The sequence below is a fragment of the Eulemur rufifrons genome, chromosome 20, assembly GCF_041146395.1.
Source record: "Eulemur rufifrons isolate Redbay chromosome 20, OSU_ERuf_1, whole genome shotgun sequence".
In the NCBI taxonomy this organism is placed as follows: Eukaryota; Metazoa; Chordata; class Mammalia; order Primates; family Lemuridae; genus Eulemur; species Eulemur rufifrons.
In genome coordinates, this window is record NC_091002.1 from 12,414,424 (window position 1) to 12,558,602 (window position 144,179).

Below are 144,179 nucleotides of genomic sequence, written 5' to 3' on the forward strand. Positions count from 1 at the left end.
AATCCAAAGGCAGTTGGCTGGAGAATTCCCTCTTGGTTGGGGGTCAGTCTTTTTGTTCTATTCAGACATTCAACTGATTAGATTAGGCCCACCAACATTATGTAGGGCAATCTTCTTTACTCTACTGATTAAAAATGTTAATCTCATCCATAAATGCCCTCACAGAAACATCTAGAATAATGTTTGACAAAACATCTGGGCACTCCATGGCCCAGTCAAGTTGACACATAAAATTAACCATCACAACTACTATTTTAAATACATCAGGTTATTCACAATGAACTTTGTAAGGATAAATAACAGAGAAAGGAAGCACTTGATAATCCAGAGACAAAAAATTATAGGCAAAAAAATTCAAAGGTTTTCTTTCTATGACAATTATAATGTTAATGGGGCTTAAAAATGAATTCATATTTATGGACAATCTAATATCTATATATTGTATATTTTTCATGTTATTCTTCACATTAGTGTAATCCAGATATCAGCTGAGAGCCTTCCTCTGACCCCTTGAGATCTAGGCAAAAATATTTCAAAACCTGAGTTCTCAGCTTGCAGAAGTCCAAAGTCTGGTTCATATTCCTGCTAATTTCCAACATTAATAAATTCTCTTCACCTCTTCTGCTTCTTGAGTTCTGCTACATTGCTCAGCCCTATGGTTCCAGACCACAGTGACCCCAAGAGAAATCCATACCATACCAAGACTGAGTCTAACAGACTTCACTGGACACACTGGGCTGGGGAAGGTGTCACAACACTTAGTCTATATGCTACTGCCAGCTTTCAAGTTCCTTCTCCTCTCTACCTTTCATCCTCTCCTTTTCTAAGTGCCAAAAACTCCAATTTTTGTACTTCTTCTATGCAAAGCAATTTCACCACCCAGGTAAGTTAGCTGTGCATTCCCCAAATTTTGTTACAGGTTTCCTGGGACTCCCTTTCCTTTGTAAGGGATAGAAATTTAGCCCAAGCCAGCTTAGGGCAAAAGGAAATTTTTTTGGCTCATTGAATCAAAGGACAGACTTCCAACCAAATTGCAAGAAGAGAGCGATTTAGCTAGAACCAGGGCCTTACACTTGCTTCTCTCATTGCAGTCTGGCAACAAGTCCTAATTCTTATCTTTCAGCTTTCAGCTATCTGGGAAGGGCAGTCTTATATTCCTTATTGTTCAAAGTTCAAAAATGATGGGTAAGGATTCTGAATGGCTCAACTCAGCCAGCTGCCTATCCTTGCACCCCCTGCTTATTGTGTGTATGTTCCTGTAAGAGCACAGCACTTTCCAAGGGAACCAAATACTTAATGAGGAGGAAGGGGCAATTTCCAAGTAAAAGCAGGAATTTCACCATAGACATAATACTCTGGAATAGTTTTGGCTATCTTTAAGTAAAATATGGGATAACTATTTCCCTAATTTGCACATCAGCAGTTTAAACCAAATTTCATCAGACCACAAAGGAGGGGGCAATATTGCCTGCCTGATAGCAGGGAGAAATACTTTCATTGAGGCCTCTTGAGGTGAGCCTTTAGGATTGAGTGTGATTTGTCAAGCCAGGAGGGGATTCCAGGGAGAGAGACTTCCAGGCTTGAGTAAATGGCCATAAATACCTCCTCTTCCAGACTGCTTCTTTCATATGCTGGGGAAAAAAATGCATTTGAAACCATCAGAAAACAAAGGATAAAGTATCATGTTAAAACAAGGACAGATTAAATGATCTTTGCTTGAAATGAAACACAAGCTTTGTGAATAAGCCACTTAACCCCTCTACAATTTGGCTCTCTCGTCTACTACACAAGAATGGTAACAGTACCCTCAGAAGGCTCAAGTGATTATTAAATGAGACAATCCTCTAGTCAACGCCCTAGCATATTATAAGCACTCAGTAAATGGAGAATATTAGTAATTATTTTATGCTCTTAAGTGTAGCCAGAAGGTTGTATTGAATGCTAAATGTAGACTAGATTCCATTCTGTAAATATTTCAAGTGAGTTTTTAATGCAAACCAGCCGGTGTTCCTGTAAAATACTTTGAAATCTTCTGTTTGATAGTCCGGGTACATTCTATGGCACAAAACCGGGAGAAACTAGGAAATGGAACTAACAAGTGAGTTTGGATGCTTTGATTCTCTCTAGAGAAACAGGCGAGAAAGGAAAGTAAAATAAGACATAAAATATGGTCTCCCTATAATCAGAGGTGACCAAATGGGCGAGGAAGACCTCCCTCGGGGCCTGCAGAGCGCGGGGATTCCGCACCAGGGGAGCCTGAGGACTGGGGAAGCGAGTAACCGGGGGACGACAGAGAAGGCGTCGCCCGGAAGCCCCCGCGGCTCATACGCGCTCGGTGTCGCGCTCCAGGACTGGGACCACAGAAAGAAAGCCGAAGCTTTTACTGCTCTTCCAGCGACCCGCGGCCGCCTCCTGCCACCAAACCGGCCAGGTCCTGCCTCGCGGCTGCTTTACCTAGCCGCGCCTCCTTCCCAGCTTCCCCGGCGGCGGCGCCGTGACATCACTTCCGGTCTCCGGCGCGCACGTGGGAGGAAGTGCCGGTACCCGCGGCCGCCGCTCCTACCTGTCTCTTTGGTTACGCTCTTCCGCTGGCCGGCCACCGCCTCCGGCTGTGCTGCAGCTATGGGAGTCCCGGCGTTTTTCCGCTGGCTCAGTCGCAAGTACCCGTCCATCATTGTCAACTGCGTGGAAGAGAAGGTGAGGAGGCGCCAGGCGGCCGCCACGCTGGGGCTTAGGGCCCCAGCGCGTCTAGGCCGCGGCCCTCGGGGCCAGCCGCCTGCCCCCGGGGAGCCTTGCGGGAGCCCGCGCTTCCCTGCCAGTCCCGCGGACAGCCGCACCCCAACACGCGGTTGGAGGCAGACACTCGGATTCCGGGCCTTGAGGAGCGGTCTCGCCGGGGGGAGGACTGAGCAGGGTCCAAATTCGCGGAAGGGCTGCTTCTCTCTGCCTGCTTTTTCCCGGGACCGGAAGGCCCCGCCCACGGCTTTGTTTCCTCCCGAGACCGCGCATTTTGTGTCTCAGTAGAGTCTCTAAGAATGTTGAGCCATACCTGTTTGGTCAACTGAGTTAACTGATTAGGGATGTGCGGGTGCTGATTTCAGGCTTTAACAGCCTTGTGAAATAATCCCGGCGGCGAGCTTTTTGTTTACCATCCATGCTAAAAGGTTTTCCCCTAGCGTGCGAGTCCATTTGTTGCGCTTGTTAGATCTTATTCTGAGAGCAACATGTTAGAAGGTTCTGAGACGAGGAGGAAGTCTGATAAGTTCTCTCTTCTCTATGTGCCCCGACAGCTGGACAGCATGCTTGTTGAAATTTTCAAGATTATCGGATGCACTGTTAACAATGCACTTTTTGTTGTTACTTAACATATAGGTAGACTTTTGTCCGTTCTTGAGTTATGTTTTTATCGTTTCTATGCTTCCGCCCCATTTCGATTTTGCACTCTTTTTACAATTTCTGTACGGGGAAGGTTAAGGGGCACATCATGCATCCCTCACTCCTTGATTTTCGAAGGTAGTACTCACCTGTCACGGTGAATTTCTTTCTTTTACGTAGATTGGTAAGATCTTGATTTTTTTACTTTTCTTGGCTTCTATCCAGTGAGAAACCCAGAGCATTGTTTTGGTGACATTCGGTGTTTCGTGTGTTTTTCTCAAAGGGAAACTGCTAAACAGAATAATTCTTTCCTTTGTAAAACTTTTCTCTAGTTTTATTACAAATAAAAAGCAGCAGTTCCTTGCTTCACCCCTTCCTACCGCATTTCTCCTTTCCAGAGACATACACTTTTAACTGTTTTGGTTCTGTCTCTAAATAATCATGCTTATACTTGAATTGTCAGTTTTAGATCCATTGAATTCTAGCAGGATTTAGTCAATTAGCTGCCCCTCCCATATTCCTAATAGAGTAAATCACTATATTCCTCTATTGGTAAACTTTAGAACTGTAAGTAATATGCCTTTATTTTTTATTCCATCGCCTGTGTAAAGTATCCCTTGACCTGTTACTTTCTAAGGTTGGTATTATTAGTTTTTCTACTCCTACTGGCCTTCACTTCAATTTGACAGCTGTACTTCTACATTGTAGGCATCCAAAATTAAATTATCAGGGCTTTGATTATTCAGATTTGTTTTAAAAGCTGAAAAATTAAATAGGATTTTTGATTATTGTCACTGTCCAGATTCAATTTATGTACTGTGATTCTGTTTCTTGTGCTGTTTTTATCTTTTTCCTGTTGTTGCCTTTCTTTTTTCCACTTTGTACTTCTCTCCACCCAAGCACTATTTTATCATTCTGTCAAGTCCTCTTTCTTCTCGGAGACTCCTTCTTGGGGTCTTCTTTATTTTTGTTGCAGTTACACCTAGTTATTCTCTAGGCTTGTTGGAAAACTGCATCCTGAGGTTTTTAAAAAAATCTTCAGTGAGAGGTACTGTTTCCTGGATTATCATCTTTCTTGCCCTAAATCCTTGTTTGATTTTTATTCTCAGTTGAATTCTTAAGAAATACTTTGTGGGATTTGAGTTCTCTGAGTCATTGTAGGCCCCAAAATATCCCCATTCTGCCTTTATATACGTGAATGATCATTAGGCATAGAATTTGAGTTTGAAAATTAGTTTTCCTTGAAACTTTGAAAGCATTGATCTTTTGTATTGTGTCATCTGGTATTGCTGATCACAGTTCAATCTTAATGTGAATTATTTATTTAACCAGCACTTATGAAGCGCTTACTGTAAACCAGGCACTGTTTTAAGCATTTTGCAGATATTATCTTGTTAGATACTCGAAACAACCACATGACTACTACTGCTACTACATATTATTGTTATTACTACTACAGATGAGAAAACTGAAACACAGAAGGGTTGAGTAACATACTTAAGGTCACTCAGCTAACAAATGCCGTAACCAATGTGGAAACCTGGAAGGCCATGCTCTTAATTTTTAGGCTTGTCTACTGCTTTCATTCATTTATGTTGATCAGTTTTTCTTTCTGAATTTTTAAAAGATCTTTATCTTTGATAGGGTAAACTTTCATAGTTACCTACCTAGGTGTAGATTTTATTTGAAATTTAAAAACGTTTTGATCAGAACTTGATTGACTCTTTGAGTCTGAGTCTTGTGTTCTTCAGTTTTAGGGAATGCTCTTTATTTCTTGACCTTTTTCTCTTCCCTTTTCAAACTGTGGCTACCGGTCCTTCTAGACTGATTTATTTTTATTTTCTCTTTTCCTCCCTTATTCCTGAGTGTTCTTTTCCCCTCCCCCAACCCTTTTTCCTTTTGCAGCTTTATTGAGGAATAATTGACATAGAATAAACTGCACATATTTAAAATGTACAGTTTAATATGATGTATACATCCATGAAACATCCATCACCACTACCACAACAATAACATCACCTCCACCTCTAAAACATTTCTTCTGTCCCTTTGTAAAATCTACCATCCTTACCTGCCACCCATCTTTTGCCAACCACTGATTTGCTTTCTAACCCTATAGATACATTTTCATTTTGTACAATTTTATGTAAGTGAAATTATATAATACATATTCATTTTTTTACCTGGCTCAGTTACTTTTATTCACTGTAATTATTTTGAAATTCATCCAGGTTGTTATGTGTATCAATAGTTCATTTCTTTTTATTTTTGGATAGTATTCTATGTTGTGGATATACTACATTTTGTTTATTCATTCACTGAATTGATGAACATTTGGATTTTTTCTAGTTTTTTGGCAGTTACAGAAAACCTTCTATGAACATCTGTGAAAAGTCTTAGTGTAGATATATGCTTTCATTTCTTTAGGGAAAAAGACCTAGGAAATGGTTAAATTGTATGGTAGGTGTGTGATTATTTAAAAAGAAAAACGTACCAGACTGTTTTCCAAATTAGTTACACTATTTGACATTGGCGCCAGTTACAGTTGCTCTCCTTCCTTACCAACATACTGTATGGTTAGTCTTTTTAGTTTTAGATATTCAAATGTAGTGTTACCTTATTGTGGTTTTAACTTGTGCACTTGATGACAAATGATATTGAGTGACTTTTCAGGTTCTTATTTGGTATCTGTATATATCATCTTGGGTGAGGTGTCTTCAGCTCTTTTGCCCATTTTTTACTTTGGGTTGTTTGTCTAATTAAAATGCAGAGTTTATTACATATTCTAGGTAGAAGTCCTTAGTTTGATATATCTTTTGCAAATATTTTTTTAAAATCTATGGCTTGTGTTTTTACTTCTTAATGTTGTCTTGAAGAGCAAACATTTTGAATTTTTAATGCAGTCTGATTTATTGATTTTTTTCATTTACATTTCTGTTTTTTGCGTTGTGTTTAAGAAATCTTTGCCAAAGCCAAGCTCACTAGGCTCTTCTGTGTTTTCTTAGAGAAGTTTTATAGTTTTAGTTCACCTTATGGTTTTTGTTTTTGGTCTTTTAATATGATGAATTATATTGGTTTTTAAATGCTAAACCCACCTTACGTTTCTTGGATAAACTCCATGTGGTCATGTTTTATTATTTTTATGTACTGTTGAATTCAGTTTGCTAAAGTTTTCTTGAGGATTTTTACATTTGTTTTCATGGAAGATATTTGTAGCATCCTTGTCTAGTTTGGATGTTAGAATAATGTTGGCCTCAGATTGAGTTGCGTACCTTGTTTAGTTTTCTTGAAGAGTTTGTATAGAATTGTTATTGTTTCTATTTTAAATATTCAGTAGAATATTACCAGTGAAGCCATCTGGACCTGGAGTTTTGTGGGGAAGATTTTAAGCTATAAATTCAATTTCTTTAGTAGATACAGAACTACTTAGGTACTTCTCCTTGTTTCCTCTTCCCACTTCCCCTTCCCCCTCCCCTCCCCTCCCCTCTACTTCTTTTCTTTCTTTTTCTGTCTTACCCAGGCTGAAGTGCATTGGCCTGATCACAGCTCACTGCAGCCTAAGACTCCTGGGCTCAGGCAGTCTCCCTGCCTCAGCCTCTCAAGTAGCTGGGACTACAGGTGTGCACCACCTTGCCCAGCTAATTTTTCTATTTTTTTTTTTTTTTGTAGAGATGGGATCTCACTCTTGCTCAGGCTGGCTTGAACTCCTAGCCTCAAGGGATCTTTCCACCTCTGCCTCCCAAAGTGCTGGGGTTACAGGCGTGAGCCACTGTACCTGGCTCCCCTGTTTCCTTTTGAATGAGCTTTTGTAGTTTTATCTTTCACAGATTTGTCCATTTCATCTAAGTCAAACTTGTTGACATAAAGTTGTTCAAAGTATTTTCTTATTAATTCTTTAATATTGTTAGACTCTATAGTGATGTCACCTCTGTCAATCCTGATGCTTGTAATTTTGTCATCTCTCTTTTGTTCCATTATTAGTCTGGCTAGAGTGTTCTCAGATAACTAGCTTTTTGTTTCCTCAATTTTCTCTATTTTCCTTTTTTCTATTTCTTTGATTTCTGCTCTTATTTTTATTTCTTTGTTATGCTCACTTTCAACTTAGCTTGCTTTTCTTTGCTTTGTTAAGGTAGAAGCTAAGGTCATTGATTTGAGACATTTCTTCTCTGATATAGTGTTGAGTGCTGTAAATTGCCTTCTAGATATTATTTAAGCAACATGCCACAGGTACTGACGTGTTGTATTTTCTTTTCTTTCAGTTAAAAATATATTCTGAATTGGTTATTTAGAAGAGTGTTACTTAATTTTCAAATATTTGGAGGATTGTCCCAGATATTTTTTCTGTTACTGATTTCTAATTAATTCCCTTATCAGAGAGTGTACTTTGCATAATTTGAATCCTTTTAAAGTTTATTATGGTTCAGAATATGCTCTCCGTAAATGTTTCATGTAGACTTGAAAAGGATGTATGTTCGGCTGTTGTTGAGTGTTCTGTAAATGTTATTAATGCTGATTGATAGGATATAGAAGACTTGAACACTACTTACTGACTTTTTTTTCTGTCTCCTTGTCATATCAGTTATAGAAACGGATGTTGAAATCTTTGACTATCATTTTTGGATTTGTCAGTTTCTCCTCTCAGTTCTATTGGGTTTTGCTTCTTCCATTTTGAAGCTCTTTTATTAGGTAGATAAATGCTTAGAATTATTCTATCTTTTTGATGAATGTATTATCATTATGAAAAGACCTTTATCCCTGGTAATATTCTTTGCTCTGAAAATCTGCTCTATTTAATATTAAGATAGCCAGTTCTTTTGGCTAATATTAGTATGGTATATCTTTTTATGTCTTTTTACTTTTAGTCTATTTGCATCTTTATATTTAAATTGGATTTTCTGTAGGCAGTTGGTTCTTGCTTTTTTATACAGTTTGACAATCTCTGCCCCCCTTTTTTATTGGGGTAAAATATGCCTAACATAAACTTTACCATTTTAAGTGTTTTTAAGTGTACAATCCGGTGGAACTAAGTACATTCATAATATTGTATAACCATCATCACTATCCATTTCCAGAACTTCTTTATCATCTGGAACAAAAACTCTACCCATTAAACATTAACTTTCTGTCCCTCCTTCTGTCTTTATGAATTTGCCTTTTTTAGATACCTTGTATAAATGGAATCATTTAATTGTCCTTTTGTGTCTGACTTGATTTACTTAGCATAATGTTTTTAGATGTTGTTCCATGTGTCAGAATTTCATTCCTTTTTAAGGCTGAATAATATTCCACTGTATGTATAATATATGTTACATTTTGTTTGGATACTTTTGCTTATTGTGAATAATGCCGCTAGGAATATTGTTGTACAAGTATCTCTTTTAGTCTCTGCTTTCAATTCTTTGGGGTATGTACCTACAAGTGGAATCAGTGGATCATGTGGTAATTCTGTATTTAGCTTTTTGAGGAACCAACAAACTGTTTTCGCGTTCTGCTTGGTAATTGGGCAAGTTAGAACATTTATGTTTAGAATGATTATTGACACGGCTAGGTTTAAATCTATCATCTTATTTCTTTTCAGTCTCATCTGTTCTTTGTTTCAGTTTCCCACTGCCTTTTGGATTGAGTACTTTTTTATGACTTCATTTTATTTCTTTTGTTGGCTTATTATCTACTCTTCATTGATTCAGCCATCAACTTCTTCATGTCCTTTAACTGCTTGGCTTATACAGTCCCTCCATTTATCAGCCTTCTGACCTTGGAAAGTGACTTAAATGCCTAAACTCTGGAGAGCTGGAGCTTCTTGCACTTGTTAAAACAAAAGCTCTAGATAAATTAAATTTAACAGCATTTAATTGAGCAAACAATTCAGCACTTGGGCAGTCCCCAGAACTAGAAGAGGTTCAGAGAGCTCTGCTCTGCAAAGTGGGCCTTTGTGGACAGGAAACAGAAGTGAGGTAAAGAAACAACTCAACTGGTTAAGTTTGGTCGTTCACCTTTTTTGAACATAGCCTGATCAGTTGGCCGGCAGCCTGTGATTGACTGAAGCTTGGCTGCTGTAATTGGCTGAGACTCAGCTATTTGTTATAAAAGTATACTCCTCTAAGTTAGGCTTTCTGTTAGTTTATGTATTAAATTAGGTTGCAGTTGGTTAAGTAAGGTGTCAGTAGAAGGGGCATCATCAGGCCAATTCGGTTTAATTTAACATGCCACACTGTACTTCCCCTACAGTCCTCACCTTCTGGTCATCTCTGTGTGAGTGCTGAAGCCAGAAGGCAGGATCCCCTTGTTTGACCTCAGCTGGGAACGTGTGTGTTGGGCAATACAAATTTTTTGCTGCCCTGCATGTCTGCAAATGACTGTGAAAGTACTGGGAATATTAATTTGGAGGTTGAAAATACATTGTATAATAGTAAGTAGGTGAGTTCACAAATACAGGATTCATGAGTAATGATCAGCTATATGTGTACCTCATAGGGTAGTTCTGTGGATTACATGTATTAATGCAAGTTAAATTCCTGGAACAGAAGCACTTGATAAATGGCAACTATTATGAAAATCTGATTTCAGAATTTTACTTGATAAATTAATTATTAGTAGTTTATATGTCTGAATAAAAATGGAGATGTTTTTGTGTCTAACTCTTGGTAACACTGTATATTGTAGATTTGTGCTCTTGCTATTTTCATGTAAAGAAATGCAGGTTTCCTACACTGCTTCTTTTCTCATTTCCTTCTATTCTGTTTCATTAAGTACTTCTTTTGTGACAGGCATTGCTCTAAGGGTAGAGAAGAATAATAATGAACAAGGGGGACATTGGTCCTTGACCCTGCATTCTATTTTCTCCAGTATGATTTTTTTTTTGGGGGGGGGGAGCTGGTTACTACATTCTTTAAACAGCTTTACTGAGATATGATTTACACAACATACAATTTACTCTTCAGAGTAGCGGTCCCCAACCTTTTTGGCACTGGGGACCAATTTTATGGAAGACAATTTTTCCATGGGCAGGGGCAATTCATTGGTTTTTATTACATTCACAGATGTGTGCAACCAACACCACAGTGAATTTTAGACCATTTTCTTCACCTCAGAAAGAAACGTATACTCTCTAACTGCTGTTCCCTCTTCTCCCGGTGTTAAGCAACCATTAATTTATTTCTGTATGTGTAGATTTTCCTACTTTGGACTTTGCTATGAAAAGAATCATATTGTATGTTTCTGGCTGGCTTCTTTCACTTAGCATTGTACTTTCAAGGTTCATCGTGTTGTAGCATGTATCAGTACTTCATTATTTTTTTATGACCAAATGTGTCATTGTGTAGGTATAGCACATTTTGTTTATCCATTTGTCTGTTGGTGAACATTTGCGTTTGTTTTTATCTTCTGTCTATTAAGAATAATGCTGTTGTAAAAATTCATGTACAAGTTTCTGTGTGGACATGTTTTCATTTCTCTTGGGTATATACCTAGGAGTGGAATTGCTAGGTCATATGGTAACTCTGTGTTTAAGCATTTAAGTAGCTGCCAGACTCTTTTCCAAAGTGGCTGCACTATTTTATAATACCACCAGTAGTGTATAAAGGCTCCAATTTTTCCACATTCTTACAGTGAAGCAGGTTTGTTGTGTACTGGTTACCAACTTGTCTGAGTCTGGTAAGACAGAACACCTATATACAACAAATTATATGAAGAGGGTTTATTATTTACAGATGGGCCGTGAGGAACAACAGAAGCCTAGGATGTATTGTGAGTCAGGTTCCCAAGGCTCAGGAAAGATGCCTGGGGCAGATGGAGTCTCAGTTGCAAGTACCACTTGCCATTGCAGCTGAGGAACCCCAAAGGCAGCCCAAGGGAGGCAGTGTAATTCACTGGGCTAAAGCTTTGGAGGACATGCTGCTTTCAGGGGAGAGAGAAACAAAGCCCATGCTATTCCAACAAGTTCTTCCCTAACTCCAGATATTATTGATACATTCCCTGGGAGAGACGAGAACAAGGCCTGGGCACTTTCAGACAGTTCTTTTCTATTTCAGGATATTGCGTTCCATCACATTCTACAGTTATTCTTGAGTGCTACAAGAAAGGGTGGAGAACTGAGTTGGTCTAAGACTACCCAGAGAACTGTCCTGCACTTGCTCACACTTATTACTGTCTTTTTGGCTTTAGCCACCCTGCTGGGTGTGTGAAGTGGTACCTTATGTGGGTTTGATTTGCATTTTCCAGTAACTAACGATGTTGAACATCTTTTCATGTGCTTATTGGCCACTTTTGTATGTTTTTTAGAGAAATGTCTATTTAGATGTTTTTACTTTTTAAATTGGGTTGTCTTTTTATTATTGAATGAATTATAAGAGTTTTTTAAATATATTTTGAATATAAAACCTTTATTAAATATATTATTTGTATATATTTTGTCCTATTCTGTGAGTTATCTTTCCGCTTTCTTGATGGTGTCTTTTGAAGAATAAAAGTTTTAAATTTTGTTTTATTTTAGAGACAGGGTCTCGCTCTGTCACCCAGGCTGGAGTGCAGTGGTGTGATTGTAGCTCACTGCAGCCTCAAACTCCTGGGCTCAAGTGATCCTCTCTTGCCTCAGCCCCCCGAATAGGGAGGACTACAGGTGTATGCCCCCATGCTTGGCTACTTTTTTATTTTTTGAGAGAGTCTCACCATGTTGCCCAGGCTGGTCTTGAACTCCTGGCCTAAAGTGATTCTCCTGCCTTGGTCTTCCAAAATGCTGGGATTACAGGCATAAGCCACTGTGCCCAGCCTTGTAGTGAATTTATTTTATTACTTTTGAACTCTAATACTTCCGTTTTGTTCTTTTTTTTTTTAATGATTTTTATCTCTGTTGATATTTCCTATTTGATATGAATTGTCATATCTTCCTTTACTACTTTAATCATACTTTAATTCTGTAAGCATATTTATAGTGACTATTTTAAAAATCTTTCTGTTAAATCCAACATCTGGTCACTCAAAGGCAGTTTCTGTTGCCAGCTTTTTTTCCTAGTATATGAGTCATACTTTCTTGGTTTGTGTTTGTTTTTGTTTTGTATTGTTTTTTGCGTGCCTGTCAATTTTTTGTTGCAAACAGGACATTTTAGGTAATGTAGCAACTCTGGCTACTGGTCCTCCTCCCCACCCCCCCAGACCCTTCCACGGCTTCTTATTGTTATGTGGTCGTTTATTTGTTTGTTGACTGGCTAGATTATTTTAATGAAGTGTATTTCTTCCCTATTGTATTATACCTCTGATGGTTTTCCTTGGGGGAGATGCAGTTTGGGGCATGCCCACAGCCACCCTGGGATGACAGTGGTACAAGTAGGGCTCTCACCCACTTTTTTCCTGATCAAAGCCAGCAGTAAGACTCCACCAGTTGGTCCCATTGTTTTATTATTTTCACCAATGCCCTGGTGCATAAATTCTTCTACAGACTAGTCCAGTGGAATTGTGGCTGCTTCCAGGATTAGCTCTAAGGTTAGTGTTTGGTATTCGTGACAACCCCCGGAAGGGCTTCTCCTGGCTGTCTTATTCCCCAGTTCTCTCCTGCAAACTCTAACAACCAGCCTGTAGTCTAGGCTGCATCTTCGTTAGATCTGGGAGTCTCCTCCCAATTGCTTTTCACCACGGCTTTCACCGCTCTTGAGAGTGCCTTTAGATTTAAAACTAAACTGTGTACTTTTGTTTTTCCTTTCTTTTTTTGAACAACTCAAGACATGTAATGCTATGCACTTTTGCAAAAGAAGTCAGTTCCAAAATTTTCATAGGCTTTCTTGATTAGGTTGCTGTTTGCCCTTAGGACCATTTTCAAGGGCTTGAAATGTTTTTGTTTTTAAAATAATTTTCATCGGTTTCACTGGGGAGCAGATAAGTGAAGCTTCTCACATTGTCATGTTGGAATCAGATCTCTCTGAAATGATTTTATGTCTTAGAGAGCGAGGATCAGTTTCACACATCTTGCATATTTTGTATCCTCTATAGTACTTGGTGTAGTTGTCAGCACAAATCGCTTTGAATCTAGTGAAATTGAAATGAATCAGTCTAATGTACTGGTTAAGATACTAGCTCAGAGGTCATGGATTTAAATCCTAGTTCATGAACCTGTCAGTGGTGTGACTTTGGAAAAGCCACTTTAACCCCTCTAAGCATTTGTGTTCTCCATTGTAAAGTGGAATACTCCAGACCTCACAAGGTTGTTGTGAGGATAGAATGGAATAATCCATGAGTGAAAGTCCTTAGAACAGTGCTTATCTCATTTAAGTGTTCCATAAATGTTAGAGATAATTATTAGTCCTTGTTCACTAGCATTGTATAAAAATGAAGATCTAGCACACATATTACTTGGGAAAAAACCTAATCACCCACAAGTGTTTAAATGTCCTATTTGACAACTACATCAAAACTTACAACTTGAATTTTTAAGCCAAAATAGTGTAATTTGAAATTTTCATTAGCCTTTTGGCTATTTCTCCCCAAAATATTACTCACATTTTGTATTTTTGTAGTTCCAGACTGCTTTTAGGGAAATCTAAAACTGAATTGTATAGTTTGCTGTCTGACTTCCATCAGTGGGATGGATACTCTTACTACTCTGGAAGCTCAGACATGATTCATGATTTTTCTAATGTTGCTGTTAAATCCTGTGTAGGTTTAAACAAAAATGTGTCTACCTAGCTATTACTGACAGTAGTGGTTTCTGCTGACAGTAGTGGTTGATTGGAACAGTGGGTTGGCGTGAAATTCATTTTAGGGATTTACTTCAAAACCTGTATAATGTATTTTTACACAGACATCACTCTATGTTTGTAATATCTTTACTTCTTTAAATACCTTCTTTATCTTAATTAGCATTTTCATGCACAAATGGCATAATATCCCAACTGTGTATTTGGGATACGTGTATCTCCTGCTCTTACCATGAAGTAGATAGAGAAGGAGAGTGCTTCCTGCTAGGCAGAGCTACATGACTGTCAGCCTTCTGGTAGGGGTGCTTCCTTGTCCCTTGGGGAATTGCTAATCAGCCAGGACACTGCACTACCCTTTTAACCCAAGCTCTTGTGTTCTGGGGATGCCTGTCTCAAGTTGCCTGGCCCACATGGGACCTGACGGGGTGAGGGAAGAGGAGCCGGCAAAGGTTGATTCACCTGACTATTTCTGCTAGTGATGCTAATGGATCCTCCAGAAGCTGTCCCTTGAGCTCTCTGTCTGGGTCAGGAGCCCTCTTGTGTTCACCCACCTTTGGCAGCGTATCTCCTCTCACATGTTGTAGGTGCTGCACTCCATCTTCAGTCAGAGATATTGGTTCTGTATATTTCAGGCATCCTTCATGACTTCTCAGCCACAGAAGGTTGTGCTTCTGGTTTTCCATCATAGCCATGCAATTGATTTGTTTGTTTAGTCTTTTATATGGTCTTGGGATAGAAAGGGAAGAGTGCAGTGTGTGCTCAGTCTGTCATCTGGGGAATCCAATGATAATGAAGAGTTATTATTTGAAATAAGTTGGTTTTAGAGTTCAGAGTGGTTCTCCTTTTAGCTGCCCTTCGATTAAGGATCTCTCACTCAACAGGAGACACGTTGGTATTGTATTTGACAAGGCTATTGAGGAGTAAGTTCCTTTTTGAGCATCAAAATCTTCTCTTAAAGAAAGGAATTCTAAATTTATATAGAAAATGTGTTGAACACATCTACAGTACTCGAGGGGAAAATGTGTTCAATTTTTTTTTTTTATTGGGAATGCCTGGGGCTCTTTTCTCAAAATTAGGACCCACCTATGCTACCTTCCCCATACTGTATTTTTTTCCTAGGTAGTCAAAATAGAATTGCTACACTCAGTATGAAGAACTGCAATATGTCTACCTCTGTGCTAAGCACTAGAGCACATAGCTGCTTTCCCTCTACAAAGGCACATATGAGTTGTTGCAGCTGAGATCATATAGCCAACAAACCTGAAATATTTACTGTCTGCCTTCTTCAGGGGCAAAAAGAATGAATATGGACTTTCCTGAGTGTGATGGCTGCATGGTACAGAAAGATGTGGACTTTGGGGTGTGGAGGTTAGATGGAGAGGCAGAGAGCCTCTTGCCTTCATAGATTTTGTTTTTGTTTGGGGGTTATCAAGTTATCTTCTTCCATAGACTTTCCCCCTACCAAGAATTGACTTCCTGCTTTCCTTACCGCTTACCTCACCACAAACTGCTTCTAGTCAAACCTCTCTTTGTTGATTCCCAGCATGTATGTACACAACGCTGTCTAATAATGTCTTCTCTGTTTCGTCTTAAATCCTTTTGGTATTCTTTCCCTCCAATTATAAATACAAATTGAAGCCCAGTCTCATTCCCTTCCTTCCCTTTCAAAGATAACCACTATCCTGAAATTGTTGTTTATCATTCCCTTGCTTTTCACTATGGTATCATTGTGTATGTATGTATCCCTGAACAGTAGTTAATGTTCTTTTATCTATTTTATAACTTTCTATGAGTGGTCTGCCATATATGTTCTTCTGCAGCTTGCGTTTTTTCGCTCAGGAGTGTATTTGTGAACATCCAGCTCTAGTTCTTTGAGTCTCACTTGTGCCTGGCATTCTGGTAAATGGACATGCCATAGTTTATTAATCCATTCTCTTCTTGGTTGGCTTTTTACTCCCCAATCAAATTGATCTTTGATTTTTATTTCTTTTTTTTTAACAGCTTTATTGAGATATAATTTATATATCATGAAATTTACCTGCTTCAAATGTATAATTCAGTCGTTTTTACTATATTTACAGAGTTGTACAACCATCACCATTATCTAATTTTAGAATATTTCATCACTCTCAAAAGCAATTGGCAGTCACTTCTATCTCCTTCATCCTTTTCCTACCCTCAGCTTGAAGCAATCATTTATCTATTTTCTGTCTCTATAGTTTTGTCTCTTTTATTTCATATAAATGGGATTGTATAGTGTGTGGTCTTTTGCAACTGGCTTCTTTTACTTAGCATAATGTTTTTGGGCTACACGATGTAGCATGTATTAATATATGATGGGCTTTTAAATTGTTTACAGTTTTTACTGTTGCAAGTGATACTTTGTATATGTCTGGGGAACTTATATTTTAAGAGACTTTTACTATTAATAAACGTAAACATTGGATCTCACATTCTTAATCTTTTGCTGAAGCTCTGAAAGAAAAAAGCAAAGGTAATATCATTTATAAAAATATAATTGAGTACGTCTGGGAGCGAATAAGCCCTTACCTTTTGAAGACTTCACAGTGTAGCTGGGTTAGGATGATTAATTATAAAAGTATGGAAATGCTATAAATGAATAAGCTAAATTCTAAGGAATGCAGCAGGAGCGGTCAATTTCTTGGGAGATGTTTACAAAGTGTTATAAAGTGAGTGACATTTGATCTGAGTCTAGACCCTGGAAAACCAGTAAGATTTCAGGAAGTGAGTGTTGGCAGAGAGGAAGAAGGGATTCTGAGAGAAGCAGCATTATGGAAAGGCATTGAGAGATGAAAGAGCCTTTTCCAGGAACTTAGGAGAGATTGAGCGGGTGTCAGCAGTATTGGGCTTCAGCAGTATTGTGGCAGGACAGGAGACCAGTGAGAGTCCAGGCTCACTGGTCACCACTTGCTGTAGGAATCATTGGAAAAATTAGGTAAGATTAAGATGCAGACAAATATATGTTTTAGAAAGGGAACTCTGAGAGTATAGAGGGTGGTTTGGAGACCAGGGAGTTACTCTACAAAGGTTGTGATCTTTTAGGTGAGAGATGATAACCTCATATTGTTCCTGGTAGTGACAGTGAATGGAGATGAAGTGGAGAGGCATTTTTTTTAGATTGCATTGGCAGGATTTATTGATGTGGGTGATGAGGGAAATGAATTCTAAGATGAATCCCATGATGTCTCACTGGGACAATTGGATGATATGGGAATTTGATAAACATCGCCCACTTTGTCAAATTAACTTGTGATAGAAGCCATCTACTTTATAAAGATGAAATATCTGCTTCAGTTTGCTTTATGGAATAAAATATCTTATAATTTAAAGGTTACTTGAAGTGTTTTATTTCCAGTTCAGTATTGAAACACAGGTTCATACTGAGCCTAGGAACTGTCATTTTTAGACCTGAACAATCAAACTATTAATTATCACTTCCTCATAGCCAAAGGAATGCAATGGTGTAAAGATTCCAGTTGATGCCAGTAAACCTAATCCCAATGATGTGGAGTTTGATAATCTATATTTGGATATGAATGGAATCATCCATCCCTGTACTCATCCCGAAGACAAGTACGTAACCTATTTTTGTCACTGATATCACAAATCACAGAGGAAATACTATATTGTATTACATTGTTTGCTTGTCATTATAGACCAGCACCAAAAAACGAAGATGAAATGATGGTTGCAATTTTTGAGTACATTGACAGACTTTTCAGTATTGTAAGACCGAGACGACTTCTCTACATGGCAATAGATGGAGTGGTAAGTGCTAAACTGGTTCACTTAGAAGCTTCCATTTTGGTTTTTGCTGTGTTCCCAGTGTCTAGTTGACAGTCGTGAATTTAAGAATGAAAACCTCATACTTCATTCATTCATTCAGATGTTATTTAGAGTCTGTTTGGTGCCAGGTACTGTGAAATGCTGGAGATATTGGTGACTGCCCTCGCTTTTGAAGGGCTTACAATCAAAGGGAGGGAGATACAGATAAATGAGTGAGTTCAGTTACTTATAGGCTTCATAGGCACTAGATAACATATGCAAAGTGTTGAGGGATGAAGTCAGTGCTACTAAGGGAGTTAGGAGATAGGAGGTGACTTCTGTCATATTTAATGATGAAGAATAATTGGAGATTGATGGGTGGTGGTGGGGGATGCATGCCCTAAATTTCTTTAGCCATATTCAAGTAGATTCTCTTTCTTTTAGGTTTAGTACATCCCAGTGGCTAATGGAATGATTTTGAAAATCCAGAGAACTTTGAATCCAAGATTAACTTTTCTGTGAGGTTCTTTTTACTCAGTGAAAAATCTCAGCTACCTGATAACTTGCTAAATTGCAGTTAGACTGGAATAAAGAATAAAGAGAACAGGAATATGTCTTGTTTAGAGCATATTCTAATTTGCATTCACCTAAATTTTAATTTTACTCCAGTGTGCCCTTACTGCTAGATCAAATATAAAATATGTGCATGTTTGTATGTGTATGTATATGTGCATGTGTATACACACATTTTTATGTGTAAATGTAGATAGATAATAGAACTTGGTGCTTGGGAGAGCTATATGAGATGGTCTCATTTTACAGGAAAGGGAGCTGTTTAAAGACAATATAAGATAATTTATATTTACATATACACAGGATATTTCACAGTTCCTCCAACTGCAAAATTCAGTTTAGTAACTTCCAAGATCTCACAGACCAGTTCACTTTATTTGGGCTTATCCAGGGTTTTAAATTGCATTTGGTTAGGATGAATTTAAAAGTACTTTTGGTTAAGACATTGCTCCTTTTCTAACTGCTGTGCCTTATTGAAAAGACAGTGATAATTATGAACCTTATTGTGGGAAATACAAAACAGAAGTGCATTGAGGTCCTGCAGGTCAAGAATGAATAGTTTTTCTGTTGCTCTCATGGGACATCGTGAATCCCATTTGGAGACCATCCTTCCTTTTATGTGTAGACATAAGGAAGGTCTTCCTAATCCTGGTTCTATGGTAACCATTCATCAAATGCTTACTGGATCTTTAAGTAAAGTGAGCATTTTGGGGGCAGGGGGAGGCTGCTTTGAAACACCCTAAGCCAGGGGAACTGGCATTAGGCTGTGGGCCTTGCAGTATGAAGTGCTTCATAGGATTTTTGTCCATTTGACATGCGACTCACTCACCTGATTGAACTTAGCTTTTAGGTTCTTGGTCCATATCTAAGTTCTCAGGATCTATTGTCTATCATGAAAGGACTATTAGGCATATTATTAATACGTAACCTTTCTTCCATTTTAATGTACTACTTTTATAAGAATGGCTGATTCAAAATAATGTACAGATTTATTTGTGAATATTTTTATTAGCATTATGTGAATATGAAATACGTGTTTTCAGGCACCACGTGCTAAAATGAACCAGCAGCGTTCAAGGCGGTTCAGAGCATCAAAAGAAGGAATGGAGGCAGCAGTCGAGAAGCAGCGAGTCAGGGAAGAAATACTGGCAAAAGGTAAAGAGTATACAAAGTTGGACTTTTAACAAAATGTATTCAGCTGGGGAGAGGTGGCAACTTTTTCTTCCTTTTTTTTTTTTTGTTTTTGAGACAGAGTCTCACTCTGTCTCCTGGGCTAGAGTGCTGTGGCATCAGCCTAGTTCACAGCAACCTCGAACTCCTGACCTCAAGCGATCCTCCCACCTTGGCTTCCCAGAGTGCTAGGATTACAGGCGTGAGCCGCCATGCCCAGCCACAACTTTTTCTTATAAATAGACAAAGTTTTAATTTAATGAGCGTCCCAGAATATCCAAGGAGAATATATGTTCACTGTTGAGGAAAAATAGGTCATGGAATCCTTCACCCCCATTAATAAGCTTGTTTGTTTCCAGACTCTACAGTAAAAGGGAAACTTGGGAATAAAAGGAGGGAATGCTGGTAGGGAGAGCGGATTATCAACCCCTCTCAGGGCGAGTGCAGCTAGCTCTTCAGCTAACTTTTATGCATCTGTAAAGTATTTAATAGAAGTATAATAGGAGTGCTTCTTCTCTGTGGGGGCTGTCAGAAAGCTACAGTACTGTAAACATTTACTTCAAATCAGTCTTAGTTTGCTTGCTTATTGCTTCCCTTGGAAACTCAGAGATCTGTCTGGGGGCAGGGGCAGAGGTGATTTAATCCACATTTACAGGCTGTTGCCAAGTCACTTACACGTAAACTTTGAATACAGGTTGATGGAGCGGGCACTGTGCTCAGGGTTCTCTCAATTTTGGGAGGCTGAGGGTGGGATACAGTCATTTTGCAGTTCCCCAAAGGCTTAGAATTCGTAGTAGGTACACAGGTAGGAGCTGACTAAGTCTCAGAGAGGAGAAAGGTTGGAGGCTGCTCACTGGGGCGGACTGGTTCTCTTCCACCACATGTGTGTGTGAGGTAGGGTATGGTTGTAGCAGGGTGATTTGTTTGTTGTTCGGCTGTGTAAGACATATAGTAGACCAGAAAAGTCACAATTTATTGGCTCAAGATAATTGCACTTTGTAGTTGAAAAAAATATGCCACAGTGTGGTCAGCTCAGGCCTGTAATTACAATAAATATTAAGTTATTTTAATTTGCCGGAAGTGCACAAGTAACTGCTTTAGCCACAGCTTGTAATTAAGGCTCTAAAAACCTGTTTTTATTTAGAATAGAATGTTTTGATTTTAAGGAGTCTTCGTTTTTGAAGATATAAGAAAATATATTTTTTCTTGAGAAGCAGCTAATTTGTGATATAGAGGAAAATACAGGATTTGTATATCCCTCTACCAGATTATTTTTTATCCTATAAGGGTGTGATGAACTCAGCATTTTAATTTCATTTCTCTAAGGCACCTTTACCTTAAGAACTGTTATCAAAAATAAAACTCTTAACACACACACGTGTGTGCTTGTGTGTGCTGTTGCAGAGGAAGAACTTCATAATTTTTATATTTTTATGTAACAATGTAGTATCTTTTGTGTACCATATATTGTTTGACAGTCTTGTTAAAACTGTATTTACATTTGAAGGGAGGAATCTTTATTTTCCAAAAGGGGAAACATTGTTCCTTGGGTTATAACACTTCTCTTTCTTTAGTATTTGAACTTTGTTGTTGTTGTTGTTGTCCTGCCTTAATATTGAGTAATTGCCCTGACTTTTTATGGGAAGAACAAAACATTGCCTCTTGTCTCTAGGTGGCTTTCTTCCCCCTGAAGAAATAAAAGAAAGATTTGACAGCAACTGTATTACACCAGTAAGTAGTCTCATACTTTGCTAGCTATTCCTAACTCTTAAATGATAGGCTAATTTATTTCCTTCTGTCATTTTAGGGAACTGAGTTCATGGACAATCTTGCTAAATGCCTCCGCTATTACATAGCTGATCGTTTAAATAATGACCCTGGGTGGAAAAATTTGACAGTAAGTTTCACATTTTTGTACTTCAGAAAGATTAGGGTAATCATTTGAGGCTGCACTTTGATATGATTGATACTATGTATCTTCCCCCCCTGCGCCCCTGCCCAAAATTCTAGTTGACAGTCAGAGGAAAGAAAAGCTGCCAGGGTTATTAGAAATGGGATGCCTTGCATGGTCAGGTTTTAGATGGCTGAATTTTCTCTCAAGGCCAATTTTATCCTCTTACCAACACTAGGAAGCAAGCCATAAAATGGAATTCATAATTTAAAAATATATATACAGGAAAGTTATTTTTAAATGGAAATTTCTGTTATTAGATATAAAAATATAGCAAGATTAAAGATGTGAACCCGCCTTTAAAAAATGGCCATGTTCTTATAAATATTTAAGTAAAATTTTTTAAATGAACTTTCATGTTTTTAAGCTTGTTTCCCTATTAATTAGATAGAGTAAATTATATTTAATCTGTATCTTTTGTTGATTTTTCTCAGAGCATATATGGTTTAGTGCTTTGTCCTTGGGTGGTAGTGAAAATAGTAGTAGGAATTGTGAACTGATCAGTTCTTTTCGTGGCTAAGTCTGACCCAGACATTTTACTCTTTTCCATTCTGTATAGTAAGTTAACCAATAAACTAGTTTCTGTGTTTAACTCACACACACTTTATTCAGAAAATTTTCCTACTGGTAACACTATCTTAATATTAATAGAATTATCTTAGCTTTTCTTAAGATATTCAGTTCTTTTGATTTTTGTGCCTATAGAAAATTTGGGATGAACTGAAAGTGTTAAAAACTTTTTTTAATAGGTAATTTTATCTGATGCTAGTGCTCCTGGTGAAGGAGAACATAAAATCATGGATTACATTAGAAGACAAAGAGGTAAACCTTATAAGTACTTTATTACATGTTCTATTAAGAAGACAGATAAGCCATATAGACAATATTTGGTAAGATGTGATATTCCTGTGGTATATAATATATAAAAATAATGTATATTTCTCCCCTCTTTAGCCCAGCCTAACCATGACCCAAATACTCATCATTGTTTATGTGGAGCAGATGGTAAGTTTCTTCTTTGGAATTTGCTTCTTTTGGATTAAATTGTAGCAGGTTGCTGAGTTGGGTTGTAGTAATGGATTATTCATGGTGGCCTGGAAATTTTAAAATGCCTTGGTTGTGTTATGTTTGACAGGGATCTAGTACTGAGTTGTTTAATCTGTGATCAATGATCACTTGTCTTTAATTTTTTTTTTTTTTTTTACATTTTTCAATCTTTTAATTTAGCTGCTCATACCTTTGGAATAGAAAATTTCCCAAGTGTTTAATCTTGAGTGCTAGTCTGTGTTATATGTCCACATACCTGGAGGACTTCTTGTTGACTGAGGACTGCTGGGAAATTTTTAGGCTTTTGAGCATTTGTGTCTGCTCATTTGGGCTTTTCTTTGTGTTGGTGTCTTTTAGTACTTTGTTTATGGTAAGAATCCTCTCAAAGTGCTCACTGTTTAGTGTTTTTCTCATTGTTGATTGATAGCTGATCTCATTATGCTTGGCCTTGCTACACATGAACCCAACTTTACCATTATTAGAGAAGAATTCAAGCCAAACAAACCCAAACCATGTGGTCTTTGTAATCAGTTTGGACACGAGGTCAAGGATTGTGAAGGTTTGCCAAGAGAAAAGAAGGGAAAGGTAAGAACTTTGGGATGGTAGTTGCCTCGTTTTTAAAAAAAAATTCTATTATTGTGGTAAAATATATAGCACGAAATATATCATTTTAACTATTTTTAAGTGTATAATTAAATAGCATTATGTATATTCAAGTTGCCTCATTTTTAAAATGAATAAAGAGAAGATTATGCTTGATTAGCTTTTTTTTACCTGCTTGCTGTTGCCCCTCCCTCACAGAGATGTATCTTTTAAAGCACTTTAAAATAAACCTGCATTGAAAAGCATGTATACATTTGCTTTTCCTACTCTGTTCTTTTTCTTTTTTTTGTTTTTGTTTTTTCAGAACTGGTGAGCAGTCTCTGTTCTTTTTCTAACATAGCCTGTATCTACATCAGGCTTAGCTCTAGTAGATAATAATGCTCATTGCATGTGATTTATTTGTAGAAGTTATTTGTTTCAAATGGTTACTCTTCTTAAAAGGAACTACAAATCAAATTTATTAAAAACTTCTTGATACTTTTAAGCTACTCCCAGTTTCTATGTATTTTCGGATTCACTTAAGTTATATCCAGTCTCCTTTAAAGGTGCTTCTGTCTTAAAAGAATATGGTGCTTCTTTAAAAGACATTCTTGAGTGAAAAAAGTAGATAAAAAATAAAATATGCTATATGATTTCAGATATGCAATATAATAAAGACAGTGTACATGTATCTGCACATATATTCAGAGAAAAGGGGCTAGAGGAATATACATTAAAATATTAGTATTGGTTGGGTGTAGATCAGGGTGGGCTTTTGTTTTAAGAATATGGTGCCTTTTTAAAAGACATTGTTGATAGCAAACACTAGGGTTAGACTAGCTTGAGGTGGTGACAGGTGGAAAAAAATATAAGGTGGAAATAACATGATTTCAGATATATAATACAATAAAGACAAAATACATGTCTCTGTGCACATAAGTTCACAAAGAAGAGTCTAGAGGCATATATATCAAAATACTAATATGGGCTGGGTATAGGTCAGGGATTGGCAAACTGCTTTCCTCCAGTTTTGGCCCATGAGCTAAGGATAGTTTTTACATTTTTAAAGGATTGTAAAAACCAAAATAAAACATGAAAGAAGGTTCAACAGAGACTGTATGTGTCCGCCAAAGGCTATTTACTATCTGGCCCTTTGCAGAAAATGTTTGCTAGTTGTGATTGGATTTCACATAAAATTTTTATTTTGAAATGATTTGGTGAGTTTTATCTAGTTAATGCTTACAATTTAAAAGTGAACCTTTCTTTAGGAAAAGCATTAAAATTTGCTTGGTTGGAAAAAATTACAGGGTTTAGAGTAGACTTTAATTTTCATTCCTATTCTTGCAGCATGATGAACTTGCAGATAGTCTTCCTTGTGCTGAAGGAGAGTTTATCTTTCTTCGTCTTAATGTTCTTCGTGAGGTATGTAGTAGTAACCATTGGACCAGGCACTCTAAAGTATGGTGCCTTTGATGGCTTTAATGGCAGCATTCCTTTTTGGTTGTAGTATTTGGAAAGAGAACTCACCATGGCCAGCCTTCCGTTCACATTTGATGTCGAGAGGAGCATTGATGACTGGGTCTTCATGTGTTTCTTTGTGGGAAATGACTTCCTTCCTCACTTGCCATCATTAGAGATTAGGTACGTGTATTTGTGTGGTTTTTCAAAGCATTGTTTTGGCCTTCTTGACTTTACAGTGCCTGCTGGTCCTAATGCATAATGTTTGTCTCCTGGTGGCAGGGAAGGTGCAATTGACCGTTTGGTTAACATATACAAAAATGTGGTACACAAAACTGGGGTAAGTTCACTCTTGAATAATTTCAAAACACAAGTATTTGCTTTTATAAGAAGATCATTTTACATGTATTTTATCACTTACAGGGTTACCTTACAGAAAGTGGTTATGTCAATCTGCAAAGAGTACAGATGATCATGTTAGCAGTTGGTGAAGTTGAGGATAGCATTTTTAAAAAGAGAAAGGATGATGAGGTAAAGTGTTTCTATTGCAGTAGCTAAAATTGCTCCTGTCTCTAATAGGCTATGATGATCCTGTGATTGTACTTTAACCTCTTTGAGTGTGTTGTTATATCATTACGGTGTATCAACACTGATGTCATCCCGAGCGGTCAGTGCTTTGATTATTTCATAAAGGTTATGCTGTGTGGAACTGTGTATTTCACACTCTTTGAGATGCACTATAATTTTTTTTCCTGTCTTCTTAATTTTATTAGGGTATAAATCCAAACTGCCATCTAATAAATAGGATATGAAAGAGGGTTCCAAGGCTGGAGACCAGGATTGAGTTAGTGGCTGCCATGTTGTATAGGCAGGAAGAGAGGTTAAAACCTAAGAACTCGTATTCTAAGAGTAGAGTATAGGGATTCTGGGTTGAATTGTATCAGCCAGGAAAGAGGGTTGGGAGAATCTGGGGAGGATCTGGGGAGGGCTGCAGCTCTTAAGTAAGAAATTGAAACATAAAAGAAAGAAATAACAAAGCACTTGGAAATTGATTGCGTTTGATGGGTGAGTGCTTAGGTGAAAAGTCCTGGTTTCCAGCTTAGGGAGTTGGGAATTAGGAGTTTGCTGGTGCCATTCCCTAACATAGCAAGCACTAGGTATATAACGGGTTGGAGTGGGGACTTGGTGGAAATAAAGTTTCATTTTAGAGATGTTGAGTTTGAGGGGCTACAGGACACCTTAGAGGAGAAAAGTCCATTAAGCAGTTGAGTGAGTGTATGTAAAGCTTGGGGCAGAAGTCTTTTGAAAAGAGATTTGAGAACCATGAGCTGATGGGAGGTACTTAAAGCCATGGGTGTGAGCTTGAATTTCCTGGGACCTTGTATAGAGTGAAAGTGCCTCCAGCGGAAGACTAGGGAAGTATGGACCTTTAAGGATAAAGAAGAGCCGCTGCTAGCTACTGGTGCTGCCTGAGGGTCAGAGTGTGATGAGCAGGCACCTAGTCTGGGCTGGGGGCTGGGAGGCTTATTGTGAGGGGTGGCAAAGGAGGCCCACAGTGAGTGAAATGAGCAGATTAGAAACAAAGCTTCTTAGAAAGAAAGTGAGGGAAGTCGTTTCAGAAACGGATTTTATAAAAAGTATATGGGTATTTTAAGCAAATAACAGCGTAATATTGCTACTTTGCATCATGATCTCCTAGCAGATTAAAACTCCATGTCATTGAATCTGACAAGATTTTCTATTTTCTTCAACTTTTATATACTGAAGCTAGTGATCATCATTTTATGTTACATAGTGAATTGACTGTAAGCCTTTTTTCCAAAAGCCTTCAGTACTTGGTATTCTTTTCTGTGATGACAAGTTTTCACATGTAAAATTCAAGTTACAGAACTAGCTTTGTGGGTGTCAGTGTCTACTGAAATAGCTATTTTTAACTAAGTTATCAATAATTATGGTGGCTTCACTTGACCTGCTCCCATTTACACCTACCTAACAAAAAACTATAAATAACATTTAGGTCATTAAATACGAAATGTCCAATTTCGACTCAAAAGTGTAGTTTATTATGTCTCAGACAAGAAGCAGTACAATTAATCAAAGTATGTGCCTAACCTGTTGACACAGTTTTGCCATCATAACAGTAGCTTGTTTATGCCAGCAGCGAAGAATCCTGGAGAGTGAGTGGCGATGAAATCGCAAAAGGCATTTTTCACAGCTTGTTGGTCCAAAGCCTGGAAGAAGTAGTAGTCGGTTGGTGCAAGGTCTAGTGAACATGGTGGATGACAGAGAGTTTCCAAGTCCAGCTTCTGTAGTTTGAGCAGCGTTGTTTGTGCAACATGTGGTCCAGCATTGTCTTGCAAGAGGATTGGCCTGTCTCTACTGACTGATCTTGGCTGCTTAATCACAAGCATCCTCATCATTTTATCCAACTGGTTGCAGTAGACATCCGCTGTAATCAGCTGACCAGGTATCATGAAGCTGTAGTGGATAACACTAGCACTGGACCACCAAACAGGCACCATTAGCTTTTTTTGATGAATATTGTGTTTTGAACTGTTTCGGCACTTTATCCAGCCATTGTGCCGAACATTTACAATTGTGAAAAAGAATCCATTTTTCATCACACATAACAATATGGTGTAGAAATGGTTCGCCTTTATGTTGTGACAGCAAAGAAAGGCAAGCTTCAAGACAGTTTCTCTTCTGATGCTTGTTTAATTCATGTGGCACCCATCTATCTAGCTTCTTTACCTTGCCGATTTGTTTCAGATGGTCCAGTATTGTTGGAATAGTAACTAACGTCAAACCTTGCTGCCAGTTCATGTGTAGGCTGAGATGGATTTGCTTCCACTACAGCTTTCAGCTTATCAGTGTCCACCTTGGTCTCAGGTTGACCACGTGGTTCGTTTTCAAGATTAAAATCACCAGAACAGAACTTCCCAAACCATCGATGTGCTGTGTGTTCATTGGCTACATCCTTCCCAAACACTTCATTGATATTTGAGCTGTCTGTACCGCATTGGTTCCAAGATGGAACTCATATTTGAAAATAACAGAGTTTTGACTTATCCATGGTTTTGCAAGAATTGCTCTTAAAAAAAAATTTGAAAGATAATTACAAGCTAAAATGTGCATTTGAAAGACTGAGGATGTACCTTCACAATAAAAATAAAACTAGAACTGTCAAGGGGAAATATCAGAGATACCAAGCATCAAACTTAGTACTTAAGGAAGTCGGACATTTCATACTTAATAACCTAATACTACGTACTACCTCGTATAAAAACCTTTGCTAGAAGTTTTTTTTATGTGACGTTAGCAGACTCTGTACTATTAAGTATTGGTGATAAGTTGGCATTAGAGGAGGAAGTATGGGATTTTATAGATACCATAGTATTGCAGACTTAATTAATTAATATGGTTTCCAGCTGACCTTGTGGAGAGGGCATTTTAAAGCATTGAAGCTTTTTTGGTGTCCCTGAAGTCATATGATGTCCTTTAGCATGGTTGGACATCAGGGGAAACTCTTAGAAATCCAGTATGAAAGTTTCTGAGTATATGTATTTTTCTGGAAAGTCTGACTTTGGACAGATTTTCAAAAAAGATTAGAGATGAGTAAGGGCCACCTGGTTGGGCCTTCTGTTCTGCTTAAGTGTGACTGCCACACTTAGAAATAGATATTTAACAGACCAACAGAACAAATGGTAGAAAAGGAATACAATATTTGTTATTAGAATTGAGCACTTATGCCAGAAATGTGATGCTTTTCATTTTATGAGCTTCACTATTTGCCTTTTGTCTTGCAAATGTTGTTCATTTATTCAGCCAGTATTTGTTTAGTGTTTATATGTCAGACAGTGTTCTGAGTGCTAGTGATACAGCAACAAACAAACAAACAAAACAGATAAAAATTCCTGCCCTTCTAGAGCTTACATTCTTCTAGGGGAGCTGGACAATAAGCAAAGTAACTAAGTAAACCTTGTAACCTGTTAGAATGTGTTAAGTGCCACAGAGAAAACTAAAGCAGGTGAGGAGGCATTTGGTAAGGTGGAGATGGAGTGTTCTAGAAGAGGTGACCAGAGAAGGCCTCACAGACAGATGACTTTGAAAAAAGACCTGAAGGATGTGAGGGAGTACACCATGCAGGGGTTTGCAGGAAGACCATTTTAGACAGAAGGAATCACTAGTGCCAAGGCTCTGGGGCAGGAGCATACCTAGGCTATCCACAGAACAGCAGGGGCCAGTGTGGCAGGAGCCAAGGGGGAAGGAGTAGAAGAGGAAGTCAGAAAGAGGATGCAGGGCCCAGTCTCCTGAGACCCAATAGGTTATTATAAGGACTGTAGCTTTTGTTCTGCATCAAGATCTGGAACATATTCTAAAAGGATCACTACAGCAGCCATGTTGAAACTAACTGTATGGAGGCAAAAGTCAAAGCAGTGAGCCCAATGAGGAGGCTTTTTTGTAATAATTCAAGGGAGCCTGGATGGTGGTGTTAGAGATGATAAGAGGTAGTTGGATTCTGAACATATTTTGAAGACAGAATCAATGGGATTGGCTAATGGATTAAATGGAGGGTGTGAAAGAAGGAAAGGTGTCAACAGTAACTCCAGGGCGTTTGTTCCAGTGATTTTTCAATGTTCTGAGCAACCTTCAAGAGAAAGACTATGGGATGTGCAAAGGTAAGGTGGGGAAATTCCATTTTGGACTTGTTAAGTTTGAGATAGCAAAATGGAGATGTTGAGTGGGGAGAGGCCTGATTGAGGAGTCATCAGCATGTAGGTGGTATCTAAAGCCGTGAGACTGGCTGATTACTCCTATGGGAGGAGAGAAGTGGAAAGGTCCAAGTACTCGGGCCAGGAGAGCACAAACATGAAGTGGTTGGGGAGTTGAGGCGTGAAGGCAATTAGCAAGACAGAAGAAGGAGAACCAGGTGAATGTAGAGTCCTGGAAGCCAAGTGGAGAGAGTGTAGTGATTCAAGGAGGAAAGAGTCATGGTCAGATAAGGACTGAAAATTGGCTAATGAATTTCATAATCTGTAGGTCATTGGTGACATAGATAAGTTTCATTGAAGATGGGGGCACAGGTTGATTAAAGAAATCAGTAGTTTCCACATCTTAGGAAGTTTTAAGATAGTTTGTCACCTGGGCTCCACTTCATAGCAGCAGACTTATGTATCCAAAGTTCAGCTCCTCTACCAGCAGAAAGCACCAATTTCAGATCTCATTAAGGTATTATATTATACTTGACAGGACTGACTTGGAAGAGATAGAAGTACAACTACTGGGATGACCATCAGTACAGTACCTACTGGCCCCTGTTTTAGACCACAGCAGCAGCCATGGCCACCCTAGCTGTTGTTTCACTTCTTGATACTGAGGGAAACTTGGACATGGGCATGGGGAGGGCTTTGAATGGCCTAGAGTTAGTGAGAAGCAAGTACAACCCAAAATCCTGTCCAGTTGAAACTATAGCTGCATTTTGAAAAGAGTGGAGGGAAAGAATCTATGTGGACTGGACCTGTTCCCTCTGAATTAAATCAGGCCAGAGTGAGAGGTGAATTTCCTTCCTTCCTTTTCCTTGGATTGTCTTTTTGGAAGCTGGGGTTGGGGTTAATGTTTGAATAGAGTCCTACTTTTCTCTTTTCTCTGTTATGCCATGCATGCGACAGAGTTAGGAACTGTCAAGCCCTTTTTAGGTGAGAGTCTCATTAAATTGTCTTGTTGATTTTTGAAAAATCTGTCATTTTAGTTATTAACTGTATTCAGCTAAAACTTAAGAATTACTGTTTCCTTATACTTATTTGTATCTTCTCGGTACTGACAGCCTGTTTGCTCCAGGATAGAACCAAGGGTCTTTGTAGTGGTTCTTGCATTTTCCTGAAATGATGTCAAAAACTATCTGAAAAAAATTAAGAGCAATTATATTGTATTTAAATTCAATTCTCTACCAAGCTGAAGTTCTGTTAAGCAACACTTTGAACATACAGTCTGTTGCCTAGTTTAATCATGAACCTATATTTCTGGGATGTTCCTTTATAATTTAAATTGTCTCCCGAATCATTCCTGGTAATGTTTAACTCTGACATTTTTGTGTAATTATTTGACAGAATATGTGGATTTTATACTTTTAGGACAGTTTTAGAAGACGACAGAAAGAAAAAAGAAAGAGAATGAAGGTGAGTTTTAATTAATTTCATAAGATTGGCAATAGCATAAGTTTATAATTTGTGAAGATGATGTTCATTACAGAAACTTTATTCCTTATCCAGTCGGAGTTAGGGACATAATATCCACCCAGCTGCCTTCTTACCTGGATAAAGAATACTGGTGTTCATTTTAAAGAAGCTCTTTGAAAGCTCTGGAGTTTGGGGGGAAGGAGGCAGGAGGTGGGAGGCAGGTGGCACTTAGCTCTTTGAATTGTTTACAGCAATCCAGTATTCTTTTTATAATGAAAAGTGAACTCTTTGTATCCTCTTGAAAGTTACTGTTTTATTCCTGTGCCTTTGTCAGGTTAACTTTCCTAGAAGGCAACACTCTAAACTTTGTTGCTTCTCTGCTCCAAAATCACCATTGACTTCTTCATCCCCTCAGAATCCAGTTCTGTCTTAGTGTGGTGTTCATTGCACACTAAGATCTGGTTGAATTCCAACTCTCCAGCTTATCCCCTTCTGTATTTTATGTACACTGTGTCCCTGCTGGCACAGAGTGTTGCCTTCATTTGGTTTTGCCAAATGGATTTGTGACTTTGCAGCTCACTCACATCTTACCTTTTCCACAAGGCCTCCCTTGTTGGTCCATGATTCTCTTAACTCTCATCCTTAATGCCTGTGACATTTTTTTCGTACTTAATTGCATAATGCTTTATAGTCATTTAACTTCATTACTTCTTGTTTTTCTTGTCTTCCCTACTGGATTTTCAAACCCATGAAGTTTAGGGACTGTCTTGTATTGTCATGTTTTATTAGAATTAAATAATTCCAGGAAACAAGGGAGAAAAGTAGAGTTATTTTATTGTTGAGGTAGGTTTAAAACCACTTAGATTGGGAGGGGCATATTTGATTTCTACTTACTATTTTCTTTCAGTCAATATCTATTTTTTCAGTCAGCCAAGACTATCACCTAACTGGAAACAAAGAGTTAATTTTTAGCAAGGTGAAGAGTAAATACAAGTTGTATTTCCTAAGTCAAACTTAACTTATTTTTTTTACTTTAATCGTTGTATTATTTTTATTTGCCTGAAATTGTATCTTAATTGTTTTCTGAAATTATAAATAAACAGTGGGTTAGCATAATGAGACTTGAATAGATTCTCTCTATATATCAGGACAGTGTATTTATTGCATATAGTTTTAGGGCAGGGTTATTAAGTATTACTGACTATTGTTTACAGGGTGTAAGTCACCATCAAATCAAGGTGTTGACAACCCTGTAATGTTAACAGAAATCCATTTGGTCTTTTAGTGAGTTTAGTAGTTAAGTACTTACAGTAAGAACTCTGTTCCATTGCCCTCCTTTCTTCCTGCCATCTAACTTTGTTGTGATTTAATTTTAATTTCTATATTCATTTCCATTTATGTTAGAGAGATCAACCAGCTTTCACTCCTAGTGGAATATTAACCCCTCATGCCTTGAGTTCAAGAAATTCACCAGGTTCTCACGTAGCCAGTAATCCAAGACACGCAGCCTATGAAATGAGGATGCAGAATAATTCTGTAAGTGGCCTACTTTTATGTGGCATTGAATAGTAGTAAAAATCAGATGCCTCTTGCAGGTGTGTGTGTGTGTGTGTGTGTGTGTGTGAGAGAGAGAGAGAGAGAGAGAATCTTATCACTTAGCCTGGAGTTGTTTTTTATAGTTTTTTATCAATTTCTTTGCCTTAAGAATTTTTAACTCTGTTAAATCCATCTTTATCAGTATGAAAATATCTAAATTATGTGAAAGAAAAGTATGTGGGATAGTTGATGCTCACGAATATAAAGATACAGCAAAGTGGCTGCAGTGTTTTTGTAATGCAGATGAGCCGCACTGCTTGCTTCTTCCCCAAGGAACAGGGTGGTGGATGGTGCTAGAAGCATGTTGGAGACATCCATATGTCTCACAGCTGGTACAAGAAGAGGGCAGCTTTTGCTCCCTTATTTTCCCTTTCCTCCCAGGGGTCAGTTATGGGCATTTTGTAAAACTGGTTTTCGTCAGTTATAACTCTCACTGTCCAATTCAGGCTTGGAATAGATCTGAATAAGTATTTTAAGCCCTGACTATCTAAACTCTGGTTGTTCTCTACTTGCGAACTTAGAAACACAAGGATGGGTTTGCCCTGGTTATATTGATTTGCCTCATGATATCCCTCCTTATTTGAACTTTGTAATCCAAATTGCAGAAGCAAATCAAGCTACCCAGCAAGGCCGTACTGTGTCCACCAGCTTCTGTTGTAGTGGCGATAGATCGTGAGCTCTCAGAGCAGCTGGTGTGGCAGCAGCAGGAGCGAGGGAATAGACCGTGAGCTAACAGTAGAGGAAGGAAAGCTATTATGGAAGGTTCAGTATTAGGTGTACATTTTTACTATCTAAGAAATAGCATAAGCTTGGATATTTAAGTTTTCTTATTCTAATAGTTTTCCTGTTGATGCTCATTTCCTTTATTACAGGGCAACCCCATATGTGGAATTTTGCTATGCCAGGTGACTGATTCCACTTGTATTCACATAAATTCACAGCTAGGCATTTTAGGGCCTTAGATTTGGAATTTGAAAACTTGAGATTTTGCGTCTCCTGAGAGAAGCAGCCTGGGTTTCTGTTGTGTTTTGTTCCATTTGATTTTGGTTTTCTTGTCTCACTAACAGAGTGGGATGTACAGGGTCAAGGAAAGGGGTTGCAATGAGACATCTGGCTAGAACAGAAAAAGCTGATGCACATCGTTCGAGGTTATAGTGACCACAGTCCTTGCAGGGCAGAACTGAGAGTGACTGGTATTCTCAGATGCCCTGTTGATGATAGAATGCTTCTTTCTTAATTTTGGGGGGGGCAGGTAGGTTTAAACTTCGCCAGCTGTGGTTGCTTTGAGAAGGGTTCCAGTATTATATTCAGGCTCTGTAGAGCCACAGGACTAGACTGTTGATCAGTAAAATTTGCCCTGGGAGTAGGAATAGGGAGATTGGTGATAGGTTGCTTATTTGATCCTGTCTTAACCCCTTCTTGACACAATTATTTCTATATAGAGTAGAATGGAATTGGAGTCTGCATAGTGAGATTTTCACCTAGAATGTTCTGACACCAAATTACCTGTTTATTTAAAGAGAACCATTAAGGTTATGGATTTTTGCCCATTTATTTTTTCTGAGCTGTTGGGCTCAGTAGTCTCCAATACCTGTCTACCGATGTCAATATTGTTAATGTTTTATAAAATAGCTTCTGTTTCCTGGTATATGTGGTTTTAAATTTTATATTCTAAAATGTAGCTTTATTATATCGGAGGCCATTCTCAGTTTAGTTGAATTTGGTTGTAAACAGCTTTTTAAAAAAATTTGTATGAATGAATTTGTTTGAATCTAGTATATTCAGAAAAGAGTACCTTTGTTGGTAGAGGCAGAGCAACGGAGATTTAGTGTTAAATGGTGAATGGTTTCTTTTCTTTGAAAGTCTGTTATTTTTGTCTTCTAATGATGAAGTTTATGTCTTGTTAGTCAAGAATCAATTTGAGAAAGTTTGCTTTTTATACAACTTGTCTGCACTTAGACAATAGGAATATCAGCTTTATAATTTAATCCAAATGATTAGTAGAGGATTAAAAAAACAATAGTGATGACTTACTGAAGGGTTAACCACCATGTCCCAGGCAGGAGGCATGCCAGTAATCTTTCACGTATGCTGTTTCATTTAATTCTTGCAATAACCTGTAAGGAAGTAGAACATTATCATCCCTAGGCCACATAGCCAGTAAAGGTGTAACTTGGTATTTCAACACCGATCTGTCTGACTAAAAATACCTGCCTCATTTTTCAAGTACAACAGTGCCTTCGTATATTTATTTTTATTAGATTTTTTAAAAACTGTATTGTGTATACATTTTCATGAATAAAATTGACATATATTTTTGAAAGGACATAAATTGAAATAAAATTGACATATATTTTTGAAAGCTCTATATGAAATATAATTTTTTACTTTTCTTGGCCTGTGGTGTGAGCTAACTGCCTTCATGCCATGGATAGTGTAACTAATTATAGTATCATTAAAATAGCCTTCTGAGTTCTCAACTTTAAAATAATTCAATTTTCTCGAAATAGTTAATCCTGTGAATAACAGAAGGAAAACGTCACTGTGAAAGTGTTTCTGCCACTTATGTTTTTGGTGATTTATTAATTTAACTAAAGTTGCAGAAAATTTTCTTTTAATGTTTTTATTAAATACTAAAATATTTTAGGGTCTGCTATGTTAATTGAGTTAGGTACAGAGGGAAGATAATACTGAATTTAAAGTGACATCCAAGTCTTTGAAATGCTACTAATAAAAATCTGCATTTTTCTAAATTGACTAATAGACTTTATTTGTATATTGAATTTTAAAAGAGAACATATAAAATAATTTAACAGTTACCTGTCAGAGTCTCATTAAACTTGCTTTCTAGAGTGGTTGCACTAGATGGAACAGTACTATTTAATGGCATTCTTAACAGCATTGACTATTTTATATGTTACTGTTATATATTGTTATTTTTTTACATATTTTTTAATATATACAATTAAATTTTTCATCTTTCTTCAGAAACATTTTTTTTCCTACTAATTTTAATTTTTTTGAGTTTAAGCTTAGGAAGTTTGATACTTTATTACTCTTTTGGGGGGTGTATGGAATGGGACAGTATCAGTCTCTGTACTTTCTAAATATATATACCATGTCTGTTTGATAGCTTTAAAAAAATGTGTTACTATGAAACATGGTAGGTAATGGTGGTTGGATGTACTTTCTTATGTAAAATGAATAATGAAATCCTTCTTCTGTAATGTCATAATTATCTACAGAGTCCTTCAATATCACCTAATACGAGTTTCACATCTGATGGTTCCCCATCTCCAATAGGAGGAATTAAGCGAAAAGCAGAAGACAGTGACAGTGAACCTGAGCCAGAGGATAATGTCAGGTGAAGCCATTTTTTGGTAGCACTTTGTTAGCAAATTGCTGAAATAGATGCGGTCTAATTAATGCTATTTAGCGTAGAGCAGCAGTGCCTTCAGATGCTTGCCTGTGATCTTTTTATCCACCAGTAATTAATGTGGAGGGTTAGAATAGTCAGTAAATTCCAGTGAGATATGTAAGCTATAGCTGTTAAACCTAAGTATCCAGATTAGTATGCGTGCAGGTTTTCATCTTCCAAGCCACTTTTTCCTCTGAGACCAGGCACTAGATGGGCTAGACATGAGGTGTTTAGCTCTCACTATGTGATCTGAATGTTACTGTTTGGAGATTAAATTTTCAAGCTGCTTAACCTACAAAGTTCAGTTACACTTGGACACTTAATATAGTTTGCTTTAATCTTCTCAATTGAAAAGGTTTTTCCTCAAAATGAAATATGCAAAAATCATTCTGTTAAGAGATTATATATATATTTTAAAAACCACAAACTTGGATACGCACAATAACAGTTGTATTTCATGACAGAGGAGTTTCCCTTTTGCTATATACTTAAAATTTATAATAGGAAACTTTGATTCTTTAATTGATACTGAAGTTCAAGATCATTATGTAATAAGATTAACAGCCTCTCATGCAATTAAATCGAGATTTCAACCCTGGGCTCCAAATACAAAAGGCAACAATCTCAATAATTGTAGCTCATTAAGAATTCAGGAAAATCATCTATTTCAGAAGTAAAGAAGACAGTAGTGGTCTACAGCTCATACTTCCAAAGTGTGTGATTTGTGTTTATAATTGGAAACTTCACTATGTAGCTACCATGATCAATACTAGTTTAATAGATAGCATGATTTTAGTAATTTATTGTTTAGTCCTGGTGCTGAGGATAATCACAGCAGAAATGCTTCTACCAAGAAATGTTTGAGGGCTCTTAGCATTTATTTCATTTATATTTTCTGTAATATATTGATACTCCACATTATAGACAGAGGATCTTTCTCCTAATTACTGTTCTATACATGTGCATGTTTGTAGGGGGGATTGAAACTGGTATGGTATATTCTGAAACATGACTGTAATTGTGAGATCTGGCACATGTGGAAAAGAGCCCTTAATGGAGAATCTTGATGTTCTTGGTCTGTCCTGCTTTTTTTTAAAAGTGTTCTTTGGCTTTTTCATGTTCATTGAATAAAATATTTAAATTTTTTAGAGAATGAAAAATGAGTACTTAAAAACACATATACCTTGGGTGAAAATGTGGTTCTTCACATTGTATTAGCAGTGATTAATGGTAATTTAGTGAATTATTTGAGCTGCTTCTAGGCTTTACGAGAACATACATATATGTGTGCATATATGTGTATATAGATCTACGGAAATACAGAATATGTATCTCTTTATATCTCTATCTCCTTTCCTTAAACCATCAATAGCTTTTAGCTGAAAGAGGGATAAGGCCCAAGCAAGGATAGAGAGAATATAGGTATACACAATTTCTGCCTAGTTCCTACATTATTCTTTTATAAACCATTTTTCAAATTTAAAAAAATTAACCTGTTCAAGTATGTTTTTAAAGTAATTTAGTTGACTTTCTTGGTATAGTTTGAATATATTTTAACAGACTGAGGAACTTGAACTGTATGAAATATCTTCAGTATTTGACTCTTAACGTAGTTTTAGAATTGTAGAATAAAAATAAAGCAGTATTAAAATTTGAGCAAACAAGTGTTTTGTATCTGTTTTAATAATTTTTTAAAAAAATAGTTTTATAATGGCCTTACCAAAATCAGTGTTTGTGTTTTTAATGTTTAACTGTCTTAAGTTGATAATAAATTATCTGAAAGTAGACTTTTTATAAATAATTAAATGAATCTCTGTTTGCATTACTATTTAACTCATTCACATTTCCCCAGATACTAAATATAGATTGATTTGGGATATAAATTGGTAGATATTCTATTACTCAAAGTGTATTAATTCAACATAAACTGGCTTTGCCTGGTTTTTAGGTTATGGGAAGCTGGTTGGAAGCAGCGGTACTATAAGAACAAATTTGATGTTGATGCGGCTGATGAGAAATTCCGTCGTAAAGTTGTACAGTCTTATGTTGAAGGGCTTTGCTGGGTTCTTCGGTATTATTACCAGGTACAAAAAGAATATTTTTCTCTAACTCTGGAGGTGATTTTTTAGAAAGACAGTAATTTCTATGATAATATGTATTATTGAGCTGTATCCTGAAATAAAACCCAGAGTCATGTTTTAAGCTTCCTGTTCAGAAATTCATACTAATAATATTTGTTCACAAAGACTCTGAAGCTCCTATTAATATATTACAAAGCTATGTTTGTTAAAGGATTTTTCAGCATCAAGTAGTAGGGTTGACTATACTTTGTCTTTAAGATGATTAAAGTATTTTTTAATTGGAATTTAAAAATAACTGGATAATTGACATTCATTAAATGACTGAACAAAGGACAAAGCCTAGAAAATACCAATAAGAATTTGAATGATACCATCTTCTCCATAATAGGGTGATGTTACATGAAGTTTTTTTTAAATTTATTTTTAATTATTATGGATACGTAATAGTTGTATATCTTTATAGGGTACAGGTGATGTTTGGTACAGACATACAGTGTGAATTAGTCAAATCAGGATAATTGGGGTATCCACCCCCCCAGGCATTTAACATTTCTTTGTGCTAGGAACATTCCAGTTCCACTCCTTTAGTTATTCTAAAGTATACCCTAATTTATTGTTGATTCTAGTCACTTTGTTGTGCTGTCAAATATTATTCATTCTATCCAACTATATTTTTGCACCCATTAGCCATCCCCACTTTATCCCTGCTTCTCTGCTACCCTTCCCAGCCTCTGGTGACCATCATTGTATTCTCTGTCTCCATGAGATCGCGTGTTTTTAATATTTAAAATTGGAGTACTTTGAATCTGTACCTTTTGATAACTGAGATGTCAGATTTTTGCGAAATTAGAGAGACATTTTGGAGATTGTATCACTGATAGTTAACATCTGGTTTGGTGTTCAGAGAGCAAACCAAGTTAAGTTTGGTATGACCTGGGGATAGATGGAATTTGTCAGTAAGAAGGAAGTTACAGGCCAGGCGCGGTGGCTCACGCCTGTAATCCTAGCACTCCGGGAGGCCAAGGCAGGAGGATCACTCGAGGTTGGGAGTTTGAGGCCAGCCTGAGCAAGAGCAAGACCTCGTCTCTACTAAAAATAGAAAGAAATGATCTGGACAGCTAGAAATATATATAGAAAAAAATTAGCCGGGCATGGTGGCACATGCCTGTAGTCCCAGCTACTCGGGAGGCTGAGGCAGAAGGATTGCTTAAGCCCGGGAGTTTGAGGTTGCTGTGAGCTTGATGCCATGGTACTCTAGCCCTGGCAACAGAGTGAGACTGTGTCTCAAAAAAAAAAAAAAAAAAGAAGAAGAAGAAGAAGAAGAAAGTTACAACAATGCACCAAGTATTGACTACAAAATATTTTATTTACATGTTTTACTCCTACTATCAGGATTTTAATTCACTAGGCATAGAGTTAGAACACATGTCAGAAAAACATCTCTTTTCTGAGTATCACTTGCTTTTGTTTTCTTTTCGATGCGTTTACTCAAATACTTTTATAGTCGAGAGAATGTTATATGAAAATATAATAGTAAATTGTAAAATGAAACTTATGGCAGTTTTACTCTCAACCACTGTTTCACTAATGTCATTAACCACCTACATGCTCAGTAAATGTTAGCTGCAACTGCTCTTGGTTTTATTTGATGATGGCAGCTCTAGAGTTGGAAAGAACTGTCACCAAATATATTTTAAGGATAAAAATCTTCACCAAATTGTGTTTGTGGGCATAAAGGCATTAACTGCTGATTATTAAAGATGCTTTGCAGTATTTTTTAAGCCAAGGACCCATTGATATGAAATAGAGAGTTCAGATTTAATCAAAATAATTTTCAGGACTCATGGAAAAAAATCAATATATGGAATGTATGCCAGAAGTCTTATGTTTTATGAATAGAACATTATAGGTTAATGGTCTAATTTTTGTTTCTGTTTTTCATTGTGTCCATCATTAACATAGGTTTTTGTTGTTTTTGTTTGTTTTTCTAATGATTCTAGGGCTGTGCTTCCTGGAAGTGGTATTATCCATTCCATTACGCACCATTTGCTTCAGATTTTGAAGGTATTGCAGACATGCCATCTGATTTTGAGAAGGGTACAAAACCGGTAAGCTTCATTATTTAAAGTCATAAAATTTATGGAATTTTGGATTAGGTAATAATTTTGGGCCTTTAACATTTTTTCTTTCTTGCAGTTTAAACCACTGGAACAACTTATGGGAGTTTTTCCAGCTGCAAGTGGTAACTTTCTACCTCCATCATGGCGGAAGCTCATGAGTGATCCCGTGAGTCTTAGTATTTTGAGTGTGTGGGTAATTGGATTTTTGTCATATATTTTATTAACTTTATTCACAATCAGTTTTACATCTCATGTTTAAAATAGTGAAGTACAGAAACAGAACATTTGAGTTCTTTTGTATATTTTTCACTACATATTTTTTTTTTTTCCTGTTTTGGCCAGCAGTACCCTACCAGAAAATAAAATTCATGTTTGGGAGTAGTTGTTGTAACAGTCGTTTTATTCTCAGCTTACCTGTGAGTCTTTATTTTTATTTGTTCCAGCCATGTATGGTGGCTACCAGAGCTCAGAAGACTGGCTTACCTAACTAAATCATCTATGAACTTGTTTTGTGGGCTAGAAAGAGTGAGACCCAGCCAGGAAGTTAATTGTTAGAGTAAATCAACTCTGCTTGCTTGAGGCCCACAGTTGTCAGTTCTAAAATTCTTCTACAGTAATGCCTTTCCTATTCATCTTTTAAAATAAAATTCTTAATTTTGTTTTAGTAGACTTGGGATGAATGATCTCATATCTTAATAACATTTTTTAAAGGAATACACTGTGTTTCCTCATTAGGCCTGATAACATGAATGAAAGTCGTATTAAATTCTTTATAACAGAGACGTGTGACTTCTGTTTTGATTCTCTACTTTTCTCTCTGATACAGGATTCTAGTATAATTGACTTCTATCCTGAAGATTTTGCTATTGATTTGAATGGGAAGAAATATGCATGGCAAGGTAAAATTTAGACATTATTCCTTTTGGTAAAACTGTAAACCACCATGATTTATGAGATGAAAGAATTCTGTAAACAATAAATATTTTAAGAACTATATGTGAGGAGGCAGGGAGGAGGAAGAAAAACAAGAATTATATGTGAAAAATTGATATTTCTTTAGCCAATCTGAGATTAGCAATGATTAATGGTAGTTTTAATAGTAACATTCTGATAAACAGTAAATTGGGTTGAAATAGGTTGATAATTATATCTTTTGTCTCCTTTATGATTAATTAATGGGACTTGTTCTATTCATTCAGTAGCTCATTAACACCTTTTAAGGTTGCTGAGACACAGAACATGATAGTGTCCGTGTGGAGATTCACTGTACTCCATGGAAACATTTGAAAAATATATTAGAAATTTTTATTAGTTTAAGTAGTTTATATTGATAATTACCTATTATTTTTCATCACTTCTATTAACAGATTTTGTAGGAAAAGCACTATAAAACCAGTACTAAATTTAAGGTGCTATTTACCACCCAGCCAATATGTGTTGATGATTGAATGTCAAACACAATAAAGAAGTCTCACACAATAAGCAAATTGTTGTTTCACACCAAACCCCACTTTCATTAAATCATTTTAAGCTTTTCTTCCAACATATACTTTTCTAGGATAATGAGCAAGTTTGGTAAAATCATGTTTTCACTTTTTTCTTATTTCCCGTGGTTGGAATGACCAATAAAAGGACTCAAAGGGAATCTTGAGGCAAAAGGGCATAAATAATAATTTACAAATTGGAAAATTATTATTTTATGAGGTTTTAGGGTTGATTTTTGTTTCATGTAGTAGCAGAAATTTCATATTACTTTGGTGGAATGATAACAGAAACACATCCCATTGATTGGGATTACATAAGTGTTGTGTACTCTGTGGTCTTGTGTTGTTATATGTAAATGGATTGGAGATTCAGGTTGTTTTTGAAGGCATTTTGTGGAGGATATTTTGATTAAAGTAGAGAGAGAGGAAGCATAGGAAAATGAGGGATGGTAAAGTAAAAATAATAAGCAAATTAATAAGGAGATACATTTAGGTGAGTGTCAAATTAATTAAATCCTTTTATGGGTTTATTAAATAAATAAATAAATATGTAAACATGCAGATGACTTGCCAATTATATCACTGTAGTATGTATCATTTCTATCACCGACAAGGGAGGGCTATTTTCAGTAGAATTTAACTGTAGGGAAGAAGTAAGGCAGTGCACAAATGTTTAGATTTCTTCACATTCTTGCCAACATTTGTTATTTTCTGTTTTTTTTTTTTTTTAATGGCCATCCTAATGGGTGTGAAATGCTCTCTCATTGTGTTTTTGATTTGCATTTCCCTTAATGATTAGTGTGATACTGAGCATATTTTCACGTACTTATTGGCCATTTCTATATCTTCTTTGGAGAAATGTCTGTTCAAGTCCTTTCCCTGATTTTAAATTGGGTGGTTAGATTTTTTTTGTTGTTAGGTTGTAACAGTTCTTTGTATATTCTAGACATTAATCCCTTAGTGGATATATGATTTGCATATGTTTTTTTCTAATTCTGTGGGTTGTCTTTTCAGTCTGTGATAATGCACAGAAGTTTTTAATTTTAATGAAGACCAGTTTATGTTCTTTTGTTGTTGTTGTTGTCTGTGCCTTTTGGTGTCCTATCCAAGAAATCATTGCCAAATCCAATGTCATGAATCTCTCCCCTAATATTTTCTTGTAAAAGTTTTATAGTTTTTTTAGCTCTCACATTTAGGTTTGTGATCCATTTTGAGTTAATTTTTGTGTGTGGTATAAAGTATGGGTCCAACTTCATTCTTTTGCATGTGGATATCCAGTTTTCCTAGCACCATTTGTTGAAAAGACCATCTGTTCCCCATTGAATAGTTTTAGCAATCTCGTTGAAAATTAATTGAGCATATATATATATATATATATATATATATAAAAGGGTTTATTTCTGGGCTCTCTATTCCATGTTTTAAAATTTTAATTATTATAAAGTCTGAAATTTTGAGTCTTCCAACTTTATTCTTCTTCAAGATTGTTTTGGCTATTTGGGGTCCCTTAGATTCCATATGAATTTTAGGATGGGTTTAAACTTTGACCTTTAATATTTTATATAAATATTTTTACTTACTAGGCTCAGTAACAAGATAGTTTTTTTGAGGTAAAATTTAGTACAATTAGGAAATATAGTTATTTCTCCATACATGTTTTTAAAACTTACATACTTAGTTAAATTTTTCCCTGGGTTGAGTACATCTTAGAAGATGAACTATAGCTGTATGAATAGATATCTATATGAACTATATCTATGAACATGTGTACTTAACATTATGTATAATTTAACAGTAATATAGTTTTTGTAAAATTTACTTAGTACTATATAGATATACACAGCATAGTAGTTTTAATTGCTATATAATTTATATATAAATAGAGAATTTAAGTAATTTGATCAAAGTCACACAGTGGTAGCCAAGATCTAAACCCAGAGAGTCTGATTCTAGAGCTCACAGTTGAAATGACTGTTCACTTGAGTATTAACCACTACTTGAGCTACCTCTGGGTGTTCGAGAAGATTAAATGAGATAATACATGCGACATAGTAAATGCTCAGAAAACCATAGCTGCTTTTCTCATTTTTACCGTCAGCTCACTCTCCAGCACTGTCATATCTGGATGTAAGGCATTCCTTTCTACCCTGGCCAGGAGGGCTGACTTTATTGCTTAGTAACTTTATTGCTGTCAGTAGCACTGCCAAGTTGCTTACTGATTGGTTTTAGCTTCTGTAGTTGATACAGTAAGAAATGTTTTATAGGTTATTTTTAGATCCTAAATATAGGAGATAAAAAGCAGAAGCTTAGATAATGTAATAGTTTCTCATGGATGTATTTCTCTGAAGTGTATGACTAAAACAAGCAGTTTTCCAGATTTTTTGCATGGGTTTACTATTAATAGCAATTGAAATAACGTGACTCAGAGGTGAGATACTAATATCCTTGAAATCATTTTTTAAGGCAATTCAAAATCCATGCTAGAACTCAGTTTCTTTTTAACAGAAAAAATTAAACATTCCACTGCCTAGTAAGAGAATTTTTGAAAATACAGTACGCTAAATAATGACAACTTTGGAAACCTTCTCATTTCTTACAATTTTAAAGGGAATAATCCCAAAACAGCAGTTTTGAGTGGTAGCAACTTCAAAATTATGTAGCATTTGTCTTTGCTGTTATCTTAAAACTTTTATTTAGTTAAAATACTAGTTATTCAGGCACAGTGGCTCACACCTGTAATCCTACCACTTTGGGAGGCTAAGGCCGGAGGATTGCTTGAAGCCTCGAGTTCAAAATCAGCCCGAGCAACATAGTGAGACCCCCATCTCTACAAAAAATAGAAAAATTAGCTGGGCATGGTAGTGCATGCCTATAGTCCCAACTATTAGGGAGGCTGAGGCAGGAGGACCACTGGAGCCCAGAAGTTCAAGGTTGCAATGAACTATGATGATGCCACTGCACTCTAGCCCAGGCAACAGTGAGACCCTGTCTCAAAAAAGAAAAACCAACTTTTTAAAAATTATATATAACAGAACATATATATACTTCAATAACTTTGTGTATTTTTTTAGTAATAAATGTCGTATTGGTGACATGCTTCTTTGAAAATTATGTTTGTGGGTCCAAATAAAGCAGTGCTCTTAATTCTAGCATACTCTAGGGGCTCATTTTCAGCCTCCAGTCAACAGCCTCTCTTTTGTCTCCTGCCTCCAAGTTTATTTAAGCAAGTCTAAAGATTTTTTGTTTATAAATTAATTAGTAGGCTTTAAAATATAAACAGAATACGATGCAGTTTTAGAGGTGGAAAAGACCTGTGTATTCTAGTTGAACAAAACTGAATATTTTAATTGAATGATCTCATTTTACAAAAGAAATGTATTTTACAAAATACTAGAAAGATTACAGGGCTAGCTTGAGCCCCAGGGAGATTAACTGGCTTTCCTGAGGCCATCTTAGTAAGTAAGGCGAGTATCCAAGTGGCCACTCATTCATTTCATTTCATGTAAAAATTTTATCACCACAGAGTTAAGATTCAGAACATATGATTTGCCATGTGAGCCATTTTAAGGATGGAAAATATGTAGAATTTTTTCTTCTACCACCATGTAGAAAATATTAGCAGCTAAGTTTTCACTAGATGAGACAACAGAGGTTAGTTCCAAAATGTTTTCATATCAGCAAGGATATTCTACTAGAAACATTTATTTGGACGAATGATAAGTTGGAATTTAGGTGATCCTAATAGCTGGGGTGGTTCGTGTGCATTTGTTTTCCCAGGTGTTGCTCTGTTGCCATTTGTGGATGAGCGAAGGCTGCGTGCTGCCCTAGAAGAGGTATACCCAGACCTCACTCCAGAAGAGAGTAAGAATTACACTTCCACTTGATCAACATTGATTTGTGTTATATAGACTTTACATTTCTGTATAAAATTAGACAGTTATTTTCCATTTGTCAATTTCCCATAAAGGGAGACATAAATTGTTGATTTTATTTTTTTATAACAAATGTTAATTTTGCTTAATTTATCTTTAACTTGAGTAGTACTTAAATGTTTATTAACTTTTTAAGAAAGCAGCACTTCATGAATATCCTTTGAATTTTTGATTATTATATGACGTTCACACACAAAAATATTTTTGCCTGTTGGGAAGATACTATTCATTTTCTCCATCTGCCTTCTCCCCTACCACTCCCCTGCCCCCAAATAATAACAGCTTTACTTGAAAGTTTAGGGTGAAACAAACACATCCCCTTAGAGTGCTAACTTGAAATGTTATTTTGCATAAAAAGTAGAATTTTGTAATTAATACCAATAGTTGTATTCAGACTGGGAAATAACAAAACTGGGCCTATTGAAAAATTTGTTTAATGCCAGTATAATAAGCCTGTAGAAACAATTTCTTTATCGACTATCTTTAGAATAATCTTTGTCATCAGATGATACAATTTGTGTTTCCTCGGGGAATGTTTATATATGTCTTATACTAAGGAATTGAGTTCTTTATAAATAACCTTGCTTTTTTACCTTGCAGTATATTCGGATAACTTACAGCAATTTTTTTTTTCTGATAGTGATTGATCTTTGATAACCTATTGTCAAAATATTTTTTTTTCCATAGAGACATATCATACATTTAGGTCTGTCACTTCTTAAAAATGCAAAAAAAAAAAAAAAGCTTTTTAGATTGATATGTAATCATTGTATATATTTTTGGGACACGTGATATTTTAATATCTGTATGCACTGTATAGTGATCAAATCTGAGTAATCGGGATATCCATCACCCGATTTTTCTTTGTGTTGGGAACATTATAATTCTTGTCTTCTAGCTATTCTGAAATAAACATTAAGTTATTGTTAACTGTAATTTTCCTGCTATGCTATCAAGTACTAAAACTTATTCCTTCTGTATAACGTATCACTTTTAAGTTAGTTTTTGTAATTTTATAATTAAGTTTTAAAAACTTAGATGCTTTCCCATGTTTTACTCTCATAAAAATTGGTCTTGCACATACAATTTTTTAATGTATAGTTCTTACTCTTTTTTTATTTTCCCCCCAGCCAGAAGAAACAGCCTTGGAGGTGATGTCTTATTTGTGGGGAAACATCACCCACTACGCGACTTCATTTTAGAGCTGTACCAAACAGGTTCTACAAAGGTATGGAATGCAGTTTGGTTTATTAGGAATGCATATTTTTTACATTTTGCTAAAATATACATAATGTAAATTTGCCATTGTAATCATTTTTAAGTGGCGTTAATTATATTCATAGTGTTGTGCAACCATCACCATTATCCATTTCCAGAACTTGTTCATCTTTCCAAGCAGAAATTCTGTACCCCTTAAACAATATTAAACAATATCTCTTCATTCTGCCCTCCCCCTGGCCTCTGGTAACTTCTCTTCCACTTTCTGTCTTTGTGAATTTGCTTATCTTGGGTACTTCATGTAAGTGGGATCATATATTTGTGATTTGTGTGTGGATTATATCACAGTGTTTTCAAGGTTCATCCGTGTTTGTAGCATGTATCAGAATTTCATTCCTTTTTATAGCTGCTGTTATTCCACTTGTATGTATATACTACATTTTGTTTATTCATTCATCTATTGATGGACATTTGGGTTGTTTCCACGTTTTGGTTTTTATAAATAATGCTGTGAACACTGGTGTAAAAGTATCTGCTTAAGTCTCCATTTTCTATTCTTTTGAGTATGTAATCAGGAATGCATTTTTCCACAGCCAGTGGATGTACCACCTGAACTATGTCATGGGATTCAAGGAAAGTTTTCTTTGGATGAAGAAGCCATTCTTCCAGATCAGTAAGTGTTCATTGTATATATTAATAATTGAGGCAACTGGAAGGAAGTGTAGTCAGCATTTTTTCCTTATCATCTAAATGTTTATTTTCTAGTAGTAGTGAGAAAATTATATTTAAAACAAAACAAAACCCTGCTGACTAAAAAAAGGCTTGGATTTATAGTCCAGCTCTCCATAGTAGCTGTGTCACCTTGTACTCTGGGTGTCCCTGAAACCTTTTCAGAGCATCCAGGAGGTCAAAACTATTTTCATAATAATACTAAGCTGTTATGGTATTATTTACTTTTCTCACTTGGTTCCTTTCTTGAGTGTACAGTGGAGTTTTCCAGCGGCTAATGTAATGTGATATCTCGAGACATTGAATCAGAAGCAGAGAGAGAATCCAGCTATTAAGATAGATAACTAAGCCAGATATTAATGAGATTTTTAAAATATGTAAAACAGTGACACTTCTCATTTATTTTTGATTTGTAAAAAATAGCTATTTTTTATAAAACGTTTATGTTAACGTAATATATTGCATGTTAGTATAGATAATAATAGTGTAGATAGTAATAGTGTATTATCTTTAATTTAGAATTTTTAAAATTTCTTAGTCTTAATTTTTAATAGGTAAATGTTGATAAATATAGCCAGTATAGCTCTTTGAGGTCCTCAGTAATTTTTAAGAGTGTAGAAGGGTTCTGAGACCAGAGTTTGAGAACAGCTGCTCAAGGGTATATATTCAGGAATGGAATTGCTGATCATAGAGTAGGTGTATCTTTTCTAGGTATGATCAGTTGGTTTTTCAAGATGGTTACACTGTGTTATATAATCTCAGTGGCAGTTTGTGAGAGAACTTGTTGCTCTACGTTCTGGCAAACCCTTGGAATTGTCTTGACTTTAATTTTTGTCAATCTGGTAGATGCTTATTGGCATCTTGTGGTTTCCGGTTGCATTTCTCTGATTATTAATGAGGTTGAATGTCTTATGGTTAATGGTTGACCATTTCATTTATGAGGTACCTGTTCTGTTTTTTTATTGGGTAATCTGTTTTCTCCTCTTTTTAATTTTAGGCATTCTTTACAAATTCTTTTGTTTATAAGATAGATAATAACAAGGAAGACAGGATCATTTTGTAAAGATATAAGTAATTATATTGTTTTTGTCAGTGCATTCTAATGATTCCTCTTTCTTAAAGCTAACATAATAACATCTTTCTTGCACTTACCTAAAAGGTTACAATTTACATGTGGTTCTTCCCTTGTTTGCTTTTAGAATAGTATGTTCTCCTGTTCCCATGTTACCAGATCTGACACAGAACACTGCAGTCAGGTAAGTTTTCCAAAATTCATGGCATTCACCCAGAGCACAGCTGTGAACTTGCAAATAAATTTTAAAAGACCTCTGATTCATAAGGAAATTGCAGCTGTTAATCCACCAATGCTTTGAGATTGGAAGAGTCCCTGTGTTGCAGCCTCAGAGCAGAGCCTCTTGACTTTAAATTATGTATATTGTTAAGGTTGCTGATTTAACAAGCTTGCTTATCTGTTTTCTGGTTTCCCCTGACAACCTCTAATTCCTCCTGGATTAGGAAAGTGGGAGGTAGAGAGTAGGAGTTTCTAGTAGTTTGTTATATAGGAGCAAACAGAACTCTACACAGGAGTCACACACAGCTTCACCGCAGTATAAAAGACTAATTATGTTTATAGTCACAGTCCTGCAGAGTTTAAAACAAAAATATTTTGTAGTGTATTTTAGTTAAGACGAGATAGAATGCATTTGTGAAAATTTTTATCAACAGTTATTAAAAACTTGAAGGGTTAATTTCTGCTATCTGGAAACTTATTTATACCTCAGTTCTTCAGTGCTGACAGCCTATTCTATTGAGTAAAAATAATGTAAAATGTAATGTGACTGTCTAGGATAAAAATCAACAAACTTACTCATTTGTATAATCGAATGACTAATCTTGATGGCAGAGCTTAATTGCCATTTTCTCCAATCTAGGCAAGACTAAAGCAAATACATCTCAGGTGTTCAAGAATTTGGTAAAAGCATGCTAATCCTACATCCTCCTGTCTCTCACCCATTTTTATTTCTCCTCTTTTCATGAAGTATTTTAGATTTCTTATTGTGAAATATAAGCATATTTATTTCCTATCTTTAATGGATTTAGGTAGTAACTGATTGCCATTCTAGCAGGACTTTTATTTAAAGAAAACTATTGTGAGTTTGGAAAATCTTCCTGAATTAGTCGCTTTCATTTATCGTTACACGTAATTTTTTAATCTTTACACATAATTTGTCCTGACTCTTTGTCTTTGTGCTCTTTTGTTAAGGATGGAGTATAGAATTGAATGGCATGCTCCTAAGCCCATCACAAACAATCTGGCTCTGACAGATTTGATGTGGACACTGGGGTCTCTGGCTTACGTTGAAGCGTTGGCGCTTCAGGCCAGTTAATTCCACAGCCCTCTCTTTGGATTGTCGCATGTTTGCTTGTGTGCCTTAATTTGTTCTGCATATTTTCAAGAGTCTTCCTGCCTAGCTCTCTAGAAATAGTTAATTCTACTTAACTTTCTAATTAGGATAGAGAGGCTTGTTCAAAGGAGAGTTACAAAATTAATGGACAGATTCTGGAATTTTTGTTGGGATGATGATGTTGTTGGTTGGTTAGTTGTTTATTTCTGAGCCTGAATGAGCCTTTGGTATTTATAAAACAAATCCTAGATCTAGGAACATATTCAGCTGTATGTTGAAAATAACTGCATAACAAAATTGATATAATTGAGTTAATTTTCTAAAGATCCACGAAAGACTAAAGTTAACTATATGTGAGATAATTTTCAGTGTGTTCTCTGAGAAGTAATGTTGAAGCTGTGATCTAGTTTACTGCACTTTTTTGTGTGTTTTAGGGCTTGTTTTGCATCCCAGTGTTATATTTGTGTTATAAACAAAAATATGAAAATGCAGCCTTAAGCGTCACTTGCCAGTTATTTCTATTTTGACTCCTGGAATTTTTTTTCCTTTCTTATTTGGATACATTCAATATCTTGTTACATATTGAAGGAGGTGTTTCCTCAGGTTGTGTTTAAGTCACTTCTCATTACATGCAGTCTTATCTCTATTATACAAGTTATTGAAGTATCTTAAGTTCATAGAAGGACACTTAGACAATACAGTCAGCTCTGACCTAGGAGAGCATTTTTTTCCCACTTCTGATTTCATAAATCATTCACCATATTGGTAGTTTAACTTTAAATAGAACAGAGCTGTTTTCCTTAATTTTCCTCATCTTGCTCTTCCTCCACCGTTACAGTTTGTCTAGACATGGTATTTTCCAAATAAATCTTTGTTTACTTTAAATATATAAAACCTTCTGCATATGATTTTAAAATTATAGAAAGTTATCTTTCAAGTTTATTCACGTGGAGGGGTAGGTGTAAACACACACACATACTCTTACTTTTGCTTTTTAAAAGGCCTGTCATAATATGGCAGAGCTATGGCTCTGTGCCTGAATCCTCAGCACCTCCTCACTACCCATGCTGTTCCCTTTAGTATCCCTTGACCTCTGCTCCTTCCCATTGTTTAGAATGCTCTTCCCTTCTTTTCTCTGCCTGCCTCTGGCTTGTCCTTCAGTGCTTGTCTTCTAAAACATAACTTATAATTTATGTAATTTTCAGCAGTAGCATTGTTAGGTTTTTCATTTTTCTCTCATAGTGCCTAACATAGTGCTAAAGCCTTATAAAACATCAGTTCATAGTGTTAGAACCTGTGTTTGCCAGCGTCTTCCAAGAGCCCAGACTTTTCAGAGTAGTATTTCTCAAACTTTCTGTATTCACTTTTGGATGAATCGGGCAAGTATAGAACATTCTATCTCTTCGAGATGTTTTAAAAAAAATGTGAATATGTGTGGAGATTTATTTTTAATGTAACCATTCCTACAGCATTTGTAAGGCTCATGGTTGGCAAGCAAATAACTTGAAATCAGAAGCCTGAAGGTAGTGGAATATGTGCACTCAGCATTAGACTTGATGGTGGAAAACACTTGAGAGGGTTTAACTTTCACTGCCTGTATTACTTTATAGGACACTGAACTGGTTAACCTCTTTGATAAAATGTCACAATCCTATAAATTCTGTGTTTTAAAATGTCAAGTATATGAATCATGAAATTTCCCTGCAGGAGCAGTTTGCATTGATATGCTGGTTTAACATTGATTATGGAATGTTTCAGGGAATTGTAGAGTAAAAATGAAACTTTATATTTAGAGTTTTCTGCTTTCTTTGTGAAGTGTGCTAGCAATCTCTAACAACACTAATACTTAAAATAGCATTTCTAAGGATGATTCTTAAAGTGGATTGAATCCAAAAAAGATGTTGTACATTCCATTCCTTTTATAAAAATTTTTAATTATTATGGGTACATAATAGTTGTATATCTTTATAAGGTGCATGTGATGTTTTGATACAGGCATACAATGTGAATTAATCAAATCAGGGTAACTGGGGTAGCCATCACCTCAGGCATTTATCATTTTTTTTGTATTAAGAATGTTCCAGTTCCACTGTTTTAGTTACTTTAAAGTATACTCTAACTTTTTTTTTTTTTTTTTTTTTTAAATGGAGTCTCACTCTGTTGCCTGGGCTAGAGTGCCATGGTGTCAGCGTAGCTCATAGCAACCTCAAATTCGTGGGCTCAAGTGATCCTCCTGCCTCAGCCTCCCAAGTAGCTGGGACTACAGGTGTGCACCACCACATCCGGCTAATTTTTTTCTATTTTTTAATAGAGACAGGGTCTCTCTCTTGCTCAGACTGGTCTTGAACTCCTGACCTCAAGTGATCCTCCTGCTTCGGCCTCCCAAAGTGCTAAGATTACAGGCATGAGCCACTGCCTCTGGCCTGAAGTTACTCTAACTTATTGTTGATTATAGTCACTTTGTTGTGCTATCAAATATTGTTCATTCTATGTAACTAATTATGTTGTTGCACTCATTAACCATCCACACTTTATCCCCCACTTCCCGATACCCTTCCCAGCCTCTGGTAAATCATCTACTCTGTCTCCATGAGATTAACTGTTTTTAATATTTAGCTCCCACATATGAGTGAGAACATTTGAGATTTGTCTTTCTGTATTTAGCTTACTTCACTTAACATAATGTTCTCCATCCAGTTCCATCCACATTGTTGCAAATGGCATGATTTCATTCTTCCATTCCTTTCTATTAAGACTTTGCTACAAGATTTTCTTCTTACCAATAGTGTCGAGAATGCTACTTGTGATACAAATAAAAGTACTGTTCAGTTTCCTTATTTTCAACTATGCTTAGGTTTTAATTTTTTGTGTGTGTGTGCCCATGATGTGTTTATGAAGTCGAGCAATTAAAACAATGGGGAGGTAACCTATCAAGGAAGGGATCCATTATGCTACTCGTTGGGGAAGAGCTGGTCTGGGGCATAGAGGCTAATGCTGAATCAGTTAATACTGTTTTGCCTGTTTTGGGAAAAGTAGACAAAAATACTTCTGTTTACAGAATTAGATGAAACACTATAAATCTAAACACAATTCTCTTACTTTAGTTGGGCAGCCCATTGAGTCCATAGGCCATGTCGTTAACTCTTTTCTTCCCTGTACTTCTCAGAGGTTGAGGGTGCTTCTCTCCTTATCTCAGTGTTACTTAATGCTTTCTCTCCCCATATAAACCCTCCACAATTAATCCCCTTTGTTTCTGGTGGTGGAAATTTGTAAAAGGGTAATCTTTATTTTTTTCCTTAAGTGCTCTACCTATAAAAGTTTAAATTGTATAAACCTGAAAAAAATGAAGAACCTTCACAAGTGTGGATCCATATAAAGTTACCCTTTGGGTCTTTGCCTAAGGGGTTCCTCTTTAGTCTATCTGTTTCACTTTTAGGAAGTTTGAGTTATGATGATGTTATCATACTGGAAAAGTACATTTCTAAAAACATAATAGATCTTAGTATACATTTTTGATAGCAAATTAAGATATTAAAATATCTCAACTAGTGGAAGCTTAACTCATTTTAGGAGAGAGTGTGTCTTCATATTGTTCTTAAAGATCCAAGGAGAGAGAATGCTTTAATCTTTGAAGTCATAATAGTGTCCTTGTCCTTTCAATGCGAACTTCTTAATTTACTTTTAGATATTCCTTTTCTGTCTCTTAATGGTTTGTAGTATACTGAGTATACAGATCACTTTGTTGAGTGTGGTTCTGAGAGGAAGTAGGGCAGATCTTGGAGATTGTTTTCCTATTGGCTTGGCAAGTTTTTCCCTTTGAGAGCATAAGCATGAATAATGGGATTTTTAAATCGATTTTATTAAGGAATAACTGACATATTGGTGACCTCTGCTCTCTTGCACACTGCTGCTGGGTTGTTCTTTCTGACATGCATCTTTGATCATTTTTACTTCCTCACTGACAACTTGCAGTGGCTTCACATTGTAGTCAGACAAGCCCTCTATGGCCATAACCCAGTTCAGCTGTCCTTTCTTACTGCCCCCTTTTGCTGCTCATATACTTTTTATGTCATTCCAGCCCTTTTAAACTGGAGTTGCATGGGAGAATTCAGCCTTGAGAACCTAAAGCATATGTTGTATGTAACGAATCAGTTTGTGTCCCGGGCTTCTAGTATGGTACAGCTTATGTATCTTCCCATGGGAGAATTGAGAATGTAGTCACTCAAATAATTTTTTTAAAGGGCTTCTCTCCCAGATTCCCAATGAGAAGGGCTGCTCCAATTAATCTGAGCCATTCCTTGGCCTGGAACTCCTTGCCATATCTTTGTTCATTTATTTCCCCTACCATCCTGTAACCAGTCCTGCCCTATCTTAAACCACAGCCTCTTGCATGGTATTTTCTTTGGTCCTCAGGTGAAAGAATTCCCTTTTCCCTCCCCCATACACACATACCTTTAGCCCATACTGATAGACATTTGTGTGGAAGGCAAGTGCACACACATGCTTTGACTTAACATCTTTTCTTTGTGTTGTTGCATTTTTCACTTTCTTCCTTATAAAACTGTTACCAAATACTTCTTTATTTCCCTTACTAGAAAGGAAGGCAGGCTTGATACCTGGATAGTGTGTGTATGTCTAGTCCACTCATGATACCATGTATGCAGTGGACACTCTAACAATTAGGTAATCTGCTAAAGAGCTCTGCTGAAACAAAGATATCTGCTTTGAGACACCAAGTCTTGCTTTATTACCAGTTTTCTCTCTTTATTTTGTATTGCAAAGCCTTAATGAGCCCGAATACTTAACCGTCATTTCCTCTGTCACCCTCTTAAACCTTTGTCACTGCCTATCCTACCTTGCCCTGGCCTATGCCACCTTGCCCATGAGAGAATATTTGAGCTAAAGACAGTTGCCAGTGAAGAGTGAGTTGTAAGAGGAACCAATTGAGTAAATGGAAAATTCAGCTGTTCTTGGGCTCAGTGGTATTTTTATTGTAAGTGAAGCTATTTTTGCATACTTAAAATATATAGTTAAATCCTACTGCAATGAAAATTTCTACATAGCAGGTGAACTCTAGTTGTTAAAGTGGCAGTATTCAAAAAGAAAAAAATCTAAAAATGTCAACCAGTTCAATAAAACATTTTTTAGTAAAACCTTTTTAACTGTTACTATAATCCATAATCATTGGAGGAATTTTGGAAAATAAAAAAGGAGAGACAATTGTATAGAAAAAAAAATCACTGATAATGTTTTGGTGAATATATGTCTAGTCTAGTCTGTTGTGCGTATATATATTTCCCATGTTGTTAAGTATTGTGTTACTAAATTTTAAAAAATATAATCTGAAGATTCCATTGTTAGGATGAACCCTACTTTCTTTAACCAGTCCACTATTATTCATACACTTAAGTTTTACAGTCCTTCAATATTATGAATAAAGATGTTATAAGCATCCTTAAGTATAAATCTGACATATAACTAGAGTCCTAGAAGAAGCTTTGCTGTGTCAGAAGAAAGACTCTTGTGCTTACCTTTGGGATAGACACACACACACACACACACACACGTACACAACCCCCACCAGAAAAGAAGTTTGAGACTCTCTCTCTCTCTCTCTCTCTCTCTCACACATACACACACACGTACACAACCGCCACCAGAAAAGGAGTTTGACCCAGCTTATACTCAAAGTCTGAGCATATAGCTTTTAAAGATAGGCATTTGTGTAATTGTCAAATTGTGACTATTTCATTATTTTAAAAATACATATTAGGAGAGCAGGGTACAAGGTTCCAACCCAAAAAATTTAGTATTATTTTTTGGGGTTCCTTGCCCCCCCATAGGTTTCTTAGCTATTTGTGTACATTTTTTGATTTTGCAAATATTTCTATTAGTGTTTGCATCTTTATTGCAGTAAGAGCTAATCTGCCCTGACATGCTAGGAGTCTCTGCCATGGACTGAACAAAATGAAAGACATTTTACCTTTATTTTTATATTTTGTTGTAAACTTTTTCAACCTGTCTCCACTATCACATTGAAGTTTCTCAAGAGTTGGGACAATGTCTCTTATTTCTCTCTTATCACCTCCAGTTAGCTAGAACATGGCTTTTCCCACAGAGAAAGTTCCATGAAGGCTGTGTACCAGGAATTAGAGGTCGTTAGGTGAGGAAGATATTTAGCCATTTGGTAAAACCATTGGCTAAAATAATTTTTGGAGAAGACTTTTGAATTTTAGTTATTCTGTTTATTTTTTTTTTTTTTTTTGTTGAGGCAGAGTCTCACTTTGTTGCCCAGGCTAGATTGAGTGCCGTGGCATCAGCTTAGCTCACAGCAACCTCAGACTCCTCGGCTTAAGCGATCCTACTGCCTCAGCCTCCCGAGTAGCTGGGACTACAGGCATGCGCCACTATGCCCAGCTAATTTTTTCTATATAGATTTTTAGTTGTCCATATAATGTCTTTCCATTTTTAGTAGAGACGGGGTCTCGCTCAGGCTGGTCTCGAACTCCTGACCTTGAGCAATCCACCCGCCTCGGCCTCCCAGAGTGCTAGGATTACAGGCGTGAGCCACCGCGCCCGGCCAGTTATTCTGTTTAAACATGAAAAATACCTCAGTCTACATGATAATTAAGCCAACCTAATATGATCAAATTGTTCATTGTTCTTTTCCAGTATTAATTTTAAAGACCCACAGTTTGCTGAAGATTACATTTTTAAAGCTGTAATGCTTCCTGGAGCAAGGTAACAACAATTAACTACCTGAGCTTATTTTATTCTGACGATTGTTCATTCTTATAACTAAGTATTGTATTTTCAAATGGTCAGAAAGCCCGCAGCAGTACTGAAACCCAGTGACTGGGAAAAATCCAGCAATGGACGGCAGTGGAAGCCCCAGCTTGGCTTTAACCGGGACCGGCGACCTGTCCACCTAGATCAGGCAGCCTTCAGGACTTTGGGGTGAGTCGTGGATTTCCATCCCTTGTATATTTTGTTTTATCTGAATCATCCCAGAAAGCAGGTCAGTATTTATGCCACAGGTTTTATTTATTTATTTTTTTTACTTTCTTAAAATATTATTTCACATGTATATTTTTGTCTGGCCACCATTTCTATGTCTGCCTCCCACTACTACTATGTCCTGTCATAACATTCCATACATAGTTAAAACCAAGCAAAGAATGGAGTTCCATCTTTAAAAACTAAACAGGCATTTTGGACAAAACATGCATATCTGCCACAAATATTTAACAGACCATATAATACAACTGTTTATAGATATTTTAATAACTTTGATATTTTTCTGATTTTCTTCATTTTTTAAAAATTCTCTGCTTATAATTCTATTATTTCTCTAAGGCTTTTTGCTATATTGTTGACAGTTATTTCAAAGGAATAAAAAATTGTCTTTACCCTCAAGAAAGTTTTAGCTGAATTAAAGTATTAACCAATACATTAGCATACAAACCCTCCACTTTGTTATTTATTTATTTATTTTTAAATCTCAGATACAGAACACTTAAATTTTTGCTTACTTAATACTTGAACAGTGCATTTTGCTGCTACTGAGATTGTCTTTTAATATATTTTTGGTCATTTTTTATTTCCTCTTCTGTAAATTTTTTATTTCTATCCTTTGCACGTATTAACTATTGAATTGTCTTTTTTCCTAGCTGTAGAAGAGACTGTATATAGATAGAGGGACTTTGAAACAATAACAAGTAAAGCTGGTATAAAAAGAACAACAAGCTGAGGGAAATATTAATGTGTTATGGTTCATGAATTAATAATGGTAACTCATAAATAGATATTTTCAATTAATGGGAAAACCTTAAGATTCAAAAAGTGATTAAGGTAGAGGGTCATCAGCAGCATGTAATTTATACAGTGACTAGTAAGCGGGACAGTGTGGCATTGGTTGTGGGCGTGGACTTTAGATCCGTGAAATACCTGCATTGAAATACCTTTACCACTTAATATGTTTGTGAAAGTTACTGAACCACTCTGTGCCCGAGATTCCTTATGTCTAAAGTGGAGACAATAATTAAACTCTTAAAATTATGATGATGTTGTAAGAATTAGGTGAGTTAATGTCTGGTAAGTGCTTAGGATAATTACTGAAGACTGTAAATGTTAGCTGTTATTGTTTTGGAAAGTCTTCATTAATAACAGTAAAAGAAATGCAAATTTAAAATTGTCTTAAGATATCTTTTTTGCATTATGCTAACTATTTTGGAAAGCAACATAGTATTTCCTCTAAATAGAGTTCTGAGTTCTGAAGATACTCTTAACCTTTGATCCAAATTCCTACTTCTTGGAATTTATCCTGAGGAGATAATTTTAGAGGAACATAGTTATATGCCCAAATATTTCTAGTGCATTGTAATCTATAATACTAGTGCTAAATGAGAGGAATGGCCTAGTGGAATATGAGACATCAACATAATGAAATATTCTATAGATGTACATATTAGAATTATGAAGACTAACAAAAGATATAGGGAAGTGTTTGACATAATAAATTGAAAATAGCAAATGTGAAGTAGTAATGTGTACAATAAAAGCAATGACATAGGTCTTTGAAAAAACTGAAATATAATGCAAAAACAGAGAAATAGACTCAAATTATTTTTGTATAATGTAAAAATGATTATCAATTGAGAATCTTGGTGTGACAAATGAACATTTGCTATCACCATTACCATTGTGTGGTTTTGAACTTTAGTTATGAACCTTTTTGATTTGTGTTATTTTAGTCAGATCTAGTAGTAAAGATATGGCTTCAAACACTTGCTTAATTTGTGTCAGCTGTGATGTGATGGATATATTGCCATATAATTTTTCTCTTGTGTGTTGGACGGGATCCTTTTATTTTATAGCCATGTCATGCCAAGAGGCTCAGGAACCGGTGTTTACAGCAATGCTGCACCACCACCTGCGACTTATCAGGGAAACTTATACAGGCCACTGTTAAGAGGACAAGCCCAGATTCCAAAACTTATGTCAAGTAAGTTTTTACTAACTGGTGGCTTTACATTATAAATTAAATATCACAACAAAGGTTGGTTTCTAATCTTCATTGCTAAAAAAAGAGTTGTTGTATGAGTGCAGACAGTAGACTTTAAAAACATAAGTTAGAAGAGTTGTAAGAAAATGCTTTATGTAAAGGCTTTTAAATATTTTTTATCTTGATTATATATAGTTAACTGAATAAGATGAATGGGATTTCTTCCTTCACTTACAAATCTGTTTTTGAATTAACACATGCAGAAAGATGTATGTGGAATTGACTGCAATTTATTCCATTGATGCAAGTATTTGGGCAATAGATATGGAATTGTCACCATTTAGTTAGTTGAAAGACAAAGATATTCTGTCTTGATCTAAATTGTATCTCAGTACTACCTAAGAGATAGCCAGGCATTGCTTTAGGTAGGAATATATACTTTTAACCTTGTCACCTGGATGTGGGGAACCTGTGGCCTTCTGATTTCAAGATTGTTCTTTTTTAAGCACCCAAAGAGGCAAGAAAAACTTCGTCTTTCTCTGCTATACCCATTTTAATAAAAGGATTTGTTCTGTTAAATTTGGATTCAGTCAAAAGGCTGCAGTTAAGGACCTGTTGGGCCACAGGTTCCCCACCCCTCTGTGGGAAATGGAAAAGCTAGTTGAACGTTAGACTTTATAGATTTTGCATTAATTTTAAACTGTATCCCCTTTAATGTTATTTTTGAGCTCCGTGGCTGTGCCTGTTTACCAAGGAAGTATAAGTCATGTGCCCAGTTCTCAAAACCATTGTCTTCATGAAGCCTTTCCTTCTCCATTTCTGGTTGTCTGGTTGCTATAAGGGCAGCATGGGGAAGAAGGAACAGTGTGGCAAGATGCTAACATTTGTTAACTCTCAATGTCATATTATTAAAAATTTTTTTTTCTGAATGTTTGAAGTATTTCATAAAAATTAAATTTCAAAAGGAAGGCAGAGAAAGCAGACAACTCTTACAATTCTTTTTTAAACCAAAGTTGTAGTTATTAAAGAAAATACGTGGTTAAAGTGGATAATTGTTTGGAAGTGTTTATGCTGTGTGCCTAGCAATGTTTTAATGCCAATTAAGTTACAGACCACTTTTTAGCCTGAAGCCCAGATTTCCTGCATATGGTACCCTGGATAGAAGAAATGAATTCTGTAGGTCTCGTTCTCTCAGAGCCCTCTGTTTCTAGTGTATTCACTCTCTTTCTCTCCCTGTGTCTGGCAGTGTGGCTTTGCTGTATGGCTTAATGAAATTGAATGGAGCTTTGTGAGACTTTCTCATGAAAACTATGGACTTCAGCAGTTTTATTCTGTTTAGCGAAGCATGGATGGGGTACAGAGTTTAATGAGCCTATGAGTATGCTTGTGGTACTGTGGTTAAATAGCTACTTCCCTTCAGATTTAGCCAATAACATTTCTGAGCATTTCCATATATTCAGTATCAAGTCATACCATGTACAACAGAGTTCAATCATTTTGAAAGAGCTTTCTGTGCCCTGAGATTTTAAAGCCAGCTTTTTATTGACATATTCCTTATCAGTGGCTTTTTCTTATGGCTCTTTGCCATAAACTTCCATCCATAATGGTATCACGGCTTCCAAATTGGAAAAAGAATTCAGAGGGAAAAATGCTGGAGCCAATATAATTTCTGGGTTAATTTAGCCAGTATTTCTCAAGATGATAGGAATTTCTGAGATTATTGAATTGAGTACACTTTCAGAGATCAGAAAAGAAGTTTGAATAGCAAAAGTAAAAGCATGTGCTCTCCATTAAACAGCTTCTTTCCATCCCATGTTTCCTAAGGCCCAGTCCCTGGGTGCACCATCACTGTAATCAATCCAGATATTGCCTCGTTAGCTACTCAATTACCTTTTTTTTTTTTCTTAAATTGATTTATTTTAAATTGATCAGTTATGTCACTACTGTGACATTATGGGTTTGATGTGCTTGTTCTTTTCAAATACACATCAACACGGGGTGTGGTGAAGCAGGCCTGTGATCCTAGCACTTTGGAAGGCAGAGGCAGGATGATTGCTTGAGGCCAGGAGTTTGAAACCAGCCTGAGCAAGAACAAGACCCTGTCTCTACAAAAAATAGAAAAATTAGTCAAACTTGACACGTTCCTATAGTTCCAGCTACTTGTGAGTCTGAGGCAGGAGGATTGCTTGAGCCCAGGAGTTGGAGGCTGCAGTGAGCTATTATGACACCACTGCACTCTAACCTGGGAAACAGAGGGAGACCCTCTGTCTCAAACACACACACACACCCCCCCCCCCAAAACAATACACATCAAATTAAAAACTTGGTCATGGACTCCCCAAAATCAACTTGTATGATTTTTGGGAAATGTTCCCCTAGGTCATTCAGTGTTTCTTAACTTTTAGGGAATCATAGGCCCATAATCTGTAACAGTCAGGGACTGACTCTCCAGAAAGTCACTCAGTGTGAGGTTTATGTGAACCTAAATACCCCTCTTGTGGCCTTCTACTTCCAGCCTACAGGATACTGCTCCAATAGTAAGAGAAAGAAAAACCAGAAAGTTCTTTTGTTTATTAGCATCACACCAAAGGTAGAGAATTTCATGCCCTTAGGGGCCTGCAATTCTATAGTTCTTGGCCTGCCTTCTTTGGAAATTGATAACTCTTGTTTGTCTACATCTATGCCTTTTTTTTTCAAATAGTGGAGTCCCCTGTCTACTTTTATTACTTTGAGTAAAAATCTCCTCATTTGCCATTGTTGTAGCTGTTATTAGATCTGATTTGTACTTACAAAGTACAAAATACTTTCAAATCTATTCCAATTAGAGTATCTTTATTTCAATTACATCTTTAAAAATTGGGAGATGTGTTTTATGAAGTAGGGATCGATTTAGAGCAAGAAATAGGTGGTCCTCTCTGCCTGGTGTCTTGTAAATATTCAGTTGCCTGAGGATTAGTGCTGAAACTGTAATGATATTTAATATCCTTTCAAAGGAGTGGGAGTAAGAAGAGTGAAAATGTTTATGAAAAAAAATCACTAAGAATGTGGTATTTAAATTGAGCCAACGGGGGGAATTTGGGATATTCCAGGCTGTGAGAAAATAACGTACATGGCAAGTAGTTGAGAGGTATTAAGCTTAGCATACCTGATACAAAATTAGCCTGGGAGCATAAACTGGAGCAGATTATGAGGGTAGGGAGGCTGTTTTTTTTTTCATGTTTTTAGTGATATTTGAAACATCTTTTAACTGTAGTGTGTTAATTGAATAAAATTTGGTCTATAACAGTGAAACAAAAAGTAAACACCTGTAATTTCACAGTCCTCAAATTAGCAGTGTTTCTTTTTATTATTATTCATTTAGGCAGTTTTTGAAAGTTGAGTTACACATGTATTTTTACATATACTTCCTTTTTATATATACTTTTTATTGAAAAGTAACGTGTAATGTACCAAATCATATGTGTACAGTTTAATTTTTATGAAAGGAATATGCTTACTTATTCACTACTCAGATCAAGAAATCAAAATTTACCAGCCCCAGAAGCCCTTCATTGTGTCTTTTCCAGACACTACCCCCCACTCATTAAAGGACACACTATTCTTACTTTAGTACCATGTATTAGTTTTCCTTTTTTTTTTTTTTTAACTTTATCTAATGGACTTTTACACTATTGCCCTTTTTAAAACTTGCCCTCTTTTGTTCAATATTTTGTTTTTGAGATTTAATCATGTTGCTTGTGGCAATAGTTCATCCATTCTCATAGTGTTCCACCCTATGGCTATGTCACCGTTCATTTACCTATCCAGTAGGAGTGGCATTTGGGTTGTTTCCAGTTTGGGGCCACTGGAGTAGTGCTGCTGTGAAATTCTTAGGTCTCTTGTTTACTCATATGTAAACATTTCTGATAGATATGTACCTGGGAGCAGAATTGCAAGGTCATAGGATTGTGTTCAGTTTGTGCCAGTTTACTTTCCTACAGCTGTGTTGTGTAGGAGAGTTCTAGTTGCTCCACATTCTTACCAACCCTTGGTATTGTCATTCTTTTCACTTTTAGCTATTCTAGGTAGGGAGTAATAATATCTCACTGAGGTTCTAATTAACATCTTTCTTGAGCATTTTTCTGTGTTTATTGATCATATATTTTTTTTTTTTGTGATGTGGTTTTTGAGTTTTGGCCATTTTTCTATTGGGTTGTCCATCTTTTTGTTTTGTAGGAATTCTGTTGTATCCTGGTTATAAAGGGGGGGGGTTGTATTGGAAATATCTTTTTCCACTTACTAGTTTGCTTTTTCATTTTTTTATTGGTGTCATAAGATGAATAAAGGTTTGTGCCAGCATTTGGGGAACATGAGTGAAGGAAATGTGGGGATTCTTTGTACTTATAACTTTTAAGTTTAAATCATCACAATAAAGAGTTAAAGACAAAAAGAATAATTCCTAGACAATTGATGTGTTTTGATGTTTTCGTAAGTAATATTATCATTGTCTAGTTGCTTGCTTGTATATGGAAATAAAGTTGATTTCTGGATATTTGTATCTGGCAACCTTAGTAAATTCATTTATTCTAATACTTTGTATGTTCTTTTGGATATTTTACATACACAATTGTGTCATCTACAAATATTAACAATTTTATTTATTTTTCTAATCTTAATGCCTTTTGGTTTTTTGTGCGTTATTGCACTGGCTAGGACTTCATGTAATTAAGTAAAAATGATGATGGTGGATATTCTCACTTCATTCCCAATCTTTTTTTTTTTTTTTTTTTTTCTTGCTTGTCACCTAGGCTAGAGTGCAGTGGTGTCATCATAGCTCACTGCAACCTCAAACTCCTGAGTTCAAGCAATCCTCCTGCCTCAGCCTCCCAAGTAATTGGCCCATGCCACCACACCTGGTTAATTTTTCTGTTTTCTTGTAGAGACAGGGTCTTGCTCTTGCTCAGGCTGGTCTTGATCTCCTGGCCTCAAGCAAATCCTCCCACCTCAGCCTTCCAAAGTGCTAAGGTTACAGGCCTGAGCCACCGCACTTGGCCCCCAGTCAATCTTAAGGGGAAACTTTTAATATTTCATCATTAGATATGATGTTTGCTGTAGTTTTTTTCTTTGTAGATAACCTTTATCAGAAGGGAACTTACTTGTATTCTATTCCTTCTATCTAGTAGGTATTGAATTTTAACAAATGCTTTTTCTCCATCAGTTGATGTTCTATGTGGGGTTTTTTGTGATTTTTTTTTTTCTCTGTTCTTCTGTTAATATAGTGAATTACACTGATTGATTTTTCAAATGTTAAACCAATGTGGCATTCCTGGAATAGCCTAATTTCTGGAGTATATTATGCCTTTCATATGTCACTACTTTCTGTGTGTCAGTATATTGTGGGATTTTTAAAATCTATGTGCTGTGAGAGAGAGATTAGCTTAATTACATTTCTTTTTTTTTGGATGTTCTTCTTGGGTAGGGTTTTTCTGGCCTCATAAAACAAGTAAGAAAGTGTTTTCTACATTTCCATTCTCTCTGTGGGTTATTGTAAGATTATTGTCTTTGTTAATCTTTAGAAGAATTAAGTGGTAAAGCCATTTGGGCTTAGAGATTTCTTTATGAGAAGGTTTTTAATTATAGGCTCAAATTCTTTAATATAGACTATTCAGATTTTTTGTTACTTATGTTGGTTTTGGTAAGTTTCCATTTTTTAGTAGGAATGTGTTCATATATTGTAAAATTTCAAATTTTTTGCCAGAAATTGTTCATAATATGCTCTAAAATATCTTTGTAATAACTATAAGCCTTGAAAATTAATTTACAATATTGGCAATACAGTCACTTTTTTCTTGATTAGTGTTGCTAGAGCCTATTAAATTTTATCAGGTCCCCTCCCCGACAATTGAACTATATTTTGGCTGTATTGATTCCCACTGCCCCAGGTTTGTTTGTTTTCTGTTTAATTGATTTCTGCATTTGTCTTCATTCCCATCTTATTAAATTGGTATTCTTTTTCTAATTTTTTGAGATGGAGACTTAGGTGATTTTTTTTAATCTTTCTTTTATAATATATGCACTTCAGTGCTGTAAATTTCAATCTAATCACTTTAGCCTTATCCCACAAAATTTGGCATCATTTATTCATTATCCTTCAGTTCATAGTATTTTTTGATTTCCATTTTGTTTTATTGTGTATCTGTGGATTATTTAGAAGTATATTGCTTAATTTTTAAACATATAGGGCTTTCCTGATAATCTTTTAAAAATGTATTTCTTTTTTAACTGCAGGTTAAATTTCTAGCAATGGTAATATTAGATCAAAAGGTATGCTGAATTTCTAGACTTTTGGATAATATTACCACATTAACCTCCAAATAAGAATATACCAATTTACACTTCCTCCAGTAGTACATAAGAACATCTAATATCCCATTCCCACCAATACCGGGTGTTAATCATTTCTTAAAAGTTCTTGCTAATCTAATAAGAAGGAATAATGTATCTTTGTTTTAAGATATAATTCTTAAACAATTGCTGCTTTTATCATATTTTTACAGACCAATTTTTCTTTCATAAGTTGGCTCTTCCTATCCCTTGCTGATTTACTTTGGGTGCTAGTCTTTCTGTATATTTGTAAGAGCTTTAAAAACTCTTCATAAGCAGAAGAGTGAACCAGGTACATCTCCTTTCTAGAACGACAACTCTGTGAGTTGTTGTAGTTAGAGATGATGGAGGTCTGAACTAGTTAGTCTGTGGCAAAGTAAATGCAAAGTCGAGAAGACAGGGAAAGGGTTGAAAGTCTGGATAATTGAATGTGCAAAGTGACGGGGAGAGGAAGAGAAGAATCAAGATGAGCCCTGTGTGTCCCGTGTGGACATCTGGAGTGCTAATGGGGCCTTTCACAGAATTTAGAAACCCCAGAGGGTGAAGGAATATGGAAGAATATGATGAGTGATTTTGTGGAGGGTGAAATGCCTTAAAAACATTAGAGTCATCTACTGGTAGGTGGTAATAGGAGTTGGGTACATGCTCAAGAGAGAGGGGGGACATAATTGGAGAGAGAAATTTGGAAACTACCTGCATATAAACCAGAAATGTAAAAGTTCAGAAAGGATTTTGATAGGTTAATAAATTTTAATTGCCCTTGGTTATAAGAAGAACCTAGAAAAGCTTGGGTTAAGAGGTTGGACTTTCCTAGAAGGCAAGCATGTCATTTTACAAATCATTCCCTGATACTTTTGTAAGAAATGTGTCAGATAAATAATTAGCCTGATCTAGAATGATCGTTGAGGGATGATAAGCCTAGAAAAATGGTGCCGATTGTCAAGAAAGAAAATCCCATGTTTTGTGATATTTTCCCTAATATTCTTTACATATAGCCCACGTGTGATTTATGATTTAGTTTTTATTTCCTTTTAGTTTACTCTTGTTCAGACTGTTCTGGCATATGTATTTTGTGTTCTCTTGTGACTTTTAGGTTTAATATTTATGTAGAACTAGTCCTTGCTCACCTGTCAATCCATCGTTCATCCATCCACCCATATCTATCTATATCTGGTTCTAATTTTTATCTGATTCCTTCTTTTATTTATTTATTTTCACCGATCTCTTCTTTTTATATATATATATTTTTATTTATTTTTTGGATACCAAATCTTTTGGGGTAGAATTATCCTTTCAAAAAGAGCAGGGATTCAAAAGTTTTAGCGAAGACATTTTCTTATTTTCTCCCCATAAGTCCTTATTTGTCAAGATGCTTACTTCCAAAGTGTGTATGTTATTTTTCCATCCTATCTTAATTAGATATGTATAATGTCAGTTCTAAACTTTCAGAATGATAAGAATAGTTATCAAATCCCTAGTCCTGCCTTCTTGAAGTCCTAAGTTTCTGAGCCTCCTGATTGAGAAGCACAAAAATCGGGAGTGGTTCTACTCTGGTCCTTCTGAAATAAATTAACATGAAGTGTCACCTCAACCAGAAGCACAAGTGCATGTGAAACTTGGAGATAGCATAGTGTAGTAGAGAGTGGTTGAGAACACAGCCCCTGGCTTTCATTCTGCCCCTTAATAACCTCATGACCTTAGGCAGGTTTTAGTTAGTGCTCCAGTTTCCTCATATCAAATGGAAGGGAGAATATGAATACCTATCTTACAGAATATCCAGACTAAATGAATTTAAGTTGTTAATCACTTAAAATAGTACCTTGCACATAGTACCATGAAAGTATTAAATACATGATAAAAGATCAGCTTTCCTTTTTATAAAAGTTTGAACTTTAAAATTTGACCAGAAATTGTTTTAGTAAAACTGAGATCTAAACCATTTAATCAGTCTTCTGAAATGTTTTTAGTATGATAACTATTTTCTTCATGTTGTGCAAAATTACATTCAAGAAGGCCCATTTGGTCAAACTGCTAACTCTCTGTCAAGTGTCTGCTGTAAATGTTTCTTATTGTTGTTGTTTGATTTGTCTTTGATGTGTCAGTTTTTGGCTGATGAGTAATTGTCTGAGTACTGATAACTTGTTGGAGTCAAGTGCAGCCCTGAGTACTCCATATGAATAAAGCATTTGGTTTCTGCAGCCCAGAGAACCTCATATGTGACTTCTCTTCATTCCAGTTGGTAAACTTGTCAATTAGCTGCATTTGAAAAGTGATTTTTGATTAGTGCAATCAGTAAACACGGAATCTTTTCTATGATTGCCACGCTGATTAGGTAAATTGTCACTTGAGAAGCTTTTGGCGTAGCTTGGTTTATGTGACCTTAGAGCTCTAGAAAAGGGATAAGTTTTTAAAGACCAAAGGAAAAAATTAACTGTCATTTTTCCTCTCTTGCCTATACCTTCTGAAGTGCAATTCTAGTATCTCAGAGGTTTTTTCCTCCCTCTTAAATGGATCTTCTGTTAGAGCCATACAAATGAATTATAATAAGTTTGTTTTACTGTCTACTTCATTACTTATCAGCCAGGAAATATTTCTGCTTTATGAATACTTAAAGACTATATATGTTACTCAAAGCCACATATTTCCTTAAAGGTAGCCTTGATGTTTTTCTTTGATCCTTTTTTTGATTGAAATCTAGGCATCTTTTAATAATTGCATTACATTTTTTTTAAGTTTTAGAAAGTTTGCTTAGGTTTTAATTTTAAAAACTATAATTTTTGCATGTGCTGAGTTTATGTGAAAAAAATTGTAGAAAGGGAAGTACCTGGCACACTGGAAGTGGAGGAATGGAATTGGCGCTGTTTTAGAGGCACTTAGGGTGTATAGGTAGATTATTGAAAAGCATTCCCCCTCTCCAGAAAAGCATTTATATTTAGTGAACTTTACATTCTAGTTCTACTTAGGTATATTGCTGTGCTTAATCTAACATTTAGTATGTTTGAATCTAGTAAATATGTATTATTGACTGTGATGGCTTTCCCTCCATTTGTACTGGGTCTAGGAGAAAATATGGAAGCTTTTTTTCTGTCTTTATTTTTCATGGAACATTAAGATAAGTATTTCTGAAGTTTTCTCTTAATGTAGATGTGTATTTTTTATTATGTTTTTTTTTTCAATTTAAAATTTATTAGGATCCAGGGTGGAAGCTTTCATAAATAAGTGCCATTGTGAGTGTATATTCTGTGATTATACCATACATAAAGAGATATCATGGAATTAAGTCTTAATGGTAAAAAGGGCTGTGTTTCCGGGGTGACCACAACGATTCTGGGGCATGTGAAATACAGAGCTAGATAGGAATCTGACTGAAATTCCCTGAATTTCTTTTGACTTTTATTAACTAATTTTGTATATGTAAAGGCACTAAAATAAAATGAACTTTTGGGAACATTTTAACTGATTCTCAGTACATTAATTTTTGTATTTGATCTGAATTCTGAATAGACCAATGGACTTGAAGTTTGACAAAGTAATGATCAGAAAAAGTGGCCCACATGTTGATTTTACTTTTAATAGATTACTTTCTCATAAGTGGTTAATTCAGTGAAAATCATGTAATATATTGAGGTAAATGTATCTTAGGTTTTTCCATAGAAATAAACTGTACAAATGAAATGATTGCCATTCTTGTAAGAGTTTCTGGTTTCTACCTCTTCAGAAAATTGTGATTTTCTAATAGTATGGCCTATAGTAGTGGTTGAGATCTTACTCTGAGCCTAGAATAGGGAGCTTTCTTCCTCTATTTTCTGTGGATTGTGTAGTGATTAGCTTCCTGTGTTTCCATTCAGATTTTGAACATGTGTTACATGTATGATGGCCATCGAGAAGCCTCCGTATCATTATTACTCAGTTTAACTGCTAGTAGTTTGGCTTTTAAGAGAGAGAAAAGAGGCTTAATTCAAATTGACCAGAGAAACCACCTTTCTTTCCATTCAAAGTGGGATTCTGCCTGGAAGTAACAGCTGGTGAAGGGCTGTGGGCACCTTTCTGAGAGAGGCAGGTCCTGAGTTTGGCCGTGGGGAACTTTGTGCTGGGCATGGACTGAAGTGGGAGCAGGCTGTGGTAGCTGCAGGTGGCTGCTCCCCTTTGGCTAGTTTGCCCACATTTAGAAAACTTTCTTCACTCTGGCCTTCTCGGCTATGTTGAGATGGGAAGCAAGCCAGTGCAGAGGCAGCCAGTTGTGTCAGACTAGAATCATTGCGAGCAGCCAGATACTTTACTTGTTCCATGTTCTTTTTGTGGGGTTTTTAAGAGCATGATTCTACTTTTTTCTTTTTCTTAAATAAATACCAGATTACATTTTGGTGGTGGTGGGGGGTGGTCCTAACCAGAGATAAGCTTTCATTTCTTCCTTTCTTTAAGAAAGTAATTTTGAAAAGGATGTTTCTAGTTTGTGTTTCTATTAAAATGTGAGCCTGAATACATTATGGTAAGCCTTGTTGTCCTTGGTTTCGGGAGTGTAGAGGAGGTTACTGTCCTCATACAGTAAACTCATTAGACAAGTTCTGGAACCAGCTGTTTTAATTAGGTCACAGCAGATCCCGCTGAAGGACAGTGAGGTGACTGCCAGCTGCAGTTAGTTGATACCAACCTGCACAGCTACTGAATGCCCTGAATGGGTGTGTTCTTCATCCCATTTACTTGCCAGTTTATTTAGAGTAGCAGCAGCCATTTAATTGTTTCTTCTGGTTAGATGTTGTTGATAGTTCAGCTTTGTGTTGGGTGAAGAGATTTGACTATCAGAAAACAATGGAAAAGTGGGTGGTCCCTTCATTAACATGTCTTCCTTGTGTTGGAGAGATTGTGTGCTCTCTGCTTTATGTTGTGACAGTTTACACATTTAGGAGGAAAATTTCAGCATTTCTATTCGTTCAGTTTGTATTTATGGAAAAGACCCAAATAAATCCTTTCCTTTTGCATAGTATTTAAAATATAAATGTAAAAACTGTATATACCTTTACATACATACATATATAGACACACAGTGAGAGAAATGTGTGTTTAATGGCCAAGTTTACTAAAACTATGTTTTGTTATCAAAAGCAAAGTGATGAAACAAAGAATTTGCTGACCTTGTTGGTTACTTAGCTTTTTCCATTTGTAGTGTATGTAATTATGATACTAGCTTATATAGTTTACATTCTATCTCAGACTTTTTTCCCAAGAACTTTTAATTATAAAATGTGTGGTCAGCTGAATATTGATTACTTTTTAAAATCTTCTGTTTAACCCTTCCCTGTTTATTTTCCAGATATGAGGCCCCAGGATTCCTGGCGAGGTCCTCCTCCTCTTTTCCAGCCACAAAGATTTGACAGGTAATATTAAAGCATGACTTTTAAATATTTTCTCACCTCAACATTTTGGGTTTATGGGATTTTTAAAAACTGTAACCTCCATAGTTTGAAATATACTTTTCCCCACCAAGAACAGTTTCTCTTGCACTTGTCCTTTAGGAAAATATATAACTAATACTTTTGAATTAAAAGACTCATGTTTATATATATACTTTGCTACTTTTCTTGGTTCTTGGCCCTTATTTTTTTGATGCTTTTGAGATGACTTAAAAAATGCAACGCAGAGAGCTTAAAACTGTGTTAGGTTTTGGTCAGACTAAACAAATTTCTTTTTAGAAGGGTTGTGCAGCTTAATGAGGCATAACTAATGGTGTTCCACTTTTATCATTTCTGTGCAGCAATGCAGCGTTAGTACAGACCAACCATTGATTCTTGCTACAAACCTCTTGAAGTCCTAATCAGCTTCTTTGGTACAACTTTTTCAGAGCTGACAAGCCTATTGTAGGGCAGTGTCACTGTAGGTCAGTAGTTATTAGTTGCCACTGAAAACAGTTTCTTTAACTACTTAAGACTGAACTGAATTAAATGCAGAAGAGACTCAGAAGAGGATTATGGGATCTGCAGTCTAATAAGTACCATGGACTAGGAAGAATGTGACATGGTTTAATAACAAGGGATGTTTGACATGTGTTCCTTCATTGATAAGTTGTATGCCCCTAAGTCAGATGGACTCTATACAACAAGACAGCCAGGCACGTTATGAATAATTATGTTAACATCTGTAGAATAACTTTTTAAAGAGAAGCTTTAAAATGTATCATTTCATGATGATTTTGCCAGTATCAGGAAATGCAAAAACAAATTGAGCCCCATCATAATAAGGCTTCCTTTTTTGCCTTCCCAGTTCTAATCTGTTTTATTTCCCTCTCCTCTGCCATTTTAGCATTTTCTAATCTGTTTACATCTAAAAAGAATAAAGTGTTTTTTATAAATGGAGTTATAAATGTTTTTCTCCCTTTAAGAAAACTTTAATTGTTTAGAAACTCCAAAGCTTCATTTCATTGTTTGCTTCAAAAACATTAAAAAAACTATGTAATTCAGTATTTACTAATAGCATCAACTATCTAGTGGAAGTCCCATTAAATTTAATATGACTGGCAATGTGTGTATGTATGTTTTGTTTTTAGTATACATGCTAAAAAAAACATGCTATTTCATTACCCTCAAAATAGAACCCATATTCTAACAAATTAAATGAGTAAGGTGTAAATTTGTCCTAAATTATATACTTGTTTTACCTGTCTTATTGATCACTGTCTTTCTATATTGATAATTGCTAATGTTTATTGTCTGCTTACAAAGTGTTAGCACTGTGTTAACATCCTTTTATAAACATGACTTCATTTATTCCTTCCAGCAACCCATTGAAGTAGATGCTGTTATTTTTACATTTTTATAAATATAGAAACTGAGGCACCCAGAAGTTCAGTAGCTTACCTAGGGTCGCTCTTTCGTGCCATTCTTTACCAAGAAACTTTTCACTGGAACAAAGCTCGTCAGAGTATTTACTCTGAGCATAATATAAAGCCATAAGGACTTCAAAGGAAGCAAAGGATCTGCTTCCACTTCTGAGACACTCTTTCTTCAGCCCCAACGGCTCTCCTTCCTTCTGTATACATTAAAAGTTTTCCTAAGATCATCATCATTGTCCCTTCCCTGCCCTGACATCCGTTGGATTTTGTTCTTATTCTACCCTAGCTAAGTACCGGTATTATTCTGACTGACTTTGCGGACCTAGCAGGTTAGGGACAAGTGTCGTGGGGGTGTTTTTTGGCTTACTTTTAGTTAGATATTTAAAATCATGCCTGAAAGCAAAAGTTAAATGTGAGCATAGTGGAACTCTATTTTATAAGTCTTAAATTGTGGTCATTTAAGAAATTTACCATTTTATTCATAAGGAAAACTAAGTTTGAATTCAGCCATCCTAAATTTCTCCCTTAGCCTATTAGCAGATACATTACATCACTTGTTAAGTCCAACCATTCAGACTTTACAAGACATAGAGGAGAAGCTATTATGACTTTACTGAGATAACACAACTAGTAAGTTAGTAGAATTCTTCCGAGAAGAAGGCTTTACTGATCCTCACTCAGTTCAGTACATTTCCACTGTACTATTTTGTTTGTGGAGAATCCTACTAGAAAAGAGAATGTTGGGGATGTCTTTTTTTTTTTAAAGTTACACTCATTTCTTGAGTTATTTCCTGTTTTGAGATAGTATTTATATTCATTTGGTTTAAATACCACAGAAACATCCCTCCTTCCTCCTCCTCACACAAAGACAGCCCAGTGTTAATACCAAGTGGAGATGTCTGGCATTGAGTTCCCTTTGTCACTTGAGTTCTGCCACATTGTTTGGGTTCTTCTAGCCAGTGGAGTCCTCTCTTTTCTGGCTGCATGCATGGTAGCCATTTAATTTTTAACTTACGAGTTATTTGAGTTAGTTGCTTATGGAAAAATCTTTAAAAAGTCTTCATTTGCCATATGTATAAATAAAAAATATCCAAATTGGTGCTAGTAGTTATTAATACTTCACATTGCCAGTAACTTTTCAAAACAGTAATTTGGAAACTTAAAAATATTTCCATTGATGACGGCAAATGGCTGAAATAAGTTACCTTGGTTATTAACCGCTAATTTTAAAAAGTTAGGATGTGTCAACCTCAACGTGTCCCTCCCAGATCTTAAAATATATTTCCCTAGACAAATTTGAGTTTGTTTTTGCAAATTAATATAATTAGTGTAGACATAAGATAAACTTGTGGAAATTAAGGCCTTTCTACCAATAAAAATCAGAAAAGGGTAGTACATATCATTCTTATTTTGTTCTGTTTATTAATGGTTTTTGTCAGAAAAATTATCTTTGTCAAAAATATTATAAGCAATCCTTTCAGAAAAAGAACTGTGTATTTTTAAACTGTGAATTTATTCCTAACCTATTTTTAGAACATAAAATATTTTTAATTATATTTACAGTGTATCTTATTCATGCCAGCAGTTTTTCCTGAAATTCAGTTGAGTGAATTTTATCATTATAAGAGTAGAAAAAGAAAAATTGATCGGTTAATACAATGTGTGAGCTGCATTTTGGGCATGTGGCTTTTGCATTAATGGCCCAGTTGTGATGAACTGTCTTGCTCACAGCACAAATCTTAGCCCCCTCCCTCTTGCAGAGACCCGAAGAGACCATTCCTGTCTCTACACACAGAGCTGTTCTTGATAAAACAGATGAGGCATTCTTGCTAAAACATATTTGTACCAATAATGAACTTGAAAAATAATTAAAAGCCCTAAACATATATGCATTTTCTTTCCAAGACTTATTTTTTTTTTTTTTTTTTTTGTTGAGACAGAGTCTCACTTTGTTGCCCAGGCTAGAGTGAGTGCCGTGGCGTCAGCTTAGCTCACAGCAACCTCAGACTCCTTGGCTTAAGTGATCCTACTGCCTCAGCCTCCCGAGTAGCTGGGACTACAGGCATGCGCCACTATGCCCGGCTAATTTTTTCTATATAGATTTTTAGTTGTCCATATAATGTCTTTCTATTTTTAGTAGAGACGGGGTCTCGCTCAGGCTGGTCTCGAACTCCTGACCTTGAGCAATCCACCCGCCTCGGCCTCCCAGAGTGCTAGGATTACAGGCGTGAGCCACCGCGCCCGGCCCAAGACTTATTTTTAATTTTATTTTGAATTACTTTACAGCAAATTATATTATTAGAGCTCTGGTTTCAGCCACCAACTGTAGAGAATAACTTTGGCCTTTCTAGAGTTCTTCAGAGAGCTGTTCTTCTCCTCAAGCCATCACACAAAAATAATTATCTTTGGTGTTTTTTTTAATAAAGAGAAGGCAAGCTCCAAGTGAAGAGAGGAGAGTGGGGGATAGAGAGGATGGATTCAGGCTTGAATAGCTGTGAGAAGAATGCATTACCTAGTGAGCTCAACTTCAGTCTTTTTCCCTCTCAGACCTTGGAAGTGAAATTCTTATGCTGCTATGGTTATAAACTAATAATAAAATAATACCAGCTAATCAGCACTTTATTGAATTTATAGTTTTATCAAATTTTTCCCAACATCTTCAATGGCCCCAAAGCTTCTAATGTTAAAATATACTAGAGCATTTTGCTTCTGTTTATTCTTTGTAGTGACTTCTATAAAATGGAAGTTGAAGAAGGTGCCTCAAGGAGAAATGGTGATTGCCTTTAGAAGGCATATCTTTGCTACATTATGTGACAATTTTTAATTATGAGTTAACACATTATACCTGTCGCTTTGTGTCTACAAAGTTAAAATAGATACTTGAAGACAATTAAAACATTTCTTTCAACTAATAATCTGGGACAGCAAACTGGGTTATAATAGCTGTTGAATCTGTGTTCCCATGTAAACTGTACACCAAATGCCAGTCAGCCCATGCCAATTAGTGCTCATGTTGCTAGGTCACCGTGGTCAATTGAAAGCTGCATCAATAGAACTTGAAAAGGTTTCCTCCCAATCAGACCTTCTGACATATTGAGCAGAATAATGGATGGGAAAAAACAGCCAACTCCCCTACCCTGGATTCAAAATACTCAGCAGTAAGAATTCATTTGCAACCTGCAATTAACTAGAAAGAATGGATCCAAGAAGGAGCCTGGGCAGTTTTGAAAATAAAGCCTCATTCTCCTGTCTCGTACATGTTTACTCTTTGGATAGTATCTTAAATGTAGCCAACTTGGTGATCTTGGGTCCAAATCTTTAAGTGACTAAAAAGGAAATTTCACAATTTTTTGTTGGAAACCAAACAAAAATAATTTTTAAAAGCCAAAACATCTGACTCAATTGAGTTTACCTTTCATAATAAATGTTGGTACTTCTTGAAACATATTAGACTGTATTAGACTATACTGGATATAAGAGACATAAAGGCCATTCTGATACAATTATATATACTGTAGGATAGGCAAGTTGGATTGTCCTAAAATTTGGAAATGATACCTGCTAGTTTTAGGCTTTATGCTATATAATAGGCTTGGCTTCTAATGCAAACATGGTGCTTTTCCACAGAGGCGTTGGAGCTGAACCTCTGCTGCCATGGAACCGGATGCTCCAAACCCAAAATGCAGCCTTCCAGCCAAACCAATATCAGATGATAGCAGGACCTGGTGGGTATCCACCCAGACGAGATGATCGAGGAGGGAGACAGGTAATACAGGATGGGCTATGGGCTGAGAAGCGTATTGCTCACTTTTTATTTAAACAAGCCTCCAGGAGTCCATATTTTCTTACCAAAATTCTGGAGAAGATATTGATAGAGCAGCCTAGCTGAACTTGGGTCTATCATTAAATGTGTGTAGGGTTAATACCTGCCTCACTGAATAGGTTTTATACCTTGAAGATGATGAAGAATTTCCAGCCCAGAAACCCCGTTAATCATAGCAGTCAGTGATAATTAAATTCTCCAAATATGTTCAGTCACCAAAACATATTGTTTTTCCTTTAAGGATATTGGTTTTTAATAGAAACTAGATCCCACATAATAGATGATAATTTTCTAGAAGTGGAAAGAAAAAATCTACCAAGCTGTTGTCTTTATTCATCTTAGAAGTCTCCTGTCTTGATTCATCTAATATTCCCTCTCATGAAAAGAATCTCTTCTTGGTAATTTTCCATATATTAATATTTTTCTATTAAATATAAATGGCTATATCATTGAATGAGTATCTTAATTCCTAGACATGTAGTAGATGTAAGCTTCATTTCCTTCTCTCTATAGCATCAGTTTTAGCAGCATGTAAGGCTGAGGTCTATTTGACATAATTTCTTCCAGCAATTTGACACCCTGGCCAGTATTTACATGCTCTTTAACGAATCCTTGCTAGAGAACAGATTGGAATGCTATGATTGAGAGTGTGTGGTGTTTGTGGAGTTTGGCACCTGCAGTGATGTGAAGTGGTTTTAAAATTGCCTACCTGGTATTGCCTACAGGCCTTTTGCAGTGCTTTACATATTAATTTGTGAGTTCTCTTCTAAAAACTAAAGGAAATCTTTTATACTTTTTTGATGTATTCTTACAAGTCTCTGTCTGCCTTACAGGAAAATAATCATCTTAATTGCAAATAGTTAATGCCTTTTGAGAGGATTTTGTTACAGTTCATTTAAATCACTTCACAGGATTTTACTTTGAATTCTTTCAACCCAAGACTTCCAAAAAGTAAATTGAGGCTGTGTATATTTTTAGAGTCTAGATGGCACTAGTTAAATAAATTAATTAATTAAATAATGAGCATTTTTTAAATGAAGTCATATTTATAACCTGAAGAAACCTTGGGCAATGTTTAGTCTAGTCACCTCATTTTCCACGTCAGGCATGGAAACCCTGAAACCCCATGCAGTTTGGCAGCAGAGCTGGGGGCAGGCTGCCTAGACTGCTGCTCCAGTTCATCAGCTTTCTGCCTCCTTCAGAGATCTTCCCTTTAAAGGAGCTCTCTGCTGTTATCGCTTAGAAGATAAAAACCAATTGATAAATTTGATTTTTTTTCAAGACTTTTTGGAAATACATTCCTTTTTTCTCAGTCTCTTTTTCACTGAGTTACTTTTTTATTAGATCACAATTGTTGAAGCACTATTAAATTGTAGAAGTTCATTGTTAAAAACATAGAATCACGATTTCACTGTATTTTTAGTTTATATGACTAAATTAGCCTACGTGTGGCTCATATTCGTATTATAAATTAAAATATTGAAATACTCTGAACAGTGAAATGGGGGAAAGGGATCCATTTAGGAACCATGGAGGCCTAGAAAAGGAATTATGATGAAGAGATGTCACATTTATCTTTTGTTATACAGATTGTTACTTGCAAGCATACTAGGGTATGTTATAAATGTCACCACTAATGTAATAACTTTAATATGTTACTTAATGCTCTTTTATTTATTGCTAAACAAAAAATTTTTAAATTAATTGGTTATTTGGCCTTAACTGACTTCTTATTAGCAAGCTCTTGCCTTGGTTAAGCAAAGTGATTTTCCTAGTGTAGTATGTCTAAAGATGATGTGATATCTTACCCCACAGTGTGACTTGAATTACTGGTAGCAGTGGTGGGAAAACTTAGAACCACTTTCTCTATACATCCTGTTTACACAAAGCACTTAACTGTAGTTCATTTATGTACATTTTAGGGAATTTTTAAAGTAGGGTTATTAAGGTTTCTTTGGTTAATTTTCAGTGATAAGATTTGTGCTAGTCTTCAACTTTGCAGGAAGCTTGTGTTAAAGCACTGGATCAAAGCACCTGTTTTGTGGACTTCCCATGGGCCATGATTTTCTTTTCTTTTTTTTTTTTCCCCAGTGTTTTGGCCATGGGAACCATGTGCCATACTTTTAAGACATAGTCAGCTCCTTTATGATGTGTTTTTCCATAGAGATGTAAAAATCACTTACTTGCCAGGGTATTAATCCAGAAAATAAACTCTTTCTTTTTGTTTGTTTTCAGGGATATCCCAGAGAAGGAAGGAAATACCCTTTGCCACCACCCTCAGGAAGATACAGTTGGAATTAAGCTTTTGTAAAGCTTTCCCAAATCCTTTCATCCTTCTACGGTTTTATGCTATTTGTGGAAAGGAGATTTCTTTCTCAAGTAGTAGTTTTTAATAAAACTTACAGTACTTTGTGTATTTCTTTTAATTGTGTATATTTCTACTGATCTGATCTCACTGTTTATGTTGCTTTCCAAAGATGTGTGTTGCATAATACAGTGGATCTGAATTTATTATTGCTTGTAAAACATTTGATGGAATAGGAGTACTGGTTTTTCATTATGGTTAAAAATCAAACCAGCTGTGGATTTCAAAACACAGTGTATTCTAGATCATCTAAGATCCATGCTGATTTTTAATGCGCAAGAATTAGGTATGCACTCTTGAGCTGGAACCCTCAGCAAACTAGAGTATATATTGTTCAGTATTTCTTTGGAAACATTTCATTAATGTACTTGTCCTATAGAAATTTCTGGACTTTAGTAAAAAAATAAAGTGAAACTTTAAAACTCTGGTCTCCTGTGTTCTTTTTCTTTTATAGTATTTCAGCTTTGAAAATCTTGACCAAGCATGTTTTTTTAAATCAACTTTTGCAGAAAACTATTTCTACAACTAGGTGTCAAAAGCAAGTCAATGAAGAAGTGGATTTTAAGAGGATATGATCAGGAAGACAATCCAACAGAAACTTACATGTTGTTCTTAACCATTTGGCTAACTATAAAATTGTTATGAGAATAAATTATATACATTTCTACAAAGTTCGTATGTAGATTTGTGCTCTAGCTTTAAGGACTTGTTTTACATCTTTAGAAAAAGTTGAAAAATTTAATTCCTAGCTAACAGTCTGTGCTCCTTAGCATTTTTTTTTTTTTTTTATTTCATAGGAGATTTCAATTTGTACTCGTTTTTTCTTTGCTACTAAGCACAGTATAATTCCTTAAATATATGTTTGGAGTTCACATACAGCACTTACATATACCATTTTTATTTGATTGCCAGAACAAATTTAGACACACACACTTGCTGCTTTGTTTCCATTTTTCCATCTTAGCCTAAAATTGTAAGATATAAAGTTTCTCTTTGACCTTGTGACTTAGGACATTTTTGCTTTAATATTCAAATAAAACACACTTGTTAAGCTTGGTTTATGTGGGGAAGAAAATCTCACCTTAATCTTGAATAGGAAGGTATTTTCAAGCTATTGAGTTCATTGCTAATGATGGATGAATAGAGCAGGATCCTTTATTGTTGAGACAAAGGATCTCTTCATTAGGAATTACTACCGCAACCGTTACATATCACTTGACATTCAAGTGGTAATGCCTTCTGCTATTAAATTTCTCTAAGTTTATCTTCTGAAATATTAAAAATGTATAATCATCTTTATATAAAGCACTGCAGATTCCAAAGGAGCCCATAAATGTCTTTGTATAGCTTCATAGTTACCCAAAACCCACACTTCTACCCTTTGTATTTTCTCAAGACCTTTTTATTTTAAGGTATAAAACTATCTTTAAAATAATTCTGGTTTTGACCGAATGTTTAAAACATTGGTTTGAAGACATCTAAGCAAAAGGCCTGGTGGAAGACAATGATTAGATTTCCTCTGCAGTCTGCAGAACAGGTGGGTGTGCCCTGAGGGCACCTGCCAGCTAGCTGAGCCCTCACTTCAGGCCCTGCTCTGTACCTTCACCCTTGCTTCCTCTCCTTCCTTAGTCTTCGTCTCTTTCTAACTTTTCCCTAGTTTGAATCTTCCAGAAAAACGCCCTGTTAATTTCAACAAGTAAAATCCTTTTTAGAACTTTAAGTGGATATTCAAGTCTTTAAATATCTTCAAATTTTGATGTAAGAATAAAGTCAATGGGCCAATTTTAAGTAGTTAATTGTACTCAATTATATTTAGCACATTTTTTTCAGGGTTTCATATTAAAGATTTAAAAAAAAAAACTTAGAACCTGGAAACAGCCTGACTATTGCGACACAAAGGGCCCGTAATGAGCAGTTGTCTTCCCTTTAAAGATCAAAAGGGATAATGTATATTAACGTACAAAGCCGACTACAAACTGGTATTAGATTGCCATTTAACGTTACAAAGCCAAATTGAGTGTAATAACCGATAGGTTAACGTTCATACGATGACATGAGACGTCAGGCCCGGGTGGGGCTGGGGGGTCTCGGCGCTCTCCGCTTTTTAGCAGGGCGCCCTGGGGACGGTGCACGACTGGACTGAACTGAAGGGCCCAGGGGTGCGGGGCTCAGCGACTTCGCAAACTGGGGGCTGATGGGAGCGGCGGGATGGTGCGGTGGGGACAGCCGGGTTGCTTCTCAAGGTGCTAGGTCCTTGGCCCAATTTTCTTCCCAGCGAGGCTGGGAAGCGCTCGGCCCTCGGTGTACGTGGGGCACGTGCCCGGCGCCCAGGTCTCTCTCCCTCGCGCTGCGGACCCCGCCGATAGCCAGCCCGGGAGCCCCGCGAGCTGGCGGCGTGAGCAGGCGGGAAAGCTCCGACCTCCGACCCTCGGGGTGGCATCATTTTTCCATTCCCTGGATGTGGCGCAGCAGTTTCTCAACTTGCCCAGTTTCGTCTCAACTCCCTGTACAAATGCAAGCACTGCACCTGGAAGAAAATATTGGAAATGTTCTTCCTTCCGTGGCTACTGTTTTAAGTTCGAAGCAGACTTCTGAATGTAACCGAATTATTAGTTATGCTTAGAAATCTAACATCTAGTCATTCTCTGAAGAGTCAGCTTAAAGTCCGCATTCCCAGACTGCGGAGTGGCTATCTAGCTATGTCCCGCTCCTTTGACAGCTCCTGCCTACGGCAAAAGCGTCGTGGAGCTGAGATCCCCTCACTCTCTTCCTGGTGATGAACCGCTCTGCTATTTCTAACCAGGAAAAAGGTCAACAAATGAATGAAATAACAAATGACCCATTCTCTATGGACTTTTTCCTCCACTCTGGGTAAAGTGGCTTGTTTCCCAATGCCGTATTTACGGAAGGAGGGCCAAGAGAGAGTATGCTTTAAGTGGGAATAGAGCTACTCACTACTGCAAAATAGTTTGCACAGCTTAAATTTGGGCAATGTTAGTGGTTAAACTTTATTAGAAGTCACCTAAACAATTACTGAAATAAGAGGTTACATAGAAATTAAAAAACATAAAAGGCATTTCACTTACTTGCAGGTAAACATTCTAAAGCAAAACCAAAAAACCTCTCCCAGAAACTTTCATTACCTCTAAACTTAATAGAAACAAAAGTAATCTTGAAATCACAAAGTTATCTCAATACTTAACTGGAGAGAGCAAATTCTTCATGCCATGTGGATGCAGTTCCCAGTCTGGGCATCTTCTTTGAAACTTCCTCAGATGCTCACCAATTAATTCTCACTAGCAGTAACAAGTGTACTTACGCTTTATAAGATGTATCCTATGTCCCTGTCTCTCTGGGTGTGGGGTTGGCAAGTAACAGCATTTCAAAAATCTGGACTCAACTGACATACAGAGTGTCAATGTCATGTTAAACAGCTGGGAATATCATCTACGCTTTGAACGTTGTCTGAAATTTATGTTGTCACCATACGATGCATTTTCTCTTAGGCACAAATTCATATTTAAAAATCCAGTTGATAGGTCTTTATATGACTATGGTTTACAATCTTATTCTAAAAGTCTAAATCATCAGTATTCAATTCAGTTAACAAAGCTAGTCTATGGAAAGTGCTTACATTTCGTGAACAGGATTGAGTCTGTGATTTGCTTTAAATTGAAAGTAAACAGATGCTAGCAGAATAGAATTTGAACACAGCATCTGTGTTGGTAGAAGTCTGATTGACTACTTGCTCTGACCATTAGATTTTAGTTCTAAGCAAAGCCTTAAATAGAAGACAACTGGGTTACACCCCCACCCTTCCATATACAAAACACCCCTCTTGTGCCCTTCAAAACTGCACACACTCTCACATGCACACTTTAATTTACATCCCAACACAGATCACAGAAAAGTACCTGCAATCCCTGCCGTTCCTCTTTGCAACTTTGATTCTGGGTTTTGGTTTCCATGCCTCAATTGAAAAAGATAAGTTACATTGTTGTAAAAACCCAAAACATTTAGGAAAATGTCATATCTGCAAAGTTAGCATTTCAGAAGCTGAGGTTTGCTGTGGGCTGTGGTAAACTTTGAGGGGGCTTTGTTCCACTCAGACCCTGCGCCAATCCTCCCTCTTGGTTGTGGAGACACTTATCCTCCTCTTCAGTTAATGAGTTTCACCTAGTCTGGCCGTTTGTGTTTTTATAAAAGATCTGCAAAGCACTAATTGCAAAAGAAGAAAAAAGCTCTTGTTTTGCATTAATCAGAAGGTGGAATTATATATTAAAACATTTTCTATTTTAATGTTTCAGGAATTAAACCTTTTCATAATTTCAGGATATGTATACATAAATTCAGTAAGTCTCTGGATGTATAATGTTAAGTCCTCTGCAGTAATTACTTCTCACTTGGGTCTTTTACTACTTAAAGGAATGCTGAAAGGAAAAAGCTATCCCTACACCAATATTTCAGAAAGTATTGTATAAAATGACATTTTTTAATGGTGACATTTTTGAAAGAGAGTTCACTTCTTCAGTCAAAGGGATTCTTTGTACCAGAAATAAATTATTGAGCAAAAAACTGTCCATGAAGATTCATTTTCTTTAAATATATTACCTGGAGCCTTTAAGCCATAAGGTATTGTTTTTGTAGGTATAGGGCTGTAAAAAAAATTATTGCAAAATATATGGACTTTTAGAACATGTTAACATGTTTTACAAAAGTAAAATTTCAGAACTCTGGTACTATTATGAGTAAATCAAATTGACACAAACAAGCATTTTGAAATTTGGTACATCAGTAATAGTTTTGCTAGCTTGGTTAACATTTCTAAAGTCACTTACATTAATATGCAAAAACCCAAGTTGGGAGAATTTTCTGTAGGTGTATTGTACCATTTTCATACTAATTTGTTTGCTCAAATTACTTCTTCTTATATAAAAGTTTTGAAAATTAGATCTCATTTTCCAAAAATGTATTCACAGTCTCTTGATAAAGGGTGATTCCCTTGCTTCTGTAGTGGTCCCCCTCCCCCTCCCCTCACCCCATGAAAGGAACTGGACTTATTTCCTAAAAATTACTATATAAAATACAGTTTAGAGAAAGTGCAAGTTTGACTTCTAAAACACTTTCCTATGGATACACTTTGCACATTTAGAAAAATGCTGTAATAATTAAGTGAAAAACAATGTTTCAGCCCCAAGCTATAATTCTAAAACCTCAAATGTAGAACTGTTTTGATCATTTGTAAATCATGCTTAATCCATGTTATTTCTTTAATTTTCATTAATTTTATAAGCTTACGTTTTCTTCAGCTTTTAGTATTTTTACTCCAATACCAGTTATTTAAATCATGAGTAAACTGAGCTGTTATCACATCATGCCAACTAGAGAAAAAAAAAAAAAACCCTATACACTTAATGAAAAAGAAAAGACCACTTGACTTTTAGAAAAAAGTACTTAAGGTTCTTTTAAGTTATATTTAAATATCCATTTGAAACATAGGAAATATAAAGTGGCATATTAAAGAGTAAATACATTATTTATACAATAAAACACCAACAAAATCAGTGCAACTCCTATTAAGTTCTAAATATGATGAAAAAATTATATTTTAGTTATCCTTTATATCTTGATTACAATTCAGCAAATCACCTTACTCTCTTGTTGATATGCTTTGAAATATAGATTAATTGATGTCAATTTTAGCCTTTTACTTGCTTGTTCTAGTACTTTATCAAGGTATTCAAATTTAGACAAGAAAATACCGCAAAAAAAGTAAATACTATGTCTACAGAAGGATGGGATGTATTTATTTTATCAGTTGATTTTGGGAGACCAGACACCATATACAAAGATTTATACAACCCTTTTTTTCTTATGGTGAGCTGCATCTTAGGGAGGAAAATCCTCTTTTAGGGTAATTTACAAACACTCGTTTGCCAAATAGTGATCAAAACATTTTGAAATCAGCATTAAATTTAAAAAGTTATATAGATCCATATCATCAGTATTTTGATGATTATTCCATTGCTCTATTACCTAAATGGCAATAATTCCTCTGCAATAGTGTTGCTATGTATATGATCCACCTCGAGCTACAATTTACTTTCAATCAAACATTATTAAAATTGCACTTAGGGGGGCCCTTTGAAAATTAATCTCCCGAGATAAATTCCATTTCAAAAAGGATTCATTGTTAAATGAACGAAGCTGGGTTGATTTTTACAGCTACAAACACCAACAACTTTCCAACTTTTAAAACTCTGAGAGCTGTGGTTAAGAATTTGGTGGATGTGAACTCCGCCAGCTTTTCGCATAATTTAGGAACTTGTGGAAGGAGAAAATCACCACCTCAAAGCTTCCTGGTGTGATGTTACATTATTCGGTCCCAGGGCTGTCGCTGTCCCCCACCCCCAGCAGAGACGTTCAGAGTTTGCCCCTCTCCAAGACCCGTTCGTTTTTTATCTCTGTGTACACAAGAGTCAGCTTCCGCACAAATCCCTCACTCCGTTTTAGCAGTTTCTTGCAGACCCTTCGGCCAGGTAGGACCCCGCCCTGGGGCGCCCGCGCTGTCACCACGTCCTGCCATAGAGCAGGTTAGCGCCCAGCACACCGCCGCTGTAGTCCCCGGCGGACGCGTCCAGGGCCGCCAAGCCGCCTCCCGGGCCGTGCAGCGCGGGCGGGCTGGGCGACAGCTCCTCGAGCTCTGGCGCGGGCGTCGGGGCCGGCGGCTGCGGGCCGGCCTGGCCAGGTGTCGGCGTGCTGGCGCCGTTCTGGCAAGGCTTGCCGTCCTTGACCAGCACCGGCACCGCCACGCGGCGCGGCGACGCCGGCTGCGGCGGCGGGCCCAGGCCGCCCTCCTGCTGCAGCTGCTGCGCCGCCTTGTCCTTCGCCTGCCGTTTCATCTTGTAGCGGTGGTTCTGGAACCAGATCTTGACCTGCGTGGGCGTCAGGTGGATCATGCTGGCCAGGTGCTCGCGCTCCGGCGCCGACAGGTACTTTTGCTGCTTGAAGCGCCGCTCCAGCTCGTAGACCTGCGCTTGCGAGAAAAGCACGCGGCGCTTCCTTCGCGGCGCCGCCGTCGCCGCGTGCAGCGGCGCCAGCGACTTGGCGGCGTCCGCGATGCCAGTCAGCGACCCCATGCCGGCCACGTTCACGCCTGTCGACGGCCCCATGAACCTGGAGACTGGGGAGGGGGCCAAAGGGGGACGGCTGGTGAGCTCCAGGCCCGCCGGGAGCTGCTCCCTCGCCACCTCTGTCGCCACGCTTTTCACACCACGGCGGCCGCGACGCCGCCAGGTCCCGGTTGGATCCCAGGACGCCCTGCGCACCGCGACCCCTGGCCCCAGCACCCCCCGCGCGCCCTCACCGAGTCCCAGGACACGGCGCGCGTCCCCTGTCGGTCCCAGGACCCCAGCGCGCGCCGGCCCAGAGACTTCCTCACCCGCCCGCGCCCCCGGGCTGTGGCGGGAAGTGCCCGCGCCGCCCGCCTGCCCTCAGTCCCGCGCTCCTGGCCCCGCTCACTTGACGAGTAGCGCGGGTCCGGGTTGGTGCCGTACCAGCCGGTGGCCGCGGCGGCCGCGCCGCCCCGCATGCCGTCCGTGTAGGCGGGCAGCTCGCCCATGTTGCCCAGGCCGCCGTTGCAGTAGCCGCCCATGGCGCTGTGCGGGAACTGCGAGACGCCCGGCGGCATGTGGTAGGTGGCGGCCGCGGCGGCGGCCGCCGCTGCAGCCGCTGCCGCCGCCGCCGCGTTGTGGCCCGCCATGGCGTGCGGCGGCTGCATGCCCGCCACGGCCGCCGCCTGCGAGGAGGGGCCCGGCGGCGGCGCGCGGTAGGCGGCGGCGGCCGCGGCCCCCAGGGACGCCCCCAGGCCGGGCGGCGCGCCGTCCATGGCGCCGCCGAACTTCTTGTAGGTCTCCTCGATGGGGCTCAGGATGTCGGACACGGAGAAGGGCGTCGTGTGCTTTGGGCTCAACGACATGGCTCGGCGGACGGCCAGGTAGGGGGGCCCGGGGCGGGCGCGGGCGGGACGAGGCGGCCACTGGTCGCCGCCACCTCGGCCGGCCGCGGTGGCAGCGCCTGTGACGAGTAGTCGGCGGCTCGGCGAGCCCCCAGAGCTGCGGGATCTGGGGTTTATTTTAGTCTGGCGCCAGGTTTACGACAGACTCGGGGGGCGGAGCAACATCCCAAACGAGCAAACAATGATCATTGACATCTTTTTCTCTCGCCCCCTCTCCCTATAATGGAGGCAAAAAGGTAGAAAGGGCAGTTGGGTGTTTCATGAAAAGATCACCCCCCTTTGCTTTCTCCATCCTTCGCGCCTTTATCCGCGGCAGTTACCCCAGCCCTCGAACACCAGAAATAGAAACTCAGAGGTTGGCGTCGAGGCTAGACGTGAAGGACTCCGTGCTTGTCTCCATCCAGAGCCCAGTTTTCCTAAAGTGACTTCCTAGCAGAGTGCGGTATAATGGGGGAGGGGATCGTGCTGCTAAGTTTTGGAGGGGGTAGTTTGCAAGGCACGCCTTGTCCTCTCCAGCTACCAGCCCCTCACTCGCTCCATCATCTAAAGTGTTAAAAAAAAAAAAAAAAAAAGGCTCTTGGGTCCCACCATAAGAGCACATAAAGAGAAGAGGTACAATGACCGTCCTCTGCCATTGTAGGGCTCCCTAATTTATGCATCTTTAGACCCTTAAGCATCACTTTGTGGGCAACCAAACGGGCACTTCCAAATTAGCTCAAAGTATCCAAATCCAAAGAAGAGAGAAAACACACATACAGACACTGACAAATACACAGATGCTAACTTGTAAGTATTCTGATTTTACTCTGTGGGGATGGAGATTGAACAGGGAAAGAGGGTACGTTTTTTATTTGCTAAAATGTTTCATGTTCAATTTGCACCTGTAAAGTTTTGTACTGCTTTCTTTCCCTTTGTTCTCGTTCTTTCCCTCTGCCCCCGTAAATATAGAAGTATCTGACTTGGAATTTATTCTCCTATCACTTCCATGGTCAAAAAGAAGAGAAAGAAAAAAAAAATCCCTGAAATTCCAAATATTTCTACTTGTTTCTAATGGTTCTTTTTGATGTTGTTGGAAAATATAACCTGTTCAAGGAATATGAAAATGGATGCAGAAATCAGGTTAAAAGGGTAATTTCTCTTGAAAATTACAAAACCATAGATAAACTGATTTAAAAAACTTTGTCATCCTTTGACTTGCAAATTTACCTGCTGCATGGTAAAGAAGAATGCAGAGATTATGAACTCTCTACTAAATGCTGAACAAGACAAAGAATAAGACAAAAGAAGTGTGCAAAGCATGTTTACTAAATTTTGAAAACAATCTTGCAGCAAAAAAAAAAAAAAAATCATAGGGAAACAAAGATACAATTTTTAAGTTTTCCTAGAGACTGGAGCCGGAGAAAGAAAAATACAGAGCAAGATATTATTGTGGTTCTTTTAAAATAAAAAGGCAGAAAAGGATATATGAAAACAATTTAAGTTTAATATGACAGCACTTGTATTGAAGGCAAGAACAGTGTTACTGATTCCTTTTTCTGTTTGATTTCAGCCCTTTGGTGGGAATGTCCTCCATGGTTTTGATCTTATTGTTTTAATCATTGTCTTGTTCATTTCAGTGTAGTTTTGCAAAGAATCTGCCCTTTCTAGGGGAGGAAAAAGCCATATGGTCACCTATGGGAAGAAAGTGACAACTAGCCCAGTGTTTAGAGTAATATACTGAAAGAACAAAATGCAAGGTTACATGAACTACTTGTAGACATCAGTTATTGACTTAGCAAGATTAGTATTGCTACAATTTTAACATGATGCTACTTTTACAGGTCTTTCCTGAACTTGAAACACTTGGGCTAGGTCTTCATCCTTACCTGCACTGGAATTGCCTACTTACTTTTTGTTAATTCATGGTACACAAAGGAACATTTATGTATGTATTTAAGCAGTTGCTGGGATCCTTTTGAAAACTACAGTTTGGCTTTAAGTTTTTGGTTTAGTTTAAATTGTGTTGTTTGCTTGTATTTATTAGCTTAAATAAAAAATAGTAGAAGGTCATTTCAAACTTTTCCTGGAAACAGCAGGGTAAGTAAAAAACAGTTGTTATAACATCTGTGAATATAGAAGTCACTTGTGAACCATTATGTTTTATTTTTCAGGTTCAAACATATTTTAAAAATGCAACCCAGTATCATAATCTTCATGTTGATTAGTTGTCCAAATTGAAAAAGTGTTTACAATTATAATTTTTACCAGATGATTGTTTTCTCTATTTTCACGCTATACATTTTATCTCATGTAGTTTTCTTTATAATTTTGATACAGAATTTATATCAAGTGGTTATATTCTAATTTGTTGCTTATTTTGTTTTTCAACCATATTGGATCCTGTTACAAGTGCATTTACATCTGGAATGCTTCCATCTTTAAATAAAAAGAAAAGCACTTTATCATATCTGAAGATCCTCAACAGAGAGTCACTTTCTGACTGCTTAGGAACTTGATAAGCTAAATAGTATTCATTCACTGGTGGTGAACAGTTCTGAGGAAAAAAAAAATCTACAGTCTTCAACATTTCTCTCTATCAATTATTTGTGTCTCACTCTAGAAATTATCTATCTTTATGCTGGAAACACTATTTAGATATGTGGCGATGATTCTGAAAATAGAGGTAGTCTGAAGGATGTATGTGTACATTTATATACAGACACAAATTAAAACAATCCAGTTGATATTCCATTGAAGATTTTTATTAATTCCATTTCATCTGATTATTGTCTGCCTCAATTATGTATGGAAATTTATACTTAGTAGATTCTTGAAAACTATTGACTAAATTGGATTTCACAGGAAATTTATTTCTCAGGATTGTTTTCTTGTTTTGTTTTGTTTTGAAAACAATACTAGCACTGGGGGAGGGGGCAAAGCACATACTACCAAAGGGAATACAGTGAAAAGAGATGGCTCTCATTCTCCTAGCCTCCAGTTCTTCTCCTCAGAGGCACTTGGTGTTACCTATTTCTTCTGGGATAGTCTATACATCTGGAAGCATACCACCATTTTATAAACAAGGGATAGAGTGGTCTATGTGATTTGGTACCTTGCTTTTTTCATAGATTTTGTAGTTTCACACATCACACTTGATACTGAAAACTTAGTAAGATAGGCTATGGCAGATACAGAAAATTGTTCTAGACAAAAAAATTCAGTAGGATCTCTTGGCTTTCTGACAAAAATGTGGTATTTATTGAAAATCTCTGATGTGTTAGTTAACCTTAGGGCCCAAAATATTTGGCAAACAAGTTCTGAAGAAGGAGCCTTCCCCAGAGTTGAGAATTGCTGTTGTCAGACGGAAGCTCAGCAAAAGGGGCCTGGGAGGAGTTCAGAAACTTCTGACAACCACTTTGAAGTGGGGTTCCAGCCAATACTTAGAAGGAAATTTTGTTTTTCTAGGTGGCAAATGGATTTCCAATGGGTCCTGAATTTCCTCATCAAGACAAACTGTGTTTGAAAATAGAGCTTTCTGCTTGATACTCAAGAACATAAATGCCTTTTAGAAATGAGACTTTTGTTGAATTTGTGATTAGTTTAAAATAATTGAGAAATAATTTGATTAATAAAATTCTCATATTGTAAAAGCAGCTTAAAAATACCATCTTTGCAGTTGGGAAGGGATAAAGAAACATGTCAAGGACATTAGTATTTTGTAGCAAAATTTGAGGTTATAAAGAGGAAAACAGAACTGCCATGGAGATGAAACATGAAATTCATTTTAATTATTTTAATTTTTTTTTTGCTAACTTCACCAGTTTCTGAAATGTGATTCTCATGTCTTTTTAGTCCCCCAAAGGTCTTTTTGTTTTAAATGTTCATTTCAATTATTTTAAGTTTCTTATGGTAATTTTACACTTGTATTTATATGACTTTGTTATTCTATGTGACATAGTAATCCTTTCATATTTTCTTTACAAAATGTAAACTCCTTGCAGTGTAACTACTTTTAAAAAAATCTTGTCACCCTGAGATTCAGAATTTTAGATTGAAAACCATTTTCTGTTTTCTGACCAATGATTATTGTGACCAATGAATATATTTTAAATTATCATAATTATTAGTATAATGTGAGAATGAATGGTAAGTATTAAAGACATTATTGTTGTCTAAATCATAACAATGAGACCCAATGAAATGATTCCTCTTCTCCAAAAAAAAAGACAAAAAGACAAAAAAAAAAGAAAACCAAAACAAAACAAGTAACCTCCCCTCGTGGGGTGAACCTGTAGCACTGGTTTTTATAGTCATGGTAGAGAATAACATTAGGTTGTAACAGGGGAGTTGAAAAATAAGAAAATTATCCAGTATGTCCCAATTCTCTCAACCTAGGATTATGAGCTTAAATAGGATATTTAAAATTTTCTGTTTTAAAAATTATTTTTTTGAAGTAATACATGATATAGGAAAATTGAATACAATTTTTATTTCTGAATAACAAGTTTACTTGTATTTCTTTCTTATATAGAAAGTTTAAAACATTTTAGAATATAATGGCATTTTCACTAAATAATATCTTTGATTTTTTTTACATTTTTTGAATGTCATTAATTATCTCTTATGGAAGAAAAAAGAATCTTTCAAATTTTGGAAAAAAAACATATTTCTATTGGTTATTTTGTGTGAGGAGTTAGTTATTCTAAATGTTCTACCATATCTCCATACATACTTAAGTAGAATGAATGCATATAGCTTTTTAAAATATATGCTTTTATAACTATCTTCTCACATGCTGTCAAGTTTTCCACATCTAAGAGGTTCAGTGAATTTAATGTCAAGTCTCTTTCTCTCCTCTAAGTCTCATTAAAGATGTATCACTTTACATTTATAAATTAATTTGTAATTATCAAGAAAGGTATCAGTTTTTATATCTGAGCAAAGTAATTGGGTTACTTTGTTGCTATTACTTACCTGAAGGAGAACTCCAATTTTGATGTTTTAGTAAATTGATTATTAGGTTGTTACATTTGGATGAAGTTTTACTATGTACATTTTAGAGGAAATAACTATGACAATGTAATAATTAGGGAATAATTTGCCCAATTTTGTTCTTTTTTGTTTTATGTGCTACTAATGTTGAGGAGATATTTGTATGTATCTGTCTGAATTCTAGGTTGAGAATTGTGCTTAAAAGGAAGCCAATGTTCACCTCATAAGTCAATAACAGTTTTGGTAGATTTTAAGCAATTTAATTATTAGTTCAATAATTTGGATTAAAAAGCTTAATATAAAACAATTTGATTAATCTATTCAGACCACGAGTGTCACAAGGAGAACCTGAATGCTAAAAGTTGCCTAATAAGATTTCCTTAAAAACAAACAAAACCTAATAAAATGAGTCTTAAATCACAACAAATCTGTCAGATAGACTTGAAAATTACTAATTACTGACCCAAAATATCCAGTTTGTAAAATAAACTAATCATGGGATCAGACTCTTTAGTAAATCTAGTGTTTATTATAAAGTTTTTTCAAATGAAGTGTTAAATATAAAAGGCAATTTGATCTTGTCATTGTACAGGGAATTATGTAGGGGTGATACTGAAAAGGTGACTCAAACTGATTTTTTTGCTTTTAGAAATCACAGAAATTTCACAAAATGCCACAAACCACAAGACTTTGGAGTTCAGCCAAAATACCAAGCCAGAGAAATGAGAATTGCTTGAGGAAATCAGTGCCAGCTTAAATGAAAGTAACTTGTCTTTGGTACACAGTATGTCTTTTAAAATGTATGATTATCTAATAGAAGAAAAATGTAACATTTGGAGCAGATCACCTCTTCCAAAATAAAAAGCCTATACTGTATATCCAAAATAAGTAAAACAAAAACAAAAACAAAAACAAAAACAAAAACAAAAACTAACTCTATCTAAAAATGATGAACCTCAATAGGTGAAAGGTTTTTTAAAAATTACATGGTAAAAATAAAAAACAAAAAAATTGAATTTATAATTTTTTAAAGTTTGCTTTTTAATGATATAAATAAATTTTTAACTGTGAAGGGTATATTAAGGTTGAATGTTGTACATAAGTTCTGGAATTTGAATAATGGAATAATTTACAAGGTAATTGTTTTAATATATTTTATATGCTTTATATGCTTACCATTATAAACATATAAAATATTCTGAAAGATCTGAATGGAAAGTATTTCACATATGAGGTTTTATTTTTCTGTAAATAATCTGGTATGTATGATGATTTCTTCTAGAGTTGGTTCTGTCAAAGTACAGTATTTCCTTAGGATAATCAGTGGTAGTGCGTATATAATTGAGCTACTGTTGTGAACATAATTGATAGCAGATTACCTTGATGTAGCTCTTACCAACAATTTATGGAGATTAAAAGGGTAGTAGAAATGGTGGTTTAGAAATTAACACTGGAGGATTGAACAGAAACCTGGGGTTTCCACTGCCCTCTGTAATAATCTTCACATAAAACCTAGGTTTAGTAGGTATAATTGTTGTTTAAGTACTCTGCTCATGAAAAAAAAGGTTACGTGGCATAAAGAGATTATTTGGTCATGGATCTTAAATGAATAAATCAGAGCTTCTATTCTCATGTTAAAAGGAGAAATGGAGAATGTTCAGTATAACTTCATAGGTAATTATGAATATAGGTAAACACTCATGAAAACCAAACACTTTTCATGCCCAAGAAAGTCTAATCACAAATTGTCCTTAGTTTTCTGTGTACAGATTGTCCCTTTTCCATGTGTTCAAGCACATTGTATCTCTCTCATGTACGTATTTTGACATAGAAACTCAGGAGGAATTACATGAAGCAAAAAATAAAAAATGATACATTTCTTCTTCCACCTTGATTTATGAAAAATGTGAAGCAATTTATAAATAAATATATTTGTGTACTTTAAACATTTGGTAAGAATCAGGATCTTAGAGTAAGAAGTTAAGATATGGGTGAAAAAAACATCAACTAAACAGGCTATAAAGCCCACCAAGTTCCTAGATGAATCTCAAACTTGGCTCTAAGCTTCTTAATGGTCAATTGAAAAGCCAGTTACATTTTCCTTTTTTTAGGAAAAACATGCCCCACTCCCACTCCGATTCCTCAGGGAGGGAAGCATTTCCTAACATTTAGCTCTAAAAGAATGCTTTCTAACAGTCAGCTTTAAAGAAATTTCTCACACGGGGTGCTTCACAGAGGGAGCACTGGATATAAAATTCTTAGTAGTTCTATAGCAGATGAAGTTATTATTTCATAGGTTTGGCTTGTTATAGTAGTCATTCCTAAAATATTTGAGACCTCAACACGAAATCAGCTCATTTAGGGACCCTAAGGGATGGGAGCAAAATAATGTGGTCCAGGGTTGTAGATTTCTGATAGCCCAGGAATGAACTTCATACTTTTCAAAGAAGACTTCCTAAAAACCACAACATTATTTGACAGTCTGGTTATTATTAATAGAAAGTCCTTATACTGAGGCTAAATATGTCACCATAATTTGCAGGTAATGATCCTAGTTCAGTCCTTGGATTCTAAACTGTAAGTCTAGTTTATTACCACATGGCTCTCTAAATATAAGGGGATATTGTATTATTATCATATTATCCTTATGTTTTCTCCTTTTCATACTAAAAAACCCACAGAACAAAAAGATCTGGAATGAACATATACAATTGTTTTAACTAAAAATTTATCAAGTGATTACTATATGCTTAACAGTGTTCTGGATGCTTTAGAAAATTGGGGAAGGAGCCCCTCTGATATCAGAGAGAGGAAACTTACTCCTGACATCCATATCCTGACCTTGAACAGTATTTTAAAAATATATATATACTAATTAAGTACATATAAGTAATACATGTGCTATGTTTATGTGTTATTTTAAATTATATGTATACATGTGTATATGTTTACATGTGCATATGAATATATAGACTATATATTTGTCTAAAAGAAAAAATATATATTGTCCAAAAGAAAATATAGGTCAAGTTCTAAACAATTGACTTACTAACAAACTTTTCAGAATGCATCCCATTAATAGAGATAAGGCAAAAATTCTAAAAATTACTAATGTTTGTTAATCTCTAACATGCTGGGTATTTTCATGAGCATTATGTGTTTATCTCGTTAAGAGAATGTAAAGTGTGATCACTGGGCTCAAGTGATCAACATTAAGAGTGAATTCAAATTAAAAAGTATTCTAAATAGGAGTAGAAAGGAGAGCTCAAAGATAGTTATTTATGGCTGCTTTCTTGAATCTCTGTAAGGTCAATAGATTAGGATTTGTGCTACCTGTAAGTAGCTGTGGTCAAAGACACTATTCTTACATTGCCTGATGATTTCCTGGCTATCTAGATAACGTTTACCAATTTACTATTCAACTGGATATTTGTTTTATATACATTTCCTTTATCAGTACAGCAGAAAGTTTTTAAGTTTCAAATGGCTATAAGTAGAGTTAATGGAGGAAGGATAAAAGGTGTTTCTTTCCTGTAGGTATTACAGTGATAAAATAATTTTCTTAGAAAAATCAACAATATAATTTCTCAAGTTATAGTAAATTACAGATATTTTATTTGTAGATCCTTGGCATTGATTATTATTATTATTTTGTTTATTTTATTTTTTTTTGAGACAGAGTCTCGCTCTGTTGCCCGAGCTAGAGTGAGTGCTGTGGTGTCAGCCTAGCTCACAGCAACTTCAAACTCCTGGGCTTAAGCAATCCTACTGCCTCAGCCTCCCAGAGTAGCTGGGACTACAGGCATGTGCCACCATGCCCAGCTAATTTTTTCTATATATATTTTTAGTTGGCCAGATAATTTCTTTCTATTTTTAGTAGAGATGGGGTCTCACTCTTGCTCAGGCTGGTCTCGAACTCCTGACCTCGAGTGATCCACCGGCCTCGGCCTCCCAGAGTGCTAGGATTACAGGCGTGAGCCACCACGCCCGGCCTGATTATTGATATTAACTAGATATTATTAAAATTACTGAAGTGATAAATACAAGCTTGTTGCAAAACAATTCAAATAATATAGAAATATATAGAAAGCAATGATGTCCACTAGAAATACAATGTGAGCTATATATGTAATTAAAATTTTCTACTAGCTACATTAAACAAAGTAGAAAGAAACCAGAAGATTAAAAATATATTTTATTTAATGGAATAGTTCCAAAAAATATTTTGGAAGACATTCCAAAATATTCATTTTCATATACTACATAATCAACAAAATTTTTTTTTTTTTTTTTTTTTTTTTTGAGACAGAGACTTGCTCTGTCACCCTGGGTAGAGTACAGTGGTGTCATCATAGCTCATGCAGCCTCCAACTCCTGGGCTCAAGCAATCCTCCTGCCTCAGACTCACAAGTAGCTGAAACTATAGGAACGTGTCAAGTTTGGCTAATTTTTCTATTTTTAGTAGAGACTGGGTCTCACTGTTGCTCAGGTTGGTCTTGAACTCCTGAGCTCAAGTGATCCTCCTGCCTCGGCCTCCCAGAGTGAACATAAAATTATTTAAAAGGTTTTTTTTGGTACTCTTTGTAATTTTATACTTATTGCACATCTCGATTCAGACTAGCCACACTTCAGGTGTTCAGTATCTATGTGCTGTGCCAGAGCAGGGATCAGGAATCTATGACCTGCAGGCCAAATCCAGCCCAGCATCTGTTTTTTATAGCCCCAGGAGCTATGAATGGTTTTACCTGGTTTTTTTTGTTTTGTTTTGTTTTTGTTTGTTTGTTTTTTTTTTGAGACAGGATCTCACTCTTGCCCAGGCTAGAGTGCTGTGGTGTCATCATAACTCACCACAACCTCAAATTTCTGAGCTAAAGCAATCTCCTGCCTTAGGCTCCTGAGTAGCTGGGACTACAGGCGTGAGCCACTGTGCCCCACTAGTATTTTAAAAAAATTTTTGTGGAGATGAGGTCTCACTATGTTGCTCAGGCTGGTCTCAAACTCCCGGCCTCAAGCGATCCTCCACCTCAGCCTCCCAAAGTGCTAGGATTACAGGTGTGAGCCACCATGCTAGGCTGGTTTTTATACTTTTAAATGGTTGAAAAAATTAAATGAATAATAATATTTTGTGACATGTGAACATCCTATGAAATTCAAATTTTGGTGTTCGTAAATAAAGTTTTATTGAATACAGCCACACTCCATTTGTGGCTGCTTTTGTGTTACAGCAGCATAGTTGTGTAGTTGCAAAAGAAACTGTATGGCCCACAAGCCTAAAATATTTAATTACTGGCCCTTTTACAGAAAATGTTGATCAACTAGAGTAAAAGGGAAAGTCACCTTTGCACATACCCAATCCCATACCTGTCTCCAGAAGTAATCACTATTAAGCATTTTTTGGTGTGTTTTTCCAGATCTTTCTGTATACATTGTATATGTTCTAAAAATCTGTGTGTATACACACACACACAAACACATACATATTCTATAATTCTGTTTGTGTATCTAGAACATATATTCACACTTTTTAGTATAATGGTATCATTACCTATATATTCTGTGATTTCCTTTCTTAACTATATTTTATATCAATTTCCACCTCATATATCCCATACCTATGCTCGTTTTCAGTATAAATAAGTGTTTTCGTGGCAGTGCATGTAGATCTTCATTGTTCTTTCTAATGATTATATTACATTCCATAATATAGTTTTACTATAAGTTATTTAACCAGTCCCCTATTAATGAGTTTAGGTTTGTTCTCTCTTTTTCTCTCTTTCTCTCATTCTCTTGTTCTTTTCTTATTTTCTTCTTTTCTTCATTTCTATTATTAACAGTGCCACAGTGAACATACATGCAGATCTTCGTGTACTGGTACAAAAATTTCTGCAAGATAGATTTCTAGAAGTAAAATTGGATAAGATGGTAAGTTTATCATACATTTTGGTAGAGATTACCAAATTGCCCTCCAAAAAGACTATCAGTTTACATATTGGCAATTATGACTTTTCTCCCTACATCTCTCACCAATATTAGATAATATTTAAAAAATATTTTTTACTATGTTCAGTACCACGTAAGTACTTTACTATTTCTTTAATATTATTCTATTAACAAAAATGCTATTGCTCATTTAAAAAACCAAAAAAAAAGAAAAGAAACCAAAAATTATATACATTGTGAAGGGAAAGTTCCCTAAAATAACGCCCAGAAATAACACTATTAAATAAGTATTCAAGCTAAAAAGTTTAGCCTAAACTCTAATACATTTTCATTTTCATCCTTGTTACTTTTCTTTAAGAGGAGTGTGGTATAGTAAAAAGCAATTATGCTTTAGAGTTAGATAGACTTCAGTTGAATCCTACTGTACCAAACTGTAAAATTTGGTGGCAAATTTTACTTAATCCTTATGATTCTCAGTTTTCTCATCTGTAAAAGGTTAGATTAAATAGGTTTAAATAATAGATGAAATCACCTATCTTAGCACTTCTGTAAAATGTTTTCTTTATTTATTTCTTCCTTTCATCACTCCTTTTTTTATGTCCCAAAAGTGTATTCTTTTTTTATTTTTCTTTTTAGTTAACAGATAATCATTGGACCTATTTATGAGATACAGAGTGATATTTCAATATGTGCATACAATGTGTAATGGTCAAATCAGGGTAATTAGCATATCCATCACCTCAAACATGATTTCTTTGTGTTGGAAACATTCAAAATTCTCTCTTCTAGCTTTTTGAAAATATACAATAAATTATTGTTAACCCTCTTCACCCTACAGTGCTATAGAATACTAGAACTTATTCTTCCTATCTAGATGTAACTTTATGTCTGTTAACCAGCCTCTTCCTATCCTCCTCTCCCTATCCCCTTCCCAGGCTCTAAAAACCACAGTTCTACTCTGTTTCTGTGAGTGCAACTTTTATGCTCCCATATATAAGTGAGAACATGTGGTATTTGTTTTTCTGTCTTTGCCCATTTTTTATTTGGGTTATTACAGTGGTCCCCCAACCTTTTTGGCACCAGGGACTAGTTTCAGGGAAGACAATTTTCCCATGGACGGAGGCGGGGGCTCGAGGGGGAGGGGCGTGGGGGCCAGGGAGGTGGAGCTCAGGCAGCTTGGTTCCTAACAGGCCACGGACTGCAGTGTTATTAGATTTTTTTGCTGTTGAGTTCCTTGTATTAATATATTCTGGATATTAGTCCCTTGTCCAATATATAGTTTGCAAATATTTTCTCCCATTCTACAGATTGTCTCTTCACTCTGTTGATTATTTCCTTTGCTATGGAGAAGCTTTTTAGTTTGATACAGTCCCATTTGTCTATTTCTGTTTTTGTTGCCTGTGCTTTTAAAGTCTTACCCATAAAATTTTTGCCTAGACCAATTATCCTGAAGAGTATCTCCTATGTTTTCTTCTAGTAGTTTTATTCTTTGGGGTCTTACATTTAAGTTTTTAATTCATTTGAATTGATTTTTTTTTTATATGGTGAGAGATAGGGGTCTAGTTTCCTTTTTCTACATATGGATATCCAGTTTTCCCAGCACCATTTATTAAAGAAAGTATCCCTTCCCCAATGTATGTCCTGGGTATTGAAAATCAGTTGGCTGTAAATATGTGGATTTATTTCTGGGTTCTCTATTCTGTTCCATTGGCCTATATGTCTGTTTTTATACCAATACTATTCTGTTTTGGTTATTGTAGCTTTGTAGTATATTTTGAAGTCAGGTAGTGTGATGCCTCCAGCTTTGTTCTTGCTCAGTATTACTTTGGGTATTTGGGATTTTTGTGGTTCCATATAACTTTTAGGATTGTTTTTTTTTTTTCTATTTGTGTGAAGAATGTCATTGGTATTTTGATAGAGATTGCATTGAATCTGTATATTTCTTTGAGTAGTATGGTCATTTTAACAATATTAATTTTTCTAATCCATGACTATGGGATGTCTTTCCATATTCTTGTGTGTGTGTCCTCTTCAATTTCTTTCATCAGTGTTTTGTAGTTTTCATTGTTGAAATCTTTCCGTTTCTTGGTTAAATTTATTCCTAAGTATTTTTTTGTAGCTATTGTAAATAGAATTACTTTCTTGATTTCTTTTTCAGTTAGTTCATTATTGATGTGTAGAAACACTACTAGTTTTTGTTTGTTGATTTTTGTATCTTGCAACTTTCCTGCATTCGTTTATGAGTTATAAGAGTTTTTTGATAGAGTCTTTAGGTTTTTTTATATATAAGATCATGTCTGCAAAGAGGGACAATTTGACTTCCTCATTTCCAATTTGGATACTCTTTGTTTCTTTCTCTTGCCTTATTGCTCTGGCTAGGACTTCCAGTACAGTGTTGAATATGATTGGTGAAAGTGGGAATTCTTGTCTTGTTCTAGTTCTTAGAGGAAAAGCTTTAAGCTTTTCCCTGTTCAGTCTGATATTAACTGTGGTTTGGGTTTGTTGTATATGGCCTTTATTGTGTTCAGTATGTTCCTTCTATACCTAATTTGTTGAAAGTTTTTTTTTTGTCATGATGGGATGTTGCATTTTATCAAATGTTTTTTCTGCATCTATTGAGATGATCATATGGTTTTTGTCCTCCATTCTGTTAGTGTGATGTATCATATTTATTGATATGCATATGTTGTATCATCATTGGATCTCTGGAATAAATTCCACTTAATCATAATGTATTACCTTTTTGGGGTGCTGTTTGATTCAGTTCACTAATATTTTGTTGACGATTTTTGCATCTGTGTTCATCAGGGATATTGGCCTGTAGTTTTCTTTTATTGTTGTGTCCTTGTATGGTTTTGGTATTAAAGTAATTCTGGCCTTGTAGAATCAATTAGGAAGAATTACCCCCTCTTCAATTTCAGAAGAATTGGCTCTTCTTTAAAAGTTTGAAGAATAGATTTGCTGGATATATTAGTCTTGGCGGACAGCTTTGCTTTGCTTTGCTTTGCTTTGCTTTGCTTTTCTTTTCTTTTCTTTTCTTTCAGCACTTTAAATATACCATCCCCATTTTCTCCTGGTTTGTAAAATTTCTACTTAGAAATCTGATGTTAGGGCTGGGCGCGGTGGCTCACGCCTGTAATCCTAGCACTCTGGGAGGCCGAGGAGGGTGGATCGCTCGAGGTCAGGAATTCGAGACCAGCCTGAGCAAAAGCGAGACCCCGTCTCTACCAAAAATAGAAAGAAATTATCTGACCAACTAAAAATATGTATAGAAAAAATTAGCTGGGCATGGTGGTGCATGCCTGTAGTCCCAGCTACTCTGGGAGGCTGAGGCAGTAGGATTGCTTAAGCCCAGGAGTTTGAGGTTGCTGTGAGCTAGGCTGACACCACAGCACTCACTCTAGCTCGGGCAACAGCGTGAGACTCTGTCTCAAAAAAAAAAAAAAAAAAAAGAAAGAAAGAAATCTGATGTTAGTCTTATGGGGATTCCCTTATATGTGACTTGACACTTTTCTCTTGCTGTTTGTAGAATTCTCTTTTTGTCTTTGATTATTGACAGTTAAATTATAATGTGACTTGGAGAGGACCTTTTAAGGTTGAATCTATTTGAAGATATTTGAGCTTTATGTATCTGGATGTCTGTTTCTCCCAAGAAACTTGGGAAATTTTCAGCTATTATTTCATCAAATAGATTTTCTATACCTTTTCCCATCTCCTTCTGGAACTCTCTAAATGTGATTTATTTATTTATTTATTTATTTTTTTGCTTAATGGTATCCCATATGTCACATAGGCTTTCTTCATTCTTCTTTCTTTTTTTGACTGCCTGGATTATTTCAAAAGACCTGTCTTCAAGTTGAGATATTCTTTTTCTGCTTGATCTAGTGTATTGTTGAAGCTCTTGATTGTATTTTTGTTGCATTCATTTGTTTCATTAAATTATTCAGTTCTAAGGTTTCTGTGTGGTTATTATTATTTTTTGAGACAGCGTCTTGCTCTGTTGCCCCAGCTAGAGTGCAGTGATGTCATCATAGCTCACTGCAACCTCAAACTCTTGGGCTCAGGGGATCCTCCTGCCTCAGCCTCACAAGTAGCTGGGACTACAAGCATGCACCATCACATCTGGCTAATTTCATTTCTTTTCTTTTCTTTCTTTTTTTTTTTTTTTGTAGAGACGGGGTCTCGTTCTTGCTCAGACTGGTCTTAAACTCCTGACTTCAGCCTCCCAAAGTGCTAAGATTACAGGCATGAGCCACGGTGGCCTGGCCTTCTGTTTGATTATTTTTTATTATATCTCTCTGTTGAATTTCTCATTTGGATCATGAATTGTTTTCCTGATTTCTTTGTATCTATCTATGTTCTCTTGTATTTCACTGAGTTTCCTTAAGATCATTATTTTAAATTTCTTTTCAGGTATATCATGCATTTCATTTTCTCTGGGGTCTGTTATTGGAGAATTATTGTGTTCCTTTGGTGGTGTCATGTTTCCTTGCTTTTTCATGTTTCTTTTATTTCTATGTTGATATATGTGCATTTGGTGTTGCTGTGTCTTCTTCCAATTTTATGGAGTAGCTTCCATAGGGAAAGACTTTTTCTTGTAGATATCTATAGTGTCAGTTAGGTATGATGCTTTGGCTTTAGTTCTGGGTAGACATGGTAGTGTAGTCGCCATATGATTTCTTCAGCTGTAATCAATGTCAGCAGTGTCTGCAAGTCCCTTACTGGTTTAGGCTGTGGTTGGTTGTAGAGAGTGTGGGGCAATTTTGATGGAGTCATAGACATTGGATAGGCTGGGCCTTGGACTCCATGGTGGCACATGTGGGCTGGTGGTAGCCTTGTCACTGGAGGGGTCAGGTTCATCAGGTGGGCAGTGCACATTGGTGCCAGCAGTGGAGGTGGCAGGCCCTGGGTGAGCTGGTTGTTGGGCCCCTGGGCAGTGAATGTAGGTAGGGGGTAGCCCCATTCCTGGGATAGACAGGGTCACTGGTGATGGCAGCAGCGGGCTCCAGGTGGGCTGATCCTTGGGCCCCTAGGCAGTGCTCATGGGCACATCACTAACATTTTTTCTTAATGAGGACTAGAAAAGGACATATTTTGTAAAATACCATCTTTTATTACAGAGGTTGGTGACCAACATGTTAAAGGAGATACCTGTGAAATAATGTTAGTATATCAATGGATCTGGACCTGCAGATAGGAAGATTTATTCCTTTGAGGGCTGAGTCTTCTCACCATCCCACAATACCTCTCTTTCACTTAACCTCCTGTTGTCACATGACTTTCTACAGCCAAAATTTTGAATAATATTATCTTTTCTGTTGGGAAAACATGAATCTTCTGGCATAAAGAAAGTACATCTCCCTTTCCTTTTGGAAGAAAATCACTGGATAATCCTAGAATGAATAAAATAGAAACATTTCCTTTCTTTTTTTTCTTTCTTTTTTTTTTTTTTTTTGTGAGACAGAGTCTCACTCTGTCACCCTGGGTAGAATGCAACGGCATCATTATAGTTCACTGCAACCTCAGACTCCTGGGCTCAAGTGATCCTCCTGCCTCAGCCTCCTGAGTAGGTGGGACTACAGACACATGCCACAATGCCCGGCTTATTTTTCTATTTTTAGTAGAGATGGGGTCTCATGTTGCTCAGGTTGATCTCAAACTCTTGAGCTCAAGAATCCTCCCACCTCTGCCTCCCAGAATGCTAGGATTATGGGTGTGAGCCTTTGTGCCCAACCCAGAAACATTTCTTATCCAAATAGTTTGCCCGTGGAAAATTCTGTGCCAAGATAGAGACACCTGGAGGGTCATATCTTGGGAAACCTTAGATGGGGACTTTGCAATATTTACTGTATTGTATACTAATGAAGGATACCTCTGTAATTAGCACATTATATCACATATAAATTTATTCTACTATTGTTTGCTAAACTAACAACTGCAGAATCTGTGTCTGGAGATGGAATGGCTTTTAGCCCTTGGAGGAAACCCCTATAAGAATATGTGCTGTATCCACTCATTCTCTCATCCAATAAGCATTTGTGGATTGCCCACAACAGGCCAAGCATTGTGCTATAGATATGAAGAAAAAGATAGGACAGGCTCTGTCCTCAGTGAAGCCCCCCTGGTAGGGCCAAGGAGCAGGGAAGGAGAGAGAAATAAATGAACCAACATTTACAATTTATTTTTAAAAGTGCTATGGTACTTATGCATGAGAGGCTATGGAAGTACAGAGAAGTAGTCCCTAACTTAGTCTACAAACCTACTTCTGAGGGAAGTGGTTTGTGGAGGATCAAGGGAGGTGACCTAGCTAAAGTAACATTATGTGGAAAGAGCTGGATTCTGATGCCAGCTCTGGTACTAGCTAGGAATATAAAATTGGGCATGTGATCTGACCTCTCTGAGTTGGTTTCCACACATATAGAATGGAGGGCATGGACTTGGTTCTGGAATACATTTCAGATTTGAGTCTACAGAAATTCAAAATTCCTGTTATGTAAAGTATGTCACAAGCAAGGTCAAAAGACATATGACTGGGGAAAATGTGTGCAAGATATATACAAAGGATTAATATATCTACTATAAAAGTACCTTCAAAAGCTAGGCATGATGGCATGCCTGTAGTCCCTACTAGTCCAGAGGCTGAGGCAGAAAGATGGCTTGAGCCAGTCTGGGCAACATAGTGAGATCCTGTCTCTTAAAAAAAAAAAAAAAAAAAAAAAAAAGTGCTCCTTCAAACAAATAAACCAATAGAGAATGGACAATTTAAAATAAATACAATACAGTAGAAATGACTAATGATCACCTGAAAAGATGCTCATTGCCCAGTACCTAGTAGTATTAGGAACTGGCAAATAGCCATGAAAAGCCATTCCAGGATGATTACATTATATCCAGAATTGGAGAATATAGGACTACAAGGGCACAATGTTGATGAGAGTGAAGTGATACAGCTTTTTTTTTTTGGTCTGCAAATGTTAAATGTACATCCCCTTTGATCTATCAAATCTATATCCAGGAAGGTATTCTGCAAAAATACTTGAACAAGGACATACATAAAAACTATTCAGATAGCACAATTTTTAGTGTTGTAAATAATCCGAATTTTCATCAATAGGAAAATGCCGTGTAGTCACTGGAAAGAATGAGGGAGAGCTGCACTCAGTTGTATTCACAGCCATGAAAAGATATCAATGATACACTGTTGAGAAAAACAAAGCAATTTGCAAAACTATACAATATTATTCCACTTTGTAAAAAAAAAAAAATAAAAGATTAAAAAAATTTTTTTTAGAGTCGAGGTCTTGCCATGTTGCCTAGGCTGGATTTGAATTGAACTCCTGGGCTCAAACAATCTTCCCAGTTTAGCCTCCCAAGTGGCGGGGACTACAGGCCATGCCAGCCACCATGCTTGTCTATGTATTTTAATACATACTTAAAATCTCACCAATCCGTTTATGTTTTTTTCTAAGTTTCTAGTTATTTGGAAGGAGTCACAACAAACAGTTACAAGGAGCTACCCCTAGGGATAGGGGGATTGAAGGGAGATGTTTTCACTTTTTAAACGTGGCTGTGATTATTAGGATTATCTGCTTTTTACATGTTAAGCTTATTTTCGCAGTTAGTTAACTCTTTGGCTATAGATAATGTCATCTGTCCCTCATAGCACTTACCACAGTGATCATTTAAACATTTGACTCCAACCTCTTGTTCTTTGCATGGTTTCTGATAAACAGGCCACTATAATCTTTGTACTTGTTCTTCTACAGTGAGGTATTCCTCCCTCCCAGCTTCTTTTGAGATTTTTCTCTTTGTCTTTGATTTCCTGCAGTTTGAATATGATATGTCTAGATGTAGATTTTAAAATATTTATCCTGCTGGTGTTCTCTGAGCTTCCTGGATCTTTAGTTTGGTGCCTGTCATTAATTTTGAAACAATCTTAGCCCTTATTACTTCAAATATTTCTTCTGCTCTGTTCTCTCTTTCTTCTCCCTCTAATATTCCTATTATGTCTACATTATGCCCTTTGATTTTGTCCCACAGTTCTTAGATGCTCTGTTGTTTTTTTCATTCTTTTTCTCTTTGCATTTCAGTTTGAGAAGTTTTTGTTGACATCTCTTGAAACCCATTGAATGGTTTTGATTTATAGCATTTTCTTTTGATTCTTTCTTAGTTTCTGTCTCTCTGTTTACATTACCCAAGTGTTCTGGCATGTTGTCTATTTTTTTTCCAGTAGAGCCCTTAACATATAAATCATAATTATTTAAAATTCCTTGTCTAATCATCCTCCATATTCCTTGTCCAGTACATCCCCAGATATCTGTGTCTGGTTCTGATATTTGTTTTGCCTCTTCAGACTGGGCTTTTTCTGGCCTTTTAACATGGCTTTGTAATTTTTTATTGAAAACCAAACTTTATGTATCAGGTAATAGGAAGTGAGGTAAACAGGTCTTTAATGTGAGGTTTATATGTTAATCTGGCTAGGAGTTGGCCTGTGTTTAAAGTTTGCTGTAGCTGTAGGTGCCAGAGGCTTCACATTTCTCTAATGTCCTTGCTTTTGTTTCTCCTGTTGTTTTGGGACTTCTTTAAGAACTTTTCCTTAAATGCAGTCTGCATCTTACAACTCTTCGAGCTGTAATTCACTACTATTATACTGGTGCCCTGTTGGGGTAGTGGTAATGTGTGTGGGAGTTCTACCTTATGATAATACAGAATTCTTAATTTTGTGACTAAGATTGAGTTCTATAATCTTATGATTTTATGATTGTAGAACTCTTAAATGATTATGTTTGTGATTATAGAACTTACTCTAATGATGAAATCTCAGTCTTTTAGTGGGCTTGTGTTCCTGGAAGTGATCTTTACAAGTATTTATTTTCTCCCCCACCATTTGGGTGAGTCAAGAAAGCTAATTGGGGTTGGAGTTAGAGAAGTGTCCCTTCCGTAGGTGGGGTAAGTCTCTGGTAAAATGCTTCCCCCTGGAGAGTGAGCATTTGCAGGGGAATGCTCCAGGTGTATTTTACAGTGGTCACTTTCCCCTTCCGCTGCCAGAGCCTTAAAGGAGCTCTTTCCTGGCTTTTTGCTGCAAGAACCTGATGGGGTTCCTAGAGGTAAAACCCATGAAAATGTGAGTCCCCCTAAGGCTACAGTCCCCAAGAGTATCTCTTATACTATTCCACTGTTGGCCTCCAGGAATTCATCACATTCGCTATTTAACTGTTCCTTTCAGTTTAAGGCTCTAGCATTTTTGCTCCAGGTCAGCAGATGTTGGCTGTGACTCTCTGGATTCACCTGCCTCTCCAGACTGCAAATTGTCCTTTAAATCTCCCAAAGGAGAAAAAGTCCACTTCTCTTCCAAATTTTTGTCTAAACAGAGTTTAAATCCAGTTACCCATGTGTAATGGTGATGGCCTTTGAGGAAGCTAATGAGCTGCATTTCAGGTTTGCAGGTGAGGCTTAAGCATGGAGCTCCTTCATAGCAGGGATTATGCACAAGTGACCAGTTCAGCAGCCCATGGCCATGCTCCATATGAGACCTTGGTGGCCAAGTCTGCATTTCTGTGTAGTACTGGGCTGGAGGGACATTGCTCACAGTGTGCCTATGAGGCAAGAGGAGAGAATATGCCTTATGCAGAGGCTCCCATGAAGCCAGCTTTCATCTTCTGCAGGTTTTGTGCAGGGAAGAGACAGGTCCAAGGGCCTTATCATTTATCTACACTGATGGGAAACTGCTGTGTGCAGCAAGCTTTCTGAAAATACAGAGCTTTTGTGCGGTGTGGCTACTTCGTATTGCTTTGTATTGCTTTTGCAGTAAAAGCTTTATTGTTAATGATGAAAGAGGGAAAGAACTTGCCTGGTTGTTTTACAACTTACTATTTTATTTTTAAGAAACATTCATGTTCTCAAAGGTTAAAAAATAAACCAAGTCTTTTAAAAGTTGTTTTCAAGGGGTTAGGAATATTTTGAGGTAATAATGTTTCTGAATTTTGTGTAATTCATGGTTTCCAAATTTTGTATAATTCAGTATTTTCTTTATTCTAATCAATCCAAGATGTATTTATGAATATATTTTTATGTTCCAGATACTACTTATGTTGACTTCAATATACTTATTAAAGAGCTGAGCACCCAAAATTTAGGTTTTTGCCCAGGTTACATTTGATGACTAGTGGTAGAGTTCTCGTAGATTTTATATAAAGTGATCCTTTCTTAAGACTTGTACTTTTGAAAAATTTTATATTAAGATATATTTTATATACATTAAAATTCACCTTTTTAGTGTTCAGTTCAATGAGTTTTGACAAATGTATATAATCATGTAACTACCACCACAATCAATATATAGGATGTTTCCATTAACCCAAAAAATTCACCTGTGCCCTTATCTAGGTATTTTAAAGTTTTAGATTTTATTCTTAGGTATATGGCCCATTTTGGGTCACTTTTTGTATAGGGTATGAGGAAATGTGGATCTGGTTTCTTTTCTTTCCCTCCATTTCTCCCTCCCTTCCTTTCTTCCTTCTTTTTGCAAATGGATGTCCAATTCTAGCACCATTTGTTGAATTGCCTTTTTGCCTCTGTTGAAAATCAATTGACTATATATGTGGACCTCTAAAATTTCTGAGCTCTCTCTTTTATTTTATTGATCTGTGTGTCTATGAATCTCACAAATTTTAAATTCATTAGTGTGGTTAAGACCTAACATTTACTGTCATCACTGTTTCACTACTTACTTAAGCTGTGACATACCAAAAAAAAGTACAAAGCAAAGTTCTCTCTGTATATATTTTTGATTTTTTAAAATGCCTTAGGCAAGTATAACTCATTGACATTTATATCTCAGAACTAAAATATAGAGATTACATTTGGATCAACACCTTCAGTACTTATATCCTGAAACTAATTATGTTGCCAGTATAATGAAATGAAATGAAAATGTTAACATGTTTAAACCTGTCATGTGTGAAAATATTTCAGGTATCACAATGAAACCATTTATGCCATCCTTGTCACAGGTTGTCTCTGGTCCCATAATTACTTTCTAGTTTCTAGAAAATCTGTTTCAATATTTAAAATATTCAGGAGTAAAACATTACTGAGAAAATAGACATGTTTCTTTCCCTGAACTCCTAGTACAAATCTTTCTGTTTTTGTCTAACTTCATCTTGTCTGGCCTGAGTTTGAGTTGCAGAGTGTGCAGCAAGATTGGGGTACCCCAGCTTCTCCCTTGCCTATATCCAAAGCAAGATTTCTTTGGTTCCTTTGACAAGAGCTATATTACACCAGGTGTTTTGTTTCTAAAGTACTCTCTCTCTGCAAGCCCATACTTAGCTACAGGTAGATTTGTCTCTGTTGGTTGTAGTGGTGGTGCAGGGAGCAAGGGATGGAGCACCAATCACTAAAAGCTATGCTCCTCTTCCTACCTCCAGGGTCTGGGATTCTACACTAGTCACTCCTGGGCATGGCTGTGGAAGGAAGAGGAATGAAATGGGACCCTGATCTCTTCTGTTCTATTCTCCAGTGGCTCTTATTCTCAAACTACCATTGAGTGACTTTCTATGGCCTTGGGAATGTCACCTCTGCCCTCCCTTGACACTGGGTAAACATGGCCACTCACAGACTGCAGCTGCCTTCTGCTCTGCACCATTCACGGGGCTGACCACCAGATTCCAAAAAGTTGGAGCTGGGCTTGAGATAGGAACATTCGCTGCCTCTGCTGAGGGTCATACCAGGTTGCCTTTATTACACTGTGGTGTTTCCTGTATGCTAAAACCCTGGGCCCCCTATTCCAATTGACAGCTTGTGGGGTGTGCCCCTGAAGAGACTCTGTCCCAACAGTCTTTGATGACTCACAGGAGGCAAGTCATGCCCTTTTCTTGATGTCATTTCCCTCTCTCCCTGAAAAAGTGAGTAGTCCTTCTTAGCACCTACTCTGCCTAGGTCAGAGCATAGCTCAGTAAGCCAGGCTTGGGGATTTACAGAGTTCCTCTGCACTTTTGTAACACTCCCTCCTCCTCACCAGACCCCGGTGTTACAACGGACCCTTTCATCTCCCTTTTCTTGAACACATTGTAGCCAGGAATAACTAGTTGGGTGGGGCTAAGTGAAATGTGTTCTAAGCCTCTTGATTCAGCCACCCACCCTCATTGTGCTTATGGTACCTTATTTATAGGGACTCCTGTAATTAGAGGACATCCCTCTGTCCTCCTAGGGTTCAATGCTTGGGGCAGAAGCTAGTGGGGGTCAGAGAAGAAGCTGATTTCACTTGCAGGCTCCAAATCTCAGTCCTCTAGGGGGCACCTATGCAAATGACCCCAGGGCATTTAGTCACGCCTCCCCTTGCACTGTTTCCCAAGACAGGATCGCCAGAGTCAGCCATTTAAAAATATGATATGTAGTCTTCTAGATTCTTTTATGCATTTCTTTCTTTCTTTCTTTTCTTTTTTTTTTTTTTTTCTTACGGGGGTAATATTTACATAGACTGTAGGCTTCTTTGTTTACATACTTCTATGTTGATGGCATTTTCCATGATCCCAGCTGCATGAAATTTCATTGTATTAATATAATTATGGCATGGTTTACTTCTCCAGACCTTATTGACTGATGTTCATGTTGATCCCACTTTTCAGAAATTGTGAAAACAGTCCCATGGACTTCAGTGTATGTACATCTTTGTGTATCTGAACAATGATTTCCTTAGAAGTGGAATTGATGGAGTTTTTATTTTGATGCACTTTAGAAAAGTGGCACAATTTATGCTCTCAGCAGCAGTATATAAGGGTCACCTTTTCCCTACACCCTTACCAGCATTGGGCTTTAGCCTGCTTTTTCATCTATCTCAGGCCATATTCATACTAGTGGAAACATGGTATTTTATTGTTTCAGTTTTCATCTCTTTAATTATTCATGAGGCTGAGCATCATTTCATATACTTAATAGTCATTTGGATTTTTCCTGTGAATTGCCTGTTCATGTCTTTTTTCTACTGTATTGCTTTTCTGTATTGCTTAGAAAGATACTAACTCTTTATCATGCATATATATTATGGACATTTCTTCCAGTTTGTTGTTTGTCTTTTAATTTTGATTCTGTCTTTTGCTAAATGGGCTTTAAAATGTACTTTGAAATTTTTATGCTTCAAGTTTGTTGGTATTTTCCTTTGTGGCTTCTGGTTTTTCACTCTTTTCCCACTCAAATCTTATAAAAATATTTAAATGTACTTGTTATTCCAAATGGTTTTTAAAAATCTTCTAAGCATGGAGAATCTGTCTTGTGATGAGAATGGTAATTGTAGATGACTTCCCGTGCTGAATGGTGGAATGGAGAAGGGAAATACGAAGTCAGTTTTTGACAGTTCTAGTGAAATAGAATCTTATAAACACTGTAGATATTGGGTGGAACCAAGAGCCCAGTTTGATGACATTGGTTGTGTCTACACAATTGCTTGCACAATTGTCTCAGATGTTTCATAAGTAAATAAGAGGTAGAACCTGTGATTCCTTTGTCATTAAATTGAACAAAACTTTTGTTTCCAGCCTTGACCAAATGTATACCAGCTGTATGATTTGTAAGACACTGATCAATTGGCCTAGATTTTTCTGTGTAAAGGGAAAGAAGCCTGGCTAAGCAATATGTTATTAATTACTATTGTTGTCATTCTGAGAAACAGAATGGACATCCTCTCAAAATTTGAGATGATGATACCACACACACATAGAGAAGGTATGAAAAGATCTATTATGTAAATAATTGAGGTGTCTGGGGAGAGCAGAGCAGGTGCTCCTAGCAGGTATGAAATGGCTTGAGAGAGCCAGGAAAGGAGCCTGACTAGAGATTTTATTGGGATCAGGACTGGGGCTGGGGAGAGGGCTCCTGTGTGCAGGCAGGGGCTTCCATGGTGGGAATCTTCCCCGAGTGCCAAGGGAGAGACCCCCTAGGCTTTCTTATCAGTTTGCCTCGATGTGGGTCAGAGGGGCAGAGGAAGGGTAAGGCTCAAAAGCAGATAGCAGTCAGACATCAAAAAATGGAGTTAGACTCTTTGTTATAATCACCAGTTACTGAGCAGTTATGTTTACATATCCTTAGGCTTCTTCAAGTGCTGAGAGGTGGGAGCACTGGTATATGGAAGAGTTCACTCCTCTAAAATGCTAGATTATACTCAAAGGCATTTATATAATTGCTACTGACCAGAAACAACCAACAAAACACCTTTAAAAAACCAAAATATTTGGGTTATGAACTCCAAATAATCATGATGTGCAAGTTCAGGAGTTCACCACCTCTAATCTGAGACACCCGGATGGCCCAGACATTTATGTTGAGACAGATTTTAAACGGCTTCCTCAACAACATTACGTACATTGACCTTATACTCCCCTAGTGTTAATGCCTCAGTCCTCTGAGTTTTTCCATTATTTGGTGATTTAGTTACTAATGTCCTATGAATCAGATGTCAGTAATGCATTTATTTCTAGAATACTGAGTATCAATGCTTGGGTAAACTGTGGCTATTTTCCTTTGTGAAAATTCTATTCGTTGATATGTGATTTTCTCATTTCCTCCTGAAATCATTCCATCATTGTCAGTAATTTCATTCTCTCTCTTTAGGCAGCAGTTACTGCTCTTGACTGCTTGCTTTTCAGATTTTCTGTCTTTCTTGGTAACCACTTTCAACAGTACAAACTGACATAGTAGAGAATTTATTTCTTAGGTATGCCTGCCTTTGTTGAGAGTGTAAATGGCCATTTGATTTCAGTGGGTTCTTCGACTTACATTAGTTACATGGATCTTTGTGACCATATTTAGTTCTGAAATAAATTGGGCTTCATGTTCAATACTAATTTTCAAGGCCTGAATGGTTGGGAAACTGAAGAATCAAATATTACTCATTTTTCACCATTTAATGCTATATGATTAATTTTTGCATTCTGTAAAAGCTTGTCATATATGAAACTCTTGAGTCATAAATTCCATTTGTAGTTATTTGTTTTTAAAGGCTTAATATTCTGGTCTTTTGTTTTTATACTATTATATATTTTTTGATCTTTTGATCCATGCATCCTGTATAGGTTTTTATTATGTGTACAAAGAGTTTGCTTTCTTTTTCAAGGCATTACTCAATTGCCTTTCACTGCAGAAATTCTTTTTATTCCATTTCTCTGCTTGTCAGAATTCCAAACCATAAGTTTCTGAGCGAGCAACAGGAATTTCACACTTACATCAAGTTCATGGAGTTGAGAGATTTCTCTGCTAGACATATTTGGCAAAAATAAAAACTGTTAATATAGAAACCTCAAAAATTAAAAATAAGAAAGTAACAATGCTTGATCTCACTTTCCTGGAAAATGTTGGACAAATTTTCACTTAAAATAAGGGCAGTAATCTTCCAATCATAAGAGTGATGTTGGCTCCTTGTATGTAAAACTAGAAACTCAGTAGTAAAATGCAAAGAGATTATACTACCAGCATTAACACGGATTAGATTTGCTTATTAAGTCAAATGGAATTAAATCAGTTGAGCTGTGAACTTGGAAAAATTTCAGCAAGTACTTTATAATCCTGACAGAACCTACATTATAACATGACCAAATGTAATCATTATAATCTATCAAAATTACATTCAACATATTGACATATCAATTATTGAAAGAGAAGTATATCTTGTTTCCTATAAAAATAAACATAAGTATGATTATGAAATGCAATCGAAGTGTAATCATGATGTTATCATAGTTTCCCAAGAAAAGGTGTCTAAATGATAAACTTTAATCACCCTCTTAGCACTGTAGATAGAATGTCAGGCAGTCTCATAAAATGTTAAACTTTTATACAAATCTGATGGCCCTCCAACATTACTTTTTAATGTTCTGGTTTATGCCTAAATTCATAAGGTAGTGTGGCAACATCAAATATTGTTATTTCATTCACCATTAGAATGTTCCTATTATCCTTCAAGAAGTCTGAATAAATCATGGAGCCATGTCCAGGGGCTGCTATATTAGTGAGTAATTACATATTACCCTTGGTCAGTGACTCAGATTTCAGCATGTGATTGCATGGCACCCTAAAGCATTTGGAAAGGCTAGAATTAGGGGTGGCATGATGTTTGTATGTTTCTAGTATGTAGAATCCATACTAAGGATTCTACAAATTTATGCTAGTTAATTTTATGTGTCAATTGGGGTATGCCACGGTGCCCAGTTGTTTGGTAAAACACCAGTCTAGGTGTTGCTGTAAAAGTATTGTTTAGATGTGATTAACATTTAAATAAGTAGACATTGAGTTAAGCATTCTGACTCTCCAGAATGTGAGTGGTCCTCCTCCAATCAGTTGGAGGTCTTAAAAGAAAAGAGTGAGATCCCCAGAGGAAGGAATTCTGCCTCCAGCCTGCTCTGCAGATCTGCAGATTTCAGACTTGCTAGCTCCCACAAGCATGAGTCAATTCACACACACACACACACACACACATATATATATATATTTTTAGAGATGGGTTCTTGCTCTGTCACCCAGGCTGAAGTGCAGTGGTGAGATTATAGTTCACTGCAGCTTCGAACTCCTCGGCTCAAGGGATCCTTCTGCCTCAGCCTCCCAAGTAGCTGGGACTAATTTTTCTGCCACTATGCCGGGATAACTACTTTTCTTATTTTTTGTAGATATGAGGTCTTGCTATATTGCCCAGGCTGGTCTCAAACTTCTGGCCTCAAATAGTTCTACTGCCTTGGCCTCCCAAAGTGCTGGGATTACCGGTGTGAGCCACCATGCCTACCTAGCATTTATTTTTATTTTTAGAAATAGGATCTCACTCTGTAACCCAGACTGGAGTGCAGTGGCATGATCACAGCTCACTGTAGCCTCCAACTCCCAGGCTCAAGTGATCATCCTGGCTCAGCCTTCTAAGTAACTAGGATTATAGGCATGTGCCACCATGTCCAGATAACATTTTAAATTTTTTGTAGAAATAGAACCTTGCTATATTTCTTTCCGGAATGATCTTGAACTCCTAGGCTCAAGTGATCCTCCTGAGTCCTCAGCCTCCCAGAGTACTGGGATTATAGGCATGGGCAATGGTGTGTGGCCCGGCATTTATTTTTAAAGGTAAAATCAGATTAATCTAGAAGGGGAAAGAAGTCACAGAATGGTTATGTGGTCTGAAGTTTATGTGTGGAAGTAAGAAGAGGCAGTTGTATTCTCTTTGGTAGGGACAGTGGTGATAGTGTTACAGGTCAAACAGGCTCAGAGAGCAACAACTGATGTATCATCCTCCTACTGTCATTCCCATCTATTCCTGCTTAGTTGCCAGTTAGTGGAACTGTATAGGAACCCCTGAACAATGTGACTTCATGTAATCTCTCCTTAGGGTTTTAGTCATTCAGTTGTATATGCTATCAACATTTATTAAGCACCTGGCATATGCCAGGGCTTGTTAGCAGCTGGTATTATGCAATGTGAGTAAAATCCAGTTTCTGCCCCCAGATAGATTATGATCTAGTTTAGAATACAGCATGACAAATACTGGAACACAGATTTGTAAAAATGAAGCATGGGAATAACATCCTTTCCCCACTTCTTTGCATTGCCTCCTTTTTCACAAATCAAGTGTTTATACAGGCTTGAGTCTCTTTCTGAATTCTGTTCTATTCCATTAATCTATGTCTTTCCGTGTACCAATACCACACTGTCTCATTTTCTGTGACTTTACAATAAGTTTTTTGATACTTGATTAAATCCTTCCACTTTTTTCTTCTTCAAGATTATCTTTGCTACTCTTGTCTCTATACATTTTCATATAAATTTTAGAATCATTTTGTCAGTTTCTAAAAATAAAAATTTTTTTTTTGAGATTTTATTTGGAACTGAATTGATTCTATAGATCATTTTGGAAGAATTTATTTATTTATTTATGATGTTGAGTTTTGTAATCCATAAATGTGTTCTGTTGTTTCATTTGTTTAGCCTCTCAATAATGTTTTATAGGTTACTATGTAAAGATCTTAAATCTAACATCTTTTGTTAGATTTATTTCTAGCAATATGATTTTAAAAATATTATTATATAGGTATATTTACAAATTTTTATTTCCTAATGGTTGCTGTTATATAGAAATATAGTTGTATGGAAATAATTAAATCCAGCAAATTTGCTAAATTCACTAATAATTTATTTGTAGATTCTTTTGAACTTTTTATACACACAATTGTACTATTTGTGAATAAGGACAATTTTAATTCTTCCCTTTCAGTCCTTATAATACTTCATGACAAAGCTGTGAATATGAACTAGGCTAGTTCAATATTCAAAAATCAATTAATGTAATTAACTTACCATATCAACAAATGAAAGAAGAAAAAGCATATGATTACCCCCAATAAATGCATAAAGAATTTGACAAAATTCAATATTCATTCATGATAAAAACTCTCAGAAAACTGGGACTAGAGGAGAACTTCCTCAACCTGACAAAGCATATCTACAAAAACCCTGCCACTAACATAAAACTTGATAAAAAACTGCATGCTTTCCCCCTAATGTTGGGAAAGAGGCAAGGAAGTCCACTTACTACTCCTATCCAATATTGTACTGAACATCCTGGCCAGTGTAATAAGGCAAGAAAAAGAAATAAAATCCTTATTGCTTGGAAAGGAAAAAATAAAACTGTATCTCTTTGCAAATGACATAATTGTGTAGAAAATCTCAGCAAATCTTCAAAAAAGATACTGGAACTAATTAGCAAGGTACTAGGATACAAGGTTGATATACAAATATAATTATATTTCTATATACTAACAATGAATGATTGGAAATAAAAAATTTTAAAAGGTATCATTTACAATAGCACCCCAAAATGAGATATTTAAATATGAATGTAACAAAATATGTGCAGGATCCATATGCTTAAAACTACAAAACACTGATGAATGAAATAAAAAAAATTAAATAAATATAGAGATAGATCATATCATGTTCATTGGAAGACTCAGTATTACTAAGACGTCAGTTCTCCTCCAATCGATTAAACACAATCTCAATCAAAACATCAGCAGGGATTTTTGTAGAAATTTACAAGCTAATTCTAAAAATTTAAGACGAAAAGCAAAGTACCTAGAATAGCCAAAATAATTTTTGGAAAAAAAAAGAACAAATTTGGACATCATACGGCCTGATTTCAAGACTTACTCTAAAGCTACAGTAATGAAGACAGTGTGATGTTAGTGAAAAGGCAGACATATCAATCAGTGGAATAGAATAGAAAGCCCAGAAATAAACCCACACATATATTGTCAATTAGAGGTACAAAGGCAATTCAATGGAGAAAGGATAATTCAACAAATGGTGCTAGAACAAATGGACAACCATATGCAATAAAATGAACTTTGATCCGTATCTTGCACTCTACACAAAAATTAATACAAAATAGATCATAGACCTCCGTAAATGTAAAACCTAAAACTACAAAACTTCTAGAAAAAATGCAGGAGAAAATTTTTGTGATCTTAGTTTAGGCAAAGATTTCTTAAATATGTATGATCTATAAAAGAAAAAAGTAAATTGTCAAAAACTGGAAAGGGCGCAAATATCCCTCAACTGTGGTACAGCTGTACAATGGAATACATGCAACCACATGGATTTCAAATGTATTATACAAAGTGAAAGAAGCTAGCCTCAAAAGTCTACATCCTGTCTAATTCCATCATATATATAACATTCTGGAAAAGGCAACAGTCTAGTGACAGACAACAGACCAATGGTAAGATTGGGGGAATGGTTTGACCAGAAAGCAGTAGAATGAGGGAATTTGGGAGAGAGGATAATGGAACTGTTCTGTATTGTTACGGTTACATGACCGTGTACATTTGTCAAAACCATGGTGCACTTACAAAGGGCAAATTATACTACTATATGTAAATTATACTTTAATTTTTAAAAAAACTACTACAAAAGGATAAATTAAAGTAGAATTGCTAAGTCAACTGGTATACATATTTTTAATTCAAATGCCAAACTGCCTTTCAGGAAGATAGTCCAATTTGTATCCTCTTTCCCAATCCTTGCAGGAGACTGCCTGGGCAGTAATGGGATTTTTCAATCATTTTAGTCTTTGCCAAACTCTTCTGAGAAGTAAAAAATGGTATCTGGATATTTATTTTCATTTTAAAATTTTTAAGTGAAGCCAGACATCTTTTACATGCTAATTAGTTTTGAGTAGTCTTTATGTTTCCCAATTGTTTATGTTTTTTGTTTCTATTAAAATATTTTTTCATTTTTTCTTTTTGATTTATAAGCACCTTTGTTTGTTAGGAATAGTCATTTTCTTTCTGTCATTTGACTTTAGTTTTATTATTTTGGAATCTGCTTTAAAATTTTTACTGACTAGTTATTTTATAACTTTTGTGATTAATTATTACTTTCAGTACATTATAGAGAATATGCTGTCAAAGTATTTATGTATTATCTGTAACCTAATATTTGATCAAATTTTATAAGTGTTCCCTGGATGCTGGATAAGAAGGTAAGTTTTGTTATTAAAGAGCTTGATATATATCATTTAAACCAACCTTTGTATTATTCAGATAGATTTCAATACTTCTGATTTGGATTAGAGGAAGCATATCAGAATAATCTTGGGAATTTAAGCTCAGTTCACCTTTCTAACATACATTACCATTCTAATCCAATGGTCCTCATGTTATTCTGACTCCTCTCCTTGTTAAGAACACTACTACTGTAGCCCTGGTTACTATAGTAGGTATTAGCTGCTAATAGCTCAGAGTTAAATCCCTCCCCAGAAGTTTGGAAGGGTTAAGCCCCTTACCTGGGGGCAGTCTGTATCCAATGACTGATTGATAAATACAGAAATACAAAGGTCTACCATCCTTGCTTCAATGGGGACATTTTTTTGAAGGGCCTTGTCAGTTCCAGAGCTCCCTGCAGGATTGGTGAAGGCCTTTGTTGTGACAGCAACTATGGTTCAAGTTCTCCTCATGCCAATCCTGTTTCCACCGTTTCCTTACAGGTGTTATTCCTGAGAGTACTCCCAATAAACCTCTTGCACTCAACTTCTGTCTCAGGGTCTGTTTCCAGGGAACCTGACCTATAATGGTTACTTTTTGTTTATTTTATCTGTCAGAGATAGATGGAGAGTCACTGAAAGATTCTTTCCTTCTGCTGCACTGCTCATTGGAAAATAGAGTAATTTTATTCTTGTAAATGCAAGATATAAATATATAGCTTTTGTATGTTTTGATACAATTCTATTCAGAAGTTACAGGTTCATGAAACTAATTCATGATACTAATGCTAATTGTATTCTTTTATTTACTCTGATACTCTTTGCACATTTAATGTTGCCCTAAATTCTAATCTGTTGTTAGCATTGTACCCCTACTTTTTTATTTTTGGAATCTTTTCGATAAACATTGGCCTGATCTTTTGGCCTTTTTGATGCTATGTTGTTATACTTGAATCAAGAAATTTGTATTTTAATTATTATTATAATCAATTATAATTATCATAATTGGTATATCTTGTCTTGCTTCTGTCATCTTGTTTTGTGTTTTCTGGTTTTTTATACTTTTTTCTTTTGCCTTTTGTAGATAGTTCTGTGTGTGTGCACTGTGTGTGTTTTACATTCGTCTTTAATGATTAAAAAGGCATATATGCTGTTTTGAATATTGCTAATGATTACCTTTCAGTTTTCCACAAATAATATTTAGTCCTTATTTCTATAATCTTCAGAGACAGAGGGAAACACCATATAATGAAATCTCTTCTGTTAAGCAAGAGATTTGGGATACTTTTATTCCTTTCCTCATCCCCGTTTTTATGTTACTGAGTTTTAGATCCAAATAATTGATACATTTTTACATTTTATTATAATTTTTTGAAGGAAGGTGGTATAATTTTACTTATGGTTTTTCTAAAATTTCAAGTAAAACTCTTTCTCATTTCTTTTTATTGTGGGAAAATACATATAACATTTTTTACATTTAATTTTGGCTTTATAACCAAGTATTTTGAATTCTATTTCCATTTTTTTATAGTGCAGACTATGAATCTACTCCACTGTACCATCACCTCTCTCTCTCTCTCTCTCTCTCCTTTTTTTTTTTTTTTCCTCTCACTTTCCCTGCCTCTTTTCTTTTCCTTAGCCAAAGGTGAATTTACTTGTCTGTCTGACAAGGGAAAGCAACATCATTCAGGTGTGAGCTCAACTTTTCCTCAGCAAAAGTTTAAAGGATTAGATATACGATAAAAAAAAAAAAAAAGAAAAAGTATATCCGATAATGTAATATTCTGATTGAGTGTCTGGTAGGCAGATTATAAATATTATACATTTTTCTTTGAGAGTTATCAGTCTTGTTTCACATCACTGATGCTGGGAAACTAGTTTCAAACAGGTCCAGAATGGGTTGTGTAAAATTCCAAGGGTCCCATAGTCATTCAATAGACATGCTCAATTTCAACAAAACAGTCCACTGGGATTTTGGTTGGAATTATGCTGCACCTGTACATCAGTTTACAGAGAATTATCATCTTGACAATATAGAGTTTTGCAATTCATGATCATTATTTAGGTCTTTTTTAATTTCTACCAGTAATGTTTTAGGATTTTCAATGTGTATGTATTGCATGTATTTAAATTTATCTCTAAATATTTTATAGTTTTGTTGCTATTATAAATGATATATTTTTAATTTATTTTGTGGATTATTGTTAGTATATAGAAATACAGTGACTTTTAGATATTTATCATGTATCTTGTGATCTTGCTAAATTCACTTATTAGTACTAATGGTTTTCTGTAGATTTCTTTGGATTTTTTTTATATATTTGATCTTACTACAAATACAATGTTATTTCTTCCTTTTCAATCTCTATCTTTTTTCTCCATTTTCTTGTCTTATAGTAAGGTTAAGGACCTCTAGCCCAATTTTGAATAGAAGTGATGAAAGAAAACATCCTTGCTTTATTCCCAATCTTAGGAGGAAAACATTTGGTCTTTCACTATTAAGTATTGTGTTAGCTATGTGTTTTTTCTGCTGGTACCCTTTATCAGTTTGAGGAAGTTTTCTTCTATTTCTAGGTTTCTAAAGAGTTTTTAACCTTGAATAAATGTTGAATTTTGTCAAATGCTTTTTGACAATGTATGGTTTTCTCCTTTATTCTGCTCATATGGTGAATTATTTTGAAAATATTAAGCCAATCCTGCCTTACTGGGATAAACCTTAGTTATGATGCATTTTTTAAATACAATAATGGATCTCATAAATTTTAATGGATTTTTACATCTATGTTCCACTTCTCTGTTTTTGAGCTCTGATTTTTTTCCCCCCTGTGTCTAGGTCTACTGGAGTACATTTTCTAATGTTTCTTTTTTAAGGTATATATATATTTTTAAAAAACATAATACTATTATCAGATATAAAAGTAATAAAATATAATAAAATATCCAGTTATTATTCATACATGACTATACATATATCTTCTCTATATAAATGGGAGTAAACTCTATGCCCTTATTTTTACTTTGCTTTTTTTATTTAACAGTATATCCTGGAGATCACTCTATAGATACAGATATATTTCCCATTCTTTTTAAACAGCTTAAACAGTACTCCGTTGTATGGATGTGCCAAATTTATTCAGCTAGTTCCCTACTGATAGAAATTTAAGTTGTTTTCCAGTCTTTTGTTATTACAAATGATAGTGCAGTACATAGCATGTATCATTACTGGTTTTGCCCATATATATTTGGGATAGATTCTTAGAAATGGGATTGCTGGGTCAAAAGGTAACTGCATATATAATTTTGCTACATGCTCCCAAATTTCCTTCCAATGGGGTTGTGCTATTTTTCATTCTCACCATCAGGGTATGAGACAGACTTGCAAACAGAGTGTGTTATCATCCTTTGTAATTTTTGCCAATCTGATAAATGAGAAATGGTATTTCAATATTGTTTTAATTCCTATTTCCCTTATTGTGAGTGAGGTTGAGCATCTTTTTATATGGTTAAGAACCATTTGAATTTCTTTTTCTGAAATTTTCTGTTCATTTTCCTGGTACATTTTTCTAAAAGGTTATTGGCTTTTTTCTTCTCTATGTCTAGAAGCTCTTTATCTATAGGATATCAACCCTGTATCTTGATGTAAATACCAGTTTCTCATTTGTCTTTTTTCTTTGCTAATGATATTTTTGACATATAAAACTTTTTTATTTTTAGGTAATTAATATCTTTCCCTTATTATTTCTGGATTTTTAACTCATAACCTCACTACCAGATTATAGAAATATTTACCTGTTCATTCTAGTATTTATATATTTCATAATACATATTTTGATCCATTTAGAATTTATTCTGATGCATAGTGTGAGGAATAAATCCAATCTGAACTTTTTCCATATGACTATCTAGTTGTCCTAACATCAAATACCTCTTTTTTACTAAGGCAGCTAAGGTGCTGCCTTGATCATATACTAAATTTCAATGTGTAGTTGGTTCTATATTTGAGTTTTTATGTATGTCTTTTTAAAGAAGAGTATATGGATGGCACATTTGGGGCCCCTGTATAATAACTCTATGTTGCTTTCATACATCGTACTTAGCTTGTTATAAAATTTTTTGGCTCATTCCCCCACCACCCCCATACCCTTAGACTATAGATACTTAAGACTCTGGCATTAGCATTGCAGAGAAGTCTAGGGACAGGCTGATTTTTGGCACTTTTTGGATAACCATTTTTTATGCCTGGGGTATTTTAGGATTTTTTTGTCTCTATACTTATAGTATAAAATTATTGTTAAGTTTTACCTAGATGTGGTTTCCTTTTGATTGATTCTTTTTATCTGTATTGTTCTAATATTTTTTCAGCTTTGGAAAGTTATTTCTCAGTATCCTTGACTGTTTTGTTTTTTTAAATCAGTCTTCTCTCTCTTTCAGAAGCACCAGTAGCAATGTTGTTACATGAGTAAGCTCACTTTTGCTTTTCTGTAAATGGATAAACAGTATCCATACAATAGAATATCATTCCTCAGTAAAAAAGAATGGCAGGTTGGGTGCAGTGTATATGTATATGCATGTTTATGTGCATAAGTAAATATATAGATATGTATATATATGTGTGGGGGGTATTTGTATGTATGTGTACACATATGTGTATGTACATGCATGTATTTTCTAGCTCTTTCCCCTACAAGGACCGAGAAGCAAAGACACCCCAGTAGCAATGAGCACATCTAGAGCCTAGATCTTGGTCCTAGTAATATTTCCCATTAAAAGGGAAAGTACCAGGGATTCTTGGAGAAATGACTGATTCCAGGGCTGGGGCAGGGTAGGTACAAGATGGTCCTGCAACATCTGGTTATACCAGTGAGTAAGGAAGTGCTCAAATAAATGATCAGGTGTGTCAGAAGGACATAGGAACCAGCCTTAAGTAGTTGCCACTGGCCAACTCTGGGACAATGTGAGGACCAACATAATTAGTCTAGTAATGAATTGAGAAAAAAAATCATAGGAATTAATGAATCCCTACTGATAATAGATAGATGAACTAATAAACAGAGGAAAATGAAGTTCTCTTGCTTGCAGTAGAATGCTGAGTGGTAAACGAGAAGAGAGTGCTGGATTTGGAAAATCATTGTTCAACCATTATGGTAAAGATGAGTTCAGGCAACAATCACCAATGGGTGCTAAGTCTAGAGGGAAATGTTGATGAGGAGCAGTATATTTGTATGTTCTTAAAGTGTGTCCTCACAGACTGCTTTTTAGTTAGTATGAGAAAATTAAACCTCAGTAATTATTCTGTGGAGAAATTGGGCAACACCCTGCCCAGGTGATCAAAATTAACAGCACCAATGAGAGGCAGAATAACATTGTGTACCTTCAGATGTAATACCCTGAAAAAGACATGACGTCACCTCTGCAGTATTCCAGCTGAGTATTTTCAGAGTAGTCACACTCTTACAGTAATTAGAATATTCTCATTCTAATCCCTAGGAAAGACAAACACAAAATGAGGAGTTTTATTTAAAAGGAGGAGCTACTTCTGGAGGAAACCAAACCAAAACATCTGTGCTTAATGGCACTTACTGTCGAGTGAGGGAGACACATCATCGCATGCTCGTATAATTAAACTCATGTTAAGCATCATTAAACTTCTGTTTGTAATTGGATATACTTCTTTTAGGTGCTGGGGAAGACATTTTATTTTGGAAATGGCTCATGCATTGCTTAGAGGATTCATTTTTTTAAATAAAGCGCTTACATGTCAAATATGAGAAGTAGAAAGAACATTTTATGAACTTCAGGAAGATAATATTACATAAAGGTGAATCCAAAAAGAAATAGCTTCCACCTTCTTCAATTTTTGAGTTCTAAAGAAGACAGAACAAATACAGACATATACAAGGAGGTTGTGGATTTCTACCTAATTACTGCATAGTTTTTATGCTTAGAAACCACCTAAAAATGGTAGTTGCTTACACAATCAGATGCTTGACAATAATCCCAGGAAAATTACCCTTATCTTTCCTTTATAATAAATTCCAGGAACAATCAGGTCAATGGAGGATCTTAGGTGCTGCTGAGAACTACCAATTTAGTGGCAATCACTGAAATTGTGCTGCATTACAGCTGTCTTTGAGGACATACAAACAAACCAATATGTAAATAACTCTCTCGTTTCATCTTTGGTTTTCTTTTTCTATGTTAATCAAACTCAATGTTGTTGAAGACAATATGGCATAGAAAACTATATCTGATCTTTTTCTCAGGTGGTTATTATTTTACAATTATCTGGCAAAATAACAGCCGATATTTAGTCAGTTTCCATATGTGAGAACATTGTTTTTCTGCATTATTTACAATACATGAAAAGCCTACTTAGCAAACATGAATAAATATAATACATTCAGCAATCAAAAATTGCAACATGATTGCCTGGTACTAAATGAGATGAGCTAGGGTTGTGAAATAGGCTTTTATGGGAAGACTGTTCTAAAATTAGAGTGATGATGTATAAAGCTTTCTTCATAGAGGCAATATAAAGTGGAAAAAGACACAAAAGGCTGCTTCTAACTGCCTAGATCACCATAGACAAGTCTGCTCAGCTCTCTGAGTCTGAATTTTCTCATCTGCAATTTAAAGGGTTTCTCTTTGGTGCTCTATGAGGTCTCAGGAGGAGCTTAAAGTCAGTGCCTGTGTAGCCCACAGGGTCATACCCAAGGCAGAGCACAGCTCACCTGGGAGGACTGGAGAATGGGGACAAAAGAACAGGTGAAAGTCTTTGAAGAGAATTGAATGGTTGCCTCTAGCATCCCTGTAAGTCAGGGTGTGACCCCACCTCTTCCAGGTCAGGTTCTAGAAAAGAGGGCAGGAAAGAGGAAGTTGGGATGACATCAGGATAGTGCTGGATCCCCAACAGGACTTAGGGCAGGCCAGAGGTAAGAAACAAAGTGGACGCCAAGGCCTTATGCCGGGAGCCAAAAATGAGCAGTAGAAAAAGGAGTGAAGAGCTGTAATTGGGCTACCAACAAAGGTACTTCAAAACAAGATCAGCAGATTTTGTTAGTGGTGTCTCAGGGCAACTGGCATAACTGCAGCGTGCAGAAATGAAAGTCCTTTTAAACATTTGTTGACAGCCTACCATGTGCTTGAGAAATCAAAAATGTGTCATACATAGCCTTACTTTCTAGGAGTTTAAAATTTGGAGGGAGAGACAGAGATGTACACCACTAACTGGGCTATTCTTTAGTTTGCAGATAGCACTAAAATGGGTTCAAATCAAGTGCTGCGGGAGCACAGAGAATTAAATCTGGAAGGAGAGATAAGGAAAGACTTTATAATGGAAGTGATATTTAATGTGGGCCTTGACAGGAGTTCGAGACAAGCCTGAGCAATATAGTGAGACTCTGTCTCTGCAAAATATTTAAAAAAAAAAATTAGCCAGACATGGTGGCATGTACCTATAGTCCCAGCTACTCAGGAGGCTGAGGCAGGAGGATCACTTGGGCCTAGGAGTTTGAGGGTGCAATGGGCTATGACTGCACCACTGCACTCCAGTCTGGGTGACAGAGTAAGTCCCCATCTCTAAAATATATATATATATATATATATATGTATATGTGTATATATATATATATATATAAAATGAAATAAAATAATAAAATGGGCCTTGAGAGATGAGTAGGATCATCAGGTGGAGAGCTGGGGAAGGGAAGAGAGAACAGCATGTGAAGAGGAGTAAGGGAATGAGACAACATGATATGATGTGTTGGGCATCCACTGAGAAGCTGAGTGTAGCTGGAGAATGGGGAGCACAATAATTGTGCTGGGGTGAAGTGGTGAGGTGGAGCCAAAAGATGGGCTGCCCCTGGATAAGACAAGGCTTTGACTGTCATGCTAAGGGACTTGGGCCACAATCCAATAAGAGGCTAGGTGGTGTCATTAATACCACCCACTGGAGCCAGTCACCAGCTAGCCAGGTCCAGTCCCTGTCAGAGGCCAAGAGTGGAGGAGAAGGTGGGGTAGCATCAGGAGAATGAGGAAGGAAAAGAGAAGAGTTATTGTTCTTATGATTCTGAGCTACAATGAGTGGTTAGGAATTTTAGTAATTGAGATATGGATGACAGAAGGAGATGATTTGAAGAGGGAGAGATGATAATGTAATTTTGGTAAAGTTGGACACATCCATAGGAAGCTTACCATTAGGCTATTGACAGTGTGGTTCTGGAACTTGGGAGAGAGCCAGGGCTGGATTTAACTACTTGCACTGGAATGGATGAGATGCCTAGGAAGAGAATGGTGAATGGAAAGAAAAGAAAGTGAAGATGCATCTTGGGAGACAACCACCTGATGGGAAGTCAGTGAACATACCAGGAAAGATGAGAAAATTTGGGTAAAAGAAGAGAGTAAGTTGAGTTGTGAAATCCACAGCAAGTTAAGGTTTTACAGAGGAGTGCCTCAAAGCTCAAAGGCAGTCACGATGGTTGAGAAATAAAAAGTAATTGAAACTTTAGTCACCATTAATGAGGAAGTGGCATCAATGAGTATAAGAGATTAATTAATTGAGTGTGCCAGAGACCCCAAAAAGGTGTTTTAATTCTGGTATTGTTTATAGATTAACTTTTAGTTATAAGATCAGGAAAGCTATAGTCCTTGAGGAGGACCTATGGTCCTTTCTGCCTTTGATGTTCCTACAGTTATGGGACAGTTTCTCATACTTACCTGTTTGAATATTTACTATCTCTTGTTTCTTCTCAAAAATTGATGCAAAGTAAAATAAAAACCTGTCAGTGTTCTTCACGTATGACAATAGAGAGATGATCTGTTTCCTGGCCTTAAGGTAACATATATACTCTATCTATAATGTGTACTTTAAAAAAAGCTACCCATTACCATTTACTGGAAAAAAAATTGTAAATGTTACTAGGAGGGTGGGGGCTGTAAGTTGAAGGTGCAGTGAAAGAAAAAGAACTGCTCATGAATAGAATTTTGTCAAGTTTTCTGAAATTCAGAAAACTAGTCACAGATATTCAAAATGGTATTGATCAATATGACAAATGCTGAAAGATGATTTGGAATTTCAATCTGGTTGGAGAGCTGCCTGTCAATTAAGCTTTCACACGAAGCCCAATGTGACTCGGCCTCTTTAAAATTCTTCAAAAGAATTACTTAGTCTCCTGGATGAAAAATACATCATTGGACTCCTGCCTGTCAAGCAGTGTCCAGCTCTCCAGAGCTTCTGTCAAATGGCTTGATGCTCAGCCCTCTCTGAAGCAGAGATATGATCGAGGCTTTGTGAGCATCCTTCAGAAAGCATTTGCTGCAGGGAAACTGGAAAGTTGATACAGAGTTGATCGTGGTGTGTCTGAAGTGGAACTTAAGCAATCTGTTGAAAATCTCCAAAAACCACTGACCACAATCAAGTATTTAATCAGGAAAGAGTTGCAATTTTCTAAGACTAAAGGTAGAAAATTCAAGTGCAGATTGAGAAACATGCAGGAAAATGTCTGTGGCAATTAATCTCCATATATATCAAGTTATGTAAACTTATAAATATTTGGGATTAAAAACTAATGTTATCTATAAAACACTTTCTCTTATGTGCCATGTTGATTGTATTATTTTTATAAATCTCATATCATCTTTAGTAAAGTGTTCTGCATTTGGAAAGCTTTCTGATATAAAAAACTGATAGCATATTTTCTAGCATTAAAAGATGTTTGAGAAGATAATTTTTTTATTTTAAAATGTTATTCATGCACTTACTTTATAAATAAAGTAGTGGTGACACTAATATATTCAATATTAACAAATCAAATATGTGCACCTGCAGTTCTCCAAGAATGAGATGAGGGAATCGTCAGTACAAAGTCCAAATCCAAGAGAAAAGGAGTCATCCTGAAGCAAAATCATTTTGGGGGATTACTCATACAGCACAATAATAGCAAATGTATATATACAGTGTTATATTTTCATATGGATCCTTGCATTATGGAGAAAATGTATTCTTCAGTGGATTTAATATCAGGGAATCAAATTAACTCAAATTTGTCTCAGCCAGTCCAAATAAGGCAAAATCCAAATGCTTTTGAAATTATTTGACATAGAAATTATTACCAGGAACCCAAGACACCAGAAGAAAAGCTATGTTCAATAAGCACTCTGAACACTTAATTTTTTCACATTCTGCATAGATACATCCATATTAAACTAGAGTAATCATTACAAAGTTAAGTAGTTTGTTTTACTAAACTATGTTTACTTAGGGAAAGTTAAAGTAAGACCTGTACTAATGATCCAGTACAAACAAGCAGCACTCTTGTTTCTTTTTCTTTTATCTGAATATCCATGTAATTTTTCTTTTGGTCTTGAATTTGTTTCTTCATTATATTTTGCCTGTCTAAATAGATGCTAAAAGAGGCAATTAATTGAAAAAATTGAAACTAATATAGAAATACACACATGCATACAAGACAAAAAACTAAATCAACTGATCCCTTTGAGAGTTTGAAGACAATTCATAGAATATCTAATTTGACAATGTTGCAAGTAACAGGATTAGCACACTTAGTTGTTAAAGTAAATCTAATCTTAACAAGAAATACCAGCAATAAAATAGAAATATAATAGAAACCTTGAGTAAATGAAGACACTTGTGTTTCTGGGAAGGATGGCTAAATTGGGTGATGGAACCCAATTCTTTTCAAATTAGGAGAATAGATAGCCTCCAAACAAATTATGCATGAAAACAGTATTTGATAAGAGAAGCATCTCAGATCAATAGTTAAAAGATGGATAACTTAATAAATATTTTAAGAAAGTTGGCAAGCTATATTTGAGGGAAAGGATAGATTTTCCTTTTCTGCCAAAATCCTATGTAAATTTCAGATGAATTTAGGATTAAATGTAAAAAAATTAAGTAATATTTGGAAAACATTTTGATAAATACTTAACTGATCTCTGAAAGAAGAGAAACTTTCTAAGCATAAAACTAAGGAAAATAATCACAAAGAAAAAGATCAGCATTTTTGAGTTTATAAACTCTTATCTATATGCTTAAAACATCACAAATACTAAAAAGTAAACAAAAGACATGAAAATTAAGAACTTCCAAATATGATGGCTTTAAATTAGAAAGAATTCATATATTAGAATCCCTATAGACAGACACATGGATAAAGAACAAGAATAGGTAATTTTGAAAAATAAACATAAATGGCAGAAATGTGTGAAAAATCCAGACTCATCTGTAACAAAAGAAATGTCAATTAAAACAGCAATGAGATACCATTTTACTTAAGAAATTAGAAAAGATTGAAAATTGATGATGCTACTAAGAATGTATTGAGACTGGGGCTTTCATCATGGCTGGTTGAGAGTGTGAATTGGTATAACCAATCTTGGAAAGGATTTGGCAGTGTGTACCATGAGTAGAAAAATGTTTATAGCTTTTGACCTGGTAATTCCTCTTCTAGGAGTGCATATTGAAAATAAACAGAAATGCAGTCAGAAACACAGAATAATTCACAATAGTATTAGCATTATTGTTTTCATATCAACAAGTGTCATTGTTTAGTTGATTTGTGTTTTACCTTATATCAAAGTTTTAAAAATTGAAATTATAATAGTTTGCAAACTTTACAACCTTTCACATAGTGCCAGTTAACATTTAAAAGTAAAGTAAGTTTCCATGTGCCCCACTTCATACTTCTTTGAATTCAATTCAGTCAGTTAAGAATATAAGGTCTGTTTAAATCTAGGCTAAAAATAATTCTTCTAATCAAAGACAAAGGCATACCCAGGTATCAGTTTTAATAAACCGCAGGTTTTTCAAAATACTTAATGAAATTTAAGGGTACATAGGATCTCATTGTGATTCATTTTTTAAAAGTTATATTTCCTTTTTTTCCCCTTCCTTTGGATTTAGCCACAAATGGGGGAAGGTATGAGGGGAGAATAAATACTCCAGCCCATTTTTCCTCCTGCTCCCTCATCTTCCAACTAGAAGCCAGAGGGCATAGAAGCTCAGATCATGTGGCACACAGAGGTCAGGCTTCCAGGGCACAGAGCAGAGCAAGGTAGAGAAGGGTGGAAAATGGGCCTGGGGAAGGGCACACAGAGAATAACCAGCAGGAAGATGAAGGACAATTACTGCCTATTCCCTATGGACACACACAGTTACTGTTCCTTTCTGCTCGGCTGCACAGGCTCAACTATGTTTCTGACCATTCATGGCAGAAAGACAATCTTTTTGTCAGTGACCTCTAAACTCCAGGTCTCCCTCTCCTTTCCTCTCCATTGGAAAGAAACCCATGTGTCTGCCACAAAAGAGACCCCACTAATCTTTGAGAAGAAAGTGCTAATCCATAGTGCTTAAGGGAGTAAGGTCTGCGACCTAGGCAAGCCTCAAAAACTCTCACCAAAATAGCTCATTAATGAGCCTTAATACTAATAGGTTGCTTGAAAAATTCCAATCAGAAAGAACAAATAACATGAAACTACTAATCAATACATGCTCCCACTCCTAGAAATAACAAAGTTTTATTTAACATAACGTCATAGTAGTCCTGAAAAACAGAAAAAGATCAAAGGTAATTAGTGATAGATTACATTTCCAAACATGACCATGATATCTCTCTTCCTGTGTGCTTTTGCATGAGATCTCGACATTCCTCCTACCCAGTGGTGAGGGGTGTGTGTGTGTGTGTGTGTGTGTATGTATGTATATATATCTCCTTCCATTGAACCTAGATGGATATTTGTGACTCAACCAATAGAGACAGTGTAAGAGATGTCATATGATGTCTGAGAGGTCATAAAAATGCCACACACTTCTACTTTGTTCTCTTGGAGAGAATGAAGCCTCCATGCTGTGAGGAACCCCATGTAGCCTGTGGGGGAGGTCCCTGTGTAGAGGACACAAGGCCCCTGGCCCACAACTCCAGTTGAGCCCCTAGCGAATAACCACTACCAAGCTACCGGCCATGTGAATGAGCCATCTAAGAGCAGATCCCCCAGCATTCAGTTGCACCTTCCTGCCTGATGCCACATGCAGCAGAGATGACCGGTCCCTATCAAACCCTACACATAATGCAGATTCCTGAGCAAAATAAATAATTGTTATTGTTTTAAATACACATTTGAAATGGTTTGTATGCAGCAATAGTAACTGGAACAATGATGAGTCCTTGAAAGATGGAAGGCGAGTGAAAATGGCTGAAAGAAGAAACTGTAGCCCAAGATGTTCCTAGGGGAGGCTGACTACAGAATGAGTGCACTTGTGCAGTGAGTCCTGGGCAGGACTGCTTGGGTTTAGAACTGGAGACAGCCAGGCAGATCTGCCCCTGGTTCTGTGAGGTATCAGGCAGCACAGCAGAAGGAAGGGAACAACGAAAATAATTAAAAACAAAAAAGAAAACAAAAACTTCAGGAGAGTAGTTCAATGAAATTCAAAGTTGGTTCTTTGAAATATTAATAAAATAGAGTTGTAATCAAGAGACAAAGAGAAGATCTGTTACAAACGAGGAAAGGCATATAATTATGGATACAGAGAACACGAGTTCTAAGACAATGTTATGGGCAATTTTATACCAATAAATTAAAAAAAACTATAAATGAAGTAAATATTTTCTATAAAACAGATGTAAAGTTGAATATATTCCTATCACTGTGTATCTCAGACTTTATAGGAAATATAGGGAATAGAGAAACAAGTTTAAAAAATATCGGTAAAGAAATAGACAGACACCCAGTATCTGCAACAAATCAACAGTTGGAAAACAAAGGGGTGAAGATTGTTCTAAATAAAAGGCATAAATTAAGTGAGAGGACGTTTGTGAGAATCCCTAGGACCTTATGCAGAAGGCAACCCAAAGGAAGTGTGGACTCTGTTTTTGAATCCTGATTTGAACAAACCAACTGTGGAAAGAAAATTTTGAAACAACAGAGGAAATAGATTATGAACTGATTACTGAATAATAGAGCTGGTTCTGAAGTGAGGCAAATGAGGTAACCTTAGGCTGCAAACTGTAAGATGCTCACTCTCGGGTGCTGACTCTGCACCAGTACAGTCCAGAGAGCAACGCTTCCTTCAATTTTATGCTCTACGCATCTTGATTACCTCACCTGAGTCTCAGCCCTGTCGAGTAATGATTTTTTTTTTCAGGTGTGATAATGGCTTTATGGTTACACAATAAAATATCCATAGTTGTTTTAGAGATGTGTATTACAGCATAGAGGGGTGAAATGACATGCCTGGATTTTGCTTTAAAACACTTGAGCAAGAAAAAGCAGTCACAAAAAGGGATAGAGGAAGCAAATGTGGCAACATTTAGATAACCATGGAAACAGGTGCTGGGTATATAGGAGTTCATTGTATATTCTTTTGAATGCTTGCACATTTTCATGATAAACTTTGTTTTTAAACAGGGTAGCAGCATGGCAACATAAATACTGGCATCACCCAAATGGACATATTTGCCAACCTCCCAAATCTTCCTGTTCAGTGGTGTCCTTTATTCTTGGCCTGCTGTCCCCTTTCCAGTCCTAAATGCAGAAAATGTGCCCCTCTCCCCATCACTGGTGTCTGTTGCTAGAAAATTCAGGGCAAAGATATCCCATCCTGGACAAGGATGGCAGCCACTGTGGATATGTGCTTTATCTGAAACTTTAAGAAGAAAAAAAGGAGTCACTGGAAGCCCCCCTGAAAGAAACTGGAAGTTGGAGGGGGCTTTAGGGACATAAGGTCAGATCCAGGTTCGAATCCCAACTCTACCCTCAGCAAATTACTTAATTTTTCTGAGCCTCCATTTTTTTTGGCTATAAAAAGAGGAATATTAGTATTTATCCTAAAAGAATTGATGTGAAGATTAGTGCGATGACATTTGTGAAAATCCCTAGTACCTTGCCTAGGAAATGGAACGTGCTCCCTTTCTTCCCTCTTTCCTTGAAGGACAGAAGCTCTTGTTATCTTTAGGCTGCAGTTGTGTATTATATGGATGAGAATTCTTTTTTCTTGGGACATAAACGCTGCCCTTTCTGAGAAACTTGGGTTACCCCTGTTCTACTCACTTTAAGCTGAATGACTGAGTTCTGCTCTTCATGACCCTCTGAGTCAAAAGGTCACTGTGGAATTTTTCTCTGGCAGGATTCTGGAAGTGTTTTTAACCACCTAGGGTCCACACATACTGCATTCCACCTATCCCCCTCCCTGTTCCCCAGAACTGGCCCCCTCACCCTGAGGTTGCCACTCTTCCAGACCACATTCTCACATTGCCTGAAAAGTGCTGATTCCATGACCAAACCAGATGAGTCTACCAGATGTAGAATTACTTTGCCAGTGTCTGGATTTCCCTCTTCAGATCTTCCAGCAGGAGTCTTGCTGAGACCTCTGACGTTTGTATGAGAACCTGATGGCTTATGAGAGACCCAAGGGATTATGACATATAGTCCAGCTTGAGATTTAGAATTTTTTTTTTTTTAGATGGGCTCAAGTGATCCTCCTGCCTCAGCCTCCTGAGTAGGTGGGACCACAGGCATGAGCCACCATCCCTGGCTAATTTCTTAAATTTTTGTGTAGAGACAGGCGTCTCACCTTGCCACCCAAGCTGGTCTTGAACTCTCAGTCTCAAGCAATCCTCCCATCTCAGCTAAAGTGCTGGGATTATGGGTGTGAGCCATCATGCATGGCCTACAATCTGTTTTTTTCCAGCCACTAATTCTAGGACAACAAAAAAGTTCCTATTCAACATTCTGTTTCATGTGTGTAGAAAAATATGGACACACTCACAAAATATGCTTATTAATTTTTGTGGTTCTGATTTCAATAGCAACAGAAGTTATAAACAGGATATGTCAGGAATGGCTTCAAGGAGGAGGTGGCCTTAGATGAAGGAAAACCCTGGAAGTTGAACAGAATTTATGTAGAAAGAGAGAAGGAAAGATGAAAGGTATTCACAAGCTTGACTCCCATCCAGCACCCTGTAAGATTTTCTTTATAATTTACAGTTAGAAACCTCCAGAAGAGTTATCAGATTGATTCATTTTAGAGTGAGCTGGAAGATAATATTGGAAAACTCAGACCATGGTTCAGTAACATTTCTGAGTGTTTGTGAGGGTAGAATGTGGCCAGCCTTGGGTAGACTAGACCCATGATGTTCTCAGACAGCCTTCCTCTGTTCTTACCTTGTGCAGAAGGTAAAGCAAAGATAATATAAAATTTCTGCCATTAGTGCTGCCTATCTTTTTAGTCTTTCTCGTCACAATGAGCCAAAAGCCTAACTGTGTAGTTAGATGTAAAGGTCTGTTTTTTAAAACGGTGTATGACTGAAGCAGCTGGGTAGGCAGCGGGTGAGGGTGAAGGTGAAAAGATGATTATTGGAGAAGCTCATGGCAGGACAGGAGACCAAGCTTGACACTGGACAGAGTTGCTGAGGTTCAGCAGTCCTGGGTGCCCACTGTGGCCTGAGCACCCCCTCCTCCCCAGAGCCTCCTCCTGGGGATTCTGCAATGTCAGTCACAGAGAGCAGGAGTTCCCACAAGCAGTGGAAGTGCCCAGCCAATGACATCAGAATTTCAGGGGGTGGAGGAGGGGGACCCAGCATCTGTGTTTTTCAAAGCCTTCTAGTTAATCCAAGGTGCAAAAAGGATTGAGAATCTCTGCTGTAAATATTAATGCTGTAGTCATTCTGGATTCTGACTGCATATTCAAATCACCCCCTATCTTCTGGGCACATCCCCAGAGATTCTGATATCATTGGTGTGGGGTGGGCCAGCCCAGACATTAGTAGTTTTCAAAAGCTTCCCAAAATGATTCTAATGAACAACCAAGGTTGGGAAACAATGTTCTAATTTTAAAGAAAGTAGCTAACAACTAAAGCTAGAATCCACCCTCTATGCTCCACCCAAGAGGAGGCAGAAACAGCTCCCAAAACTCCGATAAGCAGCCCACCTCTCATAATCTCTTCTGCCTCAGGAGGACTCTGGGAGGGGAGAGTGGGCCTTGGGGAAGGGAAAGATTAGTGGGGTCAGGTTATCCTCTTCCTCCTTGTGGGGAAGTGGGAGTCCTCCTTTCCCCTAGGCCAACCAGAGTAGGGGGGCTTCCATAGGACGCTGATAGAGATAGGGGCCTACAAGAAGGGAGAATGACAACAGTTTTTAGCAGGGTGGTTCTCCCACATCAGGGAACTTTGGGAAGTACTGCTTCTATTGGATCTCCCCCACATCTACCCAAGTACCCTAGGAGAGCTGATGCATGGAGCCTGCCTTGTTGTGGGCCTCAGGGCCAGGCACTGTGAGCCAGGAGAGCAACAGTTACAGGGGAGAGAGAATACCAGCTGCTGCCAGCTGAGGAAAGAGATGAGATCCTCCCTTCTCTCCTCATCCCAGTGTTCTGTTCCCATCTTGTGTACCCCACACCCCCATACTCCATGCAGTCAAGGTCCCTGCTAAAGCCCACACTAGGGATGGGAGGAATGGAGATTTCAGTGGAATTCTGTGGACTGAATTTAAAAACCAAAAGCAACTAGGGAAGTTCTATAATAGGCCTAAGGACCAGAACAGGGGATCTAATGCAGCCCAGTTGGAAGCAGAGACTGCAGAAAAAGGAAACAATTTCTGTCTATGTCCTACTGCATAGAGATCATTCAATACATCAGTTACATGCGCATTGTGTCCCTCCATCAGATTTTAAGGTCCTCAAAGGCAGGGACTAAGCCTAATGCTTTTGAAGCAACTGAAGGCCTGTGCTGGTTCATAGTGCAAGGGCAGCCCCTCCCCCAATCCTGGATATTCTGCTTAGTCCACTGGTGGTACAGAGTTTTTTTGTTTTAAAGTAGGGATTTCTGACCTGGCATGGTGGTTCATGACTGTAATCTAAACACTTTGGGAGGCCAAGATGGGAGGATAGCTTGAGCCCAGGAGTTCGAGGCTGAAATATGCTATGATTGCACCACTGCACTCCAGCTTGGGCAAAGAGCAAGACTTTGTCTCTAAAATAAATGAATAAATATATAATAAAATAATAAGCTAGGGATTTCTCATCTTGGAGTGGAGGTGATTATAAAATAAACATTATAAGCTAAATTATTTTACAGTACCTGAGCAATACAGCATTGATAGCAACAAAAAAACTAAGCTCTTTTGTAATTTTGGGAGGTTATATTTGACTCTGAGGCTGGATACCTGTAAGTCCACAGATATTCCATAACCCCAGCCCTTCATGCTCTTTGGCCTGGGACCCATGAACCTCAGGTATGTTTGCACTAACCCTCAAAATTTGAGCAGTCCAGGAGATCTTTACTAATCTCTTAAGTCAGCCACCATTCTAATCCTTTCCACTTAGAATGGTGAAAGGATTACAAGGTGGAAAGGTCTTTATTGAGTATATATTGCAGCGACACACCCTGAAACCATTGTGTTAGAGAATTAGTTTACATGAAACATTTTATTGTCTCAACTCTCCCATACTACCTTTGCTCTGGGAATCTGAAGGTGCCTTGGGAATAGGATGGAGGGACTTCTGCACCTTGCCATTTTTAGTGTTGAAATGAGTGCTGATGCAAACATTTACCCTTTTACCTATACTGATGGTCTTATGAATAATCTGAAAATCTGGCCAGAGAAGGAGGATTGGCAGGAATGATAAGCACGTAATAATGTAGTTTGATACATTAGGAAACTGCTTCTAAAATATACAAGCTAGTGCTTAGTGAGGAAAGCATTTACTCTTCAGATGTAGCATGCTTCCATTCTGTAGCCTTTTTTTTTACAAAAATATTTATCTTTATGATTATTTCCCTACAGTATTTCTTCATATTTTTAAGGATATAAATCATCATATATATAATTTTGCATTTTTTAAAAATAGCATAGTACCTTCATATTATTATATAGTCTTCATGTCTATAATTTTAATGGCTAAAAATATTATTAGTTAACTTATAATAATTTAAATATAACCTAATGTAAGAATTTGAGTTTGCTTTCAATTTTACTACTGTAAAAATACCATTTTTGTTTTCATAAAAATGTATTTTTGTGATGTGCATTTGTATTATTTTGAGCTCTTTAGAAGTTGATTCCCAGAAGTAAAGTATTATTTTGAACACTTCAAGAGTAGATTCCCAGAAGTAAAGTTTTTGGGCACAATGTTTGAAATCTTTTTAATTCTTGATAAAATTGCCATATTTCTTTCCAAAATGCTCATACCAGCTGAGCATGGTGGTGTACATCTGTAGTGCCAGCAGCTCAGGAGGTTGAAGCAGGAGGATTGCTTGAGGTCAGGAGTCTGAGGCTGCAGTGAGCTATGATCATACATGTGAATAGCCACTGCACTCTAGCCTGGGCAACATAGCAAGATCCTGTCTCAAAAAAATTTTTTAAAACATGGTTATACCAATGTGCAATTGCTCCATACAGAACCTTCTTTTTATGATCTTATGAAAATCTCCTTTTATTTACTGAGAAAAGGGTAGAAGCCATTTATGTGATGATATGCATGATAACTTCCCCAAAGGTGCTCCAAAATAAAATTGGAATTCATACATATTTTTAGAGAGAAGAAAAGGTAGAGAAATATGGTTTAGGATTATCACAGGTGTGTGTGTGTGTGTGTGTGTGTGTGTAGTGGGTCGTACAGAGAATTGGGGCTTAATGTACCTAACAAACAACTAATTTTTTGCCTGAAAAATAGGCTGAGCTGACCAGATGGTGAGTGGGATGAAATCACTTTCCTACCATTATGTGCAAGATTTCTAACTCTTTGTCACCCACTCTCTTCCTCTTAGGCAAGAAGTCAATGGGGATGCTTGCTTGCAAATGACAGGAGGCAAAACCCTATCTCCACCCTAATTTCTCATCACTTGCTCAGGACCTATTCATTTAGACTTTTGTTTTTAATATGTGTATTTTCCCTTGGCAATACCATAATGTCTTTTTTTTTTTTTTTTTTGTCTTTTCACTGTAATCATGATGAACACAAATGTAATGGATGTAGTATTCCTTCATTTGAGTCTCTCTTTTATTCTTTTAATTCCGAACTGCTGCTCTTCCTGAAGGAGGATTGTGTTACAAAAGAATGGAATTTTCCAGACAATGTTTAGTACATAATAGTTTTAAGAGGCTTCATGTTTGCAAGAGACAAATTAAGCAGCCTCCCCTAATATGTAGACAACATCTGTTACACAAAGTCACCATTAATGATAACACTGAGATCTCCTTTGTGGCTGATTTTCATCCAGCTGCACCTACCCATAAAAGCCGCCAGCAAAGAGGCTACACATTTATCTGTCAGTTTAGAATGACTTTGGAAAACGGCACATAAACCCAAAGCAAATCTTTGTTAACTTCTGAAATCAGAGCCTTCATAAATCACTGCTAAGAACACCTTATAACCTCCTCACAGCCAACTCACCATCTCCATTCAGTGTTTTGTAAGATGCTCCAAATCTGGTAATACAGGAGAGAGCTGCACACCAAGAAACTAAGCCTCATGTTATGATGCCCACCTGTAAAGGGACCAGCATACCCATTGATCCCTCAGTTCTTGCTCCAAAGCGTTATCTCAGACAACATTTCCACTTGTACCAACAGTTCTATGCTAAATATTAAAAACTTTGCACAAACCTTGGTAGAGCTAATTAGCTATGGCTAATAGTTTGATTTGATGAATTGTCATTATATACTTTGAAATGAAACATTACAATTCTTAAAGTCATCCAGTAAGCCCGTAGAAGGAATCCACTTTCTTTGCAAGACTGAGCTATATAAAATCTCTCTCACATAATTTGGTTGTGGAATGTATTCTGGTAATTTTTTTAATCTGGATTTCTCTGTGGGTATATATCTTATCGTGTAACATGTCAATTTACTCATGTAATACCTACTCAAATGTCTGCCATGTTTCAGGCTTGGTGCTAATGCTGGGGATACATTGGGAGACAAATAAACCAAGTTCCTGTCCTCAGGTAGTTTTACACACCATAGTGGGGGAGAAAAAAACAAATGACTCAAGTAAAGCAAGAGTGATTGAGGGGAGGCATTTTAAATGTGGTGTTCATGGAAGGCCTCTATTTGTACAGAATCCTAAATGAAGAAAGGGAGAGAGCAGTATGAATATGCAGGAAAGGAGCATTCCAGGCAGAGGGAACAGCAATTGCCCAGGCCCCAAACTTGGCAAGTTCAAGAAACAGTACAGAAGCCTGTTTGGCTGGATGTTGGTACAAGAGGGAAGAGAGATGAAAGCAAAGTTGTGAAGGTGGGCAGGGAACAGTCCTCGGAGGGCTTTGAAGGCCATAGTAAGGAGTGGGGATTTTGCACTGTAAGAAGAAATGCTGTAAGAGTTTTTTAAGCAGTGGATTGTTGTATGTTTTATATTCACTTTGATTCAATACTGAATTCAACTAAATGCATAATTTTTATAGCTGAAAGATTTCATTCAGCATAAAGAAATCATAATGTAACTCAGTTTCTCACCTGTAACAATGAGCTTATGGATTTCCAGGGGGCTCACAGATGGTGGTTAGAGAGTCCACAGAATCTTATAAAATGTATGTTTATGCCTATGTTAAAGAAAAATATAGACCTCAGGAAGGCTAAGAGCCACTGGTTTAGAAAACCCTAATTCAGTTCCAGCTGTAATATTTCAGGATCCTTTAAGTCCTAAAGGTAGCTGGCAATCTTTTAGTAGTAACTTTTTTAATGGGGAACTTAATTGTGTATTAAGTCTTTTTCATAATTAATCAGGGGTATATTTTCAACTTTCTTTGTGTCATCTGGTAGATTGCATTAAATTCTTCATCTCTTTCTGTCTCTGTGTCCTTTGCCATGTAACTTTGCAGTAGGATGTACTTCTACACACCTTGACTTGTTTTGGCCAATGGGATGGCAGCAGATGAGAAATAAGCAAAAGCTTGGACAGCACTTACGGAATCTTGCTTTTTGCCTCCACCATCATCATGAGAAGAACATGCCTAGACCAACCAGCCAGTGCCAGGAGGGGAGTGTGAGTCACGTGAAACAGAGCTGAGTCACCCTAGCCAAGCCCATGCTGGATCGGTTGATTCCCAGACACATGAGCTAAACTGCTCAGCCCACCCAAAGATTTGTGAGCTGTAGAAGCACTTATTGTTGTATGCCGCTGAGATTTTTTTGGAGGATGTTTATTATGCAACAATAGTTAACTGATATGCCATATTGCTACTATACTTGTAGCCCTCTTTTTAAAAGACTCTGAATTGGAGATCCTGAGAGTCCGTTTGTGTCTATTTTGAGTCCTGATTCAAAACTGAATCGCCAATGTCAAATTTTATAACTATGTTAATAAACCCTGGTTGTTTATACTTTCTTATTGGTAGCCACTCCAGTTTTCCTTCAAAAACTAACACAGCTGCTCACAGAGGCTGAATCCTAGAGGGTTCCACTCGTGGCAGAAGGGTGAAATTTGCAGCCCTAATCTCATAATGCTGTGATTCAGCCTGACAGTGGTATATGCCACAGCATCCTAACTGAATACAGGAATGCTAATGAAGGATACAAATCCTCATTCAGACCAGGGGTGTAAGCTGTCGAACCTTGCTAAATGGCTGTAATGAATGTAAACTATAGCATACCAGCTGAACCTTGGGATGCGCTTAATTGCCCAGGGTGGCTTAATCTTCAGCCCTGCCAGTTGCAGGAGGATTACTTGTCTTTGGTGAACTCAGTGGAGAATTGAAAGTAAATTTGTTTAAATGATAGTAGAGTTTAGAATAGGCATAACAGAAGAATCATAAATAACCACTACTGAAATGTAAACTACAGCCAAATCCAAGCCTATTCTTTGTCTAACTAAGGACTGCTTCTTTGAGGAAAGAGAGAGCACCAGAATCTCTTGATTTAGGCTTTTATTAAACTATGAGTCATGAGGAGAACAAATGGATTCTATTTGAAATAAATGTTGCATAGCCAAAGCAACATCAACATCATCACAAAGCTACATTTCCTTCTGTGAACCTTTAAAAGTGGGGAGATGTAAGGTTTTTGTCAATTTTGAACTTCACTATCCTCCTTCTTCTCCAAATGAATAGAAATGAGGTAGCCTTGGTTCTTAATCAACTCATGCATTTTTTTCTTAAAAAGATTCTTTTGAGAAGCTGATACAGGTAGATAATAAAATTTCTCTTAAATGATAGAAAACTAATGAAAATTAAGCCTTCCTCATAGGCTCTTTATCCTCAATCCCTCAGTTCACCTGAGGTGAGTGGGGTATCTTGTTTTTTATGATACAAATCACCCCAAAATCACCCAAAACTCATTAAAAAATTGAGTAATTCTTTGCATTATTTGGGCTTTAAGATTTTGTGAATGCTATCATAAAGACTTAGAGATTATTTTCTTAATACTGTTAACAAGATAGTTACTTTAATTATCTGCCAAGCTTCAACTCTATACACTCAGTTTAAGTGCAAAACAATAATGAGCATCTTTTCCAAGTATAGATAACCACAAAGAGTTTTTAAAAATATATCTCTCTACTGATACACGAAAATATGTATTGTGGAGGAAATGACTGTAAACTCTTCATATATATTGACTTCTGTGGAAGACTGCTGTTTGCCTATAACAATCTCTTCTTTCCTTCCTCCTTTATAATAGGAGCTTGATTTTATTTAGGAAAAAAAAAATGTGATCCACTAAAAGGCTACCTTTCCCCAATTCCCAGCTAGATATGGCCATGTGACTAGGCTTTGGCCAATGAGTTGAAAGAAGCATTGTGTGACATTTTGTCAAGAGTGGAGGCACATCTTTCTGTGTTCCTTACTTCTCTAGCTAGTCTGGAATGTGGATATGATACCAGCCACCAGCCACTATCTTGGATCATGAGGACAGGGGTCATTCTGGGGATGGTAGAACAGAGATCTTCAGAGAGCCAAGTTCCTGATGACTTTGCGGAGCTTCCTTGCCAGTCCTGGACTGTCTTAAGGTTCATTTTGTGAGAGAGAAAAATAATTTCTATCGTATATAAGTGCATTAGTCAGGAGAGAAACAGAACCAACTGGAGATACATACACATATATATATACTACATATATATGTATATATTTATGTGTGTACATATATATTTCCTATTGATTATAGGATATGTACATTTGTTCCTCAGTATCCATGGGGATTGGTTCCAGGACCTCCCACAGATACCAAAATCTGTGGATGCTCAAGTCCCTGATATAAAATGGCATAGTATTTGCATATAACCTATGTATATCTTCCCATATACCTTAAATCATCTGTAGATTATTTATAATAACTAATACAATGTAAAAGCCATATAAATAGTTGTTATACTCTATTGCTTAGGGAATAATGACAAGGAAAAAAGTCTACATATTCAGTACAGATGCAATTTTTTTCAAGTATTTTTGATCTGCAGTTGGTTGAATCCATGGACACAGAACCCATGGATACAGAGGGCTGACTATAGATATATATGGAAAGAAGGAGAGAGAGATTGATTTATTATAGAAATTGGTTCACACGATTATGGAGGCTAAGAAGTCCTATGTTCTGTCATCTTTAAGCTGGAGAATCAGGCAAGCCAGTGGCATAATTTGGTCTAAGTCTGAAGGTATAAGTCCTGGTCTAAGTCTGAAGGCCTGAGAACCAGGAGTACCAATGTCTGAGGGCAGAAGAAAATGGATATGCCAGCTCAAACAGAAACAAATTCACCCTTCCTCCACGTTTTTGTTCTATTCAGTCCCTCAACAGATTGGATTATGCCCACCCACTGATTATGCCTCACAGTGGTGAGAGCAATTTTCTTTACTCAGTTTACCCACTGAAATGCTAGTTTCTCCCAGAAACACTCTCACAGACACACCCAGAAATAATGTTTTACCAGCTAGCGGGACATTTTTTTAGCCCAGTCAAATTAATTACTTATTGTGACTACTTATTGCATCGTCTCAATAAGCTACTGTCATTTAGTTTTCTGTCATTCCCAGACAAACCTAATTCTTATTGCTGTGCTTCTATATTGCTTCTGAGCCTCTGAAGTAGCAGCAGCAGTAGCAGCAGCAAATCATCTCATGGCACCTCTTTCAGCCCCTGGCAAATGTAGGATTAGCACAGCGTAAGAGAAGACTATTAGTGCAGAGTCAGTATTGCTTATACGCGGTGACATGGTGACACGGAGTGGAGTATGAATTTCAAATGTTGGTATAGGGAAATGAATGAGCTAATTTCGTTTTCTTTCTGGCCACTTGATAAATGATGTCCATGTTTTGGCCCTGCCATTACCATTGGAGGTATTTATGAGGCCCAGTGCTTTTATAATAGCCTTATCAGTCCCCTATTTTCAAATTAGTCCTTCTTTTAACACCTCACTCCTTATTTAGGACATGGACTGCTGTATCTGCCACTCCTAGCAACCTCAAAAACTGAGAGAGAGGACACATTCCTGGGTTTGATTCTTTCTCTCTCTTTCATCTTTTCTTCCTTCCTCTGTATCTCTCTCTATCCCTCCCTCCATCCTTCTCATCTTCTTTTCTTTTTTTCTCTTATGTTCTCTCTCCTTCTTGCTATTACTAACATATAGTGCATAATCTTAAGTGTATTGCTCCATCAATTTTTACACATGTAAACACCCACATATAACCCCTACTCAGTTCCAGATAGAGAACATTTCCATTACCCTAGAAGTTCCTTCCCAGTTCACACTAGGCTCTCACTAGAGGTAATCACTACTCTGACTTTTATCATCATAGATTACTCTTTGCCTATTTCTGAACTTCATATAAATAGAAACATACAATACGTGTTCTTTTTCATCTGACTTCTATTATTCAACATAATGGTTTTGAGATTCATCCATGTTGTTCCTTACATCAGTAGTCTGTAGTTTTTAATTGCTGTGTAGTATTCTGTTGTATGAATGTACCACAAGTTGTTTAGCCATGCTCTCCTTGATGGTCATTTGGGGTTTCTCCTAGTATTTGGCTATTATGAGCATAGTTGCCATGACATATTAGCACATGTATCTTAGTGGATATAAGTACTCATTTATACCCACAAATAGAATTCCTGGGTCATAGGATAGGAGTAGTAGCTTTAGTGAACACTGCTAAACAGTTTTCCAAAGTGGGCATACTGACACTCCTACCAGCCATGTGTGAGAGTCCAGATGATCCACATCCTCACAGCCTGGGCTCTTTCTTCAAAATAGTCTCCAGTTCCTGCACCTTCCCATCCTGCTGCTCCAATTTACGCACAAAACATATGCACACGTAAAGACCACATGGACATGAGTATAGAATGCAGTGATATTAATATTTTGTACATTTTAATTTCAAATGATGATCCAAAATATATAGCAGGTATTTTTTGTAGTCACTAACTGAGACATTTCCAGTGGGTTAACAAAACCAGCATGTTGTTCTTTTCTTCCAGGATTCAATGAAAGTTCGTCATTTCAGCCTAGAGTCTTCCCTGTCTTTGCGTGTTCATGCTGTGATCACTCCCTCTGTTCCAAACACATACCAGCAGCAGTTAAATATATTAATAAAAAGTGGAAACCAAAATGATATATCCAAGCCCAAATGTTTCAGCAAAA

General features: G+C 36.6%; 2 protein-coding genes across 3 annotated transcripts; one reads left to right on the forward strand and one right to left on the reverse strand.

The window, feature by feature from the left end:
- Positions 1-2,552: 2,552 nt before the first annotated feature.
- On the forward strand, positions 2,553-78,592 carry XRN2 (5'-3' exoribonuclease 2). Of its 2 annotated transcripts, none has more exons than XM_069496438.1 (30): positions 2,553-2,697; positions 17,527-17,654; positions 17,738-17,849; positions 19,463-19,574; positions 21,262-21,320; positions 21,397-21,486; positions 22,290-22,362; positions 22,495-22,545; positions 23,015-23,172; positions 24,517-24,591; positions 24,677-24,810; positions 24,910-24,967; positions 25,051-25,158; positions 30,759-30,803; positions 32,208-32,339; positions 35,645-35,763; positions 37,766-37,901; positions 39,899-40,006; positions 40,095-40,184; positions 40,845-40,917; positions 45,280-45,363; positions 46,565-46,662; positions 47,246-47,325; positions 48,581-48,637; positions 56,459-56,527; positions 56,612-56,743; positions 58,663-58,790; positions 70,465-70,528; positions 75,607-75,745; positions 78,038-78,592. In XM_069496438.1, exons 1-30 carry the CDS (start codon positions 2,623-2,625, stop codon positions 78,101-78,103), a joined length of 2,853 nt encoding a protein of 950 aa, XP_069352539.1. In that variant the 5' UTR covers positions 2,553-2,622; the 3' UTR covers positions 78,104-78,592. The 2 variants fall into 2 exon arrangements, with proteins under 2 accessions (XP_069352539.1, XP_069352540.1); XM_069496439.1 differs by lacking the exon at positions 2,553-2,697 and adding an exon at positions 3,021-3,056 and having other exon boundaries at positions 78,038-78,465.
- A 5,580-nt stretch (positions 78,593-84,172) lies between these two features.
- On the reverse strand, positions 84,173-86,276 carry NKX2-4 (NK2 homeobox 4). The gene is made up of 2 exons (XM_069496319.1): positions 85,689-86,276; positions 84,173-85,350 (listed from the first exon to the last, which is right to left on the reverse strand). Exons 1-2 carry the CDS (start codon positions 86,143-86,145, stop codon positions 84,737-84,739), a joined length of 1,071 nt encoding a protein of 356 aa, XP_069352420.1. The 5' UTR covers positions 86,146-86,276; the 3' UTR covers positions 84,173-84,736.
- Positions 86,277-144,179: the final 57,903 nt, after the last annotated feature.

Bases quoted from the DNA above. Each gene is read 5' to 3' on its own strand.
- XRN2 (XM_069496438.1), top strand. From the start codon at position 2,623: ATGGGAGTCCCGGCGTTTTTCCGCTGGCTCAGTCGCAAGTACCCGTCC. The intron at 2,698-17,526 runs GTGAGGAGGCGC...ACTTCCTCATAG, and splicing joins TCAACTGCGTGGAAGAGAAG to CCAAAGGAATGCAATGGTGT. The intron at 40,185-40,844 runs GTGAGTCTTAGT...TCTCTGATACAG, and splicing joins GGAAGCTCATGAGTGATCCC to GATTCTAGTATAATTGACTT.
- NKX2-4 (XM_069496319.1), bottom strand. From the start codon at position 86,145: ATGTCGTTGAGCCCAAAGCACACGACGCCCTTCTCCGTGTCCGACATC. The intron at 85,351-85,688 runs GTGAGCGGGGCC...CCCCCTCCCCAG, and splicing joins GGACCCGCGCTACTCGTCAA to TCTCCAGGTTCATGGGGCCG.